Source organism: Acipenser ruthenus, chromosome 2, assembly GCF_902713425.1.
Source record: "Acipenser ruthenus chromosome 2, fAciRut3.2 maternal haplotype, whole genome shotgun sequence".
In the NCBI taxonomy this organism is placed as follows: Eukaryota; Metazoa; Chordata; class Actinopteri; order Acipenseriformes; family Acipenseridae; genus Acipenser; species Acipenser ruthenus.
In genome coordinates, this window is record NC_081190.1 from 59,135,632 (window position 1) to 59,261,344 (window position 125,713).

The 125,713-nt window shown below is 37.3% G+C and overlaps 4 protein-coding genes and 2 non-coding genes across 10 annotated transcripts; 4 read left to right on the top strand and 2 right to left on the bottom strand.

The window, feature by feature from the left end:
* Positions 1 to 7,603: 7,603 nt before the first annotated feature.
* On the top strand, positions 7,604 to 7,675 carry trnae-uuc (transfer RNA glutamic acid (anticodon UUC)). The gene has a single exon. It is a non-coding gene; the product is annotated as a tRNA-Glu (tRNA).
* Positions 7,676 to 15,426: 7,751 nt separating this feature from the next.
* Positions 15,427 to 62,952, top strand: zdhhc2 (zinc finger DHHC-type palmitoyltransferase 2). Of its 2 annotated transcripts, XM_034015719.3 has the most exons (14): positions 15,427 to 15,787; positions 27,945 to 27,971; positions 30,718 to 30,812; positions 32,142 to 32,262; positions 32,802 to 32,871; positions 34,985 to 35,017; positions 35,514 to 35,634; positions 36,690 to 36,728; positions 37,527 to 37,659; positions 40,050 to 40,176; positions 43,948 to 44,040; positions 44,200 to 44,315; positions 47,912 to 47,988; positions 61,134 to 62,952. In XM_034015719.3, the coding sequence occupies exons 1-13, from the start codon at positions 15,661 to 15,663 to the stop codon at positions 47,950 to 47,952; spliced, it is 1,143 nt and encodes a 380-aa protein (XP_033871610.1). In that variant the 5' UTR covers positions 15,427 to 15,660; the 3' UTR covers positions 47,953 to 47,988; positions 61,134 to 62,952. The 2 variants fall into 2 exon arrangements, with proteins under 2 accessions (XP_033871610.1, XP_033871611.1); XM_034015720.3 differs by lacking the exon at positions 36,690 to 36,728 and having other exon boundaries at positions 15,431 to 15,787.
* LOC117409744 (U6 spliceosomal RNA) lies at positions 43,154 to 43,258 on the top strand. The gene has a single exon (XR_004545586.1). It is a non-coding gene; the product is annotated as a U6 spliceosomal RNA (small nuclear RNA).
* A 2,303-nt stretch (positions 62,953 to 65,255) lies between the features above and the next one.
* On the bottom strand, positions 65,256 to 75,905 carry LOC117408432 (CCR4-NOT transcription complex subunit 7). 3 transcript variants are annotated; one of them, XM_034013414.3, is made up of 7 exons: positions 75,767 to 75,905; positions 72,935 to 73,144; positions 69,335 to 69,528; positions 68,008 to 68,169; positions 67,493 to 67,637; positions 67,104 to 67,214; positions 65,256 to 66,838 (listed from the first exon to the last, which is right to left on the bottom strand). In XM_034013414.3, exons 2-7 carry the CDS (start codon positions 73,049 to 73,051, stop codon positions 66,707 to 66,709), a joined length of 861 nt encoding a protein of 286 aa, XP_033869305.1. In that variant the 5' UTR covers positions 73,052 to 73,144; positions 75,767 to 75,905; the 3' UTR covers positions 65,256 to 66,706. The 3 variants fall into 3 exon arrangements, with proteins under 3 accessions (XP_033869305.1, XP_033869306.1, XP_033869307.1); XM_034013415.3 differs by lacking the exon at positions 75,767 to 75,905 and adding an exon at positions 75,624 to 75,759; XM_034013416.3 differs by lacking the exon at positions 75,767 to 75,905 and adding an exon at positions 71,335 to 71,397 and having other exon boundaries at positions 72,935 to 73,072.
* A 162-nt stretch (positions 75,906 to 76,067) lies between these two features.
* On the top strand, positions 76,068 to 85,660 carry vps37a (VPS37A subunit of ESCRT-I). Its single transcript, XM_034014050.2, has 12 exons — positions 76,068 to 76,472; positions 76,927 to 77,001; positions 77,227 to 77,344; positions 77,706 to 77,803; positions 79,470 to 79,698; positions 81,553 to 81,623; positions 81,873 to 82,000; positions 82,120 to 82,178; positions 82,596 to 82,664; positions 83,289 to 83,432; positions 84,777 to 84,874; positions 85,330 to 85,660. The coding sequence occupies exons 1-11, from the start codon at positions 76,363 to 76,365 to the stop codon at positions 84,837 to 84,839; spliced, it is 1,164 nt and encodes a 387-aa protein (XP_033869941.1). The 5' UTR covers positions 76,068 to 76,362; the 3' UTR covers positions 84,840 to 84,874; positions 85,330 to 85,660.
* Positions 85,661 to 92,139: 6,479 nt separating this feature from the next.
* LOC117408930 (myotubularin-related protein 7-like) lies at positions 92,140 to 114,650 on the bottom strand. Of its 2 annotated transcripts, none has more exons than XM_058997782.1 (14): positions 114,441 to 114,650; positions 113,566 to 113,688; positions 110,162 to 110,324; positions 106,686 to 106,843; positions 102,409 to 102,537; positions 101,169 to 101,303; positions 100,584 to 100,716; positions 97,697 to 97,806; positions 97,183 to 97,308; positions 97,024 to 97,073; positions 96,254 to 96,454; positions 95,901 to 96,035; positions 94,223 to 94,349; positions 92,140 to 93,020 (listed from the first exon to the last, which is right to left on the bottom strand). In XM_058997782.1, exons 1-14 carry the CDS (start codon positions 114,462 to 114,464, stop codon positions 92,697 to 92,699), a joined length of 1,938 nt encoding a protein of 645 aa, XP_058853765.1. In that variant the 5' UTR covers positions 114,465 to 114,650; the 3' UTR covers positions 92,140 to 92,696. The 2 variants fall into 2 exon arrangements, with proteins under 2 accessions (XP_058853765.1, XP_058853763.1); XM_058997780.1 differs by having other exon boundaries at positions 101,169 to 101,306.
* Between the last annotated feature and the right edge of the window lie 11,063 nt (positions 114,651 to 125,713).

Consider the following 125,713-nt stretch of genomic DNA (forward strand, 5'->3'; position numbering starts at 1 on the left):
TGGTTAAAGAATAAAATCAATGTTCTGGAATGGCGTAGTCAAAGTCCCTATCTAAATCTGATTGAGAATCTTTGGTGTGAGTTGAAGAAGGCGTGCACAAGAAAAGTCCTCAGAATTTGAATGAACTGGAACAATTTTGCGTTAAGGAATGGCCAAAATTCACTAAAGAATCATGCCAAAAGCTAATTTAGAAGAGGTTATTATTGCCAAAGGTGCCTCAACTAGCTATTAATTCATTTTCCTTGTCAGGGTATGAATACTTTTGAATTAGCATGTTTGGAGTTTTGCAAAAAAAATTAATTGTAGAAATCTATTTCTTGTAACTTTTTTTTCCTCATCCACAAAAACAAAACTTTTGCTACAAAAGATTTTTTCCTATAATTATTTGTATAGAAATATATGTATTTTCAGCTCACAAACATCATCCCAATTAAAGTCGCTACCTTCCTGATAAGAACTGATACTGTAGACAACTTTTCTAATTTAAATGAAATGCTCACTTCGGCTGCCAAGTTTTCATTCATTTCTGTAATATCATAAAGAGAACAGACATTACACCATAATACACCCCTTATTCTGTTACCAAAAGGTATTTTGTTAGTTAATTTTAAAAATATTGCTCATTATAGAAAGGCCTTGGCTTCAAAACTGCTGATTACCAACGAACCCCGCTTCAACTGCCAAAACCTATTTTTTCATGCCCAACACAGCCTTGCTACAAGCAGGTAAAGAAGTAGTCACAAAATTTGTTATTTTCCTTCAGTAGGTCCACTGTGTACTGAAGTTATTAATTACAGTTTACACTTTATTGTCTTGCTTTTTTAAACATAATATTTTAATAATTGTACTATTTCAATCTTTCTAGAATATCTGCTTTTAACTCAAGGACTACTTGTAGATCAAGTCTTACTACTTAGTCCAAATAAGATACATGACTGTGAATCCATTAAACTATAGGCTTGTTCATATTGAGAAATAAAACAGCATTATTAAGACTTCTATGATTACTACTATTTTTATTACACTAAAGGCCCAAACACGCAACAACACTTGTTAGTTCAAATAGCTTGGAGATCGCAGGTTTGAATCCAGGCTATGTCATTGCCGACCGTGACCGGGGGTTCCTAGGGGGCGGTGCACAATTGGCCGAGTGCCACCTGGGTAGAGAGGGCTTAGGTCAGCAGGGCAATCCATGTTTCACCGCGCACCAGCGACCCCTGTGGCTGATAGGGCGCCTGCGGGTCTGCAGTGGAGCCATTCAGATCTGTGTTGTTCTCCAGCACTATAGGTCTGGTGGCTTCGCTGTGGATCCGCAGTGTGAAAAATGACGGATTGCCAGGAACACGTTTCGGAGGACGGGTGTTTCAGCCTCCGTTACCTGAGTCACCAGGGGGTTGCAGCGGTAAACCGAGATTGGGGAGAAAACCAGGGTAAAAACCATTGGCGACGACTAAATAAAAAAATTAAAAAAAGAAACAGGTGTAACATATATTTTTTAGTTTTAAACATTGTTCTGTCTAGAAAGGGTTACTTTTTCTTTTTGTTAACTTGCAATATCTAGCCTCTGTTTAGTTCCCTGAAAACTATGACTAAGTCTTTATTAATTTAAAGATAGTGGAGCCCTATTTTTAAGTCTGACCAGCTTCCAAGAGTGTATGTGCACTCCAATAACAAAGACACACAGACAAGCTTTTTTTCTAACATTAACATTTGTTCAGTTTTCTTAATGTTCATTATTCTGCTCATCATTTGCTACAATAGTATTTCTGCTGGTTGTATATTCTTTAATACTTAGTACAGTTATTACAATATTTTAATATTATCAGTTAGTACTGAACTCTCTTATTTTGAACTGTAGTATGTTATTTCAACAATAATTTATTTATTTGTATAACAGTTTTACTTTAAATGATTTTATAACATGTATTTCTAATTCAGATGCTTCAATATAGCAGTCTCTTTTATAAATTGTAATTTTATTTTACTCCATTGATATACACAGAAGGCAAGAAGTACATTTTTAATTAGGCACCTGCTTAGCAGCAAATGCCCTTGAATTTTAAAACTTATGACTGCTATACTTTGATACAGACTAGCATCTACACATTTACTTAAGGTTATTATATTAGTTTTCTTATTTTTAAAATCTCACAGTTTTCTTATTTATTTAAATACTTTAGTTTTTTCTTACTATAGTAGAACCACAAACCTATTTTAGTTCAATTGTTCCTGGCATATTAACTGTGCTGCATAGAGTTTGCCATTCTGTCCTCACTGGATCGGAATGTTTGAGGCTCCGAGTCTAATCTAATTAAAAAATATGCTTTTGCCTGATAATGGATGTTTGGAACTTTCAGCAGGTCGGCCTGACCTTACACATTCACTAATAATATTTTTCTACTGTTATACTAGAATAAACAGGAATATAGAACCTTACAATATTATACAAGACTAATACAGAGTACATTATAACATTTTTTCTGAATAGTGTGTTTTAACAATTTGTTTAATATTTCTGCTGACTTTATATTCTTTTTAAATACATTACAGGCATTACAATATTTGTTGCAGTTTCGCAAATGTTCAATTTGTATCCCAAAGATCAGCCTGCATCTAGTAGCTATGACAGTCTTGGGTCAGTTTCTGCTCTCAGTGAGTCTGTCAAAGCCATCACATGTGGGTGGCAGTCTTTAACCACTTCAAATGAAAACCCACTTACAGTACCATGCCGTACATGCGTACATCAAGTTTCCCACTGAGACTGAGATATATTGCAGGGAGCCATTAAACTTTTACAAGTATATATAGTGTTTTAAGTTATTATTTTTTGTTTTATTATGGCAACGTGGCAACGTACGTGGAGAGCGACAACGGGAGTGAAGTTGGTTCGGAGGATTTCGACACCAGCGACAGTGATGCTAACTTATCACTCAGCGATGATGATGAACAGGATATGGAGCTAAGAACAGTACAAACTGTACAAACAAAAGAGCATGCAGCTACTTTACAGGTAAGCCAGCTGCAAACGGGAAGCTGTTTGGTTTGAAATGGCAGTGGTGTGACGAAATACCATCAAAACACAGCACTGAGTACAAGGCAATAAAGCAGGTGTCTTCGGCAACCAGATCCATCACAATGCCTGTGCAAAGTAGCTGTGTACACGCATTTGTGACTATCCATCCAACACAAGGGAAGCAGAGATCGCAAAAAAGATACAGGGTCTGCAACGAAAATGAAAACAAAAGAAAGGACACAAGAAAAATGTGCAGTGGTTGCGAAGGCAACCCCGGGTTCTGTTGTATTAAACATTTCAATAAATGGCACAGAGCAAGTCGATAATGGCACATGTTTTGACGTTGTTTGATTTTTATTTGATACTGTTTACTGATTATTATTGTTATTAGCGTTATTAGCAGTGTTTTTGTTTACATTGTACACAGGAGCATAAAGGGTTAATGAAAAACACAGTTTAAATCTTGTTAGCTGGGCTCCCATCTCTACATTCTCATTCCCATCTAAGCTGTTTCTATCAAAGAGCCATCCATCTCTGCCACATACACCTTTCACACAAAAAAGGTGCTCGCACCTTGTGCAAGGGAAGACGGGTTTTAAGGTCACGTGTGACAAGCTAATAACACCCCAGCAGGAGTATTTATTGGCTTTAAAGACAAATATAGCTGAGTATCATCAGCATAGCAATGGAAGTTCACTCCTTGTCTTTGGATAATGTCACCTAAAGGTAACACATATATCGAAAATAACAAAGGACCTAAAATAGAGCCCTGGGAACACCGCAGACAACTTCAGACAATGCTGATCTCACCTCCCCAACAGAGACGAACTGAAACCTATCGGAAAGATAAGACCTGACATCTCCTGACAATCCCACTGAGCTTTCAAGACAATTCAATAAAATGGAGTGGTGCACAATATCAAAAGCAGCACTTAGATCTAATTACAACTGAGGGAAAGCTAATCAACAGATAGTGTACTACTCTGACAAGGGCTGTTTCTGTGCTATGTGCAGCACAAAATACAGACTGAAAATGTTCATATACGGGTTATTCCATACCCAACCGCCTCAGATTTTGCTAGAAAAATTCACCTGGGGATTTTTGGGCCCGCTGAGTTCAGAAATCCTAATCGGTTTTTTTTATTTACCCTTTAAGCTGTGACCTGGCAAAGGTCAACATAAAGTGAAAAAGTGACCCTGACCAGAAACTTTTGGCAAGTTGACAGACGAGGGTTAAGTGACGAGTTTTATTCGAACTTCAGCCCAACCCTTTACCCTGTAGGGGATGCAGGTCCTAAAATGTTACTATTGCTGTAAGAACCTTAGGGACCACTCTTCCAAATTTTGTGAAACACTTTTGGTTTCAAGTCCCCCCACTGGTCATTAACCCCCTCTGAAATTTGAATCTTTGGTATTTCTACCAAGTTTAGGCCGAAATAACTCACGTGGTGGGGCTCCAAAAAATCACAAAAGATATTTTTGGATAGATGTTGATGAGATCTACAAGAAGCAAGCAAAATATTTTGTTATCCGCGGATTTTGGATTTTTGGCAGATTTTTGAAGTTGCATTTGTCATGCATTCGAGCATTGCTTATGGCCACTTAGTTGAGGCTAAAGTACCACATAGTCCTAAATGAACTAGTATTATTCATCAATTTTGTATTGTCTGGGTTAGATCTAGAGTAAAACGTGGCAGTGTGTGCTTCCAGTGGCACTAGCTTGGAGCTGAGGGGTTATGAACTTGCGTGTGGAACTTAGATTTCTTTGTTACAGTGACATTTGAAACTACCAAAACCTCAATTAGTTGCGTTTTAAAAACTACAAACTGATAGAAAACACTCTACTCTTACTCTACTCTACTCTTACTGGAATCAAACTAAAAATCTCAGTTCTTATGACAAGTATATAACTATGCGAAAAAGGAAAGGATCTTAAACATTTTAAAAGTTGCATGCAGAATGTGGTTGGTTAACAGCTGCTATAGAAACCACACATCACAAAGTTCAGTAATCATCAAATTTAAAATTACTCCATGTGTGAACTAGAATGGGGAACAAGACTTTCTTCACAATGTTCTTCCATTCATAGAACAGTCTGTCCTTGGGGAAGGACCACTTGAAGGTGATCGGTACGGCAGGATGCATAATCTTCACTTATGCTCCTTCATTCTCAACTTCTCCAGGGAACATTTTATTGTCATACTACACCTTCACCCAGTCACCAACTTATAGACGCAGCTGAGCTGGACCCTCCTGGACAACTGAGTCTTTCAACACTGTCACCACATGGAATTCCGTACTTTGACTAGTAAATTGACCTTTATCTTGCCTGGGGTATCGGGTACAAAGTGGTGTGCTTCCCTGGAGCTGGTGATGTCTAGGGCATCATCATACCTGGCACTAAGGAGAGGGTGGTTCTCTTCAACCTGTTCTTGAGAGACGAGCATGACCTGCACACCAGTTATGTGTCCTTTCGCCCATTCATACAGCTGGTAAGGGGTAAGAAGTTTTCGCGATTCTTGTACTGCCTAGCAGCTCCGTCATGGAATAAGTCAGAGACCTCCCTCTTGATCAAAGGAATTACCTCCTTCTGAAATGCATACACTGTCGATGTGGAGTGTTGCATTTCATTACTCATCACTGCAACACTCGTGTTTAAGTTCACCATCCCAACGGAAGTAGAACACAAATGGATGTTGTCTGAGAATTGTCCCAATGAAATCCTTGGGCAGCATCTTGGATCACAAAACTATAATTTTTCTGCAAAATCAAGTAGACAGATGGTATGGTCCTCTTTCAGTTCTTCTTTCAGACACCTTAGGACATTGCTTTGACTCATGGCGACAAAGTGATGCTTCTGCAGGCTCAGAAGTTTCTGAACCTTGATTCTTTTGAAATCCTTGACCTTCTCCGTCAAAGTCAGCAGGTTGGAGTGATCAATATACACCCACTGATGGAATACAACATTGTCAACTGTATCCAGACTTTCCAGACCATCAAAGTATTCCTCTAGGGGATGACGACCAGGACATGCTTCACAAGCGACTGTCATACAAGCTTTTTTCCTGAAGGGAGCACACAGTTTTACCAAGCAAGCTTTTGTAGTCCGCCTGCAGGGTTAGAAACTAACAATATTGTGTTACTAGTCCAAAGGACTAGTACCTTTTGAAACTTGCTAGTCCTGATGTAAACTTGCTAGTCCTTATGTGAAGTGCCTAAGTTGGAATCAACAACAACAGTTGGGGTCCCTAAAAATAGGCTTAGATTTTATTTTGCTAAAAAATAAACACAGTTATAAATTTAGATCTACATTTTTTTAACAAAGCACCTCCGTAAACGCTCATACAGATCGATCAATCACCTGTTTACACCTCATTACTGAGCGACTACTGTACTGTGTGCTGAGAAACTGACACTAACAGCACCACACGGGATGACAGAGGGAAACATTCTCTCAGCTGTGTCACCTTGCCAACTATGAAGCTCTGTCTGAAATTGACACCAATGACACAAATAAAATGTTTATTTTATTGTACATTACATGTTGCTATTTACAGAAATGCTGGCTGGCTAATATCAACAATAATTAACGTACTCACGTACACATGCGGTCTTCACTAAAGTCCCAATTTACAGACAGTACGTTTCACTGTAGCCCTCAAGATGAAGTTGTTAGCTAGGTGGCTATTTTTTTAATTAGCAGTAGGAGAAAACGTTTTTTTGGCGGTTTTTGGTTTTAAAATGTAATTTTCTCCAGTCAGGTAACAAATATTCTTAGCTGGCGCCTGCTTGCCAGCTGCACTGGTTTGGTCAGTCAATTAGCATCGGGACTAGTGAAAATAAACACCAGAGACCGTGGAGTTTTACAACGCAACAAAATATGGAGTTGATGTTTTGGATCAGATGGCATGGAAGTATTCTGTGAAAGCCGTCTCCCGACGGTGGTCTGTTCAGGTGTTTTACAATGTATTGGACCTAACAGCTCCTGGGTACTTTACAAAGAATGCACAGAGAAGGATTTACCAAGGACAGAATATATTTTACAGTTAATACAGCAACTTCGCAAGAAGCATTTGGAACAGAGGGAGACTGCCAAGCGTGTACCCACAGCTGAAGAGACACCAATGCCGGGTTGGCAAGTGCAATAAAAATAAAACTTTGGACAGCTGTGCCCTGTGCAGAAATGTGGCGTGGAGAAGCTCATTATCTGTGTTGATTGTGAAGAGCCTTAGACTCAAGGTAAAGGAATTTTAAAAGAAAAATAAATTAGACTTTTTTTGTGCTGTGTGCTTCTGTAAAATGTTTTTTTAAGTTTATTTATATACGTTGTTCAGTTGCTTTTGCTCATCTGATAATAAACGGATTGTTTCAGTATAATAAATATGTATGTTGTAAACCGATGTCTGTTCAGACATTTTCATTTTCTTGTTTTGATTTGTAAAATAAATGTTCATATATATATATATATATGTGCTTCGATTGTTCAGGTGTTTATGTGATGTACTCAAAAATATATATATATATATATATATATTACATCCGACTGTTTCTCCTTTCGTTATACTATTGATAGTGTTTTGAATACCAGCTTCCCATATGGTCTAGCGGTTAGGATTCCTGGTTTTCACCCAGGCATCCCGGGTTCGACTCCTGGTATGGGAACCTCTTTGTTAAACAGCTGATTGGCGGCGCAGCGGGCTAAAGCATGTCTGTATCACCTTAGAATTCTCGAATGTTGTTGAAGCTGACACCCTGGGATCCTTCAAGAAACTGCTTGATGAGATTCTGGGATCAATAAGCTACTAACAACCAAACGAGCAAGATGAATGACCTCCTCTCGTTTGTAAACTTTCTTATGTTCTTAATACAGCAGTCAGAAAGACGGCTGCGGGGCTTCTAGGTATGAGTATATCTCCGGTCCTTCTAGTGTTAAAGCCTGGTTTTCAAACGAACTGATTACTGCTCAGCAGTACTGTATTGCTACAAGAAAAGTGTGTTTTAAATAAATTTCAGCTTCCAGTCACTTAAAATATGCTGACAATAATGCAAACAACACCAAGCTACAGACAGCGAGTCCCAAGTTTTAAACGTGTTACTGTTTATAGATAAGAACTCAACTTTATTATGAATATATTGTGTTATTGTGTTTTAAGCAACATAATTACTATGGTAATTTTTTGTTTATTAGTTTTAAAATGTTTAGTAAAACGTGGCCTAGTGTTTCATCTCGTTAGTACAACCAGCCCCCTTTGCTAATGACATCTTCAGTCAGGGTCGTAATCCAGTATAAATCACATTTTTGTAAAATGACTTTACACTTACTTCAAAAGATGCAACGTGTTTCAGTGAATTCAAACGATAAACTTTGCATCCCACGCAGAGGGAGAACACAAATGTAAAACATCATTAACACTGGAACAACCGGATTTTCAAACTATCTAGAACCGCCACGTGGGTCACTGTGACCCAAACATTTTTAAACTGCTTCGTAATGAAAATGAAAGACATACTATCGGATACAAATGAAAAGGTTTATTCATGAACATCACATCTAACATTTGCATCGCAGAAACACAGTATTTCGCCTTTAATGGGGTTAATGACCAGTGGGGGGACTTGAAACCAAAAGTGTTTCACAAAATTTGGAAGAGTGGTAACATTTTAGGACCTGCATCCCCTACAGGGTAAAGGGTTGGGCTGAAGTTCGAATAAAACTCGTCATTTACCCTTTGTTTGGCAACTTGCCAGAAGTGAGTTAGATGCTAGTGGTATTGGTTTCTCGAAATCCGTATTCATTACGAGTCAAATGAGGTGCTAAACATGATGGTAGCGTCTAAGTTGAGCCCAAGGGGTGATTTTTCTGGTCAGGGTCACTTTTTCACTGGACCTTTGCCAGGTCACAGCTCGAAGGGGAAATTAAAAAAAAATAAAATATATATATATATATATATATATATATATATATATATATATATATATATATATATATTAGCTCAAAGAGCCAGCTGCCCAACGTTTCAATATGTTGTACATATCTTTCTCAAGGGAGCCTGTGTTTGAATCAAAACATTGGAGGTATTTATAGGTTTTTGATGGCATGACAACTATTTGTTATTGTTTACATTCAAATCCATGATTTATTCTAATTAACAGTACTTTATATAAACTTATATTTTTATTATATCATGCAATGCTGGCTCTGAGGATCAGTCTAGATTTGGCCTCCCCAGCGCATCAGCATGCACAACTTTTGAATGAATTTTGTTTATTTATTTAAATGTTATATATTTACTGAAGTTAATTAGTTCATTCTTTTCTGTTGAGTCCCATTGGCATAATCGTGTTCAGTCTATTTATCCATTTACTTTCTTTTATTCTTCTATATGTCGCATTGTCTAATTTGAGCTGTTCTAATACTACAAACTTTACATCATTTATGTCATGTCCCTGACTGGTGAAGTGCTGTACTATTGGTTCATTCATTTTTTTATTTCTAATTAATGAAAGGTGGTTCTGAATTCTTTTATATAAAGTAGTTCCAGTCTCTCCAACATATTTGATTTCATCACATTTTTCACAGGCTATTCCATAAACAACATTGCTATTTTTACAGTAGGTATTAGTTTTTAGTGGATATGTGGTGTTCTTATGTTTAATTATATTTTTTACTTTTGTCTATGTATTTACACACTTTACATCTACAAGTGCACATGTTCGTAGAACCTATTTTGTCAATTATTCTTTTATGTTTACTGTGAACTAAAATATCACCTAAATTAGCTTCTCTTTTGAATGCTACAACTGGGGCCTTAAGAAATACTTTTTTTAAAATTTTTCTGAATTATGTAGAATCCGCAAGTGTTTCCAAACTATTTTAGAAATATTGGGCAAAAGTTTAGAGTAAGTCATTATTAATGGGACCCTTTTGACCTTTTTATCTCTATTTTTATAATCTAGTAGATCATCTCTTTTTAGTTTATCCACTTTTCTTAACTCCGTCTCTATAATTCTTTCTTTGTATCCTCTTTTTTTAAGATTTGTTTTTAATACATTTCTTTGTTTTACATAGTAACTTTCTTTTAAGCATATTCTTCGTATTCTTATTCCTAGACCCTTTGGGATTGCCCTTTTAGTGTGTATCGGATGTGCAGAGGACATGTGTAAATACTAGTGCGAAGAGGTCAGTCTCAATTGAACCTTCTTCAAGTTTTACTATGGTATCTAAAAATTCTATTTCTTTCCTTGTCCATCGAAGGTCCACCTTAATATTACTGTGTATTTCATTTGCCATTTTATGAAACTGGAAAAGAGATTCTTCTCCATGTGACAAAACCCCAAAAATATCATCTACAAACCGAATGTATTCTAAAGGTTCTCTTTCCGATTTTCTAAGTAATTGTTCTTTCCATTTCCCCATGTATGTACTGGCAAAATGCATTCCTAATTTAGATCCTATTGCTGTACCATCGTTTTGTTTGTAATTCTTATCAACAAATGTAAAATAACTGTTTTCTAAAACTATGTTGATCATGTTCAGTACCTCTGCTGTAGGTATTGATTTATCTAGTCTATTACCTAGTGCTTTTTGACAAGCTTCTAAAGTTTCTTTACGAGGGACACTTGGGTACAAGGATTTTACATCCATGCAAAATAAAATTGTATTCTCTGGAACGTTGTGTTTTTATCATTCGCATAGGGTGATTTTCTTTGTGCATTTTAGGATTTCCTCTTGCTAGACCTGTTCTTGCATTATGTGGCTACATGTATTTTTTTAATTCTTTTGATATAATGCCTTTATTGTATAGTCTCTCCGCAATTTCCTTAACCCTTTTTACCGATTTATTGATCTTATTGCTTTTAACTTCTATGTATTCATATGTATATGTATTATTTAATTCACATTCTACAGATTTCATATAGTCATCTGTGTTCATTATCACTATTCCTGAGCCTTTATCTGCTGGTCTTATCATTATATCATCATCATTTAACAACTCAGTCATAGCTTGTTCTTCAATATTGGTTAAATTAAGTTTACATCTTTTCTTTAGTCCTACTATTATTTCTTGTTTAACTACTTCAATATACATATCTAACCATTTATCTCTTCCATCCGGAGGAGTCCATGTGCTTGTACTATTAACCTTAATCCCATGCTCATAATTACCCTCTGAATCCGAGATATTTTCATTATTACTCATTTATCTAGGGAAGCAAAAATAAATTTATGATTGTTTTAATTGGTTTAGATTAAATTAGAATAATATGATGATCTAGCTAACGCCAGAGCCTTCCTATATTTTACATGATGGCTTTTCCATGCAAAGTAATGAACATGCAGTTTAGATTCCTTCCATCTATGTTCCAATTTACAACCCTCATATTTCAATTTACAAGTCATATCATTAAACCATGGCATGCTTCTTTTAAAAGACACTCTCCAAGTATTAACTGCACTACAGTATCTATGACACTAGTCAAGGTGGTGTTGCAGGTGTTAACCAACTCATCTAATGATAAAGGCTGAGTACGTGGCGATGAACTCAATGTCTCAAAAAGCTTTACAGCAGCTGAAGAATTAACTACCCGAGTTTTAATTGTACGTTCCATGCTCTTTGTAGTTAAAGGCAGATTAACCTTGAAAAGAATGGCAAGATGACCAAAAAAGCCATGAGAAATTACTAAATCTAAAGTATGGCCACAATTATGCGTAGGACCTTTAACATGCTGGGGAATCCAGTAGCCTCAACAATTCAGAAGAGTTAGAATCACATTCAATTTCAACATGGATGTTAAAATCATCAAATTCTGTCAAAAATAGTGAGTTTGACTTAGGTGGACGATATATAATTACAATATAAACCAGCAATTGGTTATTTACAGTTAAGGTTAATAATTCAGAAGATGAATAGCTTTCAACAATTTCCTGTTTGATGTTCAATATGGAATATAGTACCATGTCCACCTCCCCACCCAGTAGAGCAGGTTTTCTGGAAAACAATTATAATTTCGAGGAGAAACCTCAATCAAGGAAACATTGTCATCAGTTTCAAGCCAAGTTTCAGTTAAAGAGAGAATATCAATGTTATAATCCATAATAAAATCACTGATTAGAGGAGCTTTATTAGACAGACATCTGACATTAAATAAAGCCAGGCATAGATTGGTACAATTGGTACAAGAGCATGTGATTGGCAGCAGCAATAGGCATATGAAGAAGATTACTGTAACACATGCCTCTGTGATTACTAAATGCCAAAGAGTAGCGGTAGTGGTAAGATACTTTAACTTCTATTTTGCACATCTCACCTCCCCAGTTCCTAATTTAAATAATTTGCTAAGTGGTTTTCAATATTTGCAGTTAGGCTGCTTTCCTAGGTGTTATTCTTCACCCTTCCCTGATACGCACTTGCCGCTTCTTTCTTATCAACATCTACCGAATCCGTCCTTTTCTCACTACTTATTCCATCCAAATTCTGGTCCAAGCTGTTGTACTCTCCAGACTGGACTACTTTAACTCTCTCCTTGCTGGTCTCCCTGCTTCAGCTATCCGACCCCTTCAGCTTATTCAAAATTCTGCTGTATGTCTTGCATTCTCCCAACCTCGCTACTCTGATGTTACTCCTCTACTTCACACCCTTCACTGGCTACCTATGTCTGCTTGCATTCAATTCAAGACCCTTGTTGTTGCCTACCATCCTCTTCACCACACTGCCCCCTCCTACCTCCAATCCCTTGTGTCTCCCTACACCCCCTCACGCCCTCTCCGCTTCTCCTCTACAGGCCAACTGGTCATGCCTTCCCTCTACTCTCCATCCACCTGTGCCTGCACCTTCTCTTCCCTAGCCCCTCTGTGGTGGAACCAGCTCTGGGAGAACTTCAGGACTGCTCTGTCTCTCACCACCTTCTGCCGCCTCCTCAAGACCCTGTTTAGACTGCACTTGTAGATCTCTTGCTCTACCACTCTTATTATGCACTGGACTTGCCTGACCTATGCACCATGTTGCTGAAGCCTCAGCTAATGCACTATCCTTGCACTATTATGTCACTGTAGCTATAACTTGTTGTAATCCTAACTTGTTGCATCCTAGTTCATATTGTATTTTAGTAGTGTTATTTGCACTTACTGTAAACTACATGGTATTATAATGCTTTATACAAATTGTAATAATTTTATGCCAGTTTAAATGGTAAAGAAGTGAGAAATCATTGAAAGTCTGACAGGGAGTTAACGTAAATGTGCTGTATAAATGACACCTGAGAATAGATTTCAGACAGAGTGCAGTCACACTTTCTTTTAACTTTTTTTTCCACCAAAGAAACGTAAATTAAATCAATTTTACTACTAACATGTTTCTCATTTGTGCTTGAGATACACGAATGGCTTAACAGGTATCAATTTAATTCTTAAAGGAGAGTATAAAAGTCAGTGTAAAACACAGAAAATCAGAAGCGCTAATCATAGATTTGAAACATATTGGTCCTGGAGAACCACAATCCAGCAGGTTTTATAGGTAACCCTTAAATCATCAATTTCTGAAGAATGTAAGTTGTTGATCAATTCAGCAAGTTAATGTGTTCAATTAAATCAGCAGTGGTCAGCTTTGGTCCATGAGAGCTGCATGGTGTTCATGTTTTTGTTCCAAATTGTCTCTAAATTACTTAATTGAACAAATTACTACTTAAATTGAACAAAAAAAAAAATGACTGCTTAACTAGTCATTTTTTCCAAAAAATGCTTCGGGCAGCCATCTTGGTTCACGTATATACACCATTTTTGAAAAAGTCAATTGTACTGACACAGGCATGATGGTTATCAGGTTAGGAGTTAATCAAGAAAACCGTTTTTAAACTGAAGCAGTTTTAAATTTAATTTGAAAATGTAGGTCCAGCAGCAATCTTATTTAACAAAGCAACACCATTTTGCCATATTTTAATTCTTTTGTCACCGGGATGATGCCTATCAAGTTGGTTAAATGGTTTTCAAGCAGAAGCAGTTTGTTGTGAATTTTGGTGAAGTTGGTGGCAGCCATTTTTTTTTATTATTATTTATTTCTTAGCAGACGCCCTTATCCAGGGCAACTTACAATTGTTATAAGATATCACTTTATTTTTTACATACAATTACCCATTTATACAGTTGGGTTTTTACTGGAGCAATCTAGGTAAAGTACCTTGTTCAAGGGTACAGCAGCCGTGTCCCCCAACTGGGATTGAACCCACAACCCTCTGCACAAGAGTCCAGAGCCCTAACCACTACTCCACACTGCTACCCTATAATAGATTTTGATAGTAAACTTTATCGCAGCAACTTCTGCTTCGCAAACTTGAAGCGGGTTTGGTTGCTGATGACATATGCAAAGTTTCAGATCAATCGGTTCACCGGTTCCCAAGAAGAAAATTTTTAAAGGTTTTTCAAAAAAATGCATCAGGCCGTCATCTTGGTTGATGCAGGAGTGCAATTTTTTTTGCATCTGAACTATAATCTACACGGGATGATACCTACCAAGTTTCATGTTGATTGGTTACACCACGTGCGAACAGGAGCAGTTTGAAGTTGATGGAATAATAAGTTGCAAGCAACTTTATGGCTTCCTAGTTTTTATCATGAAATTTATGCATATCGATTGGTCACCATCCATGTGACCAATCATCTTCATTCAATTGTGGACATTACTTCACATAGGGTACTATTATACAGGATCTTAGGATCTTAGGAATACAGGTACTTAGGATCTCAGCTTTCCAGCAATACCAGCAATAACCGCATACGTAGCTCAGTAAAATAGAGGGCGCTAGAGAACTGCAGGCTTGGAGGCAGCGTGAGAGTGAGACAGAGAGTTAACTCCAGCGTGAGAGTGAGACAGAGAGTTAACTCCATTGTTTGTGGCAGACAGGAAATGCTTTACAGAGTTGCACAGAAAGTAATAGGACAGGGCCTGAGCATGTAAAATTATATGTAAAATCTCTTTGGTGTTCCATATTCTCTTTTGTTCAAAACAAAGTTGTAATTATGCTTGGTTGGTAAAAGTGCTAATATTTGCTTCATTTTTTCTACCCCTCATGCCATATTGAAGTTCAATGGTGTACTGTTTTTTTTTTCTGAGCCATTATGATTACAATATATATATAGCAGTGACCAAACATGATTTTTTTTTGGAAAAGCGTTTTTTTTTTTTTTTTTTTTGTTACATACATTCTCATCTCTACCACATATGCCTGACTTCTCGCCTTGAACTAAAATAGTGAGGTATGGTCTTACCGCTCAAAACGCTCAATCTGATTTGAGGTTATGACTCCCACAACAAGTAGCTTATTTTCTGTAATATATTTTTAGGTTATTGACGACTACTGATTATCACAGCAATACACACACACCTGTGGATGGCAGGTGGGTAATGTTGCAGTCGAGTAAATTGTCAGCATCAGACGGACGTCATGGCAACAAGCCGGAGAGGGCGTAACTACTGCAAGCAGAGGGGCTGATGAATCACATTAGGAGTATGTTATGCAGGAGAGCGGCGAGAGATCTGCAAACACATTTAATAGCAAGCACATATTTCTAAACGTTTGACGTTGTTTCCCAGCACAAATGCACTGAGGAAAAGCTTCACATTTACGACAGTTGTATGGTGTATAAATAGAAGATGGCACCGTCGGGCTCGAGCAGCATTAAAAGAAGCTGTCGGAGAGTTTTATACTGGATCCCAGTTCTTTTTATCACCATGATAGTCGGTTGGTCCTACTACGCATATGTTATCCAGCTCTGCATAGGTAAGGCTACGACTGAAAGACCATACAGTAGTCACGTTACTGTTCTCGTTTGTGTTGTTACGGTGTGAGGTATGAAAAAACACACCCTAATGTCGTGATAAGTCGATGATTTAAATGGTTACAGTGTTACCCTTATTTATAATGGGCAACATTAACAATATGCAGGTGATTGTTGGATAAATTCTAGACATGAGAAAACATGTAAAAAAAATAATCCAGGGTCATATGTGATCACAGAAAATACATGTCCAATAATTGAGTTAGTGTAAACAAGATAACACGTTATGCTTCAATGCCCCTGGGTTTTGTTTGTTGTTGATTGCAGAGCAAGCATAATAATGTGGTTTGATATTTATCAAGAATTTATCAAATACCTGTATACTCTGCAAGATAAATTGCTGTTTCATTTAAAATTTACATGAAGCTAAAAGTTTTGCGTGAGTAGTATGCAGTAGGTATTGTGTGCAAACTCTGACATTACAAATAATTTGATTTGGCAAGTAATCACATAACTAACTAAACCCATATATATATATATATATATATATATATATATATATATAATATATTGTAGAGTTGAATGGTTTTATCACAGAACTAGAAATACTGAATACATTAATTTGCTTTGTACTCAGTGAAAATTCAAATAAGGCCTCAGCAGGAGAGAGAATTATCCATCCACCTTATTCTTAAGTGTAATGTTTGGCATACTAAAAAAGCTGTAGGAATAGTGCATATTTATGGTGAAAGTATAATAATAAATGCAAAATGTCTGGACGGCTTGACATAGGAGGAGAACCTGAGTCAGCTCCCAGTCATGGTCCATTGCCAACCAATACAAATCCAGGTTTTTATATGACCAGATTCTTTTTAATATATATATTTTTGTTGTGCTTAGTTATGCACATCAAAATAAAAGTTCCCTTCACGATCAATCACTTTTGTTAGAACTTCCTTATAGCATTTGTGTGCCCTTAAGCCTCAACACAAACTTAGCTGCATTTGTGGGGCTGACCAAAAGGTAGATCTGTTGTTCACAGGATAACAGCATCTGTAATCTCAATGAAAGTGAATCTCTCCTGTCATATACTGAAGAATATGTACAGCTCCTAGTCAACAGATTGATGTTTTAAAATCATTTGGAGGAGAGGACAAGGAGTGCTTCTTCTTTCTCAAGACACTGAGGATGACTGATATTTTACAGATAATGTTTATAACAACATGCACTCTATAGAAATAGTCAAACTTTCAGCAAGCTTTCCAGACAGATTGCAAGGCACATACCCCTGTGTAGTTTGGGAAATTAGCCCCACCCTTCCTCCTCAAAAATGATGTAACAGCATGTAAGGTGAGTACTATATGAATATGAGGTTTAACTAGATAAGTATTTAGTATCTCTGTGCTCATTTAAAGTTTAAACACACACATTTTCTTAATCATAAGATCATTAATGTAGTCTTTTCAAACCAATTAACAGCCTAAAATGAGATATTTCAACTCTAAATCAAGAGCCATATTGTAGAGCTCAATGCCTTTCATTGCTCAAAAGCTACGAATTAGACAGTACTGCTCTACTTTGTAGGCTGTTCACTAATTTACAATACTCCTTATTTCAAGATTTGTATGGGTCAAATTTTAAAATAAGTGGGAAGAACTGTATATTGTCAACATGATTATGGGACCCGGGCAACATAGCCTGTTTTCAAATGGAATTACATTTTACTCCTTCTGGGGAAGGTGAGAAATTTGGCTTATTGAAAGGTGAAACACATATTCTTTATTGGAACATTGCCTGCTTGGTGGTTGTCCAGATTATTATTATAATATATATTTTTAAATCACTAAGAATGCAATACAGATGCACAATCCGATACATTTTTTTTCAACATATTTACTTATTTTTTTTTATCTGAATTGATAACTATTTTTATATATAAGAAAAAAAATCGATTCTTTGGACGGTTTTGCTCTTGTATTAGCTTACACAGCATGAGTCTTTTCTGTACTTAATAATTAATCCAAAACCATTTGTTCTGATGGCAACATCAACATGATTCAAAGAAAGAATGTAGCCATTTTACTTGGTTATCTTATTTTTATTGAGTGTTTGAAGTTATGGATGCTTACATTTTAAGTAAGAACAACTGCTTCATTTAAAATTGGGTTTACTGTTGTATGTGCCCATTCAATTGATTCAAAGAGCTTGATTCATTGGTAAAGGTCATTCTTTCACAGAATGAGTTAATTATCGAGAGGGAAGAAGTAAACAAGAATGCAGTCAATGCTGTATTGTTTAATATTGTTACAAGCACCTGGACATTAATGAGCAAATATAGCTTTCTCAAAAGCCTTTTTACCAAAAATACAGATTTTTGGTGGTGGATTTTAGTGATTTAGATTTGTGGGCATAGTGCTTTTAAATGGACTGGCAATGTAATACAAAGAACAATTGAAGCAGACTGAGATCAAACTGCTTTGAATCATGACTCTGTCCCAGTAGGCAGAACGGATGGTTCCTTTGTGTAATGTACAGTTGTAGATTGGATTGTAGACAACAGACTGGAGCCACAGTTTGATATTGAAACAGGATGTTTCCAGTTCAAATCCAGCCAGGGTAGATTCCCTGGGAGGTCCAGGGCAGTATTAAGGCACTAATATATATATATATATATATATATATATATATATTCTTTGAAATTCAGTTATATACAGTTATTGTTGACATTAATACAACTGTTCATTTCTTTACAATGACCTCAAAGAATAAACGATCAGTTCTAGATCCAGATGATCATTTATCATAGTATCGGGATATCGTCATTTTCTGTTCAGCTTGCGTCGTGAAAATTGAAATTGCTTTAAAATGGCAACACAAAGTGGAGACGGTTATCCATTCAGAGATACCAATATATTAAGTTAGTAAGGGGACAATGTCACCTGAAGTATTGCTGTAAATCATTCGTTTTTTACCATAATTTGTGTTGGTACTACTTACATTTTTCAATAAACATTATTTTAATGCAAAAAGGTTAAGTGAAATTGATTAGCCTATATTATTTCTTAAACTGTACGGGTTTGTAATGCATGGTGAGTCAGATATTGTGTTTTTATTTTTTATTTTTTTGATGAAAATGCATTCCCCAATCCAATAAAATGAGATTTTAGTTCATAGTTTTAATGGCTGTTTATACAATGTCCACATTTGTGAGGATAAAAAGGTCAGTGATTACTAATACACAAAGAGCTATTTGAGAAAGATCAGCAGTATCTGCAAGCAGTGGAATGCTGAATACATGCTACTAGAAATAGTATTCCTCCAGCACAAAGTAATGTAAAATTCCAGATGTATGTGTAAGAATATATTGCATTGCATTACAGGATAGATTTGCAATTGAAGGAAAAGTGGACCTGACCTGATTAGAAAGCTTTCAATATATCAGAAACCAACTTCATAATGTACCCTAATGGTAAATAGAAGAAAAAAAAAACTTAGATGGAAAGTAGAAAAATCTTTTCAGTGTACAATTACATACAACAGACCTAGGTTTCAGGGACTACCAAAGTCCCCAAAATAACTACAGTGTGTATATGAAAATGTGCAATTGCCAGTGTTTTCCCTGATATTTTATGCTTAAAAGCATCCCTGTGAGGGGAGCATGTATGAGTTTGCAAATCCGCTGCCTCTATGATACTCTAGTTTAGTGGTTTTCAAACTTTTTAGGCCCTGTGCCCCTTTCTAAATAATCTAGTGTACGAGTACTAGGGATGGGATAAACGTTTAAAAACATATAAACTCTAAAGAAGTGGTAAAACGTTTACTAATATGCCAGACGTATAACTGGTCACGTGACAAATGTCACCAAATGCATATTTTTTTATGCATTAATTTTATCATCAGTAGTTCGTCGCGTATGAGACTGCTCTAGTGCGACAGTAAGGGCGGACATTATAAAAAGGAAGGGGTTTGGCAATTGCCTCCAAGTAGCTTTTCTGATTGGTGCATGTGGCGGAGTGTCCCGCCCCTATTTATCATTATTTGTATTTGTTTGCGGCGCGGATAAAAGCGGCGCGTCTTTTGTTATTGTTTTTTATATTTATATTTAAAAACCCCGTAAGGATGCATGACCGATCAGCTACTGATTATTTAACTAGCTGACAGTCATGCATCCTTACCAAACACGTGCAGACTGTGGCCGAGGGGTAATAAGATAATTAACAGCCAGTTAACCCCTCGGCCAGAGTATAAGAACCTGAAGCTGTCTGTGCTGCGGGGCTGGGTGCAGAGAGGAGGTACGGGGAGATAGAGAGGAGACAGAAATAACAATTGCTAAAACGTGCAGGATTAGCCAGCACGACAATTACTTGTTTGTCTGTCTGATTCGTTTGGCCCTCGTGCCCTTTTGTTTTGTTGTTTTTGTTCAAATCATTTGTTTTGTTTATTAATAAAATCAGCTGAACGCTGTTGCGTTCAGTTTCACCCGCCCATCCTTTGTTGTGGTTTCAGTTACTTCCTGGTCCGTGACGTCACCACACCTCACCACTGCGAGCCATCCTGCCACAGTGCAACAGAAAGATTTCGTCAGCACTTCAAATTTTGCCAGCAGAAATTATTGAATTTAGAAGCTCTAATGTAATTAACAATTTTGACTGCATCAGACAGCACAGACATTAAGGCTGCAGGCATGTTTTTGGAAGCAAGGGCCTCTCTGTGAATGCTGCAGTGTTCCCATGTGGCTTCTGTTGCTACGCCCGTGATGCAAACCACGACTCCACTGTGCTTTCCCGTCATTGATTTTGCCCCATCAGTACAAATTCCTACACAGTGGGACCAGTCAATTCTATTCTCGCTCATGAAGTTATCAAGCAGTAAAAAAATCTCTTCTCCTGTTCGGGCAGGCAGGGGACAACAAAAGAGAAAATCTTCAGGTATGGTACTTTTGTACATATAACGAACATAAACCAAAAGATGAGCTAGGCTAGCTGAATCCATGGACTCGTAGTTGCAAAGAATAATAGTTGCTGTTTCTAACAAGATTCACAAGCTGAGAGAACATTTTCAGCCATATCGCCAATGCGACGCAACACCGTGTTATCAGAGAGTGGTATGACGTCAGGTTTTTTTTTTCTGCTTTTTCACCAAGCGTGCTGTTCACTATGTCTTTCGCAGCACGTAGAATTAATTCTTCTGCAATAGCATGTGGTTTCCCTGTTTTTAGCCACTCTGTAACTCGTGAAGCTCAAAGTGCATTTCTGTTTCCCATGCAAAAATTCGATTGTATCATTTTTTTACTGCTTTTTAGCTCTTCCAGTTTGCGACTGAAAAACTGAGTTGGTTTTTCTTTAAAGTGGTGGCAAAGAAGTGACGGTTTAAGACTGTTGTTTGACAAAACTTCACAGCATAGGACACACTGTGGCTGAGGATATCCAGCATCCCCAGTCCATGTAAATCCAAGTTCAATGTAACTTTCATCATACCTGTGCTATATTGACTCGCTTTCTTTGTTCTGCTCTGTCGCACGCTTCCCAGGTTGTAAATCATGCATGGTCTCCTCAGCACTTATGCTGCTACAGCCTGTAGTTTGTTCCACTGAAACTGTGATTGCACTGGGATCCTGCTGATTCCTATTTGTTCTACCGTTTAATGCACCAGTCTTGAGCCAACGATCCATATTTTTTTCACAGAATTCAAGAATAAACTTAGAATGAAGTCAGTTGGACCGCACAGGGAAGGAGGAGGGGCTAGAGTTCAGCCAAGTACTGTGAATAGCTGCTGTTAAAAACTTAACAAAATAAAATAAAATAATATTAGTTGACAGTGTAAATGCGCCAACTAAAAAAGCTATGTAAAGTTATTTCAAAATCCAGACTCCAATAAGTATGCCGAAACGAGTCCAACTTAAGAGTCCAAAAACAGGTTATGCTTCTGAAAAACAAAAGTAAGGTTCCAATTTAAAACAAAATCAGAAAGCAATTCTCAACAAAAGTCATGCATTTCTTCCAACAAGTGCAGAAGTGTAGAGAGAAAACAGATGGAGCAGTTTGCATAAAAACATGTACAAATATATATATATTTTTTTAATTGAACTTGAATTTTATCATTGAACACTTGAGCAGGGACAGTGTAAAATGCTATGTGTGTCCTTGTGTGGTATCGAATCCAGCCAGAATAAACACATTGTTTTGAAGTGAATATTTCCAAAAGCTAATTTGTTGAAAGTAGAAATGGGATATTTATATCAGGCAGTCAAAAATGACTTTTAGCAAAATGCTTACATGTTAAAGTGTTTAGTTTAGTGTAGTAGCCTGTTTGTGTTAATCAGCTGCTAGACAGCTTGTTAATGGGCACTCGCTGTATGATATGAATGCTCTCAATAGGTCTGGAGTAGGGAATCCAATTCCGGTCACTTTTTCCGATTGCAGGATTTTGGGATTGATTCATTTTTTTTTTTTAAACCTGGGATTCCATTTTTGTAATATCGTGCTTTTTTTTTTTTTTTTTTTTAATAATTAATAATGCAGTGACACGACAAAGGTGTTATTCAATGAATTAATTGAGAAAACACATACAATCATTGCAAGTAAAGATGAGTAGCGTCACTCCAGCTTTAGCGCGGAACAAGTGAGTGATTTCATTGTCTAAATAGGGCGGCCCAGCTGCCTGCTCAACTCAATACTGTTATTTAAAAATGTAAACATGTAGAGAACACCCTGAACTGATTAAACTATTACCACTGGACATTTAAACTTCAGAAAGTAAACTTGCCTAGTAAATACTACACATTTTTAAAAGAAGCAGCATCAAAAAATGACTTTTTTTTTTTTTTTTTTTTTTGTTCAGCCCACAGACTGCAGTAACCAGCACCCTGCTATTTAAATATGTAAATTAGCCACATGTGTGCTCAACACCCAAGGCATTGTCAGCAGTTGGCTGGATGCTTATAGAGTTAACCTTGCCCAACAGAAAGGAAATGTACATCAGTGTGGCTGTGTTTTTTTATTTGAAAAGAGATTCAACATTGTTGATTTGATTGCTAAGTCATAAAGTACGACATGGTTAAAAAAAATAAAAAAAATAAAAAAAAAAGCATTGTCTGCCATTACAGGATTTTTCGCGCGTACCCCCTGACGAGAGCTCGCGTACCCCCAGTTTGAAAACCGCTGCTCTAGTTTGATCGTTAGTGTTCGACAACAAAAATAAACCTTTTTCGTATTTGTTTATTTGCAAAGCTTCCATTGCCACAGTGTCAGAGCATTGTATTTCAGAATCCATTTTAGTTGGTGGCTTCATATTTGTTTCTGACCATGACATGGCTGTCATATTGAGATCATGCGACTTGACAAGTTTCAGCTTGGTTGATACAGTACAGTTTCTGTTGCATTTGCTGCATTACTGTCCAGTAAAAAATAACTAATTCACTGCTGCATTGCTTTAATCTCTGGTCGTATCACTGACGCAGACCTCACCTTTTTAAATAGTGGCCTATATTTTCCCCTATGAGCAAATCGCAGGCAAATTGCCCCACGATGTATTACATGGGCTTTTAGCCCACAGTGGAACCAGGTTTGCTTTTATGCCCTGTGCAGAACATGACCACAAAAAGATCACAATCAAATTTAAAAATACCTTGAGTCTCCCTAGATTTGCCAAGGGACAGCAGATGCACTTTGACAACAGATCGTCTGTCAGAATTTTAAACCAAAGCATCCCCAGAGTGCTTTACCCAAAATATTGAATCCTTGTAGATTCTATGTTCTCGTCTTTTTGCATCAGTTTCACGTGTATTGCTACTCTTTATCTGTAAGACTTTGTTAATATGGAATATGCAATTTAAATTCCAGCGATGCAAAGTTAACCCTAGTTTGGCCTGTTTTATGCAGGCTACATAGGGCCTATATTGTACTCTGTAGATACTGTATCTGTGTTGTAATACATACTGTATCCCTCTAGGTATGCAACCTATAAATATGTTGACCCACTCCACATAGACTAAACGTGACTTCTGTTAAATTCCTGCCATCTCTATGTGCACTGAACAACTTAATAATAATACAAAAACAAAGACTTGACTGAAGATTAGCCTATTTTTTTTTCATTCTCAGCTGCAGTTGCATTAGCAGTCATACTAATTATCTTAAACCTCTTTCCCAGCACTACTGGTAAAAAGCTAAAGAAATAACAGTAACAGTATAAAAGCCAGACTGCCCTATTATATTGCATTGCCAGAAACTTGCTGATATACTTTATTGTACATTTCAGTTTTGTCAGTTTTTGGCTTGTAATAGCTTAACAAAACTCATGTAAATTGCTGCTAAAATTAATTTTGAGTCCGTGAGCAAGAACTGTACGCAGGATAAAGAAGCTTAAGCATATGCTGATACAGCGCAGAAAGATTTGTCCAAATGTTCCTGCAGACTGCAGTAACATAGTGAAGATTAACAGCTTGTTTATCACATTCTATATGAAATAGACTATAATTGAACATTATACTGTAATGTTGTCATCTTTTTCATAATTCAGGAATCTAAAGAGAAGAATTGGTAGAACATGAATGAGTCACAAAAGTAACTAACAAAGCCCTTTTGTTTTCAGACAACACAGAGAACAATGTACTGTGCCCACATTTATAGCATTAAGCATAGACTGTTCAAATATACAGTAAGCTTTTCCATCAGCTGACAAACTAAAACCTCTGCTGGTCTGTTAGCAAGAGCAGGGTTTCTCATTATTAAAACTCCATCTTAATGTCTGCCAAAAAGGTCGCCTAATTGATGTTTCAGTTTTACGCTAAGTAGTTGGATAGTGAATGCAGACATTTAAAGTTGGCTAAATTTGTAGGTTTTTTTTTTATTTATTTTTGAAAAAAGAATTGTAGTTTAACATGTCATACCCTTTACTTGCACAAAACGAGAAACAAAATGTTAATGTTCTTTCAGCAAACTTGGCTGTCACGTTTAATTTATTTAAAAAATATGTATAGTGCTGTTTGGATGTACCATTATTAAAAAGCTCACCTGTCTTAAAAAAAAAACAAAAAAAAAACGTCCTTTTCTGTCAGTTAACGTAGGTCCTGTTGACCTTGCCCAAAGATCTATTGGCTTTCTTTTGCTCTCAGAACTTTAAACACCAAGTTTAAATGTCAGATGCTTTCTGTGGTCTACATTTATTCCTTCAATGTTATTTATTATAACCAGTAATATTACAGTGTTTGAACTGTCATCCTAACTGAAGATACTTTCTTAAACATACTGTAGTATACACTGGTTTTGCCTAAGCTACCAAAGAGAGAACTATGAGCATGGGTAAGAAGTTAAAATATTTTTGCCGCTTCCTTTCTGTAGATCACACCCGTTTCTGTAAATATCTTTAGATCTGTAAAACTGGATTTCTACAAATATTTATAGATTTCTATATGATTTCTTCATAAGGCTGGAAAACTACTGTACCAGCTTTTAAAAGTTGAAGCAGTTAAATATCCATAAAAGCATATAAAAAGGTAAAATTATTGAGTGAGTGTTTTTGTTTTTCCAATTTTACAGTGTGACTTCAGTATTTGTTGTTGAATCATTTATCCTCTTAAAATGAATTTATTTTCAAAAGTTAGTTTGTGAATGTAATGTAACCCACCAGTTGTAAAGATTCAAGACGTGATATTTATATGAATTCACTGTTCACTGATCCTTTTAGTTAGGTGACAGAGCTGATCTCATTTTCTGACTGGCTAGCAGTTTGTAACCTGAAGCAATCTTTGCCTGACCCACTTTCTCCTACAGTTTAAGTCCTTAATTTGACACCTTGTACACTGCCCTTCAAAAAGTATTAGGCCACCAGGCTCTAAATTGCTGTGACTGTGTCATGCAGTTCCATTATTTTTGTTCCCAAGAGAACACATGAAGCCCAGTGCCATATAATATCATGATGCATAATTATGATGTCAGTGCCAGATTGTAGGTGTCCTGTGTTAAGATCTTAAATGAGCAAGGATTTGAAGCTTTCAAGTGTGTTTTACTGAAACTGTCAGAGAGCATGTTAACAATATATATTTAGTTCTGTATTTTGAAAACGCTAACAGTTTTTCCATATACCAGTAAACATATAAATGGTTGTTAGAGTTATTGTGTGTGTGTGTGTGTGTGTGTGTGTGTGTATATATATATATATATATATATATATATATATATATATATATATATATATATATATATATATATATATATATATATATATATATATAATTTATTCCATACTATGTGTAGTTTTGGAAGATATCTATGTTTTAGCAAACATATATTTATTTTAAAACGTGATATCTGGTACTACATTAGGTTAAAGAAATACCTGTTTGCAGGCCTTGCAGTCAGGGTAATTTCACCTGGAGGGTGAAATTGTCCACATCCCTTTAGGGCCTTCTTTCCTGTTGGTAACCAACAGTCTGCTTTCCCTATTGACTGACGTGCTTTGCAGCCAGTAGGAAACATGACCCTGAACACACTGCTTAGATAAAATGACCTGGAGACAAGGTAAGCAAACTGAGAACTTTCTTTTACCTAGTGTAGGTGTAATTTCCCTTACCCATGAGTCTTTCATAATTAATAATAATGGCAAGTCTACAACTGTAGATTTAGTAAATTCATTTATTATCTGGTTATCCTTTAATGTTGTATTTTGGTAGTGGGATTAAATGATGTGTGGACCTGTCCTGTTGAGTTTTTGTTTGCAAATTAAAAGATACATATGACTAATTTTCCTGCAGAGGAATGTTGTAGTTGTCAAGTGAGCTGTGACTCGCAGAAATATATATTTCTTTACCTGATTCAGATCCCATTGGGTAAGCCGAGTCTAACTTGTGGCAGAATTTATTGTTTTATTTCGTAACAAGACTAAACGAGTAAGAAACTAATCGCTACAGTGGAGAAGTGACACGGTGGATGGATTTTTTTTTTTTTTTAATATTTTTTTTTTATGGCAGCAGCAGGGTTCCAGTACAGTACATTGTCCAATACCTCATATTAAAAGGAATGAAAAATAGGCCTCTAGGCCTACTGTGATGTTTGTCTTTCTGTGTGACTTGAGTTATCTGTCCTCCCTCCTTGTTTGCAGTCTCCACTCATTCCGGAATCAAACTGGGGTAACTGACTGAGCAACTAGATGTTACACAAAGCCACATACTGTCGAAAAATTCTGTGGGATTACCATTGTGGGATTAAAAACAAAATAATAATACAATTGTGCTTTTTTTTATTTTTATTAACTTGTGTTGCATTGTGATGAGTTTTGGGGTTTTCTTCACCCATTGGCACATATACAGACCTCCCACTACTGATTCACTCAGTATAGCCACCACTGCTTGCCTGGTTGTTGATTGTTACATATTCAACATATTTTCTCTCTTATACTACATGCATCTCTTTTGGCAGTTTACCATGTCACATGGTACGAATTGTTATGGTCACAAATCCATTTCCAGTCTGTGGTCATTACTGTATTACTGCCAGGGTTGGCAGTTTTTATTTTATTTTTTTAATTTTAATTAAAAAAAAAAAAAAAAAAAAAAAAATCGGTTTTTGATGTAAATCATTTTTTTTTCTTCATTTTTTTTAATTATAGAATTTTTTTGTGGTACTGTAGTTGTAGCTCTACAGTACCTCCAAACTGTAAATTTAAGGATGTTGGAAATGGTAGTTTTTTGAGTAGTTACATACCAAACTAATTTACTCAATCTCAAATGAATACATAAATAAAGCAAATTATTTATCATTGTGGCATCCTGTAAATGTGAACTACAATTTATGAACTACAAGAATTTAGCGATGGAGTACGCCAGAGAAAAATACCCCTCACTCATCCAAGTCATTCTTTTCATTTACTTTTCTTTCTTTGATTTCCTCTTTCTGTGTCATTCCAAACACACGTAGTTGTTACTTAGGACTACTTTGCTTTTTATAGTGTGTGCAGTTATTAAAGTTCCTGATTGCACCACTAAACCTGGTTTCAGCGGGTCTTCACACAGTGCTCAATTGGCGAATAATGAAGGGGGCAAGACATGTCTTCAGAATACCATTTCAGTACAGTATTTTCTTTGCTCCATTTTTGCGCCTCAATGTTTTGTGAAATGTGATGTCACATTTTGTAATGTTCTACCTTTTCTTTTTATAACAGGGTCTATAACAAATATTGGAGAAAAGGGTAAGTAATAATATATTACATTTTATATAAATACACAGTATATGTAAACCCCTATATAATGTTTTTGTGTGTAGTAATTGCTGTAAAAAGCTGGTATCTGTGAGTACCATAAAACACTACTATAACTGCAAGGCATCAATTACAGTGAATGGGTTTAAAGTATTCAGAATGAATCCATGCTAGATACAAGTCGGGAAGGAGGGACATTGACTACCTGCACTGGGAATTTTATTTATTTATTTTTTAATGGGAAAGGGGTGAAGTTAATGTGAATTGAGTAACCATTTCCATGTTTTATCTGTGTTTATCGGTTAAAACCGAAAATAAGAAGCCCTATATATAGGATGACCAGATTTTCAAAGCTCAAAACCAGGACACTTTGTTAAATAATTGATAAGACTAATTAAACCATTTAAATATAGGCTATTTTAATGGTTATTTAGATAGCCATCCTCTAACTCTTAGTGTTATGTTTCTTTTTTTTTTTTTCTTTTAAGCAGCTAGCTAATTTCAGTACACTCCTGGGTGTATAATTTGTGGCTAATTAGTTTAAGTAGCCATATTGTGTTACACGTATTGCGTACTTTTATAGAGTTCAATAATTTAAATTTAAATCATTAAAAATACATTTACATTTTGGCATTTTCTTTCTTTCTTTTATTACTTGCTGCGTCAGGCTGTAGTTATTGATGTTGTTCATGTGGTTTAGCCTGGTGGATTCGGATGCTTGCAACCTCTCGCTGCTCTGTCTGGGCTAAATCCCGCTAGAATTGAACAGCTACAACATTACCGTATTACACACAATTGTAGATTCATATTGAACATAAACTAAATGCCAACGTATGGCGCACTGAGGAATAAGCACTGTGTTAAATGTTCTTGATTACCGTAGTACCTTTTTGTTTTTTTATTTTATTTTGTTTTCACTGCAGGTGCCATAAACTAAAAGCGTTTTTACGTTATTTTGACAAAAGGTATTGAGTGTGTTGGGACTTTTTAAAGATTTTTAGCAAAATGTTGGGACACTGGGACTGTCCCAGCTAAACGGTGACGTCTGGTCACCTACCTCTACATAATGTCATGTTTGCATTAACATTTACTTTGGAATAAACTAAATATGTTAATTGTTTAGCTCAGTAGATACAGTGACAGTTATTAGCTGGCACGTATTCTAGTGATAATCGCAACAAGATTATCAAGCACCCTTGTTGGAGGAACTTATATTATTTTTGTAAATCTGTCACTACCGGTTTTATCAATGGCTGGGTTTCCATTGAAAAAGAAAGTTTGTCTCACTTTTTTCTCACGCTATTTTGGTAGTTTTTAAATAAAAAGTATGGAAAACAAAAACCAAGACCGAGTTACACAAATACAAAAAAAATAACTTTTTTTTTTTTTTAATCCATAAGAAAGTGTTGTGTATTATCTTTGTATTTGCTAAATATTTTTGACTGGATATATATTTATTATAAAACTATTAAATATATACGTACATATAATATATACAAGTTTTTCTACAGAACCATAATTTCAGCAATTCTGATCCTTAAAGTCTACGAATGGAGCTAAAATACCAGCACTGTAGGATATGAAAATTCAGTCAAAATGTAATAAATAATAATAATAATAAATACCTGAATCTGAATTCCGCAGGGACAATGCTTTCGCCTGTAGAATGGTTATATCCTATCTCTATCTATCTCTATCTATCTATCTAAATATAATGACAAAAATGTGGTGTTTTCTTTTACTTCTGTCACTTTTAACAGGATCTTAACAATAAAAGAGGGTCTTGAACAACAAGAGTATTTTTTAAGCGGTATGATGCCCATGTGTTTATTATAGACAACGGTAATAACAAACAATACACAAACAAAATAAAGAAGTCTGCTTGGAGTCTACCTACACACCAAACAGTCCCTTCTGAACAACCAGAGTTTCACATTGATGACCAAAATCACCCAGCGCAGTGCTTGTTGGTAAATGTAGTCCTGATTTCCCCCCACCCCCGACTCAAGTTAGGACTACATTTTCCCCTGCCCACAGTTATAGTGGAAAAATACTGCACTGAATTCTAGGACCTATGTACCTTCCCTGTACTATTCCCTGTACTTCACCACACATCCTCCCCCTCAGCTCAGACTCAACAGGGCGAGCAACCTGCAAGAAGAAACACTGTACACTGGAAATGCCATCTGCATGACCATCTTTTTTTCCCAGCTCTATGTTCAGTAGAAAAATGTAAGAGCTGTAGAGCCTTGCATTTTTCTCTTTGTTCTGCTGCATCCATGTGAGTGGAGCATGGTCCGTAACTTGAAAATCCACTGTAATGATCAAAAACAAGCAAAAAACAAACTAATTGCAGGAAGGAGCAGTTAAACGGTTGTTAGCAGTTTATTTCTAGTTTCAATTAAATGTTTTTAATCATGTTATTTTTCTGCCTCAAAATTGTCATCAACTTTGGTTCAATGATTCGCTTTGTCACCTTTAATTACTGATGTCAGATTAAAATAAACCTTTCTTCAGCTACAATTATTTTAACCACCTGTAACCATACATACTACTTTCCCTTTATAATGGCCTACTAATCATTTTTCAATTAACCATTTACTACTTGTTACAAACTGTTCTACCATAAGTGCCATTCCCCTTCCACCAGGAATTCATTATTTTGTTTCACAAAAAGTGACATGTTCAGTCCGTCATAGTAATGTGTTTTATTTTGTTTCATTTTTTTCTATTATAGTTGTTTGCGTAGTGGCGTATCATCTTTTTTTCATCATGTTTTCCTGGGCCTACTGGAAAACAATTTTCACAACGCCAATGAATCCATCAAAAGAGGTAAGTGACCAAAATGCTAAAAAGTTCAGATCTTCCACCTTATATTGGCAGGATCAAAATTGTCACCTTTGATACAGCAACTGCAGAAATACAGTAAACTACACCCTGGAGCCACTGCCATACACGGCCGCTGTCAGTTGTATTTAGTAAAACGCCAAGCTGAGGCATAATATATTGGAACCGCCATGAGATTTTAAATGGCCAACCGCCGGCAAACATTTGAACTGATCCTGACTGCATGCTGATCATTTTGCCAGCTTCTGTACCTTCACTTTGCGCCAAAATAAGATTTCCTTGAAACATGACAGGCTTGCTTTGTGTGGTCCAATTTCTTCTGATAGTAGTTGATATTACTGCAGGCAAGGGTTAGTTTGTGCCTTAGCGCACAGGATCCTAGATCCTTTTTGTCTGGATTATACAGCTGGCAAATGATGAACCATATGGAAAAAAAAAATAAAATTATATATAATTTTATATTCACTTCCCCACCCTGAACAGTGTTACATCCATCGTTTGAAATACTGTGTTTAATTGTTAATTAGCAGTTTACTAATAGTACAGATGTTTTGTATTATCCTTCAACGAATCACACTTATAATGTATTCACCTTGTAGTGTCTTGATGACAGAGATAGATAGATAGATAGATAGATAGATAGATAGATAGAATACAGATATATGGATGGATGGATGGATGGATGGATGTATTAGTCAGCCCACCACCGGTATTGTTCAGACCTGAAGATTATGATGAAACATGGCTAGGAAAGGGTCAGCATGCAGATACAAACACCAACAATAAGGCATGAAACCAACAAGCAGACAGAACCATTTCAGACAGTATATCTCATTTTTAAATTTCCACTTTGGAAGAAAGACCCTGTGTGGTTTTTCAAAAATGTATTTTTTATGCTGTACTTGTGTCCAGTTAGGGTTATTTTGTTGTGCACTTTAAATATATAGTAGGTGCTTACTCAACATATCGATGAAAATAATTAAAGAATGATTCATAATACATTCATATGCGGTGTGCTGTTTATATTTGCTACGTTGTCACATTTAAGGTGAAAAAGTCATCAGCTAAATTTTCATTAACCTAAATTCCACTGACTCTGGGGTCTACAGTAAACTCCATATAAATTAAAAATAATACCACCCTCGGTGCTTTTATAAAATTGTCTGAAGATGTAATTGCTGATCTCTATTATAGGGTGACAAAAATCCTAATCTCCTGACTTACATCAGCGATCTTTGATACAAAGCATCAGTGTTTTATTAGAACAATCAAATACAGCATATTTATGTTAATTAAATTACTTATTTTCTGCAGTTTCATCTGTCATATACAGACAGGGAAATACTGGAGAGAGAGGAACGGGGAGAGACCCAGCAAGAGGTTCTCAGAAGGATAGCCAAGGATTTACCCATCTATACAAGGACATTGTCTGGAGGTATTAATGATTGGTGTTTTGCATGTAATAAACAGTACTCACTTATAATAGTTTATGCCATATTTTGTGTTTTTCTATTATAAACAGGGTAGTCTGAACTAAGCAAGTGTGTTGAAAGGCTTAAAGGGACTGTTCCTTATGTGGACCAAGTTAGGCTTTTTCATATAAAACTGTTTGTAATCTTAAATTTAACCTCTAAGACACAGTTAAATGTTTCTCTGTGACATTTAATAATGGGTGGAAGGTGAACCAAAAGGTTTTAAACATTAGAAATACAAGAATATAAACTATTTACAATAGTGAAAAAATGCACGGGCATCTAAAACATGTTTTGTTTACTACTAGTACAGAACATGTTGGTGTGCTATACAATTGTGTCCAGCCTTTTGTTAAGATAAAAAATGTCTTTCACTTGATAGTACTTAGTTGGTAAGTTTTTGTTATGTTTATCTTTTAAATTCCTTTACTTTCAATTGAAGAAGGATGTGTCTTGAATGGACTGCGTTTCTAATAAAGTACTGTACATTTTATTTCTTTAGCTATAAGATACTGTGATCGATGTCAGCTTGTGAAGCCAGACCGATGCCATCATTGTTCTGTCTGTGATAAGTATGAAACCGATTTTACTTCTGTATTTAAATGACACTGGGTGATTCTTGAGGTTTTTTTATTTAGTGTGCCTAATTATTTTACCCCTGATTTTTTTTCTCCCCAATTTGGAATGTCTAATAATTTTCCCCTCACTGCAGCAGTTCCCCACACAGCTCAGGAGAACTGAAGGTTCAGTGTCCGTCCTCTGATCCCATGACTGAGCCAGCTGCCTCTTTTACACCCAGGAAATCGACAGCGGATGTCAGCGAGCTAACGACCTCTGGGCGCCTGGCCAGCAGGGTTCGTTGTAGCGTGATGAGGTGAAACTGCCCCTGCCGGTTTTGACTCCCTAACCCACAGGAGTGCTGAAGCCAATGCAACGCTCCCTTCGGAATCTCCAGCGAAGACCAGCCACTTCACACAGCCAGGACGCGAACATGCACTTATGACACCCTGCGCACCACATGGTTGCGCGTTTACAAGTTGAGCCACTCGAGGACCCCTCTCAAACGCCATTCAACTTAGCCAACATTGACACGCAGTGCATTATGGGTGGTCTCACATAGAGAGGAGAAAGCATAACCTGGGAGTTTTACTGTTCTTCTGTGTTGGCTAATCACTGGCTAATGACTCAGGCAGGGGCAAAATTACATTAGGTAGATAGATTACATTTATAATTAGGCATGCTTAAAATTCAAAGGTAGAGCACAGCACACAGTCACGCTAAAGAATCAAGAAGTGTAGTTAACATATTTATGGTGAAATATAGTTCAAAGTTGCTGCAGTATGTCCACTGTTTTGTCATTTCAAATATTTTCATAAAACAAACATTAAACTTTAAAGCTACAGTGTGCAGTGCAAAAGCACATCATGAAAAACCACATTTTCATGATGTAGGTTAAATGCTAGAATAAAATTGTCTCCATTTAAAAAAATATATAAACGTGAAATTCTATCCACTAAAATAAATTACTTTTATATAATCTCTGTAAGAAATTGGAATGTCCAGTGTGAAAACACAACAAGAAATAAATTAACACAGCATCAGAAGTAACACTATAGCATTAAAATGTCTAAAAATCCAAAATATAGCGTAACAGAAAAGCGTAACAGGACTGCGGAGTCTGTATCATCTGAACTCCACGTCTTCATCATCTGAACCTTCATCATTGATGGTGCAAGCAATTGTTTGAATCATTTATGCACAGAGCAACTACTTCTGGGCAGTTTTATTCTGTTCACGTGACACACAGTATGTCCCCATCGTTGACTGGGCAGAATCTGGTAAAACAGTTACGAAGATTCTGAGTCTAAAGTCTGGTGGAATTAACAGTGTGTTAAGATCTGTCTAAGTGTCTAAATCTTGGTCATGATGATATAAATTTAGTTTTCTCGCCAAAGTAACCCTAAATTTTATGTTGCTTTTATGTTACATTTAGGTTTTATGTAATTGTCACCATTTCTTTCTTAATATATATAGTTTTCCTTTTTCAGATCAAAGTGTTAGCTTCAGTTGCTGTTTAAAATGTGATAGTGCCACATGAGTTGAAACAACACCATCTTCTGTCTACCTAGAATTTAGTTTTTAAAGTTCTGAAGAAAATTGCGCTACCTGGATTTCACAAAAGTAGTTGATCTTAAAAAAAAAAGTTTCTGCAGCACAATGCAGTATGAAGCATGGCGCTGGTGAGTACTGGTGAAGTTTTCCATGGAACCCGCTGTATGATTGGTGAAGTTTTCCATGGAACCCGCTGTATGATTGGTTTGCATTATTTTATTTCCAGAATGTTTCCAGTTTATGGTATTGTCTCTTTTTTTTTGTGACCAGTGTAACTATAAGCAATTGTGCAGTGTGACCATGCTCCGGAAATTTAGGCCAAGTCTTCTGGATAAATTACAGAGATTGGTCAGCATTGGTGGAGGGAGTATAACTATGCTTGGCATCATCACAGCTCCACAACAAGTTGTTTTCTGCTTTGTCAGCAGAGCTACAGAGTAACAGTTTGCGCAACAACTAATTATGTATTTCCATACATTTTTATTTTTGATCATCTTTGTAATCTGGAATCAATGGGATTACAAACCTAAAAATCCCATATTTTGATTTTAACAATGTTTATTTTTTCCACAGATGTATTTTAAAGATGGATCATCATTGTCCCTGGTATGTGCTCTGAGTGGTATATTTTCAAAAGATATTAGAGTCTGTGCAGAATTGTAGTTTTTCATGCATGAGTAAGAAACCGCTGACATGCAGCAGCAGTTAGGAGTGTGCAGAGAACCCATTACTCATACCTGTAATCTTACTCTTATCCTTAGGGACCAATACTAGTAGGATACTCAAACTTGGGTGATGTCACCAGAAGTGGTTACAAAAATAAACAAAATAAACCTAATATGAACAAAAAAACAAACAAAAAGAAAAATGTTTTTCAATGATGTGTGTGTTTGTGGAAAGTATATCCTTGGGAAATCCTGTTTTTCAAAGTGTATTTATGTAGAAATTCACTGACAATAGCTCTACTCTCCTCTCCACTGAACCCCCCCGGATTGGTTCTTAATTCACCAAGCCAAGTTGTTTCTGTGTCTTGTAATAGTAGAATTGAATTTGCTGTGATTTCATAAAAACAAAACATATGTACTATTTATTTTTTTATCAGGGTGAACAATTGCGTAGGATTCTCCAACTACAAGTTTTTCCTGCTTTTTCTAGCATATTCTCTGCTCTACTGCCTTTTCATTGCTGCTACAGACTTGCAATACTTCATCAAATTCTGGACCGTAAGTTTTTGTATGCAGGGTGTTTGGGTTCAGTTTGTAAGCAAAGTGTGTATGTATTTTGTAACTCAACCTTGCGAAAGCTAGTTTGTTATACACAAATTTAGCAATGTTTTTAATTGTGGATTTGCAGCAGTAATCTATTAATGTATGGATCTAAAAACATGGCATGGTATCTATCCAATAACTTTAACTGTTTCCAACCAGGGAGACTTCATTTGTGATAAAATAGAAAGCATACCAATTGGGCCTATTCCACTTAAAAATTATTACAAATAAGCACTTAACTTAATTATTTTTACTTTGGCTATTCAACACCATTCAATTAAGACTTTCCAGCTTTATTTTCATATTCACCAATTGTGTTGTTTTATTGTGCATCTTTGTTCATAAACAATACATATTTATTTAATTTCGGAGTCCAAAAGTACAACAGACCTGCTTCATAACTAAAATGTTCTATTGGATTAGACTTGTTTATTTCTAAATGATGTATTTCTCAGTAGTATACAAAATGAAAAATTAAAAGCTGTTTTTATTTATTTATTTATTTATTTATTTATTTATTTATTAATTAAAAAAAAGTTTTACTGAGCATTGAGTACTATGTTACAAAATAATCCCTGTTTATCTGATCTGATTTAATGCCATCCATTCGTAGGTATCGCATTTTCCTTTATAAAAGAGATATGCATTGTGGCAAATATGTTTATGTATTTGATTTTATAATTATATTTTTTTAATATATACAAATGTACAGATTGTCCCTGCATTCCAGTTGAATGTGTCACTTAAAAAGCAGAAATATTGAAAAATGTATGAGTCATAGAAAAATAAGCAATTGGTTACGATGCCAAGAAGAACAGTCAAAAGGCTTTTGGAAAGTTATTTGAAAAAACTCCTCAGTAACCAATTACATGAACTTTAAGAAAGAAAGACAACTGTTAAGATAAATTTGATCTTTTGAAGTATTTTTAATGTAAAAGGTGTTGTAACTGAAGTTGTTTGTGAATTTTTTTTTTTTTTTTTGTTCTGGTACCATCTTTCAAAAATCGAAGGCTGATGGTAATGCACATAGGCGTCTTAAAGAATACTGGGTAGGACTCATGATCCCTAATCAGTACCATCACTGCTGACGCACGCTGATACTGTAGGTAATGCTTTAGAGTAGAACAGTAAAATGTTCTTTAGGGCTTGTAATTTCTAAACTGTAGGAATCAGTCTTAGAGGTTTAGTGTCTTAAAACATGATAGATATTTATACAAATTATGGAACTTGGAGATCTGTAAAAACACTATTCAGTGAAAAATTACAATACAGAATTCACATATGCATTTCCCCTTTTTCAAACATGCTTGTTTGTCCAAAGCTGTACTGAGATCACTGTTTGGGCATCATTGGCTTAATTTTGGGTTATATAGGCTCAATAATCTCTAATCCGTCCAAGGTTTAGGTTCTTCCTGGTTCTTACCAAATTAGACATGCAGATTGCATGTGTATTGTACATGCTTCACAAAATTTAAGATACTAGATTTACATATAGATGCATACCGTATTCTTTCTTATGTCCTTGAAATCATTTTTTTTTCAGCAGAATTCCTGTGTTATACCATGTGTTAGAAAAAATACAGTACAGTACAATCATTCAATTATTTCCAATGTTTTTAATCAGCACATTTCCTTTTGAAATATGCTTAATGTTTTGCTCCTCTTCTACTTTCCTTCATATAATTGTCTCTTGAGGTCTCTCCGGTTTTGTTTAGTGAAACAGTAGAAGCTTTTTAGTGAATATTTACTGTAAATGTTACTCTTTGAATGAATAATCCATGTAGAAGTACTTGTTATGTATGTATGCTCTTTATAAATGTATGTATTTATTTGCATGTGCTTCCCAGAACGGCCTGCCTGACACCCAAGCCAAATTCCACATCATGTTTCTGTTCTTCTCTGCCGCCATGTTTTCTATAAGCCTGGCCTCATTATTTGGATACCACTGCTGGCTGGTTAGTAAGAACAGGTCAACTCTCGGTAAGACTAGTTGTTGTTATATATAGTCGTATATTATTTTGTGGCCATTGCTTAGAATGCACTGTAAGCTGTTTTATCTTTTATCAGAAATAATTTAAGAAGAATTAAGTATGTCCAGCTACGTAGTGGAAACAGAATGAAGACAACAATGGGCCATATTCATAAAATGTAGTGTGTATTATCAATGTGCTGAATATGAAGCAACTTTTTTTTTTATTCAAAAACTAAATTGCATTTGCTAGAACTTGCTGCACTGTACATATGCAAGTGGCAACCTGCTCTGAATCAATAAGACTAGCCAACAGCCTTCCGTATCAAGTCCGCACATCCTGGAACCAGTGAATCTTGGGAAAAGTGTTGGCTTTCTTTCTCTACTGTAACTGGCAATAATATTTTTCTGGATGGGGGGGGGGGGGATTTTAATCATCTGTGCTCTCTTCATAGATTCTACAGTATATAAGCTACAGTGTTCTTTTTCCTTGTAAATCAATAGCTGTGACATTAGGTCATCAGATCAATACGTCTTTTATAAATTAATGTATTTTATTTTTTATTGTTATTGTAACAGGAGAAAATATGTTGCCACTTAAAATACAATGGGTTCTATTGTATGCATCTAATCAGTGGTCGATCTAAATACAGCCATTGTTAAATCATTGAAAAATTGTGACTTTGACAAAACCAACATCTATATTGGAATATAGGAGTATTTTTGTATTAAAAGCAAGAAAAAAAACTTCCTTATTTTAAGGATGCCATATTAATTGAATGTGTACTTGCTGTCTTTGATTGTTTATACAATTTTTCATCAGTTTATTCATAAAGTCTTCATTGGCTATTTAGGAAGTATGACCTCTTCTTTTACATTTAGACCTTCACAAAGAAATATGTTTGTCTTATGAAACAAAAAAAGTTGTTGAATTAGTCTCTTAGGTTAAGTAAAAAAATGTTCTCTCAGCAGACTCTATTTTCCAAACAATTTATAATGGTTTTCTATAATTAACTTAATTAAAAAAAAATTTAAAAAATCTTTAGACACACTCCAGTAATCCTTCCTTCTTACTGAAATGCATTTCTGAAAACTGATCTCTTTTCCTGTCAACTCCTATTGCTCTTGATTTTGTGAGCTGTGCTCAACACTGCTTACTCTGAGATAATAATGGAATCTATCTGTTCCCAAGTAAAAAAAAAAAAAAAAACTGATACGCTTTAGGCAAGATTTGGAATAATAATGTTTCCTGCAAAAAGATATTTTTCAAGTGTTATAATGGTGCTTGATTTCACATGTTGTAAGCAGCCCTGTGGTTTTACTTGGCCTGATTACCACTGATCTTAGACTAATTTCACCTTCGGTAAGGTAGCCTTGATGGGTGTTAATCGAGGTCTGTGAAATCACCCCTATATGTTTTTGTAAATCTGCCACCACCTTTATTTCTAATATGTCTTCAACCATTTCAGATGCAAACTTCATATATTCAGTGTTATGGAAACTCTACAAATGTGGCTTCCTTATTTGGTCATAAGATTTTTTGGACCTAACGCTTTGAGATATTGGATTCATATTAGGTACACACCTGTATTCTATTCATATTAGGTACACACCTGTATTCTATTCATATTAGGTACACACCTGTATTCTATTCATATTAGGTACACACCTGTATTCTATTCATATTAGGTACACACCTGTATTCTATTCATATTAGGTACACACCTGTATTCTATTCATATTAGGTACACACCTGTATTCTATTCATATTAGGTACACACCTGTATTCTATTCATATTAGGTACACACCTGTATTCTATTCATATTAGGTACACACCTGTATTCTAGGATTCTCTACGTCAAGTTCTGTCATCGATTTTGTACAAAGTTTTATTTTTACAAAGCTGCCACAACAGTATCAAAGCCTCTTAAATCGGAGACTATCTGATGTTATGACGTTTTATTTGCAGGGTAATATAACACTGAATGCTAAATGTGTTGGTGACCTTGACATTGACCAAAATGATGCATGATGTGTTTTTGTTTGTGTTGGTGAATAACCTGTCCTCTGTAAAAATATATTGTCATTCCATCTCCTTGCAGAGTTTAAGTTTAAAACAATTACCAGTGACAAATGTGTTATTTTTCCTGAGGCCTTTACACATTTTAATTTGCTTCTATTGTGCATAGGCAGTGTATTAGCGACCATTGGAAGACATGTTACTTAATAACTTCCTCTCAAACATAAGTTTTTAGAAAATCATCACCATTTACAATTTATATAAACGTACATTTCTGTCACTTGCATATTATCTTTGTCATCTGTCATATGCCTATTTGGAGCAATATGTTGTGCTGTTACTCATGACCATTGTTTTTGTAATGCTTGGTCTTTTTTCAGAAGCCTTCAGAGCGCCTGCATTTCGTCATGGAGCAGACAAAAATGGTTTCAGCCTTGGTTTTGGCAAAAATCTCAGGCAGGTGTTTGGTGATGAGAAGAAATATTGGTTTCTGCCTGTTTTCTCAAGGTGAGTTTTTATAAAGAAAAATAATAATAAATAATGTTTACTGTTTTCCATTTTGTGTAGTGCACTGTGGCAGGACAGACGCCCTGCTGCTGTAAATAGTGTGTGTGTGGGAATGTTAGGTTGGCAGGGATGGGGTTAAGTCTGTCCCTGACAGCAATCACAGGTGTGGCCATTCCCCAGTTATGTAATTTATGCTAATTTGTAGGCTTGTAACAATAACGATAATAATCTGATTATCGATTGTGACCCCACCATAACAAATCAATAATATTTTAATGAAATCAAATATTTCATGAAATTAAAAACATGTCTTGTATATATTAACTTACTGTCAAGAACGTAATCTGTGTTGCTTCTAAAAATTTCTGACAATATGTGTCTGTGAACAAATACAGGATGATCATGATGCAGAGATCAAGAGTAACCTGCTTTGTTAATGTATTTTATACATATTGTTTTAAGTCAGTCCCAACTGTAGCCATCTGTCTTGAGCGAAACTAATAATATTTAACATTACTACGTTGTCACATGCCACTGTTTCAGAAATATATATTGTAATAAAACTTGCACCCTTCAGGTTCTTTGCCCCTTTAAAAACAGACCCAGGACACAGAAATGGAGATTTTTTTAATAATCGCAAAAAAACAAAATAAACACCTAGCTCTAATGAGTACTAACTAAACACAACACAGGAACCTAAACTAACATGCAGGATGGCTAAGCCGTTTACCTGACAAATAACCAAATAAATCACACAGGATTCACAAAATAAATCACACCAGCTTTAACACTACTTTTTTTTCTTTTACGGTTGCACACAACTCCCAACCGGGCTCTTCACTCTTCAGCAGCCTCAAACAGACTGCCTGCTTTCTTTAAATACCCTGTACCTGGCTCTAATTTACAGTAATAGCCAGGTGCAGGGGATCATTACTAATTAAACAATTAAACAAATGAAATTAAACAATTAAACAAATGATGCCTGTGGCCTTCTGGGAGATGTAGTCCTTTTTCCCCCCCAGGACTACACTTTCTCAAATATATATATATATATATATATATATATATATATATATATATATATATATATATATATATACGTGAATCCACGTGGGCGAAACGCTTCTCTTAGGGCATTTTAGTTGCAATGTGGTATGTAGATTGATTAGGCCTATACATGTATGAAAGAGATATTCTACATATCTTGGTTGCGATGTGGGTAGTAACTCAATTAATAACTCCACATGTATGAAAGAGATATTGTACATATTCAAGTATGGAGACGCAAAATAAAATTATCAACCGGAGTTGTCGCTGTTGAAAAATTACGATATAGTTGTATTCACTGAAGATAATTAAAATCTAAGTGGCTATGCAAAGTCATGTAAAGTTTTGATTAAAATATGACAGCAAAAAGTGACATGCACACTGGAAGAGGCTGCTGCTTTCAATAGCGGAAGCTGGGCCACGTAATTCATAAATTATAACCAATAGCAAATTTTAAAAAAAATGAGAGATCGAATTATTTCCATGTGAATTGGCCTTTGGATCGTGTTAATACGATCATACTGACCACGATCGTATAAACACGATAAAAAAAGCACTTCATTTTTATAGACTTACAGGGCCACCATGCTTTGCAGTACTGGCTTGAAACACACATCAATGGATAGGGGAGGGACTGACGTTCACTTCCTGATTGAGTGTTTTTTTTTTTTTTGTTTGTTTTTTTGTTCGTGTGACGTCACTGTAAATTTTGATGTATTTGACTTAATTAAATTAGAACATTTATTCGGCCTCGTGTTTTATTATATATGTATTTACATATTAATATCAAGAAACGAGTGGATATAAGCATATACTATTTCATGAACTAAATGTATCGGGTACTTTTTTTCCTTATTACTGATAATGAAATAAGTAACTATTTTATTTATAAATATTTATTTTGAGAAAATAAGTCGTAGTGTTCATTATTGCTTATAAAGACCCTGAGAGTAAATGTTTATTATGTCATTGCCATCACTCAAGTGAAACAATGTCTTGTAATCCGCCCAATGCAATATTTTTCAATAAAACTTTCAGGAAGTATTGTAAGTTCCCTCGGGTCCTATCTCTAAGCAGGATACATAATAAAAATTACTTAACTTAAAAAAATAAAAAATAAATAAAAAATATTGTTGAAAAAAAAAAGTGAAAATGGCTTCTAAAGTACTTTATAATGTTCCCCAGAGTGTTCTGAAAAAAGGATACCATTTTCAAGATGCTACTATAAAAAAAATGGATTTTTAGTGAATTTATAGGAAGAGAGTCAACTACAGCCAAAAAACACCTGGTCCTGGGGGAGCATCCCACTGAAAAATGCTGGGTCCTGAAAGCGTTAATTTACCATTATGTTTACACTGGAAATTTGTCAGATTTTACACAATTCAAGGCAAAGGCTAGTGATGGCAGGAATATGAAAATTGGAGAGTGCTATATTTAAATGCCAGTGTATTTATCAAACGTGTCTTAAAACATCGGAATTTGTTTAAATGAGTTTTTTAAACCATGCTCTATAAAAAGAGGACTTATTGTTCCTTTAAACTGTTACTGTGTTTTTTTTTTTTTAAGCATTTTAACTCAGTAATCGTCGTTAGAATTTGCACAGTAGATCGATGTCAACGTCAGGGTTCGATTTACAACACTACTAATTGAGGAGTAGCCACATGTATATAAGGAAGGTGAAACTCTTCGTCTGGTGGAGGGAGTTAGGGTGAGTAGGTAACTGCGTGTGTGCTGTATATTTTGGGAACTTGGTCGGTGAAGGCGAGTGTTTGTACTGTATTGTTTTGTTTAAACCTTTTGGCCACCATGGCTGTGTTTGTTTGTGTCTGTTTATGTGCAACAGCGTTTTAAACTGCAAAAACTTAATTTAACAATCAGTGTTCCAAGCAGGTTATCAGTCACAGTCACATTTTACTACTACTACTACTGTTCGCTATCGCAGCACATATACTAAAATTGGAACAATACAGAGAAGATTAGCATGGCTTCCTGGCGCAAGGTTGACACGCAAAATTGTGAAGCGTTCCACTACTACTACGACTAGTACTACTAATAATAATAATAATATGAACTTACGATTGTAAAGTGACCCCAGAGATTGGATGTGCCTCCATGATTTAAAAAAAAAACATACAGTGCGTGAATGGCGTCTGACGAACCTTCGTGTGCTGTGAATTTTGGGAATTTGGTCAGGGAAGGTGAATGCCCCTCCTGACAACAGTGTTTGTGCTGCTTAAACTGCAGCTTTTCTTGCCTGAGTCTCATTATTGATGCTATCCTGCTACATGCACCCTTTTATAAAAAGTAAATTAAGTAACCAATATGATATTTACTCCATGATTTGAATGCCGCCTCACTGTATCTATGTACTATTCAGGACGACTTAAGATCAACCGGCTGAACTCAGTCCTGCAGAGTTCAAGGACGGAGTTCAGCCGGAGCTCTCTGTCTGGTCTCATCTACCACCCTGCCAGTAGGGATTACTGTGGTGAATTGAGGCCCAGAATATTACCCCTCACCACCACCAAGATTGGAAACACAGTGCAACGAGGATTCAAACCATAAGACTTGTGATTCATCTTACAGTCAGCAGTGGCTTTAATCACTGTGCCTCCACCCTTTGACACACTTGAATAATTGTCTATAAAATGTAGGATAAAATATAATAAACTGACAAACGTGGAGACAAACAATGACTGCTTTATCTTTTGTACTGTTATCTAGCTTGGGTGATGGTTGCTCATTCCCAACATGTCTTGTAAACCAGGATCCAGAGCAGCCCTCAACTCCTGCTGGTCTCAATACAACGGTCAAAAGGTAAGCGTTGATTGAAGCTGTTTATGAACAAGCTCTTTAGGACATTTTGCTTGAATAAACATCATTACCGGTAAGTTTATGAAACAGTTATATAATATTATTGTGTAATAGGTGGCAATATTATATATTAATCCGCTGGTACTCTTTTATGATCTGCAGTGTTGGAGATGCCAGTCCTTTCCCTGCCAAACCTTTACGAGAATCTCAAAGCCGTCTGCTCATTAGTGGTCAGTCCTGGACAGAGAGTGATGGTGGGCACGAAGAGGACAAACATGGTAAGCAATGATCTTTCTTTTACTAATATTTTTGCCATACTTATCAAGCAAACAGTCAGATGCACACATCTATGTACAGTCTGACAAAGTCCTTGGAAAGGGATTGGTCAGTCTTGTTAAAGACAAGCTGCCATGGATTAGCCTTGTCTTCCAAAAAAAAAAAAATGTAATGACTTCTCCAGTTCTCATTCTTTATTTCCATCGAAGGCCTATTCTACCCTGCTTATGAATGCACCATCAATCAAGCATTCAACAGAGCCTGATTTAACCACAATGAAAACCAAACAAAACTGTACATGAAGGGAATAATCATCAGGGGGCTTTGGCATTTTGCTAGTTCTAGTAACATTAGCAAATTAAGCCTTCCCCACATGTTTGGCTGCTAGTATGTTTGTTTGGTCATGTTCAGACACTGGTTAACTTCATCTTTCTCTTAAATATCAGTTGTTACTTATTACCTGTGTAATAATTACTTGCACTGTATTAAGGTTATTACATTTTACTCATGTTATTCCATTTTACACATTATGGAAATGTAAAAAGTCAATGTAGCTAAATAATTCCATGTATTTTCTCCTCCATGCCCATCCTTTTACTATATAGGCCTTATTAAAGAAACATCTGTTTTAGCAAACATGTATTATAAAACATGATATCTGGTACTTCACTAGATTGAAGACATCTCTTCCTGGTTGAGGGAAATTATCCACACCGCTGCAAGGCCATCTTTCCTGTCAGTAACCAACCAGTTGCTTCCCCTAATGTCTGACATCCTTTTCCAGTAAGATGCTTTTGACCCCAAATACACTGCTGGGGTAAAATGATATAGGAAATAAAGCAGTAACAGACTTCCTGATAGGAAAGGCAAGCAAACATAACTTTCTTTCACCTAGTGTGGTAACTTGTCATGATTAAAAATTAAAATACATGTTTCTTTGCGAACTGCACATTTGAGACCTATATTGTGTTTGATTTATGAAATCATTTTGTTAGCTACAGCCACTTTGAGTTCTACAATGTCAAAACAATGATCCCAAATGAGGGTGTGTTCACACTGGGTCCGTTTTAGAGGGTTTAGTCCGCACTCGGTATGGTTCGGTGCGTTTGGTGTGAAGTGTGAACAACAAAATCCGCTTGGGAAACAAACCATACCGAGTCCACTTAAAGGTGGTTTTCGGTCGGTTTGGCAAATACACCGAGTCTGGTTGGCTTGCTAATGTGAACAATTGCTGGACTTTTGCACATAGGAATGAACTATACAGATTTCTTTGGGAACTACATCACGGTTACCAGACATCCCGTGAAACCTGGAATTGTCACTGTTTCAGCCTTAATTTGTTGTCCCGGTCAGAAACAGTAAAAATGTTAATCATCCCAGTTTTGCTATTGTATTTTTTTTTTTTTTTTTTTTTTTTTTTTAAATTAAGTACAAAACAGCATCAGTGTGCTCTAGAAGTTTAATAGAGTAATGTATTAGGTTGTGTTAGCGCCATTCGAAAATAAAATAAACAGTTATATGGATTATTTGTTTAATCACTCCGATTATGTGTATACCATGTTTAAATGGTAATAGCTGATCTATTTGTTTAAATCTGACTTTGTGTACATTTAACACGTGTTGACTATATGACAATGTAATGAAAATAATGTGGTTATGGTCTGCAGTAAATTAACCAATGTTTGTTAAATTTTTAAACTAGTATTGTGTTATACTGTCAGTGAATTGAAGAGGGAAAGAAAAAAGTCCAAGTCTTTCACTGTGGAAATCTGGACAGTGGAATAAACTGAAGTTCTGAAAGAAGATTTGGTCAGACACCAAAATCCAAGCCGAACTGGACAAAACTCACAAAAATAGTAAAATATATTCAGTCTTTTCTTAAATTACTTTGTTAATGCTGACAGTAAGAGAACCGTGCATGATTGCGTAAACTGCATTGTTCTCCTACTGTAGGCATTCAATACATGTATTAATTAAATTAGCGAAATGCTCACCCAGTGCTTTCTTCCACCAATATGTAAGAATCTAAAACATGCTATATTAAAAACCAGAGCAATACATCAATAGCTGCCATCTTTCAATATGCCTTGCAGTATATTGTAAACATCGGGTTCACAGACCATATAAACAAACAGAGTTCACTTGAAAACTGCATTGTGAACACAAACAGTTGGTCCTGAAAAAAAAAAAAAAATGGAAAAGAGGAGCTGTCTGCCCGAAGGCTGGAGAAGACGGAACTGCCTTCCCCAAAACGAAAGAAAGGGGAGGAGTGGCCATTTCCGGAGGCGAGCAAAGGAGCCGATGCCATCTCCAGCGCCGGAGAGGGAGGTGTTGCCTGCCTGAGTGCCAGAGAGGGAGGTGCTGCCTCTGGGCCATTGCCATTTCCAGTGCCAAAGGGGGAGGGGCCACTGTCATTTCCAGAGCTGGAAGGGGAGGAGCTTCCCCGGCTCCAATCAGCAGGGCAACAGTCGGGCCAACCTCAGCAGCTGCTACACCTATTGCTGAGGGGAGCACGGAGAAAGCCAGCCGCACGTCCACGTCCAGAGGGCCTAGTGCCACTGTGAGTGCCCAGCATCCCAGCTGTCAGCATCGCCACTGACGGAGTTCCCAGTGTTGCCGCTGCCAGCATCACCACTACCAACATTGTCACAGCTGGAGTGCCCTGCACCACTGCCAGCATCATTATTGGCACTGTCACCACTGCCGTAGCGCCCCGTGCCGTTGCCGGAGTGCCTCACGCATCTGCCACTGCTGGAGTGCTCAGCACCAGTATTGCCACCCTCTGTAAAGGAGCCCTGACAGGGCAAAAGCCACTCGGGATTAGGGGGTAGAAAGGAGGTTAAATGGGCACCCCCTCATAGAAGCCCAGGGGTCAAAAAAGGGGTTAAACAGGACCTCCCCAGCTGAAGGAGGAGGTGTGGGGACCACCTCCACCACAATCCTTGCCAGGAATCACAGGTGTGGCCATTCCCCAATTAGGTAATTGAGTGCTAATTGGGGAGTGGCCACATGTATACAAGGAAGGAGAAATCCTTTGTCTGGTTGAGGGAGTTTGGTGAGTTTTGACCTGTGACCTTTTATCGTACTCAAATTAACCATACAGTTCATAGGAGTAGGAGTTATGTCCACTTTCTAGACTAAACAAATCAAATTGTTACTTTTGGATTTGTGAAGGCAGCATTTTTATCTAAAAGCCCTATCTGACAAAAGCAATGTTTGGTCCTGATTTACTTTCTGCAGAAACAAAAGGTGGCTATTTGTTGAAGGAGAACCCTTTGGGGTTTTAGGTTTGAGTTTTGCAGTTTTAGGTACTAATTTTTTTTTTTTAAAAAGGTGACATAGTAGCCTGAGGACTTAGGGTCAGGAGAGATCATTCAGAATGCATATTCCAGTTAATTTACTGGAATACTAAGTGAACCTGGGCAAATCCTGTAACCTTCAGGTGATTTAGTAAAGCTTGGTCACTTGAGAAGAGTTATGGAATATCATATTGATCAAAGTTACAGTGAACCTAATGATTATTCATGAGAAACTGACTACATAAGAAATGGACCTCGGGATTTAAAATATTAATTTCTCTTTGTACTTTCATTAATAGGTACAAGCAACCCAGCAATGGTGATCGAAAATGAAACCTAGCTGCAACAAGCAAATGCCTAAATCTGGAAAATAAAGGTTAGAAACTTGATTTATTATTTAATCTATCTGCTATTGGCAATGTGTCAGAATTATACTGTCAATACAAACAAAAAAAAAACCCAGTACTTTGTTAGATAGATGCGGTCTCGGTGCAATACAATTTGAAATGTCAAATCTGATTTATAACGGACTCAATGTAGGTTAGGATTTATTTCAGTTTTTTAGATGCGGTAAATGGTCACATGATTAATGGATCTGCAAGAAACAGCACATTGAATATTGCTATATTGCACACTCTAGGTTGGGGGTTTTCAACTTTTTTATTTATCTATTTTTTAAACTGTACCCCTTCTGCTCAAGTACCCCTGTAACAGGGCGAGGTGCCCTGTACATTGATTTGTTTATTTTTAGAACAGGGTTTCCCCCTCCGCCCCTGTGTTATTTTGTATTTGTTTATTATGATTTATTTATTGTACTTGTGACGGCATACCGCCTGTGTTATTGTATGTTATATTTGTCAGCGAAGTGCAGTATGTTTTGTTATTGTTTATTTGTATTTATGTATTGACGGCGTAGCCGTGTGTTTTGTTTGTTTTGATTAGTAATGTGGATCGATAGCCCCATCCACAGCAGTTTAACAACCTCATGCAGAAGGTGGCCATCTCCCGAATTAAGTGATTAATTTGTTGCTAAATCGGGAGATGGTCACCTGCATAAAAGCCTGCAGCTCGCTGCACTCAAAGTGGGTGTTAGAGCGGAGAGAGCGAGCGAGAGAAAACGAAACTAAAAGAAAATCCAGGATCAGTGAAGGCTACTGCCCAGCCTGACCTGGATCATTTATTATTATTTTGTGTTCGTGATTTTGTTTTGTTTAAACCTTTTTTGCTCTGCGAGCAAAGTTTTTTCTGTTTGAACTTTTTATTTATTTTTGTATTTAATTAAAACGGCGCCGCTTTTAACTGCAGTACTGTTGGTGTCAGTGTTTTCCCTTCCTGCATCTGACCTGACGTCATGGCCCAGCCACCCTGTACCAACCTCTTTTACAGTTTTTGCTATACTGAATGGTAGCACAGCTCCAATAAAAGGCAAAGTAATCTGATTAACAAATGTATTTGTTCCCGTTTAGTTAATATATATTTTGTCAGTTTGGGACTGACAAACTGCTGGTTTTGGACAGAATACCAAATGGTAATTTAAAACTTTTAATTAAAAGTCTTTGTATGCACAGAAAGTATTTTGGAATATCTTTGGAAACACATGTATTTGCTTTCTATTTGGCAAAGTTATTATAAAATAGTCTGCACTGTAAATGTTTATCACATTGCCATTTACTTCCCATCTCAGCATAATTGTGTGCCATTTAAAATGTTTGCACCATAAAATACATTAAGCTCAAGATAAAACTAAAACAATAAAAAATAACTAACAAAATAAAAATGATCTGAAGGAATCTGTATAACTTTCTGTCGCTTTGCACTTTCTGTGTTTTCTTCCATTGTTTTTCTAATGCAAGTAAGACATTTGTGACTCAAAACGATACACAGGATAATCTGGATGTGCACTCTCAAACACCGAAAACAATTCAACCAGCCGCTATTGTTACTAAAATGCAACCGTGCCCAAGTAATATGACAGTGGAAACACACTCAATCGAAATCATGCATGCGTACAATTGGATGATCATTTTGAAACTAAAACTGTAAACTTTGAGCTACTAAACAAAAATTAAATATATTTATGTACACAGGTTTAGAGATAATATATAATACCGTAAATACAATTCAAATCAAGATCCTTATTCTTTTACTTTTATTATTTTTGTATTTGAGTCGTCCTGTGTACCCCCTATAAGCATCCCCAGTTGAAAACCCATGCTCTAGGTGTATTTGGTGCGTGGCCAGACCCCTGTTTCCCTTTTTGAAGTATGAAATGTAACCATTACTGAATGGGTATTTACCTCCTAAAGACCCGAAACCTGAATAAAATATATCAAAGCTGCTAGCAGAGCCTGTGACCCCGAGGGCATAAAATGACAGCACTTGCAGACCTCTGTGCCATTTTTCCTTTCAATAACTGACAGGAAGAGCCTTTTGAGATAAGTACTTGTTGCTTTATGATCTGTATAATATTCGCTAATTTATTGTGTTTTACAAAATTAATGTGATAATTTATTTACGCTTTTAATAGTTTTTTAAAAAATTAATTACGCATATATTGTGCACTACAGCCTGTTTGTTACGTCCCACTGCGGCCTAGTGCCCCACGTGAAGCCAGTGGCTTGAGTTGCCCCTTCCCAGGGATCAAGCAACTTCAGCTGACTTTGTGCTCTCTCCCCAGGCTACAATAAATCCGGCTGGAGTTATTTTATTCTCGTTTTGGCTTCGGACAAAATTACATGACGGTGTGTATAATTTAAAGTAATTGTTATTGCTGTATTTTGTATAGAGAAATATTTTTTTCTCCTTGTTTATTTCTGAAATTTCACAGAGACTAAGCGCAGGCATAGTGAGAGCAGCTGCTGGGTTGAGCAGCGCTGCACAGGACCAAGAGGCTGCTTTTGTTGTGGTTGCTTGCAATCCCTCCCACAGCATCTTGATGCCGTTTTGGTGATAATTCTTGTGAGTACTGACTGAGTGGTTTTGCCAGTAGCTTGCACAGGTAGGCACCCGTGTACAGTGCTACCCACGGTAACTTGGTGAATCGGTGGACCTGTACCGTACCGCTACCGAAGTCACCGACCCGCTCTGTTCCTGTACCATACCGAACCGGGACTGAGGTTACTGCACCGGTACTGTACCAACCCGGTGTTAAAGCCACTGACCCGGTTCCAACAGAGCTGTTAGTTCATTCTAACAAGCAGGCTTCCCTAAGTTTCGTGTGAGTACTGACTGAGTGTGTTTGCCAGTAACTTTGTACAGGTTCCCTGTACAGTGCTACCCATGGTAACTGCAAACCAGTGGACCCGCACTGTACTGTACCAGTACCGAAGTCACCGACCCGCTCTGTTTCCGCGTCCCTGGTCCAGTACCAAGCCGGTCTTGAACAGCCCCGTTGCTGTCTTTAAGGCAGCACCTGTACACTTTTACTGTACACTGCATTGCTATTTGCACAATGCCTGGGTTTTATCCCTGCGAGGCATGCAAGGCCAGTCTAACTGTTGAAGACAAGCACGGCAGATGCTGTTCCTGCGTGGGGCCAGAGTATGAACTGGAGAAACCTCACTCCCGCAGCTCTACAGAGCGCTCTGCATCCCTCAGTTCTGCACAGGACTCTTCCCCATCACCCTCTGTTAGAGAGGTGACTACGTCTTCCCCCCCCCCCCCCCCCATGGCTCTGTGCCAAGGGAGAGCGGATGCCACACCTGGGAAAGTAGCCCATGCAGGAAGCTGTCCTCAGTCTTCCTCATTCTCCTCTGCCTCTCCTTCTCCTCCTCCATGGAAGAGGAACATAAGAACATAAGAAAGGTTACAAACGAGAGGAGGCCATTCGGCCCATCTTGCTCGTTTTGGTTGTTTGTATCTTATTGATCTTTCTTGAAGCTTCTTGAAGGATCCCAGGGTGTCAGCCTCAACAACATTAGTGGGTATTTGGTTCCAGACTCCCACAATTCTTTGTGTAAAAAAGTGCCTCCTATGTTCTGTTCTGAATGCCCCTTTGTCTAATGTCCATTTGTGACCCCTGGTCCTTGTTTCTTTTTTCAGGTCGAAAAAGTCCCCTGGGTTGACATTGTCAATACCTTTTAGAATTTTGAATACTTGAATCAGATCAGGAAGAAGAGTCGGCGTTCCAAGCTCGGAGCAGATGGAAAAGCTCTGGGCAGCAGTTTCCTACCAAGGAACAGTGCTAGCAGAGTTACTGCAATCACAGGGGGCTACAAGTGCAGATTGGCATGACATGCTGTCCATCACAGCCTCTGAGTAGGTGAGCAAACAGGAGCTGGTGTTCCCTTCCTAAGGACGTGGAGTCAGACAGCACATCCTCTGTGGTTAAGCTGTCCCTTTCTACCACTGATCAAGAGGGCCACTGCAGTCTTGCAAATGCCCTAGCCTACAGAAGGTGAGACAAGGCATCTTTGACGAGCCTACCACCTCGCCTGGTTAATAAGAACCTGCTCCGTCTGTCAAAGCTGAACGGGCAGGCTGTAGGTAGAAACCTGGCCTTGCTGGTAGCTACAAACAGGCAGTTTTGGCTTTTCCAGGCACACGTGCCTGACGGGGACAAAGTACAGCTGTTAGATGCCCCTATTACACCAGGGTATACCTTTTGGTCATGTGGTGGACGAGATTCTGCAGTGCTCTCACCGTGCATGAAAATTCGCAAAGGAGCTAGTGCACTTGCTTCACAAGCGACCACCCCCAGTGCGCAAACCAGCGCCAAACTGGCACCCTAGGCCCCAGGAACCTCCAAGACCGGCACAGCCCCAGGGGTTTGCTGCCACAGGCCCAGGGCCCTTATTCAGGGAGCCATCTGGAGTATTGGCGTCAGTGCATCACAGACATCTGGGTGCTTGCTAACATTCAGACCTGTTACTCTCTGCAGTTCAAGCTCGGTCCCCCTCCCCTTCAGTGCGTGACTGTAACATTGGTCATGGACCCACCGTTTGCTGCGGTGGTGTCTCGGGAGGTAGGACCTCTGCTGCAAAAATGGGCTATTCACATGATAGACCCCCTCCAGTTGGAGGAAGGGTTCTTCTACTAGTGCCCAAGCAGGATGGTGGCCTGTGACAGAGTGTTTAACAGTGTGCAGATGCAGGTGAACAATAATGAGACAAACAATGATAATCCAGGTGCAATGAAGTCTTAATTGTATAATCCAATGCCTGATGGTTAACAGCAGTAAACAACAACAATGTTAAGAAGCAATACAGCGGTGTGTATTGCTTATTTATAATCCACGGGTTTGCCCCGAAATAATAACAGTCCCGTTTCAGTTCACCCACACATAACACATACACAAACACCAGTCCACAGTGCGTGCTTTAGTGCTCATGGTGAATACAGTTCTTTAGTGACAACAAAAGTGCAGTGTTGTTGATCCAGGTTTAGTGCTGGCCTTTGGTGACCAACTCCGGATCGTGTTAGCCGTCCAAGTAATTACAAACAGTATTATTAACGACAAACAAAACCACTCACATTTCACAGCACAGGTTCTTCTTCTGGTCATTTAACGTAACCATTCACAAAGGAACAGATCACATCAGTACGTCCCCTTTTTATAACGTCACCCATGACCCCTTGATCAACGAGCGCATCCACCCCTCCAATCCGCGGATGCCACGTTGTTTCCCGTCCGGGTCATTGAGTTCGTATACCGTAGCTTTGCCCCCTTTCTAGGTGGCCGACTTCCACCTAACCCTGGGAATAAACCGTTGTGCCATTTAGTCCAGGGTATTCTGTTCCCTTTATGCAGCTGCCTCGCAGGTCGGGAGAGAGATCTAACACCTCCATTCGATCTCTGTCACATATCCCACCGCTCAGAGTGGAGTTGAAGGAACACTCGGCTAAATCTGCTTTTCCCATTACTCCCTTTCCCCCCGGGAAAAATAATCTGCATTTTGGTAGTCTTTCCCCACACGGAGTACCATGTGGTACATGAAGGGCCAGATACCACGAGTTATCCGGGCATTACTGTCCTTCATTGTGTTTAACCACTTGAGTGGGGCGCGATCATATGAATGTCCCAGCAAGTAGTATCGTAAAAAGCGAGTAGCCCATTTAATGGCCAAACACTCCTTTTTGACCACGGAGAAGTTGCGCTCCAGAGGGAGCATCTTTTTACTGAGGTACAGGATGGGGTGTTCTACTCAGTCTACCATTTTGGGACAAGACTGCACCCAAACCGACATCCGACGTATCGTTGTGGAGGATGAATCTCTTAGTGAAGTCTGGAGTGTTGAGAGCGGGGTCCTAGCATAGTCTCTGCTTAACAGTATCAAACGCCCCCTGACATTCTACTGACCACGTAATTGAATTTGGTGCGCTCTTTTTGGTGAGGTCAACTAAGGGATTTACAACTGTGGCATACTCGGGGATGAATCTTCAGTAATAACCGGCTAACCCCAGTAGAGACCTCACTCGAGCCTTGGTTTTAGGGATTGCTGCATCCACTAAAGCCTGGACCTTGGTGACAATGGGTTTCACCCTTCCATTCCCCATTATAAATCCCAAATATTGTGTCTCCTGTTTTGACAAACGCACATTTTCTTATGTTAGCTGTCAGCCGGGCTACCCTTTAGACTGAAGGACAGCCGTGATCCTAGCCAAATGCTCTTGCCAGGTGGGGCTGTAAATAACCACATCATCAGTATACGCTGAAGCATATTCACGATGTGGGTGTAAAACCTGATCCATCAGTCTCTGAAAGGCAGCGGGTGCACCATGAAGCCTAAACAGCATGGTTGTGAAATGGAACAGCCTTTCTGGTGTTGAAAGTGCAGTTTTCTCTCTAGAACTGTTGGTTAAGGGGATCTACCAGTATCCCTTTGTCAAGTCGAGATGAACCTTGTCGTTTCCAGTCTATCGAGAAGCTTGTCGACCCAAGGCATGGGGTACGCATCGAACTTGTCAATAGCGTACGCATCGAACTTGTCAATAGCGGAAATCCCGAGAAGCGGTTGGTGCCGTCCTTTTTGGCCACCATCACAATTGGACTGCACCACTTGCTCCTGGAAGGCTCAATCGCCCCAAGTTCGAGCATCGCCCATACCTCTTTGCTAAGGCCACTTCATCGAGTTTCTGGGATCCAGTAAGGTCTCTCTCACACTGTGACACCTGGGGGAGAGATAATGGCATATTCAACAAGGGTAGTTCTACCGGGCACTTCAGAAAAAACATCATTGAACTCAATTAACTTATGCAGCTCTCGTTGCTGATCAGGAAGTAACTGTTCCCCTATCAAAATGTCTTTTTGTGCTAGAGGTCTCTAGACTGGGACCTAAGTCATCCTCTACTTCACCTGGGGCTATAAATAAGGCCTCCCTTCCCTGCCAGGGCTTTAATAAATTTACATGATAAATTTCTCTTTCATTACGGCGATCGGGCTGTCTAATTTCATAATTCATCTTTCCTATAATCTGAATCACTCCATATGGCCCCAGCCATTTAGCACATAGTTTCGTTCAATTCGGAGGAGGGAAGCGGCAGCATTACTTTGTCTGCTGGTCAAAAGGTTAGAATTTGTTCATTTTTGTTGTAATACTGCTGTTGCCGGTGCTGAGCCGATTTGAGATTGTCCTGGGCCAAACGAGCGACCAAATTCAGGCAATCTCTCAGTAGGTGCACATGCTACACTACAGCCTTGGACGAGCCTTTGTGCTCCTCCCACCCCTCTCTCAGCAGATCGAGGATGCTGTAAAGTAGTCGGCCGTACAAGAGCTCGAAGGGAGAGAACCCTGTCGAACTCTGCGGAACCTCACTCACTGCAAAAAGAAGATAGGGGAGAAGTGATGCCCAATGCTTTTGCTCTTGGTTCACAAATCGTCTCAGCGTCTGCTTTAAGATCTGTTTGAAACGTTCCACCAAACCATCCATCTGTGGATGATAAACAGATGTCCTGATGGGACGTATTTTTAGTATTTTATAAACTTGCTGTAACGTGATAGATAGAAAGTTAGTTCCCTGATCAGTCAGGATTTCCTTGGGGATCCCTACTCTAGCCATAATCTGCAATAATTCTTTGGCTATTGCAGGGGCACTAGTGTACCTCAATGGAACTGCTTCCGGGTATCGCTTTGCATAATCTACCACCACTAATCTATGCGTATACCCGGAATCGGAAGGTAGCAAAGGGCCTACTATGTCCATTGCAATGTGTTCAAAGGGGGTGGAAATAATCGGCAGTGGGACCAAAGGGGCGGGGTGCACTCGACCCGGTGCTACTCTCTGGCAGTCTGGGCATGTGGCTACATATTTCGACACGTAATTATGAAGATCTACCCAATAAAATCGAGCCAATATTCGTTCCCTTGTTTTGTCAGCTCCGAGGTGCCCCGCAAAAGGAATATCATGTGCTATCCTCATGACCTCAGGCCGACACGACAGGGGAACCAATAATTGTGTTACAGGCTGTCCTGTGCCCATGGCAAGCTTTACCCTATACGCTAATTGCCCCTTGATAATGAAATGTGGAAATACTAGCGTCCCAGCGCCTTCAACATCCTTACCTTCAATAGACCTGACCTGTCCCCAAGTGTGCACTAGTGAGGGGTCATTGTTTTGGCACCATTGTTTTGACTGTCTGCGCTTGAGTGCCACATGTCCAGTATATTGAGAGGGGCAGGAGTAACATCTGCCCTAGATGGCCCAGTAACCTCGCCCTCTCGGTCACACTGCATTCCAACCCCCTTTGACTGGCGTTTGTTACCATTGGAGCATTCTCCCACCAAACCCTGGCCTTGTCTCATTAATGCTCACTCCCATTTTCGTATCCGTCTCTCTCTATTTGTTTTTCTTGGGCGAAAAAAGGGGAAAAACAATTCAGTTTGATAGGGAAATAATTGGTATTTTTCCCTTTCTTTCTTTTCTGCCACATTTACGTGTGCGGTTGAGACTGCCCAGAATTACTGGCTGCGGTAGCCTTTCTGCCACCCCAACTACTAGGTGACATTTTATTGGTCCTACTGATAAGTATGCTTTGACTGTGGGGTATGTCGCTGTGTCTCCATGGATACAGGCGATAGCCACCTGACCTTGTGGCTGCCACAACACACTGCCCAAGAGAGCTGTCCGAATGAAGGTCTGCTCACACCCTGTGTCCACTAATGCGTGGGTTTTCACATTTCCCAAAACCACATTAACAATACAAGACCCCTCCCGACCATTTTCCCCTCACTTACACGCTTCTGATTCCCAATTGCACGTCACACTCCATCGCAGATGGGTATGACTTGGCCTGATGTCCCAGCTGTTGGCATCTAAAACAGGTAGGGGGGAATGAGGGAGCAGAGGTTAAATATCTGTCCCTTTGCTGGTATGGCAGCGGGGCAGGGGCAGCAACTCTACCCTAGCTCGATGTCAACCTTGGTCTCCATGGAGGGGAGGCAAGATTGCCCATTGTGGTCGGCAGTCTAGAAGGTCTCGGACCCGGTCCCGGTGATGATGGAGCGGAGAGAGGAGGTGGTACTCGGCTGCTGCGTTGTGCTGGAGTGGTGAGTAGGCCGGTCTGGGCAGAAACCAGGGAGTCTTCGAAGTCCTCTGCGCGTTTTACTGCCTTTTCCAGGGTGTTGGAGTTGTGGCGCCGTATCCATGCTTGTGTATCGACACTGACCACATGGCAAAACTGCTCAACCACAATAGCCTGTCCCATTTTTAGGCTTGTTTTCTGGGAGGGGTTGAGCCAGTACACCATGTGATCACCCAGTTTTTGTGGAACAACTCTGGAGTGTGTATCCTGGGACCTCTTGTACTCCCGGAGCTGTACACAGTATGTTTCCCCTGTGATGTTCAAACGGCGCAGAATGGCTTGCTTTATCAGGTCATACTGAACAGCTTCAGTGTCCGTCATGGCCCGATCAGGCAGGGTCCCAGCTGGCTTGCCCAGAACTCCTTGGGCCATGACGTGGTGGTAACCAGCCACTCGAAAGCAACCAGGTAAGCCTCTGGGTCATCCTCCGCTGTCATCTTTTGTGCCCTTGCCTTTGTGGCCGTCATTACGGGTCCTGCTGGTGCCGTGGCCTCAGACCGATCCTTGACCTCAGACAGGTCAACCTGTTTCTGAGGCAAAGGAGGTTCAGATTTGACAATGCAACAGCTGTTGCAGTCAATCAGGCCAGGGGACCATGGTGGACCTCAAAGACACTTATGTCATCATCCCCATAAAACCACTGCACAGGAAGTAACTGCGGTTCGCCTTTCAGGGAACAGTGTATGGGTTCCGAGTCTTGCCATTTGGCCTCTCTCTAGCTCCCGTGCCTTTTCGAAGTGCATGGAAGCTATCCTGGCCCCATTGAGACTCCAAGGAATCACGGTAGTGATGTTCCAGAAACTTTCAGGGCTTGATGGCAGCAGCTTCTCAGACCCTTTCTTTGGGTTGCCTATGCATGTGCCCTGTGCAGGCCTGGTTCAACAGCAGGGCTTTTCTGCATTGAACCGCAACTGCCTATTGACAGTTTCATCACTGCCTAAAAGCACTTTCTCTTGGTGGAAACAGCCTATCCATTTATGCCTTGGCATAGCTCTGGGCAGTGTCACCAAGGGAGGTCATCCCCACGGACGCACCCCTTGGCTGGGGCGCAGTGTGGAATGGTGGGGGACGCATGGTGTGGGCAAACCCCCTTGGCAGGGTCTCCACATAAATGTTTCAGAGCTGCAGGCAGTTTACCTGGCCTTGCAAAATTTTTTTCTGGGGAGACACGTGCTTGTCCGTAGATGTCTTGGTACACCAGTGGCCGAGGCAACTGTTGTATGCCTTCCCTCTGCTCGCCATGCTCCCAGCAGGACCGGGCCAATGTGCTGTTAGTAGCCACTTATTGGCCCAGGAGCCTCTCGTTTTCAGCCCTGGTGCTCCTCCTGAGCGGCCAGCCGTGGAGACTGCCCAAACGCCGCAACCTGCTCAGTCAGGCATAGGGGACCTTATGGTATCCCAACCCTTCCAGCCTGCAGCTCTGGGTCTGGCCCCTGAATGGCTGAATTTGAGCCATCTGGGTCTGTCCAATAAGGTTATTGACACTCTTCAAAATGCCAGAGCAGCATCCACACAGCATCCCAGTACAGGTACAAGTGGGGCATCTTTCAGATGCGCCTGCCTGGGGGGGGGGGGGGGGGGATTGGGGGTTCATCCCCACGACCTGTCTCATGTCAGTTATACTGCAATTTTTGCATGACTTGTTTGACGAGGGGAAATCCCCCTCTACATTAAAGGTCAATCTGGCAGCTATTTCAGCTTGCTATGTTAAAATTCATCCACCTCCTTCCAGTCTGACAGAGAGCGGCAACTCCCATATGCTCTGTTCAGTATGGGCCCTAGCGTATTATGTTAACAGGACGAAAAGATGGAGGCAGTCCAAACTATTTTCTGTCTGCTATGGAGCGAAGTCCCATGACCAAGCCCTGTCTAAGCAGAAGCTGTCCAAATGGATAGCAGACACAGTCAGGACTGCCTATAACAGAAAAGCTCACTGCCCATTCCACCAGGGGCATGAAAACTTTGTGGGCTTTATTCCAGGGCGCATGTGTCAAGGACTTCTGCAATGCAGCAGTGTGGGCTACTCCACATACCTTTACTAGGTTCTACAGATCTAATGTCATGGATCCTCAAAACCCTGGTTTTGGAACTAGAGTGTTAAGGGTGGCTTCTCAGTCGACCCTTACAACACATTCATAGTGAGTTTCTCCCTCAATATTTTAGCCCAAGCTATTTATTACTGGGGTTCCGAATGGTAATGCACAAGGCAGCTTCGGCTTAGCCTTGTGGCATTCCGGTCATGCGGCAATATTGCCCTTGCAATAGCTTGGGTATACTGACTCTTCGGTAATGGTTACATTTCGTACTTGAATGTTAGGTTATTATCATAACCCTGGTTTCCTGAAATAGAAATGTAATCATTAACCTTCAAGGTCACTGCATACATGATTGCAGCAGACTTGAAGGAAAAATTACGCTGAGGTCTGTGAGCGCTGTCATTTTATGCCCTCGGGGGCTGGCCATGATTGCGTCGCAGGCTGTGCGAGCAGCTTTGATATATCTTATTCAGGTTTCGGGTCTTTAGGATGTAAATACCCATTTGGTAATGGTTATGTTTCTATTTCAGAGAACTGGGGTTATGATAATAACCTAACATTTTACAATAACAATTAACCCCTTGACCTGTATATAGTAATATCTAACCAAAACACTTATAAAATAGTCAATTTAGAATAAAAACATTAGCACATTCAGCTGTGACAAAAGAAGCTTTTATATACATACATGTAGTGTACAAAAAAATGGAAACACCTAGGTAAATGAGAGACACCAAGTATATTGAAAGCAAGGGCTTCCACACAGGTGTGGCTCATGCATTTAATTAAGCAAATAACATCCCAGCATGCTTAGGGTCATGTATAAAAATGCTGGACAGGCCTGGTTGCCTATAAATTACGGATAGCATGGCTGCAAGAGGAGACCTCAGTGACATTGAAAGAGGGGTGATTGTTGGGGCGCGTTTGGCAGGAGCTTCAGTGACCAAGACAGCTCAACTTGCTGATGTTTCACGAGCAACGGTGTCCAAGGTGACGTCTGCATAGAACTCCGGAGGAAAGACATCATCAGCAAAGGGCAACAGTGGGTGGAAGCGCAGCATACTCAAGGATCATGATATCCGTGCATTAATTCGAAGTGCAAGACAAAACAGGCGAGCAACTGCAGATCAAATGACTGCAAATTTCAACCTGGGGCGCGAACAGGCAGTTTCATTAAAAACACTCCACCGAGAACTCCACAGAGCGGGATACCATAGTGACCCAACACTCTATTAAGTGACTTTACATTGGTGTTTCCATTTTTTTGTCCACTACCTTAAAAAAAAAAAAAAATATATATATATATATAAGACCTCCACAACATAAAAAGATGAGAAAAATAAGCTCATGGAACATCATGCCGAAATAAAGGGTACGCATAGAACTGTCAAAAGTATAAAAAAGTGATCTATCTGCAAACATTAAAATGTCCTACAACAGAAATTGTTCTGTTCAGGACAATAAATAAAGGCAATTAAGGGAACAAAGTTAAAGATGTTCAGCAGATATAACACTGCTTGTTGTCTCTACCAAATGAAATTTCACTGAACAAAAGTGACATGTAACAGGTAATGTTATGCTGGTACTGTATATGAGACTGTCATTGATTCATGATTACAAACATCAGAACAAAATAATCCTCATAGTGTAAATCAATGAATTATTAGTGAAGGTATCACTAGAGAGAACCTTTGAAATGCTATGATGTTTTTCTTGCAATATAGCTTGTTAAACTTAATTTTAACCACAAGGTTTTTCCCGTCTTTGCCAACCAACAATACGTGGTTTTGCGTGATGTATGCCATTCTATGCGGTGTCTATTTATTAATGGGCCACCAATATACATATTGTGGTCGTGTTATTTAAGAATACTGTATATTAAACAATATGCATTGTTTGTTGTTGTTTTATATTAAATTATAAGAACTGGGTGTGTTTCACAGCTCATGATGTTGTTTCTTGCAGAATGTACCACTAAGGGAAGACAGAACGTGAAGTCTTATTCTACCAGAAGTGGTCCTCACTTGCCCACTGTCTTATCTTTGCCTGTGTGGGTGTGCAGCAAAGACAGCATTCCAGCATCTGATTGGCTCTTCATATCACTGCTCAATACATAAGACATTTGTAATGCACTTTTATTATCGTATTGAGGTTTTTATAATAATAAAGTATCAGAGATCGCTTGCAGATCTAATGCATTTTTAGAAAGCTTAGCAAGAGCAATCTGTTAGTCAGTTTGAAAAGGAGAGGGCTGTGAGAGTAACCCCATGTATTTTACAGTAGTTATGGGGAACAAGTAGCATTTCCAGTTAATTACAGACTCAGACTGGTATAGACATTGTAAAAGCACAGTAACTTGTTTAATTCTGCAGCAAAAATGCAATCACTGCTCTCTATCAGATACAGATTTGGATGCCATTAAAATGTAGCTTTTATATTCGTTCCAATGCATTTCTTACCAAAGATATTTGGTTATTGGAACTCGTAAGTACTATTCTTAATTGAATGAACAAGATAATGAATATTGCTTGGAATAATTTTTTTTTTTATTGGTACTTTTATTAAACATTTAAAAAAGGCGGTTTTGACTAGGAGATAAAAAATTAAAAACTTAACATCTGTATTGTAAAATACAGTACTGGTAAACAAATACTGTGCTAATACATGGACAATTATCCAGAAATATAATGAGGGTGGAGAAATATTATAGGTCGTTTTTGAAGACCAGTCTTTTGGGGGGGTGGGGGGGTCACATTTCAGAGGACTAAACTTTTTTTTTTTTTTTTTTGCTGCTTAATCTTCAGTATATTTTTAGTTTTCCCTTTCAGAATTTAAATATAGTAGTATAGATCTTTAGTCTGTTTCAGAAAAACACATCACATGTTCAATATAGACCAAGAGTGGCCAATTCCTTTCCTGCGGTGGCCATACCACTTCCGGTTTAATAGGAACAATTAAATTAACTGTGTTAGTGCCTGGATGGAGGTTCAATTGTGTTGAAACAGAGACTTGGAGGACCACCTTGGCCCACCAACGATATATACCAATCGAGTATAATTGGTTTCACTCTAAATTATGTTTTGGTGATCTTAAACATGTGATCGTGGTACACTGTAGCTTTAAGCAGAATTGTTTATTTCAAGAATAACAAAGAGAAACACAAAATGGGAAGTGGTTGTCTAAAAGGTATCCAATGCTAAGAACCCTTTTCAGGTATAGACAAGTTGAAGCATGTCACATTGAGAAGCTTTAAAATTGGTCTTTCAGCTACATTACAGTGTGTTTAATGTGAAAAGCTGAAATATCCTAAATTGCAGTGTTTGAGTGTTTAAATGAGGGATGTTATTAAGGTTGTGGTCATATCATAGGCAGTCTAGTTTTAGACAGGTCTCAAGGGGGGTTCGCTACATCTGCTGTATGAACCTTCCTTTGTTATAAAGATGACCCCCCCCCCCCCCCCCCCCCCTTCCCGTTTTCTGACCACTGCCTAAAATTACATTAGAAATAGGTAAAACATAGTTGATGTGTCTGCTGTAGAATGCTGCGTCATTAAGTTGTAAAATCCTGTTTCATGTTTTACATATTTATGCTTTTAGCGTTAATGAAATAGATGTATTATGTACACAGTATTATCTATTTTTATATTATTTAATTTGGAGTTGAAATGCAACCTTTTTTTCCCCCAAAAAATAGTAGGCTTTTTCTCTCCTGTGTTAATGACAGTGTAAAACAAACATGTGTATGCCTTCTCAAGAACAAAAACTAATAAACCACTGCATTACAACACTGTCATGCTGGTGTACTACCTGTAGTAGTAACAATCTCTTCAGCTATGTGTTAACACTGCCCTTTTAATCTATTAAAATAGGTTCTTTTCACCGGTTCAGAATACTTGATTAAAATGCAAGTAGATGTACGTATGGATGCTTCCACCACTGTATATTCCCATTGCGCAAGAACTTATTTCCTTGGACAGGATAACTGAATAAAAAATAAACACATTAGCACTTGAAGAAAGCATTTTCTATTTAGAGCACCTCATATTCCAAAAACATGCAAGTACAACTGCAATCAGTAGTCAACAATTTTACTTAAATAAGTCTACTCTATCTTAATACAGCCATATTTGCCGTCTGAATTGCCAGTGATTCAAGTGCAGTGTTGACAAGTGTTTTCTTTTTCTGAATAACATAGTACATGTAGAACTGGAGGACTGAAGACTATCCACTTTAAATATTCAGTAGTCTGGCTACATGCAGTAAGAAGAGTGTACTGTACGTTGCTCCCTAAATGTTCATAACGGCAGTAATTCTTATTTATTTCTTAGCAGATGCCTTAGGCAGGGCGACTTACAATTGTTACAAGATATTGCATTATTTTTACATACAATTACCCATTTATACAGTTGGGTTTTTACTGGAGCAATCTAGGTAAAGTACCTTGCTCAAGGGTACAGCAGCAGTGTCCCCCATCAGGGATTGAACCCACGACCTTCCGTTCAAGATTCCAGAGCCCTAACCACTCCACACTGCTGTTGGACAAAAACATTTTACATGTAATCCTAAACTTAACAGGTGAAGGAAACTGCAACGTGTGTGTGTGTGTGGAGGGGGAGGAATTCACTGTTTCTTTTTTTAACAAAGCCTACTTTTCTTTTGAAGACATGCTTGCACCAAAAAGTATGTATGTCAATAACTGGCATGGCTGCAAATTCAAAATTACAGTTATCAATGTAGGAAAAAGGTTTCTGACCAGTCAACAAAACACTACTTGAAACCGGAAATGGATTCTGGCTACTATAAAAGACCCAAAGTATTTTACTAGTTAACCACAGCAAATTTTGCTTTATTTATGTTTCTTGATGGTAAAGATGATGAAGTTGCAGTCTTTTGAATACCCTCTATTCCCAATGTGTTTGTAACTTTGGGATTTTGCTGTAAATATGTTTGCAGGTTTATTCTGTATTTATTGTCTGAAAAGGTTAACTCATTGGAAACTTTAGAAATATATACTCATGGGAAAACTCTGGAACATTCACCTTTGTTTTCAGATCAAAAGATTTTAGGAATAGAGTAAACTACAAGCATGTTCAGTGTTCTTGACTATAGAGATCAACAGTAATGCTCCAGGAAGCTGTATGCTGAATTGTGGTCTTGGGGATCATCTATTCCTTATGAATCAGTGGTGTTACCTGGGAAATGAGAAAGATGTACACTGGATCTTGTCCGCAAGGTTTTTTTTTAATTTATTTATTTCTTAGCAGACGCCCTTAGCCAGGGTGACTTACAATTGTTACAAGGTATTATTATTGTTATTATTTGTTTATTTAGCAGACACCTTTATCCAAGGCGACTTACAGAGATTAGGGTGTGTGAACTATGCATCAGCTGCAGAGTCACTTACAATTACATCTCACCCGAAAGATGGAGCACAAGGAGGTTAAGTGACTTGCTCAGGGTCTTGCTTCGATTGTAAGTCGCCCTGGATAAGGGCGTCTGCTAAGAAATAAATAATAATAATAATAATAATAACAATGAGTCAGTGGTGGAGGTGGGATTTGAACCAGGGACCTCCTGGTTACAAGCCCTTTTCTTTAACCACTGGACCACACAGCCTTCTTATCACATTATAATTCAGAGCACCTCCAGGAAAAAAATATATATATAAGATTCACTGGTTACAAAGTGTAATTGCTTTCTCCATTACTGGCAATGTAATATGCTATGTGTGTTTGTGTGTGTGTATGCACATAGGGTAACCTGTATGACATGCCTTTCCTGGCTCGCCTTGTAAAAGCATTACTGCATAGTGTCCGTCCTGGTTTGAATCTTGAGTCAAGTTGCTGATCTTGACTTGGGGCCCGCATGGTGCACGACTTGCATTACCTCACTGCACTACAGATGCCCAGCGAGTCCAGGTCCACACTCTACCTTGCCTTCAAAGGTAGCATCACTGTAACAGCTGCTGTTAAAGTTTGTAAGGTGTAAAGTGGTGATTGGCTTGACAGCAGGAAGAGTTAACCAGTTTGAGGTAAAAAAAAGCTGTTGCTATCTCCCAGTACCATCTTGTAACTTGAAATAAAACATCTTTGTATGTAAGAAAACAATTCTGAAGCCTTTATTTATTTACAAAAGCTTTAAAACAAATACCCTTTTTGCATAATTTCTGTTTTTAAAAGGGATCACCAAATTACTAAATTGTAATTTCAAGCAAAAACAAAGACTTATGTACATTGTACAGTTTGAAGTTTTTCAGGTTCATCCCAGCCAATTTGTAATTTCCTGGAGGTTTAAACACATTCATGCAATTCACATTTTCAGGCAAGCATTTGCTATTTAATAATATAGCCCTCCTGTTCAATTGCCATCCGAACATGCAAAATATACTAGGCAAAATATACTGCATAACAATACAAAAATATGTAATAATAATAATAATAAAAAAGCATTGCAGTGAACTGTGCTGCATTAAACCAGTATTCAAAAAAAAAAAAAAAAAATCCCCAGGCAATGCCATGCTCGAGTTGGTTAAGATCTCATCAGTACGGTTTTCTAAATTAATAAAAACTAGCGCTTTTTTTTTTCTTTTTGTAAAACACCACAAAACCTAGAAGCCAATTTGTTTGTTTTCTTTTAGTTTTTAAATTCAATTTTAAAAAGAACTTGTCAGTTGAAACTGAATTTTGAAAAATTTAGCTGGTAAAATTAGTACAACAAATACAAATGGTAAAATCTGGGATAAACCATACAAGTTATGTAATATAATAAATGTGTTGGTATGCTGAGGAAGGGGCCACGGGATGCAGGCATAAAAAATCAACCACACTCGTCATGGCATTACCTGGAATGACTATACAATACCTGTAAGTGACTGGGTCTTTTAGGAGTGTTAAGCTGGTTTACAATCAACATCTTAATCTTGACAGCACAACGTACAAAAACAGCATGATAAGTAGCTTATTTACTTTGTTTAAGGCTGAAATGTGTAAGATAGGGTTACCTAAAAGCTTTAGTAGTTTTCTTTCCCTGTAAACATAAATAAATAAATAGTACTATGGTGGAAAAGGCAACGTAAGCAAAAATGGTGCACAACTGTTACAATTTATCTTATAAGAACAACAAACAGCCAAAACTTTTGATAAAACTGAGAATCTGGATTGATCTCTAAAGTGCAAATTTCCATGGTCCACATTTCTGAATTACTAAAAATCCCACTTTTTAAGTGCTACACATGAATGATCAGCCAATCCATTCTGCTTACACAGACAAGATATATGAAATTACTTGAGTATTTAGTCGCTACAGTAAAATTTCCCTTGTTGCCGTCAGTTTCTTTTTGTTTGGTCTTTTAAAACTTAGCAAAATTTGACTCCAAATTGTTTCAGTACTAAAGCTAGAATCCTTAACAAGATTTGGTGCATGTCACTGAAATAGAAAGACAAGGGAAAGAAAACAAGCAATGACAAAAACAGAAGTCCTTGTCTCTCAGGCAGAGAAAAAAAAAAATCAACAGGCCCAAAGTTCATCTGCTGCTTCATGTCATGATTGTGGTTTGTTGGCTTCTTCCTCATATGCATTGCCTGTGCCATTTTGAACATAGGGTGAACCAGAACCAAGGCCATACAAGTGACCACAGTATTTCGCATCGTCAATGTGATCCTCAAAGAACATCTTGGGGGGGGAAAAAAAAAAAAGGTTTGCAACTTTTCTGTTGGTCTGTTTAATATTAGTAGAAGTCTAAATCAAGTAACCGTTTTTACAGTCAGAATTTATGCGCCATCTGGTGTTTTAATAAAAAAAGTTAATCACAACACATGTAATGATTGATCATAATTAATTTCTGCCGATTATTTCTACATAGTGATAATCTTGCTTATTCAAAAGTATTTAAAAATGTCCAAGTACAAGACTGACGAACTGAAAATGTTTCACATACCTCTCTCATTTTAAAGAAGGCCATGCCTGTCAGTAGAGAGTCTGAGCCAGCCTGGTGCTGTGGTCCTATTCTCTCCAATTCCAGCTGTTCAGCTACTTCTTGCAAGCCACCCTGTCAAATACAACAGATCAGCACTTCATCGCAAGATGTGGTAAAAGGTCAACATTTCTCAGACAATACACATGTATTGGTTATCACTTCTTCATATTGTAGTCTTTATAATTGGTATTATATGACAAGTAGAATCTCTGGCATTCATTTCCATTGGAATTTTAATTCCTGCAAGTACAGCACAGTTTCGAAAAAACATCTCATAAGCTAAAATCTTCACTGTGGTACATTTCATAAAACAAAAAAACCGAACAATGATCAAGGTGAATGCCACACACCTTGAGGTTTTTGCAGCTTTTCATGAGGTACTTCACGTCATATATGACAGGAAAGAACAAACGGAGGATCTCAAAAAAATCCAATTCTTCTTCTGGCAAGTTGGAATTTGTTAGGATTTTGATTAGGTATCCAAAGTCATAGCCACTGCAATTACATAAAAATAAGCTTTTAAAAATGCAGAACCCTTACTAAGTGTTATCACAATTAGATAAGCCATTCTCGAGGCAAGTACAAATGAAAGTGTGACATGTATGTCAAGTCAGATGGGCAGCCAACTCTTTATAATCCTAGATTCTGATGCTCAATTGCATATGCCAGTGCCATCTTTATCAAGTTTTTTTGAGAAGTATTTAGCATGTCAAGAGGGATGAGAATGTGAACTTGAAATAAATTATTACACTACTGCAGTGGTTCATGAAAAATCAAGAACTGACAGTTATCTGCAGGTGTCCCCCTGCTTCTGCTCTCATTTCATAAGTGTGTGAGGAGTAGCAAAATGAGGAAATGAACCTACCTATGGAAAGACAGCCATTTGACCCCTTCACACAGGACCACACCAGAGGTCATAAGCAGTTCTGCGAAGTAGAGTGTTTCAATCCCCTCTTCCTCATGTTTTTTAAACTGGATACCAGATGTTGTTAGCAGCTCTATGGAGTCCTGAGCGTACATGTCCTCCCTAAACACAAGAAAAGTTTATCGTTTTAGCAAGACTTGATCTCAGAAAACCCAGTGTATGTCAGGTTACAGTAAATCGATTTAATATACATGGAAAATACTTCATGTAACATTTTTTAAAATCGAGCCAAGCATCTAATCCCCCTGCGGCAGGTCTCTCAAAAGTGACTCTGGGCAATTAAACGTTAATAAAAACTGAACAGCAGGGGTTTCCAACCCAGGTCCTGGAGAGCTACAGGGTCTTTTGGTTTTTGTTTCAACAGACCTCTCAGTTACTTAATTGAATCAATTATTGGATTAATCAGTCCAGATTAACATGTGTTCCAGATCTTTAGCCACTGATGATGTAAAGACACCTCTAAAACCTGCAGGACCGGGGCTCTCCTGGACCAGGATTGGAGACCCCAGAGTAACAAAATCAGTTGCCAAGCTCTGCCTTTGTCTAACTATCCCTATAGTAAAATGAAATTATATATATATACACATATATACACAATTATTTAACATCTAGTTTTACATTAACAGATGTTTTATCAATATCTAGACATGTTGGAAAACATGCAAAGTAAAATTGGTTAAATGTATCAATGAGCAGAGACTCAAATACTAAATTAGTATCTGGCATATATTTGACTTACAATTTGTTTTATGCACACATGACTTGGTACATATAACATATACTGTACTTCTCTAAGGATATACAAAAAATCCTCCACATCCCCCATATTTTCTCTCAATAAAGGCAGGATTTTAAAAAATATATGCAATAGATAAACACCCCAGCACACATTATTATTATTTTATATTATTTATTTCTTAGCAGACGCCCTTATCCAGGGCGACTTACAATTGTTACAAGAGATCACATTATTTTTTACATACAATTACCCATTTCAACAGTTGGGTTTTTACTGGAGCAATCTAGGTAAAGTACCTTGCTCAAGGGTACAGCAGCAATGTCACCCACCTGGGATTGAACCCACAAACCTCCAGTCAAGAGTCCAGAGCCATAACCACTACTCCACACTGCTGCCCTTTTAGTAAAATCGTAAAATACATAGCTAAGTGATCTACATTATTAACTCTACCCACCCCTGGCTCAATGACATTACAACCCCAAGCTGCCATGCTAAAACTGCAAAATAGAAAGAAAGTTTGGTGCTTACGTGAGGTTAAATTTAAAATTTAACTGCCATGTTGAAGTGCCAGGAGGGTATTCGCCCTGTTCGTTCATGAAAGTCAGGCCTAGTTGGATTATCTTTAACAAGTCTACATTACATCGCAGCAACTGGTACTGGTAGTCAGCATTGCTTCTGAATTCTCCGATTGGTCTTGCTACTACACCTGGAAACTCTGTGTCCTACAAAGAAATATATAAATATATTTAAATGTATTTGTTATTTAAGATTACAAAATAAGAGTAAGGCATTTTTGCTATGAACTGACAATCATTGACTGTTCTACATGGCGGTCACATGATTTTCACCAAACTAAAAATGTGCTGAACTCTGCAGCAATCCCTGCTCAATGAAGAGGGGAGGATATTTTTTCACAAGCTGTCAGTGCTTGCTCCTAAATTACCAGCAAGCACTTGTCCCATCAGAACAGTACAAAGCACTTTTCCAAGTTGTTCCCATCTGTCAGTAACATAGTTAACCCTGACACAGCTGTAAATGGAAATTAGATCTATCAGTATTATGAAAAACTGCATTGCCATTTTTACATATATATGCCCAGATTTAGACACTAATTAACTTGAATAAGAATTTAGCAACCAAGCTAACATAAGGGGTTATCTAGGTACATGTAAACATAGAAGTGTAATATACAGTACATACTTTATGTACAGATAGACTGACAGGTACCTCCTGTCCTGTATGCCCAGATTATGATACTGTTAAACACATAACTAGATAAACAGTGCTCTAGGAATTTAAATACAGTAGTATAATGGATGATATTCTCAAACAATTTTCACTTAATTGTTGGGGCGGGTAAACACCAGTTATAATCATAAAATGCACATAAAATATTTTATGACTATTTACAAACCCCGAAATAAAATAAGTATGTTTTTGTTTTAATTATGCTGCTTATGCTATCACACACAATTTATAATTTCCTTTTACAAATGGGCTCTCGAGCCCATTGTTCCTGAAAATATTGTGCCAATGCCAACTTGGAAAATACCAATATTCAGGTGACCAGATTTATCATAGAAGACAATGGGACTTTTTACAAAGTGATACAAAAAACTTAAAGATAACAGCTTTGGTGTGTCTGTGGGCCCTTCCAATAACATTTTACTATGTCAAGGTTGAAACATAAGCATTTTCTTTTTTTTTTTCTTTTTAAATAATGACACAAACTTCGCACTGGCGCTAAAGCCTAACCAATCTGGACCTCTACTTATTTGTATTTATAGGGATGAAAAAAATAGGCAATTGCTGGTTTCATTCAAAGCAAGTGAAAGAAAAAGAATACAGAAATTAAGTGAATCAGAGATGGATTAACTGTAATTTCAAAAGGTAAGTTTGACAAGATAAACTCTTTTTTGGGGGCTATCAACTGCCAGTGCCGTACACTGAATCAGATAAAATGTAACTTGTATCTTGTAGTTGACAATATGCCCTTTGAAGTAAATAGTGGTTTGATATGTGCCTCCAGTTCTTCTGTATATATCTGAAACAATTGGTCTTTGGGTAAAACAGCTAGTCTAGTTCTAAAAAAATGCTTCTCCAGTAATTTAGGCAATGCTAAAACAAAGTTTAGGCCAAACAAAGGCCTTATTGACACTATTTCTTTGCCGATGTCGACACTTATCCCAGGGTCACTGCTTTGACACAATTGTACACATTTACAAACAAGACAAATACAAAGCACAGGGTACTATTAAAGTTTTACTGAAATGTGTACTTTTATTTACTTCTGTGGTCTTGTCTTATTGTTTATTTTGTACATTTAAAAAATGTATTTGACTGACAATTTGTTTTTAATAATCTGTTTTTTCTTTTTTGTATTTCACATTTTATTTATTAGAGGATTCCTCGGACAGAAAAGATGGAGAAAAAGTACAAGTTTACAGGGATAGGAACAAGACCAAGGGTCTTATTGAATGATGAACAGTGCTTCAGACAGTATGCTAGATAAAGAAACAAGTAATTACCTGCGCAGGCTGCTACAGGAACAGCTACTGTACAACCTTCCTGCAGATGTAGTCAGATATGTTCTGTTCATAAAAAAATGTATCTTGTTTATTTGTCTTTGTTTTATTTTTGTAAGGGGATTGCTCTGGATATACTGACATTCTGAGGTATAAGAAATTAAGGGCCCTGTTTTGAATCAAGTGTAAGAACAAATGGAAGCTATAAGAATGAAACAACTGTAAGTGTACCAAACTGTCCAAAATACAACTTGTGCACTTTAATATTTGTTACATTTGTTTGGAGTAGTCTCTCATTACTTTTATACAATTTTTTTTTTTTTTTTTAAACTTGGTAAATTTACTTTTTTCTTTACATTTGCTTAAAAATAGTGCCCTTAATAATGTAGACAGCTGTTTTGGCAAATGCCGCCTTCAGTGTTAAGAGGTCATCTGTTTTTGTGTTGGTGCTTTTACAGGTACTTTCAATGGATAGATTTTTGGGTTAAATGGCCAACAAATGCCCCAACCTCATTTATGTTTCATTACTAGAAAGTAGATTTTTGGGGTAACACTGCACAGCATTTTTTTTTTTTTGTATATATATAGTTTGGATAGTACAGTGACAGGTCAATAAGATATTATTTTGCCTATTGTAAATAAAGACAGAACAAAAAAAGTGTTAGCCTTTGTATGTTATTTAGTCTACTGAAATATGTATTGCCCCAAGTGAAATTTAGTCAAATGCTTCTGGGAAGGGAGGGCTTTTCGGAAGTGCAATAATACATGTACTGTACCGGTACAGTTAAACCAAGACAAACTTAATAATCCACATTGTGTGCAATGCTCCTCTCCATCTTGAACTGTACATTATATATTTAAAAGGTACAGGGTTTGTATTGTTATCATTTTTGGAGGTTTCACTATTGGGAGTTAAAAATGAAGCAAATGCTACATTACTAAATTCAAGGACTTATATGGGTCAATTATGTAGATATAAATAAATATCTGACAAACTCAAATGATGCTGACTTACTCAGAAAGTATATTGACATACCATTTATCCAGTTATCTGCATTGTACAGTACCAAGCTTTTAATAATATCTAGTATTAATCAATTACCTTTTGGAAAGTAACAACTACAATGCAACATTATCATCATCATTCTCACTGAAGGTATAGAAAATCAGTCATTTAAAATTTGTTTAGTTTTCCTGACTATTTTCACTTTGACTCGAGTGAAGCAAATTTATCCAGCCATCACCCACCACACTATAAAACCACCCACCTCTGCCTTACATAGATGGGATCCATATACCTGCTGCACAGGAAGTGGAATTATAGTGTGTTGGCTGTATACGTTGGCTTCACCCGAGTCACAGTGAAAATAAAGTCTAGCAAACTTTGCAATGTTTTTACTAATTAGTTTTTTTCACCTTTAATTCTGTAATGACTCCAAAACCAATCTCTTCTTAAGCTGCTGTATTCTTACACTTTCTCTTACTGGGCAGTAGGCATATATCACATACATACATATACATTACACACAGTGATCAATGAAGCTGATGCTCCAAGGGTTATCCTGTATAACATACAATAATCAAAAACAACTTCTGAACTTACCATTGCAACATAGTTATATTTATGAATAACTTGGCGGATTCTCTTCAGCTCTTCCTCTAGGTTGCAAGCCCAGACCTCGCAAATTCTTTGGTTATGATCTACAGTAGCTGCTGGCATAATGCCACATTTAAATGCAAGGCATCAAAAACAACCCACTTGCTGGTAGGGACAGTTTCATAGAATTGTAGGTCTTGTTCCTTATCTTTTTACCTAAAAAATGAAAACAATATCAAACTGTGTAAAGTAAAACAAATGTCTAAACTATGGCCAGGTGCATTGCAACTGACTTAACGCTTAAACAAAATAAAAGTACAGTCAATTCTCGTTAAAACAAACTCTGATTAGACAAATTTCCTCATAGTGCGATTTTACTACAAGGTCCAGTTCAGATTTAGCAGTCGCTTATTGTAAATTCTTATAATAAGAACTCGCTTAACACAAATTTCCTTTTGGTACACATTTTTTTGGAGCCCATCCAGGGAAGAAAAAAAATGAATAAAACTAAACGAGTGCAAAGGGTATAAGGAAATGTATTAACTTGCATCCAGATTAGCGCCTCTGTACTGTATTTTAGTGCTGTTTGGGCACTACAGATCCCATGATGCACTTCGAGTTGCCATAGTGCTCATGCAAAAACGTGCACTACCTTGCAGACAAAACCAAGAGGTGTTGAAAGCAGTGGATAATGCACCACTGTACAAGAAAAAGAAAGATGTTGCTGCAGATTTCAAAACATTCCCGTGAATACTTTGTAAACCATTCTAAAAAACCTGGTTACAATACAGGCCTATGAACAGCAAACTGTGGATGCAAGTCATCAGTGTTTCTGATTTGGTCGAAACCCTGATGTTGCCTTGCTTTTGTGGTTTAATAATTCCTGTGATCAGTCACAGAAACTGCAGATTTCAAGCGTAGTTCAATTGCAATGTACTTTTTAAAAGTTCACTTACAGACGTATTTTCAATAAATGCACAGTACTTTTAAATATAATACTTGTCATTTTTCAGTCATTTTAATTTGATTTCAGTGTTACTGTAACTAATAAAAACTTGACAGGATGCATTTGGCTTTAGACTCCCGATAAGAATTACTGACAAGACAAATTATTTTGCTGGTCCCTTGAAATTAACAGGAATGGACTGTATTTCTATTTATTATCAATATTGCGTGCATCATCATATATATATATATATATATATATATATATATATATATATAGCATTGTTTGTTAAAATCAACTAATTTGCTTACACGACTAAAAAACAACTGTGTTATCACCACAGCTTGCTCACCCACAAAATTCAAAAAGCAACCATTTCCAGCATTCATTCCTTTTTGCAGGACTGCAAGTAGCTATACTTAGACAACATTGGCATTGATATGCACTGTTCAACACAGTTATTTTAATACTTTCAATACTGTATACCAGGGACCTACAATGGTGGTGCATCTCTCTGACCTTGTTAATATATCTAACAGCAGTGCTGTGCAATAGTACAATCAGTACAACCCTGAACTGGAAATTCTGACAAGTTGTTTTTTATTTTGATTACTGCAAACAAAAACAAAAAAATCAATAGCTGCAATAGCATACTGTGCCTATTAAGTTATAATGATAGGCTTTAGTTTGTTTATTTTAAAACAATGCTAAATTGTGAAGAATTTGCTTTAATGCTCCTGAAAATAAAATATCTCTTACCCACTTTGGAACCAGTTCCTTCCTTAAATATTCTAAATTCTTTTAGGATTCATATGATTTATTGTCACTGATAATATATCTTTTTTTTTTATTTAGTTCGCATCATGTCCATGATGAATCCACAGTACAATTGTACATCATACAGATATAATGTATGTTGTACAAGCTGTAACTAAGGAAACACCCAAACACCATTTTGTTAGGGTCATTTCCCTGTGCTGAGTTAACACCTGTCAAACTAGGTATGTTTAAGACATAGCCTACTGCATAGACTCTTGGTTTGTGACAACATTAAGGTATCAATTTCTATTGAAATGAATATATCCAAATCATGAAGTACAATACTGTATGTTATCCCAAAAATACAGTATGACAGATCCACCACCATGTAATCCACTGTATTTAAGTCCCTCAATTGAACAGAAACTTTACATATAACACTGCAACACGTATGATTTTGTTTCTAGTTTTTAATACTTGTTTAGCCAATTGTGAATTACACAAACATTAATTATATTACGGATGTTTCCATAATCATTGTAGCTAATGTTCGTCTCAAAACATTTAGAAATAACTCAATTCTGATAATCTATTTGGAAACAGTGACTGCCCTAATGTAATGCATTACATAGAAATTACAATTTTAAACAATACTTTGAAAATATTTAATACATAAATCACTAATTGGTTATTTATTTAGATTACTAATGTTTCTTAGTTACACACTAAGAAAAAACGGAACCTGCGCAGCAGTGTTTTGACACACCTTGTCAATACCCACTACACTTGCTGTATAGTATCAAGTAGCAACAGTATCAGTGATCGTTAGAACTAGAAAAGGCCCTCGTAACTTAGCTGAAAACCTATACTTAAAACACAGCATTGAAAAATTAAACCATATATATATATATATATATATATATATATATATATATATATATATATATATATATATATATATATATATATATATATTTCTGGTTATTATACCTGCCTCCCCGCAGCGCACGATAGTCACTCACTTGCACAGGTTTGGTTCGTGGTAACGCAGTAACTGAGTTATTCACAACTGTAATTTACCATTTTTATCGAATTCAACTAAATGCTGCAATGTTTCAATAACGAATAATTACCTTATTTAGAAAGGAGCGGGGCTTGGAATCTAAATTTTTTAACAATTTTATTTTATAAATAAAGAAAACAACAGACTACTTCCACCTCTGAACTTTCATTACAGCGCTACCACGCAAACTGCTGACATCATCAAATCATGAGTAATGACCTTTCAACCCCGCTAAAAATTCAAGGCGCTCCTAGATGTCTTTATATTTATATATTTTTATTTAGTGAATTATTTTGAGAATAGAATGTACACAGTTTGTGATAAAACTATTTTAAAGTGGATTTTTGTTATCGAATATTTAGCGTCTTTCTGTCAAAACACGTGATGATGTATTGCACAAGCACCACAACTGAGCGACTGCTTGTATTGTATATGTAGGCTAGTCAATTTAAAAGAGAGTAACAGTTTATTCATAATTTGTATCGGATATAGTAATACATCACAATAAGGAAATGTGTTTTGAGTTATATTGATAGGGCGTCTTAGAATACGGGCATGACTGTGGAAGTAGACATTTGAATCTTGAGTGATTGTTTTTGTTGTGTCTCCCAGCCGAGCCTGTCCTGTGTGACTAATTACTAGTTCAGCTCCAGTCCGGATTAGAGGATGAACTGGATTTTTCCCCTGTCCAAGGGTTCTGGACCACTTCGGCCTCTTACAAGTTTACAGGAACAAAGACAAAGGCAGATTGAATCCCTGAAGACAGCCCACTCCAAGTAAGTAAGATATTGTCACGTCTCAGTCAGGTGTTGTGTTGTGGAATTGCCTGTACGACTTCAGATTAAAGTATTAAAATGACGCCATGCTGAGGAAATCCTTTTTTCTTATCAGCTTCCTTAGCAGGTCTAAGTCTTAGAAAGCATTTTAAATTAATATAGTAAAAGTAAGAAAAGCCAGAAATTCCTAAGAACAGTTTTCACAAAAATCTCACTTTTAACAACTTCAGGTGCGACTGTAAAGATAATTCACTGATTTAACGTCAGGGCTGAAGAATGAGAAATGTGTATACGTCATTAAACCTAAGAGTAGAGAAAGGGGAATGGGGCTTATTTCCTATTATGAAAACGACATTAAGACTCCAAAGCAGCAAGGTTGTCCGCCCCCAAAGGATGAGATTGACTACTTCTAAGTTTAAAGAAGTTTAACTTGCTTCAATTGCTCTCCCCACAGCCTAGCTGAAATCCAGAAGGACGTGGAATACAGAATACCATTTACAGTCAACAACACAACAATCAGTATTAACATGTAAGTACCTAAGGGTATAGAAAGACATGTATGCCTACTGTTTTTCTATTTACTAAGCTTAAGGACATGCAATATCCCTTTCTTTTTATGTATTATTATTTTATTATTGTTATATTCGTGACTTTGCTACAACTGTTTTATACGTTATGTGATTACGTACACACACCGTAAAAAATGGGTGTTCAGGATTAATTATTTAAACTGTTCTTTATCTCTTTTTTCCAGCCTTCTTCCTCCGCAGTTTCCACAGGAGAAGCCATCAGTCAGCGTGTACCCGCATATAAGACATCACTTAGTGGACAGCCACAATGGCACAATGGTCACCAGCCCACTCATAACCAATGTAGGTAACCTGAGAATCTGTGGCCAAACTGGTACATGACTTATTGCTGTACTTTGTCTGCATATAGGGACAGATAATGAAGTTGGCAGAAAGCTTTAACGCAAGAGATGCCCAAGCTTGTAGTTAGTGCCACGTGAGCAAAGTAGGTACAAATGTGTGCCCACACTGTGCCACGTGAGCAAAGTAGGTACAAATGTGTGCCCACACTGTGCATCACATCATTTAACAAGTGCGTTTATTATGATTAAACGTTTGGAATTAGGTTGAAATGGCGACTGTGTATTTGTAACCTGACTTATTTTTGCTGAATCCATAGTTTTCATTTAAATGGTAAAATGTGTAATTTCTTATTTTATCTCAGTTCACAATGCATTCAGATCTGGGCAAAATCATACAGAGCATCATGGATGAGTTCTGGAATAATCCCCCTGTTTTAGCTGGGTCTTCAGGGTTTGCCTTGTGAGTATGATAAGATACTACACTCATGCTTATGTATTTAAAAAAAGGATTCTTTTTTTTTTTTTTAAATCAGCAGTTTTACTTGATCACATCTTTAAAGTCATCATTGAAATTTCTTCAAAACAATTATGTTTCCAGTGCTTAGTTGAGAATGAAAAAGAAATATAAGACCTGTTTTTAGTTTTATTTAATATAAACATAAGTTCATACAGTAGTGTGCAAATGTATTAGAACATCTCAAGATTTGTTATTTATGTACTTTATATAACTACCTGCATGAAAACCTCTGGATGTGAGAATTTCAATTTTCAGTTCATAATCGATGATATAAAAACAATGGACACTCGTGTGAAAATGCTATACCACTTTGTGCTTTAATTAGGTATCTTACCTCCATTTCAAACTGATGATCCAGCGGCGTGCCGAACTGAATTGAAATTAAGTATGCGTTAGAGCCGCACTTCATTATATTTCATGAACCAATTGATTTCACACTGGCGAACTGAAGCGTGCCACACTTATTCCAAAGCAGTCTCCCATAATGCAGCATAGTAAGTAATGACAAAACCAGGAAGTGAGTGTGAATGTATGTGTTTATTTACGTTTGTTATCGATATTGTGCAATTGTACCAATGAAAACATTTACCCACTCTATCACATATCCTTCCCTGTTCTAGCTAGCAAGTTAGATATGGATTCAAGTGATACCAGATGGCGAATCATTATTTGGAAGATTCTTCTTGTCTTTCTCTTAAACAAAGGTGATGGCTAATCTCAGCATGATGGTGGCGACAAGAAATGTCTTCATGAAATGCTTAATTACAAGTGTGAGACTCAGAACTGGTTGCTCCTCGTTCTGAGGGAGCTGACATGATTGATTCTGGTGGTAATAGGTGATCAGTGTTGCATTGTGGGACACACGGTACTCTTTAGCATATCATTTGCATTTATTAGCATTAAGTACAGTTAAGTACAGTTTGCTGCTGGAGCGCCGTATGAAACCAAGGTGCACCAGAGGCGCTCGGAGCGGCAGAGGAAGGTGCACTAGCGTTGAAAGAGCGTCAAGGTGTACTTAATTGTTTTTGACGCAGCTCCACTCATATACTTAATAGGGACATAGAAAATATTTTTGTGTGTGAATTCAGTTCTGCACGCAGCTGGAACATCAGTTTGAAATGGGGGTTAAACCATTTCTAAAGTCTCATGCATTTTACCATTTGTGGCTATGTGTTCCTTTTCTGATTAAATTAATTGCACATGTGACTTAAAGTCCTCAGTTAAATTAGACAATCAATAATTTGCCTATTTTGACAATTCCAGGATTTTCAGTTCCAGTGGTTTGATTTCATATGCACAACAAATCAAAACAACCGGAGCAATGGGGTGTTCTCATACATTTGCACACTACTGTAGATCTGCATTATTATAAATGGAAGTGTGTGTGAACCAATGCTGTAGATAGGAATGTGATTTGTTATCTTGAAACGTGTTAATATATGATTGCTGCCCCCGATCAATGCACAAATATATTAACAATAACTTGGTGTAACATGGGGTATACAGTATGCGGTCATGTAATCCAGAAGTAGCCATGTTTACAGTACAGTATACTTAACTGGTTTCTCCCTGAGTTTAGTGAATAACCCTTTGTATGTATTTATTTCAGTATGTACAATAAGCCATCAGGAATTCCTCCCTACCCTCCTCAGGGTTTTCACTTCCCTGCTTTCCCCCAACAAGAAGCTCCCCGGCCTGTGGCCCCAGCACCCATGCAGGTCCCAGGAACAGACTCTGTGCCTGCATCTCCCCTTGGCTTCAACATCACCAGGCCTGCTGCTCCTGCCTATGGCCTCATTACAGACTTGCCTTTGCCAGTTCCCACTGCTGACTCACAGGTAAATCTAGAACAGATCCAAGAGGTATAATCTATCACAGTCCTAGTCATCAGGAACTACTAACAGTCATGTCATTTGTTTTAACTACTGTACGACCTAAATACTTAAAATCAGCAGTACTTACCAGGGCACATAAAATAGTGTTTTGTAGGTAGTCCCTGATAAGTTAAGATCCCACTGCCCAAAGTGTTGGTGTCTGTATTTCTTTTTTTGCACACACTAAGTGTGTTGATAACCATATGCCTTACATTTCTTGCATCAGTTGAATTAGAAGCAGTTTAGTAGCTGGTTTAGTTCTTTGTAATGATGAGCGATTTAATCGAAAATACGGTTAATTTCCAATTATTAAATTAAACACCGAACCCGACTTCGAACGATTAATAAAACTGCACAATTTTGATCGATTATTATACTATAAAACTTATCGTCTTCTTTATGGTCATTCATCGTAAAAGTTACTTCCGCATCTCAGCCACTTTGGATTCCAGCGGTTTGTGTCAGTCAACCACTGAAGCTGCTCTCACCCCGGGATCTGGAGTCAAGGGAACCTCGAGAACCGCCCTCCTGTAAAGCTCCCATAATGCATACAAAACAGCGTCACAAACAAAAAGAAAAGCATAGCATAGTGTCAGAACTGTTCATTATAAATACTTGTCAGAGAAAGAAGGTGAGCGAGTGTTTAAATACCGTAAATTAATAAATACAGACTATTTATATTTTCTTTACACATTTATCAATCACTTTATTAATGACATTTCGTTCCGCAAGAGAAAAGCGGCAGATGTTAAATTATATAAATAGGGTCAGTCCATATCAGATGAATCACCCTCGAAACCGAAGCAAAGGTTCGTGGATGTTGACGTAAATTAAGGTGACTTGCTTAATAATAAACAAAAATGTTTCAAATTACTATTTCTTGTACTAAGTTTCATTTAATATTATTACATGAAACATAATACAAGAAAGAATGGCAACCAGAAACAAGATTATAAAAATAATTGTAGTTATTAATTATTAAATTATTTTTATAATATTTTGTTTGTTTGCTATTCTTCCTTGTATTACGTTACATTCAATGAGTTAAACTTCCAGCATTGCTGTTGTTGTTGTTGTTGTGGTTGTTATTATTTTCTGTTATGTAGCATTAGAGAGTTAAGGATTCAAAAGAGTTTAAGAGATTTCAGGCATTTGAAAGCAAGAGAGTGCTTTTCTTCTTTATTTAAAAATGGTTTTTGTAGTGGTATTTTATAGTTCATATATTTGTTATGCTGCAGTGACTTCAATATAATGCATACTATTATTATTTCTTAGCAGACTCCCTTATCCAGGGTGACTTACAATCGTAAGCAAATACATTTCAAGTGTTACAATACAAGTAATACAATAAGAGCAAGAAATACAATAACTTTTGTTCATACTGTATGTTTTGTAGGTTTGAAAGTGCTGTTGAAAAAAGTTATTTAAGTTTTATTGTAGTTTTTAATTAGAAATTAAAAAAATAATAATAATTAGGAAGCTTTTTGTGACTTTTTCCCCCATTAATGATGTTATTAGAATAATCGTAATCTGGATTATTTTCAAATATCAAATCGATAATCAAATCGACTTATAAAAGTGGTAATCGCTCATCACTAGTTATTTGTTTATTTTTTTGTAGAAATTCAGATAAAATGTTTTCCTATTCTTACAATTGCCAAAGATTTCATCAAATAATCCAACTGGGCTCAGTTGATCTGGAGAGTTTCAGTTTGCTGACACCAGGTATTTCATGCCCAGCAAATCAGGTTTCGAGAAATAATACAACCTCTACTATATGTGCAGTTTGTTTACTTTGTTTTACTTTATGGTTTTTAGGCAGGTCTTAATGGATACACTTACAGGATGCCTGAAATTCCTGAAACTTTCCAAGAACTGTCAGAACTAAGGTACCCTGTACTAATGTCTTCATTTTCAGTCTTTAAATAAATTTGAATAGTGATGGAAATCACTATTAGGAAACTGTCCAAAGACCTTTACTCTGAAAAAAAAGTTTCTCTATTAATACAAATTAAGTAAACTTAATAGAATATGATTTAAGGAATTGGGTACAAAATAAGACATACAACATTTTGTCACTGAAAGCATGTAAACTTATACAGGCTAACATGTTTTTTTTTTCCATATTTTCCATTTAGTACATCACAGCTAAAAGATATGAGTGATCAAGAAGATCTGCTGCTAGAGCATTTTGTATGTCTACCACAACTGAAACAGGTCACCTCTGACAAGGATGAATTGGTCAAGAACATTGTAGAGATGGCAAGTGAGTAAGAGTTATTGGACTTGTAGAATGTAATGTATGTATGTATTTATTTATTTTAATTTTGTGCATGTATGGTTTGATTTATTTTAGAAGAACCCATTTGTGTTTTGTTTACACAGAAAATAATTTGCAACTTGAGCCACAGTTAGAAGGAAAGAGACAAGAAGTATTATACAAAGTAAGTGTGCAGGATAAATGTAAACCAACCTTTTTATTTATAAATAAATGCTATACGCACATATTAAAAAATAATAATAATAATAATAGTCATGACAGAACAGTGTTATAACTGATTTAGCCATTTCTACTGCTCACTTTATCAAGGTACTTGAAATTTCAATTTCTAGTTTTCCTTAATTTGATAAGGCACCGCATTTCACAATAGTTAGGTCCTGTTCTAGTGTTCTGTTCATTTACCTTGTTGAATTTTCAAGGGAAAATAAGGTAGTCCATTTATTAAATACAATAAAGGCTATTCTTCTGAATGGGAGTTAATTTACTATGTACAATTTGAGAAAGGTCAAGTAGTATTGAAGAAATCTTAAGTGGTGGGAGAGGAGCAGTGCATAGTCTTACATTTTAATTTATCTTGTAGTATGAGCAGATAACTGAGATGAAATCTGCCTTTGAGACGAAGATGCAAAGACAACATGAACTAAGTGAGGTAAGGTATGACTTCCATTTACAAGGAAAAAATGTACAGCCTGCCTATCGGTCTTTGTGTTGCGCCCAATAATCAATTTAAACTAATATGAAACACAGCAATGGATCTGGTCTCGGTGTATGGATGGCGCTTTTAGATATGTCAGCAATGAAGATGGTATTTCTGCAGTGAAAAGTTACTACTAGTAGGTTTCCTGTTGGCATTCAACAGTCCCAGTTCCAGAAAAACAGGGCACATTGTTTGTTGTGCTATCCTGGAAGTATATATTACTACACTATTACCATAAATGAATTCCTTTGTACTGCATTCAGAAGCATGTTGTTGTTGTTGCTGTTGTTCCTAATGTATTGAAGGGCATTCATATAGCTATCCTGCATACATATTTTGTAAATCATAATTTTAAAAAAATGTACAGATTTATATTTTTTAAATGTATCCTTTTTAACACCATTTTGCTCCATAAGAAGAAAAAAAAATCTACATGCAATTATTTAAAAAAATAAAAAGTAAAATTCTTTCAAAAGGATATACTTTTTTTCTGCATCCCCGTCCCTCAAGCAACACGGCAAAGAGCAGAAGTGTCCATAATGTTTTGTTGTAACTTCTGAACTGGTCTCTGAACAGAGTTGCAGTTTGAGTGCCCTGCAGGCCAGGCTCAAAGTAGCAGCTCACCAAGCGGAGGAGGAGTCTGAGGACATTGCAGAGGACTTCCTGGAGGGCAAAATAGAAATAGATGACTTTCTCACCAACTTCATGGAAAAAAGAACAGTATGTGGCATTTTATATTTGCGTTTTTCTGATTTTTAAAACATCCTTGTAAAGGGACCTTGGATAAGATTCTCAGACATTGCGGCAGCTGCTGCACCATTTTGTGGTCATGTGAAGTTTTGATTTCTAGATAAGACACTTTAAGATAATGGCTTCATACTCAGTACACAGGTACATTCTGAGATTACCCAGACCTAGTTCAATTGTGTGTGTCCTACAAGAAAGAAATAACCCACGACAGGCTGTGCGGTAAGACAATTCTTACCACACACCCTGGGTGCGTTGAGGCACGAAGCCACAGGCCTAGTGCCTTCAACCACCCAGGAAGTGCTGCGCAGTCCTTCCCGTCCGCGGCGAGCACAATCGAATTCTATGCCGAACCCGACCTTGTGTAAAAGCCCAACTGTTGTGTCAGCAGAGAACAGTAGAGATATAGTTTTAAATATGTTTCTGAAATCGGAGGGTAGTGGTGAGATGTATCTGTTGTGTCTAGTTTAAACATTGCATACGCGCTAGTCGGTTTTATAAATATGTTTTATATATATGCTGCGGCATATATATTACATGCCGAGTGAGACTTGTGTGGTGATTCTCAGATGGTTTTTGAATAGTGTTACTGCTACCGCTTGCCTCAGAGTTTTCTTTGTTCTGTTCTCTGACTAAATAAATACCACAGTATATTTGCCAATTTTTTTGTAATTAGTGACAGATTGGAAAAAAAACTAAAACAAACATTGTTGAGTGATTTAAATGCTGTTTCAGTTGTATGTTGACATTTTTACCTACAGAAACACTATTTAGATAATTGTTACTATTAAGGCGTAGTAATAATAATAGATCAGGTAAGTAAGTTGGTCTATGATGTCATAGCCGTGCGGTAAGACAGTTATTACCGCACGGTCATGTGATCTTGTTAAGCCAATCACAGTACTTAATTTATCCAAGCCATTTTATAAGAATAAATAACCCTTTCTTGATTGATACAAATCACATGCTTTGACTCAGGGTCTTCATAGCTGGTACACACTTGTATTCTGTGATTATTTCAATACAGTTTTATTACAGGTGGGGTCCTGTGAACATTAAGTGTTTCAGTGCTAGTGCTGTTTCAATGATAAAATAATTTTCACATTATAATATTCCATTTTACTTCATGTTTACAAGCAGTTTGATTTGATTTGATCTGATCTGACATTCCCTTAGATTAAGCTGCCAGGGATGCTTTGTCTTTGTTAACCATGGTATATATTTGGTTGCCTTATGGCAAATTTGATGCAAGGTTGGTTAATAACTAAGCTTTAGAAAAAAATGTTTATACTTCTCCTATCTGTGTTTGCTTTAAAGCTTTGCCACTGTAGACGATCCAAAGAAGAAAAACTTCAGCAATCAATAAATACCCATGGCTAGTTTCATGCACCATTATAACTTTCCAGTTTGTCCAGGTAATCAGCTTTATAGTGACACATACTTACTGTGATTATTGCTTTTACACTGGAAACATTAACGTATCTGTGTTCATATAAGATTAAGACAGGGTGAACGCTCAGCAGTATTGGTTGTTCTGCAAAGAGAATAGAGAGATGTATCACTATGTTATGCAGTAAATTATAGAAGGAAAGAAACGTATTAAACACTGTAACCAACGCCTGTGACATCCCTTGTGGCTAGGTCATGGCTCTTAAAATACATAAAATCCAGTATTTGCAGGAGAGAATTCTTTCATCATTAAGTTATTACAGAATACATTTATACCATATCTTATTGCAGATCAATAATAAATGTATATCAAAAAATGTGCAGAAGAATAGATTATTTAAATGTGTTTTATTTATTTTTTTAGTTGGGGGGGGGGGTAATTGTGATACTAAAGTTAATGACCTTGTTGCCTTTTTCATAGGTTTTGATGTGTTGGCCTGCCAGTGCAGCCTTCAGCAGGATGAAAAGAACATATTGTCTTCAATGACAACCAAAACTGAAGATTCACCGTGTCTGTGTGTTTAATTTTAGCACATCCAGAAAAAACCTTTCTATTTATTCTACTGATTCCAGCATTGAACATTTTGGGGACAAACTCAAAATTACTTGAATTGGATCTATTTAAAGGCTGCCCACATACTCGAGATAAATACTGTATTTAAATTATGTTAATAATAGTCTTTATTATAATCAAAGATGTAATGTATTATATGTTATATAATTTGTCAGGTAATAAATATTTGAAACTATTACACAGTAGATCACTTTTTTCTTCTATTATATATCAGGTAATGCAAGTACAAATGATGTGCTCTGTGCAATGGCACTAGAGACTTTCTAAGGCCCTGTCTACACTGCATAACCGATCTTGAGAACCATACTCAAAAACGTTGTAATTAATCCAGCTCAAAGAATCCACAGTTTCATGTTTAGCTTAATGCGTACAAACACAATTGAAATAGTTTGGTTACAGTTCCTAGCAGCGCAATGGACTGTGTGATATTATCCCACCATGCACTGTATTTTATGTTTACAACCCAGAAAATATGGAGCCTGTGCCCACAGAAGACACAGTGCTTCTTAGGATGAATGTTATGGCTTTGTTTCTTAAAACAAGGTACATTTTATAATGTGCATTTAGTTTTTAACTCTGAAGTTCTCCTTGACCGATTTTATTGCGCATCAATGTGCTTGATTTCAGCATCTGATTACGTCGCTCCATGATAAGAAGAACATAAGAACATAAGGAAGTTTAGAAGCGAGAGGAGGCCATTTGGCCCATCTTGCTTGTTTGGTTGTTAGTAGCTTATTGATCCCAGAATCTCATCAAGCAGCTTCTTGAAGGATCCCAGCTTCAACAACATTTCTCTGTGTACCATTTTACAACAAGCCTCAGAAACTGTATACGGTACAGCATTATTGATAGTCGCTCTCAACACCTTCAAGCGCCTGTTCTGAGTACTGTATTTGTAATCTCCACGTGCCAAAACATAGCAGAAAGCATTTTGGGATATTGGAGGATGAACAAAAAATGTAGTTCAGTATTACAGTATCCACACTTCTGACAAACCGCAGTAAGTGATGCAATCTCATTTTGAACCCGAGGTGGTCTCAAGTCCAGTTCTCGAGCACAGTATTAAACTAACCTATTTAGCACTTTTAAGCCGGTTTAAACGAATACGGTTAAAAGGCATAGTGTGGACAGTGCCCAAAAGTGGGTGTGGGTGGGTGCAAGGTTGTTATTTCTAACAAAGGTGGCACACCGCAAACTTTACCAGAACTTCCGCTTATTGGTACTGTAGTTCTAAACAACATTGAGGATGTGAATGTTTCCCCAGAACAGAAAAAAACACCATTGAAATGGTTTGAGAAGACCTCAAAAGTTCATCTTGAAGTGTTGCATTGCTCTTGAAACAATTGAACCTTTATGTACAATTTAATAGTAGATTGTATATTTTCAGATCTTTCTAAAAGAATTTACGGCATGTTTCACTGACAACACAAAAGTTACGTAAAACATTTATAAAATCTATAGAATCAGTCAAATGTTTATGGAGGAAGAGGAGGTGGTTTAACACTTTTCAAGTTATAGGGCAGAATTTTAAGTCAAATAAATAAGTATTTGAAGATATTTCAGGATTGCACATACTATGTATTAAGGCAAAAAAAAAGCTTTGTCACATTAAAAATTGTTAATTTATATAACAAATGTTCCTAAAAAAATGTAAATGCTTACCTGAAAAACAATAAATGCTAAATTGTAGAATATTCTGTTTTTTTATGTCCACCTTTTAAAGACGTTCTAGTTTCACCATCACTGAATTATTAAACAAAATAAAAGCATAAATAAATGTAAAAATAACAACAGACATGTGAAAGCCCCCTTTTTGTACTGGAGAGACAGATTGTTTGGCATAAAAAGACTAGTTCCGGTCTTTGATGCAGCTGGTGTCTTCCATTGAAGCAAATTAAACCAGCTGCCAAGTTAATAAATTCAGTATAACTGGTAGTGTGTCATTAAGGCAAATGTTTGTTGTATTATTTTAAGTGATCAAATATGTATAGGCAATTGGTAAATTTCACGGCTTCAGCACCGCACTAGCTCTGGATGCACCACTGATCAGACTGTCGACTTTAATTAAACCTATCATTTGTTTTCAAGATTTTACTTTCACTTTGATTTGAGTGAATAACATTTGTTCCTGTCACAAATCTATGAATTCACCTGACCCACTTCCTACCCATTCTAAACAGCCCTTTGAAACAATGTGTGGCTCTGTCCTTTTTTTATATAAGAATGGAGAGAGAAACCCAAACACAACATAAATTAAAATAAAGTTTTAAATCAAAGTGATAGCAGAACAAGTGGACATGCAAGAATGTTATGTTACACCATTCTAAAACTTTAAAGTTTTTGCATTTTATATTGACGCTTCTTGGTTTAGTATGTTTGTAGACTAACTATTACTTGCTGCTTATTGACTGTTTTGTTTTTTTGGGGGGTGAGGGGGTAGCACTCCACATCAGACCAGCAGTTCATTAACTAACCCTGCACCTTTCATTGATTGTAAGTCCCCAATGTTTTTCCATTTATGATGATATGAAAGCTAAAATGCAGGCTGTACTAACTGTATGTGTTTACTATTTTGTCTACCCATTAAACATCATGGAATGATGAAAACAGAAATGCAGCACATAAACTGATAAAATTACAAAGCCCCAAATATGCCTGTGTCTCTTTACTGCAGGCTATTACTGTAATAATAATAATGATGTATTGTGATTGTCATAAAGCATATATCAATGTTCATTTGTTATAGTGGTTTAGCATCAGCATTGCACTTGTATTCATAATATTAAATGTTTGCAGTGACAATAAACATTTCAGCAGCACTGCAGCATGTACTGTAGCCTACTTTATATCCTGCTGTAAACCGCTACAGACATAACAGTGTGTCCAAAATAATGGCAAGTTGTTGCTTCTGATTAAAGGGTGGGGATTAGCTACTTTTTGCTTTACTGATCAACAATATCAATAATGTAAAAACACAGCTATGAATTTTACTAACTGGCCTGCCAATACCAGGCATGGTGTTTTGACCACATGAATATTCAGCAGGAAACTAAAATAAACAAATAAACGTATTTTATAAAACTGTATGTGCAGAGTCAATGTAATTAAGAACTACAGTGAGTATAAAAGCCAAATAATAAAACAAAAAATGGTTTTCTATTTACACATTTAGCTCCTGCTGTATTGTACTGATGGCTTATGATTATTCTCAAAAACCTTCATGAGTTACTCAGCTTAATGTATCAATGCCTCACACATGAGCAACATTTGCTTAAAGAAATCAATAGTATCTTTGTATTTAATTGTTGTTTCTGTATATGCTCCTTTTCCCCTCGCTGCCAGGAGAAAGGCACAGAGTAGTAAACAAAGTCATTACCCTGTTTCTGCCTTCCGCAAGTTTCAGGAGGTTATCAGCACACATAATGGTTTTTCCTTCTGAGTGAATTGGTTCATATATATCACCCTTCATAAACTGTAGTGTTAAACAGCAGCTCAATGCAGCCAATCTGACATCATTAACAGTGCAGTTACAGTCGCGATTGCTAAAAGGACTAGGTAGAATTAGATAGAGAATTTGCATCACATTATACCGTAGTCTTGTCATCTTTTACCATTAGCTGAGAAAATATAACACTGTTTATAAATCTATACACATGCTCTACATTTTCTCCACAAAATTATCCCTAATGTTATGCAGCCAAATACTGTTAAGAATTTTGTTTCAGATTTCTGTATTTCTACCTGTTTGATATCATAAAACAGACAAGTCGCATTAACCATCAGTTCATTCAGCATCATACGTACCCTCCATCCTCTACATTAAATATGGTATCAGGGATATTTGGGGGGGAAAAAAAAAATTTAATTTGTGGTGGAAGTCAGAATCAACAACATATAATACTTGATTATCTTTCGGTTACAGCATGCGTTGCCATATTACAGACCTCAGTATATAGATTTATATTGGACCCTGACCTCAGCGATAACAGGATGTATGTATTGATGTATGCAAGTTATACCTGTGTATAAAATGAACATGTTGGATTACAGAACATGTTTGTATTTTGTAGAAAAATCATAACTGCACATTTTAAACATGCAGTTCAGAATAAAACTTACTATTGGTAGTGGAAGAGGGTATTAAGGCCAACTTCCACGTAATGCCAGTCTTCAGAAGAAATGTAATGATTTGCATGTTATCAAACTTTTAGTTTCTTAGGATTTAAAACATAATGCAGTAACTTAGGCCACTGGCAGTTTCATTTATTTTTTGGTAATTATTTCAGTGGGTCTGCATACATCAGAAACAAACAGTTTGAAATAACATTTCCCTCAGCAGCAAGTTAAAAATTAAGTTTCTTTGTTAGTTAAAGACTTCTAATACATCTAAAGAAGTTTCACACCAGGATTGCTTCCAATAGCGTATACAAAGAACCACACATATAATCACGTTTAAGATCTAACATGAGTTGCACATGGGTACAAAGAACACTACCTACTGCTAACTTTTTACTGTGATCCCAGATATACAGGATTGTCTTAATCCCAACCCTTTATTTCCCCATTGCCCTTTTTGGTATCCTTTGTCTTTAATAGCTTTGTGTGGGGAAATGTAAATCAATTTAACATGTAAATTAAGTGTATATATTAGACAACACACACACACACACACACACATATATATATATATATATATATATATATATATATATATATATATATGTATATTACAATATATGCATAAAATTGGCTTTTATCTTTTGGAAAATATTTACAAGTAGGTACAGCATTCACTTTTGCAGCAACATTTTGTATATTTTAACCTGAGGTGAGTTAATCCATAAAAGCCATTTTTAATTGCATACTGAAGATCACACATGTATGCAAAAATTGTTTACAGCATTATTTCTTTCAGTTACGAACAGAAAATATCTTATTTTTACCCCTGAAGAATAGTAGACAATTGTCACTGAATATCTCCGATACTCCACGGATACACGTTGCAAGAGAAACAGGTTTCTATCATGCAAGCATACATGTTTAATTAATTGAATACAAATTCTTCACAATTGAGAAAGATTAAAGTATGTTTTTAGAAGAAAAAAAAATACATGTTTAACAAAACCTATAAAGGATTGCCTGTGATTGAACAGTAAGTTCCTAATTGCACATAAAAAAGGGATCTGACTGGAAGCGCATTCTTATCATTTATAGAGCCAGTATAAATCATTATTGTGCAGATGGAAGTACAACACTGACGTAAAAATGATTTCTAGAACAGTTATTAGGATGAATATATGATTGTGGAAAAAAAGTTTTAAAGCAAAAAAAATAATTAAATAACAGACTATGTTCACCAGAAGTGCCATAGGTGTAATCTATGCAATTGTGATTCTCTCCTTTGTGTGGAAGATAATTCATACCTTTAAAAGTAGTTCCACTACTGTAATCGCATTTATCTCCATGAGAAAACAAACATTTTAGCTAGTGCTTTCTTAATGGTACTGCAAAGTGAAGCAGCATTGGGTTGCAGCGTTACACCAGTTATACAGATATAATGCAATACAGAAATTGTTATTTGTACCATTTGTCAAACTTAATATAACCAATTCCGAGACACTGACTTTATCTCTGATCTCTGGCTATTCAATATTAATGCTATACATGCATGTGCTGCACGCATTGAATCCTCGTTACAAGATAGGAGTTACATAAAAAATAAAATAAAGCTACACAAATTAAGTTAAGTTTAGAATTTTAAAACATGCAAGTAGCCTAGATGTGTAGCGAGAAGTCTGATTTCCCAGCAGAAAACCCAAGTCTTACTATATAAAAAAAAACATCATTATTGAATTATTTCTGTGGAAAAAAATAAATATAAAAATGGAAACATGTTTGGTATGCCTTGTATGGAAAATAAGCACAGCGTTTCATAAAGTGAATCCAATTTATGAATTGGATTTATGTATAAGAATAAAGCTACAGTGTAATGCTCAGCAATACGATTACTGCAGTTTCTGACTAAATAATATATTTAGAAACCCAGTCAAACACTTCCATTTTAAAAATGAAAAATGTTTTATAGTAATATAAGAGGTATGTGTATAAAAGGAAAGAGTGATAATTTTGACCACAGTGACGACAGCTAGGGCTGTGAGTTTATGCACATTTCTTTAGGTTTTAGACAGTTTTGTTCCTTAGTCTATTTGCTACACACCGATGGGTGTATTAGATAACTAACAGAAGCCGTCCCATAAACTTACACAGTTCAAAATCATGCATATAACGTTGACTTAAATAAATTAAGTGCATATGACGCTGCAATTCACCTTGTAAAAAAAATATATATAAATATGAAAATTCATCTTTTATGTCATGAACATTAGTACAAATGTCCTTTGTTTGACCATTTAATTCAATATAATAATGATAATAGTGGTTCTTCTTTCCAGTAAAGCATTCAGTATCTATATTTTGTATCTGCAGTCAGTATAACTGAGTTTGACTCCTGATTGCAGGCAATGTTCTCTTCTTTTTCTTTCTTAATTCAACTTAATTTCCTGAAATGAAAGTGTATTTAGTGTTGTGGTCCATTTACTGTTTGGACATGATCTATTGTACTACTTTGGAAGTTTACAATAATAAAATCCAGTGAAATTATATATATATATATATATAATTATTTGAAATTCTATTATATACTGTTATTGTTGACATTAATACAACTGTTCATTTCTTTACAATGACCTCAAAGAATAAACGATCAGTTCTAGATCCAAATGATCATTTATCATAATATCGGGATATCGTCATTTTCTGTTCAGCTTGCATCGTGAAAAATCTTGTATCGCTTCAACCACACATTAGCCAAAACTACTGTTTGACTTTTTTTCTTTTAAAATGATTATAAATATTTACTGTTCACAATGCAGGTTTAATTGAACATTAAAACTACCAACCAACAGATTAATGTTAAATTTGGATTTTAACAATATGATTAATAAAAAGTGTTCAGCAATAGCCATGATAAAAGGGAACACTGTACTCTTTAAAACATTGACATAATAAAAGATCAACTCGGTACCAGCAACCAGCAGCTTTTGTTCTATGTTCAAGTAACACCTGCCCAAAACAGGCCCTAACAAGTATAAATTAATAATGGTTCCTTTTTACACATTGCTTTCAGACCAAAGCACCAGGGAAGCGGTCTGTGCTCAGGCAGCCGAGTTGACAGCATCGGCACTGTCCTCCCCACTGGGGGAGTGGCAGCTGAGGTCCGCCACCCCTGACTCCTGGTCACTGTTGGTGGCAAGCTCAGGGTCGGAGCTCTTCAGGGTGTCCCTGGTCAGGATGAGCACAGAGCTCTCATCCAGCTGCGAGGGGCTGCGGGAGGGGAAGGTGCCTGCAGTGCCGGTGTAGTCTTGAGGTGTGTTGGCTATGCTGTTGTCAGAAGTGGACACACCCAGGCGCTTGTTTATGTTTCTTGGTTTGGCCTTAGTGTTGTTTTTTACTTGCAATTTTTCCAGCTTGGCTATTTTCTAAATGAAAAAGAAATAAAAAAACACAAGAAAAAAAGATACAATTACCAAACAATTAAACTGATAGTTTCTTTATTCTACTGCAACAATTTTCTTTATTTTACTACCAAAAAAAACACTCCAGCATGTGCTCCCAAAATCTCATTTAGGAGTGCAGAGAAAGTTTGTCTACATTACAGTGCTTACAATATAATTCAAATCGACCACTAGTGAAGATCATTAAAATCTAACTTCCACAATTTATATATATTTTTTGCACATCTATAGCTTTGTTTCCAATATTTCAGTTTCATAAGATAATCTGAGTGGATTTCATTTCCCAGAGCACACCAGTGAAAAAGATTAAGTAAAACCTTGGAAGTCTGTATTTGTTTATGGCAATCAGATAGAGACTTCTTTATCGTTTAGACTGAATTCCCGTTAATGTAGATGTTTGATGATATGAATCCCAGCTTTGTTCGCATTTTTGACGTCCCAGAGCCCCCAAAATTATAATATTCTGGACATCACAATCCAAGTGGTTTACTTAGTAAAATGTATACGTGCACTCATTATATAAACATGTCGCATATGTGTGTTAAATATTTTTTTTCTTCTTTATTTTTCTTTTTTTTTATTATTTAGTCGTTGCCAATTATTTTTAGTATTTTCTCCCAATTTAGAATGGCCAATTATTTTTTAAGCTCAGCTCACCGCTACCACCCCTGCGCTGACTCGGGAGAGCGAAGACGAACACACACTGTCCTCCGAAGTGTGTGCCGTCAGCCGACCACTTTTTTTCACACTGTGGACTCCCAATGCAGCCACCCAAGAGCTACAGCGTCGGAGGACAACGCAGCTCTCGGGCAGCTTACTGGGAGGCCCGCAAGGGCCCGTCCAGACTACAGGGGTCGCTGGTGCACGGTGAGCCGCACACACCCTGGCCGACCTAACCCTCCCTCCCCCCGGGCGACCCTCGGCCAATTGTGCGGCGCCCCCTGGGAGCTCCCGTCCATGGTCGGCTGTGGAATAGCCTGGACTCGAACTTGCGACGTCCAGACTATAGAGCGCATCCTGCACTCCCTTTACTGGATGCGCCACTCGGGAGCCCCTAAATACGTTTTTTCAATGTTGTAAAACCTAAGGATGTGCTGGTGTAAGACGGCAGCAGATCCTGTGGCTGGGATGCAAATAGCTAAATGGAGAGGATCTCTAACTCCAACCTCCTCATGGATCTCCAGATCCTCCTCCAACTGCTGCGTCTCCTCCTTCACAGCCATTAGGAAATCAATCACAGACTGTCTGGGGTGCAGTCCTTTCTCAAAGCGGTTATACATCCCCCTCCAAAACCTGCATGATACACACACCATTTAAAAAAATAGTATTAGATGAAGTACAGTTTTAGTTTATTTTTTTTGTATATAAACACAGATCTATTCAATTTATAAAAACAGCGACAGACAGATAGAAATATATATACACAATAAAGAACTGTTAGAATGTTATTTTATTTAAATTAGCTAATGGCAGTATTTAGGTTAATTAAACAGGCTCTTTTTTCACAGCTAAACATCCAACACACAGCAGCAACAAATCATTTTGGCCTATAAACGCAGGAAATTAAGCCCTTTTATAGAAACACTAGCAGTCCAACACCCTGGAATCCAAATGCCAAGATTAGGGAATTGGCCTTTAGAAATCTTTGCTTTAAATACATCCAACTGTACCTTTAAGAGCAAAATTAAACACAAATATAACGGCTCTGCAATAAGAATTTAAGTCTCAATAGTTAAAAGACAGAACACAAACATGAGACATTTCTGCTGATTTTTGCTTTTTCTGAGTGTCGTTTTTTAGAATCGCGTAAATCCAGAGAAAAATGGCATGCTTTTTTTTTAATTTATTTTTTATGTTATTATTTATATTATATATATATATATATATATATATATATATATATATATATATATATATATATTTATATTATATATATATATATATATATATATATATATATATATATATATATATATATATATATATATACATATATATATATATATATATATATATATATATATATATATATATATTAAATCGGCCATGTTTCCATTTATATGGTGTACCCATTTGTTACGCCATGGTTGATTGGCTGCTGAAAAATTATTCAGCCTATCACAAGGCTGCTTTGTGCATGCTTTCTCTTTTCTCCTGCAATTTCATGATTTGACAATGCTGAGGCTGTTTGTACTCAATATAAAGGAGATTGACAAAGGTGTTAAGAACCGGTGGAACTGGAAGTGGCTAAACACAGATGGGTTTTTTGTGGGAACGCATGTTTGTTAGCTGCACGGTGCGGGTATGGCGTACCGCCTTCTTTGTGAGACGGAGTTAAAGTATGGCAGTCGAGGAAAACAGGCTAAAGACAATCACAAAACACCGAAACATAAAACCAAAGGAGGCAGAAAAGCTGAAAATCAATGCAACCATTTACAAACTGCCAGGTAAGTTATACTTGTATTTCATTTTATCTGCTTAATTATTAATATTAAATTATATATGTGCCGGTAACCTATTTTTTTTTTATATCGGACGAGACAGTCTTTACAAAGATGTATTTAAATTACTGAGTGTCCAGTTTTTATGCCTATTTTCATAAACATGTTACAGTATTTACTTAACTATTTGTTTATGCAATTGTGCTGCATTTATTCTATTATTAACCACTCTGAAGTGGCTCAGAATGCACCGTTTTAAATTTAAAAACACAATATATTTCTAGCGTCAAAAGGGAGAACCCTCCCCTCTGCCATTTTGCACTTTTTTGAAAGTTGCCCACTTTAATGCCAGAGAACATCAAGTAAAATATCTTTATAAAGAAATACAGATAGTAATACACACTTGAAACAGTAGGGGGCACTATCAGGCCACAGGACTCCTTTGGTCTGACTGTGGTCTGGTCCACACAATGGATTCATGTAATCTGTGTGGTTCTTCCACATGTGGGCCCACAGGGAATGCGTCCTCTCGCGGTTTCTGTGAAAGACAAAAACAAATACAAACTGTATAGGATCTTCTCCACAGTGATTAACATCTCCCATAACTACACAAAATGGAAAAAAAAATGCATAAAAGTAGGTTACAAAATCTTGGATACTGTGTTTATTCAATCATTTGTTTGGCTCTAAATATTCTGTTTAGTGTTTGAGTTTTGGTACACATGGCTGGGATTATCTTAAGCAGCAACCTCTCACCTCTGTTCACGCCTCTCCTTCTGGCTGTTGCATATGAAGTTCCCGTACTGGCAGGAGTAAATGTGATTGTGCACATGAACCAAGAACCTCTCATTGTACTCAAAGGCACAAGGGAATTGCTCCATTAGATGCCAAACACACTCTATGAACTGGTCGATTACTGGAGAGACCTCTTTTGGGTCTCCATCCAAATGACTATACCTAAAAAGAATGAATTCTGTTAGTTTTGATAGACTTCAAATACACCGATAAATCCAAATTGACCTTCAGATTAAGTGACAAAAAATGGTCTAACATGTTTAACTAACAACTAGAAACTGAACAAACACAAAAGCATCCTATGCACAGTATGTGCCACAGTGTAAGGGGGTGGCTCCTATGATATAATAGTAAACATGAAAGGGTTTGTACAGCCAACTCATCCATGGGTCACCAAACACCACTGGAGGTGAGCGGTTTAAAAAACCTGCCACACATAGCACAGTGGCAAAAACAGAATAGGGTTTTTCTACAAGTAAACTAGAGGAATTAAGAACAACAGCCAATTATATTAGCTAACAACAAAAGCAGAAAGGATACAAAAATGGCTGTGGCGGTAATTTGATTCAGAATCAATTTTCCTGTGGAGTCTGCTAGCAGAGCAGATGGCTTATTTCACTACATTGAAATAAGCATCCAAGGACAGTCCAGTTATATATATATATATATATATATATATATATATATATATATATATATATATATATAAATCAAGGAAAGAAATGTATTACCTGTGGTTGAATTTGTGACCAAATGATACCCAGTCTTTCTCAATAAGGACCTATACAAGAGAATATAAATGTTAATGTATATTTTAATATACACTATTTCACAAAAAAGGGAACATTTTGGGAAAAAAAACTACCTTACTTGTATTTGAACAAACTTACCATAAATCCCTTCAGAGTTCTGTAGTAGGGGTCCAGCAGGAGACTTGCTACTGAGCACACCTGGGCTGTCCTGTCCCAGCCATCAGAACAGTGCACAAGAACACTGACAGCCTCCTCTGCCACTGCCTACAGACAGGCACAGAGCACAACATTAAAATGTGTCTGCTCCTGCATTTCTGGAACAAGCTGGGTGCATTTCCTGTTATCCTACTGTATAGTTTTAGATTAGAACATTTGTCTTTCTAGTATGATAATAAAAAGTTTACTTGCTGCTAAGCAGCTTCGTATTTACTCTAACCAAAAGTAATATAGTGTCGCCTTTCTTATTACTTTTGACATTTTAAATAGGAGTTAGCCACGTAACGAGTTGAAAGCTTTGGTGTAATACGTAAAGTGTTAATAAATAAAATACAAAAAGTTGCGGATGGTTTCGGATATTTCCCAGAATGCAACAGATAACAGGTCCGCTTCTGGAAGAGTGAAAGGGAATCTGATCCTATTTGCTTTGACGTACCTTTGCAATAAAAATGCCAGCATCCAGGATTGCTTTGATATGCTTCAGCCAGCCTGAATTCTCAAGACCCCACAGAAAATCACCCATGGAAAGAGACTTCAGCTCACAAACTGGTGACAAAAGTAAGAATTAACAGCCCATTCCATAAATTAAACACAGTATTTCCTGGAAAATCACCATGCATATAATTTGGCAACATTTACGTTGTAGCTTATTTTTTTATAGTATCAAGCTTTCATTATTTTTTTTCTATTTTTCTAAAATATATTCTGTCATTCGCTATTTTAACCTGTGTTAGTGAGGCTGGTAAATATTGTTCTTGGCAAAAACAGCTATCACAAATTATACAGATCGTGCATAACAGGATATCAATCAAGCAAGAAATTCAATATCACAAAAATGTTGGGTATAAAATATTGCTCGCATGTAAGCAAGTTGCTGTATAAAGTTGTACCATGTCAGGACATATACATTGGTACAATACAGAAAACTGTTCTGCACCTTCTGCAAACATTGTAGCTAATGGAAAAAGGAAGCCCCATAGCATGCCACATCACCTATAGCTTCTCACATGATTTCACAGTCTTATGCTTATAAATATTTACTTTAGGTATCCTGGAAGTTACACAGAGGGTATAGCCAGGGTTTACGCTTGACTGAAATAAAGCTATTAAATGGATTTCGACTTATTTAAGACAGCTAAATGCCTTACTTTATTTGTCTGTGTTAAAGCACATACAAGGCTAAACTTCCACTGCCCATTTAAAAGTAATTTGCTATATAAATGTTTTGCTACAACACTGAAATAATTATTTGCAAGCTACTTTCCGAAAGCAAAGTCCATGTGCTAAAACAGGGAGAGTTTGTTTTAGCTACAGACCACCGTGCAGATTTTTTCTTCTGTGGTCATAATTATTTAGAGAGTCAGTAACAACCTTGGAACATACATTCTTATACTATATGTGCTTTGTCCCTAAAATTAGGGCCTTGATATGAATGTTATTTATTAGAGATGTGCTGACATACCTGATTTATTTTGGCAAGTGCACTGATAATGGCATTTGCTATTTCGTGGGTAGTACAAAAATGAAGTGGTATGTTAAGTGGCCAGCATGTACTGGCTTAAAGAATGAACTTGACTAACACATTTTGTACCATATACTATTGTACAGTGGCTCTCAAAAGTATTCACCCCCCTTGGACTTCTCCACATTTTATTGTGTTACAACATGGAATCAAAATGGATTTAATTAGGAGTTTATGCCACTGATCAACACAAAAAAAGTCCATAATGTCAAAGTGAAAATAAAATCTACAAATTGTTCTAAATTAATTACAAATACAAAACAGAAAATAATTGATTGCATAAGTATCATCCCCTTGAGTCAATATTTGGTAGAGGCACCTTTGGCAGCAATACAGCCATTAGTCTTTTTGGATAAGTCTCTACCAGCTTTGCACATCTGGACACTGCCATTTATGCCCATTCTTCTTTGCAAAATTGCTCAAGCTCCATCAAGTTGGATGGGGACCTTTGGTGAACAGCAATTTTCAACTCTTTCCACATATTCTCAATTGGATTGAGGTCCAGGCTTTGGCTGGGCCACTCCAGGACATTGACCTTTTTGTTTTTAAGCCACTCCAGTGTGGCATTGGCTGTATGTTTGGGGTCATTGTCCTGCTGGAAGATGAATCTTCTCCCAAGTCCCAGGTCTCTTGCAGACTTCAGCAGGTTTTCCTCCAGGATTTCTCTGTACTTTGCTGCATCCATTTTGCCCTCTATCTTCACAAGCTTTCCAGGCCCTGACGCAGAGAAGCATCCCCATAGCATGATGCTGCCACCACCACGCTTCATGGTAGGGATGGTGTTCTCAGGATGATGTGCGGTGTTAGGCTTGTGCCAAACATAGCGATTAGCGTTGAGGCCAAAAAGCTCTATTTGGGTCTCATCAGACCATAGAATATTCTTCCACTTGGTCTCAGAGTCTCCCACATGCCTTCTGGCAAACTCTAGCCGAGATTTTTTCAACATGGCAGAGGTCACAGAGATGAACTCTCATTGGTCTGCTTAAGATTTGTGTTCCACTCCCTAGCTGTTGCTTTGAAATCAAAGGGTTGCTAAAAGGAAACAAAGCTTAAAAAATGCAACATTACGTTATTCTCATGCCCCCTCTTACTATAAATGCATTTCAACTTACAAACCAACTGTAGGTGGTTCCAAAAATAGCACAGAGATGAAAAGCACATGGATTTACAGACAACGTTATTTTCTCTTTAACTGAAGCCTATTTTACAGTCAGCTTACAGAATGCTTGTCTTGAATAACAATGTAAAATACTTCAGTAGTGGTTTCCCTGACTTTACCCATTCAAGGGATAATCCTTACTACTTAAAGTGTGTGATTATTGTTTTGCTAAACACCAGCTACTGACAAAATCACCAATTACACAAATTTTATATTGTTTTAAAATCCTTATATTGGTAATAAGTGTATTACAAACTACGGCAAATCCAAATACTGTGCACATGGTTCAAAACTTACTTGTACAATTTACTGATATGCTGGCTGAAAAGTACTATATGCTTTGTAATGAAGAAATACAAAAGGATAAGAAGCAACAGTGGTAGTACTATGGTCACAATGAGCAGCTTTAAAGACAGTGACTACAAAACCATCTTCTTCCATATTGTCAATCACTGAACTGGTCAAATCAAGTTCATCATCTTCTCTATCCAATGCTTATACTTTGTTTTAGACTGCTATGCACTAAATCAATGCCAAATAACCCCAAAACTGTACATTTCATGACTACCTCAATGCTGAAAGAACATGTTATGCATCCTGAGAACAAAACATACTTAATGTAAAGGAGTTACAAGAGATTACCTTCCAGCATCTTCTGCAAGCTATTCCTCATCACATGGATGTTTTCTATACCGATGAACTGAAACTTGATGTTGGAGTAGTTGTCTTCATTTTCATAGCCCTTCCCTGCAGCTCTGTTTGCCATTGCATTGAGCTGAAAATGACAACAAAAGACAGGTGCTTATAAAAAAAAAAAAGTGTTATCTTAAAAATAAAAGGTTAGACGCTAAAGTATTAAACAAAATAGAAAGTGCAGTACTGTAGATAATTCCAGTTATTTTGTGAGGATTACTACCAAGTGAATTGGCGCCAGAATATGGTACCAAGTGTTATGTGGAGTGGGCTGTAAATAAACATGCAATGGCTGTTAATAAAATGTTTGTGTCAACAAAACAAAGCATCCCTGTTATATCAGATACAAAATAAATAAATGTAAATCGATACCTAATCCTAAAATTCTTGGTCCAGGAGTATTTTCAGCTGTTGTTTTATGTATCGATTTAACCAGGAAAGTAGTGTTAGGACTAAAGCTTTGTGTTTAATCTGCTGGTAAGCACAAACATTTTGAATACACTGCTAAAGGAAGCATGTCTTTCTTCCACTCACCTTTGGTCTGGTGTCCACCACATACATGAACTGACTACCTGGGTTTGCCTTCGTGATAGCTTTCAGCATCTGCTCATCTTCCAGACAGCGAGCACTGAAGCCTGACAAAGGCTGGCTGCTTCGGCAAATTGAGGCCTGCTTTACAACAACAAAAATAATGTTACCATTGCCCAGACTCTGGATCACACATCAGACACAGGATGTTGCCAATCATACATTCAATTACAGAGCTTGACTCATATTATTACATTATGGTGAATAGGCTGAACTGCATTATCCATATGCATTACCCATATGTCAAGGAGTACTGCACACCGAGTATTGCACACTTCTGAGATGATGATCTCTCAAACGCTCAATGCTTCCAGACTGAGTGTGAGACTTATGCATACTGTACCACCAAACTGTATTCTTTTTTATTAGTATAGTGTTTATACATATCGCTCTTAGGCAACATAATGAATTAATATCAATTATATTCTGGAATACATGTCTGGTGTAAACTACAAAGAAATACAACCATGAAAAGCCCAATTTACCACCAATTCTTGTGGTTACAGAAAAACTCTATATACAGTAATTCCTTTACAGCAGTTTGACCATGTGACCCAATTTGGAAAAACAGCTTGCACAAACTCCCACACAGTCTTAAGACCCATTCCACTGGACATACTTGGAGATATTTTAACTAAAGTCAATTGAAATGTTTAGTGTATAAAAGTAATACTATTTTATTTCATAGACCAAGTGAATACACCCCCCCCCCCCCCAAAAAAAAAAATGGTATGCATACAGTAAAAATTGGTACACATTTAAATGCCTTGAAAATAAAATAATTTTAATCCAAAAGGAAATGTGAATTACGATCGGAATCTAAGGGAATCTAAGCCAGAATGTCTGTCCCTAATTTCCCTGGCCCCAAAATACAAACATATCTTGGGCTTCTGCATATGATCACAGCTGCATGTTGCCCTATTTTTGTACATTATGAACCTTTTATCCAAAAACAAATATTATTGTAATATATATGAGTGATTAGCTTGTTTAGCCATCGTAAATCTACCCCCCCCCCCCCCCCACACACACATCTAGCCGGAAGCAATCCAAGTGATTATTACTGTAATGTAACATCTGCACCTGGCTGAACCACTCTGGTTTTTAATGAACAATCTGGTACTACTCACGGAGTACCCAGTTCATCAACAGCATCACACAGCAAGTAAACCATCTACTGACTTACGTGATTATCATGATTGTAGTAGGACAGGGTAGGGAAGCGTCCTCTGCTTCTGAATTTGGAACTCCCCATTATGACTGGTGAAGTTGCTGATGTTGGTACATAAAGTGCAGTTGGGTAAGTATCACAAACCTGTACAAGCAGACAAAACAGTCCAGTGAAAATATCACTGTGAAAAATATTTTATTATTGTGACAACACGAAAACGGGAACACTGCTTTTGAGAAGTTTATGGTTCAGTGGAGGCAGTGTCTCCTCAATTTCAAAGTGAAAAAAAAATAAAATAAATATATATATATATATATATATATATATATATATATATATATATATATATATATATATATAAATCTATATAGAGAGAGAATCTCATGACAGAAAAAAGGCAAGCATGTCATTCTGAAATGCCTCGCTTAAATAGTGCCTAACTTGCTTGAAATGTTGTGTAGTGATTTTTATATAGCTTGTATATGTTATATATTTTTTGTTGCGACTTTGTTACGTGGAACGTAACAGAGAACCAAAACAGTGTGTCTTTTTCCCCTTCATTTACAATGCCATTTCTACATTTGTTTTATTTGAAATGTTTAAAGTTACATTTCAGTTTTTGTTTGGTTTCGTTCAGCTACAATAAGGCACAAGTAAACCTCATGTTATTACTTTATGAAAACATGTCTATGAAGTCACGCTAGCCTTTAAAAATGTGCATTTGTAAAAAGCATACCATCTCAAAATCTGCGTTTTCAACCATAACATCTGCATATTGCATCAACATAGTTATATTATTTCCAATGTAACTATTTCAGATTAATAAAGTTAACATGCAAAACAGAACACAGTATACATAATGGTGGGAGAAATAGACATAGACAAGCTTACCATGAAACGATTTCTTTTGAAAATCCCCCATTCACAATGTAAAGATCAGTGTTGTAGAACGTGTACCAATGTCTCTGCGGGTAGCTGTCAACATCATATCTATTTACAGTTTTGCTGTTTAAAAGTTCTTTAAAATGACTCGTGCTCTTTCCAAATCAAAGTCTTAATAATTCTCAGGAGCATCCCTTGAAATTGTCATGTTTTAGATGACAAGATACAGGTATCGTAAGTGCAATTGCTGCAAGTTTTGCGAAAGCAGGAAAGATGTCGGAATAGTTCTCAATAAAAACCCTGCAGGCCTCATCCATGGTCTTAAAACCATGATTTTTGAGCATGTGTTTTACTTGTCCAAATTCTTGGTCAACAGGTAAGATGCTCTGATAGAGATTACTGAGTCACCCTACCAGGGACGTGCGCAGGGCTACATGAGATACTGAGGCCTCCACTGTTTTCGTTTACTATTTATTTCAAGGACTAATAAAAAAAAACATTTAACTTGAACTGCTATTTGGCATCCTTTGTTTTACAGTTAATTCACTGAGGTAAAGTTACTTTTTAAAAACTAATGAATATCCAAACAAATATTTAAATTATGAGCAAATATCCGAACATGTAAATCCCATGTTCATCCCAGCACTAATTTAAATTTAGCAAATTAAGTCGCTAGGATGTGCTTGATTTTTGGTCTGCCTTTCTCCTGCTTTACAACTTTGTTTGGAAAATATTTTATGCAAAATATGTTAGTGGCTAGGTCTTGAAATCTAAATGTTGTATTTTATACAACATATTTTTCAACATGTGCTGGCAGTGTGTAACAGTTACGTTTATTACAATAAACTATGATGAGCTACTGTTTTCTTTTCTCTGTTGGCTAATGGAGAAAATCTGTTTAACAGCTGAACTGGGGTAAAACCTGTTTAGAATGCACTTGTAGATCTCTTGATCAACCCCTACTACTATGCACTATACGCTTAGTTACGGTATACGCTTAGTTACGGTATCCAGTCGCCATAACCTTGGACAAATAAATGCCATATTGACACAGTTTCACAATGTTACAGTATACTTTTTTTTTTTTTTTTGTAGTTAGCTGTGGAAAATTGTGAAAAGGTGTGCCGGGGGGACTAACAACAGCGACACAAGGTACCCAGAACATTTGGAAGGGCGAATATATTTAATTCCTTTCCCAAAGCCAAAGACGAACTTCGAAAAATGTGTACTTTGGACAAGCTTTGTGGGAGACCGCATGATCAGCTGCACATAAAACACATCAGTAAAGACAGCTACGTCTGCTCCAAGATACAACGCCCAAAATGGATAATGTGCCATGAACCTTTTAAAAGCTATTCAAACTGCCAAGACTTTATTGTTTTCCTAAATCCTGGAGTGTTGTTTGAATGCTATATGTCTGGATATCACTGTTCTCCACTTTAAAATAAAGACATATATCTCAAACTGTCTGGAAACGACTGTGGTAATAATAACACCATTTAAAAAAATAATAATTCACACACAGTTTAAACCAAACTGTCAAAAGGGAGTTCAACACACCTACAGAATAATTAATTAATAATAACAGTATTACATTGAAAGTCTTTAAACAGAGTGTATACAATCTATGTTAATAAATTTGACCCTTTCCCAGGGTGCTACATAAACATTAATGTGATTTCTACAGTAAGTAGTCGTACTTTAGTTTAATAGAAATTAAAGGTAGTTAGCCATGCATTGCAGTGTGGCAGACTGCAAGCACCAGCCCAAAAGGGAAGCTGCACCAGATTTCCTGTAGTAGCTCATGCTAATCTCCTAAGGAAGAGGTTTGTGCTAATCTGTATTAATCTGTATTAATAAAATGAATAAGAAATATCCCAAACCATTTGTGTATATAAATGTAATTTGTAGTGATTTTCCATTTCAACATTACTCTTTTCCATTTGATAGTAATTTACATGTTTTTTCCATTTCATATACTTGTTACTTGATATTTATGTACTGGACTTTTACTTTCAAACTACGTTGTTCAAGTAAATTCTAATACATGATTTATTATTTGTAATTATTTTATTCAAGCAACAGTTAACAGAATTTTAAAAATATTAAAAAACGAAAGAAAAAGGAATACAACTTACTGTAGAAATCGCATTAATGTTTACAGAAAATACAACAGAAACAAACTTCTGAAAACTGTAAAATCAACAGTGTTCAAAATCGCAAGCGCATTTTTTAATAAGTTTTATTTATTTATTTATCTATTTATTTATTTATTTATTTATTTATTAATTCACGTGTGCGTTCTCGGACTCTGTAGTTAATGAGAAACGGCGCCATGGGAAATTATGTATACTTAGAATCTATCTTGGAAGACTACAAATAAATGTAAGGAGTGGTTGGTTCCATTAATATTTTTAGAAACTTAAAATGTGTCTTTTGTATAAAATGCAAAAGAAAAAATGGAATATATGAAAAAATAGAAAACAAAACACAGCTCGTGGCTTACCTTTTCTGTTTTCAAATGTACTACTAATTAATACTGCTTCTTATCTAATGTCTTTAATTTAGAAATTGCTTCACATTTTTCTCTTCTGGCTCCCTTGGTATTATGGTACCTATATAATGTGACATTGTTTGTTTTTGTGCCTGAAATATAATTTCTCTGTTTCACTGGTTTCTGGTTCTCTCTTTCTTCAACCACTTTTTTCTGTGTAATAAATTATTGCAAAGCCAAACAGTTTGCTTAAATACGTGGACTTTACTTACTTTGAAAATTATGTGTGCTAAGACAAGTTTTAAAATTCTAACATAAATAAATTATTTTGTAATTACTTTTCATAGACACATAAGTAACTAACTTTTACTTGCTCTTTAAATCTGGACACCTAAAATCATAAAAAAGTTCTACACTTATTTTGAATTTTAAGGCACATACTTAAGCCCTTTGATAGTTGCTTCTTGTAAAAAAAATATATATATATATTATATATTATATATATATATATACACACACACTGTGGCAGTTGTATGTGTGACATGCTATACAAATGTATTGTGGTTTGTTGTTTTTTTTCTGCCATGTACTGTCCAGTGCTTTGTGATACTTTTGTATAAAAAGTGCTATATAAATGCAATAAATATATAATTGGCTACATTTTCACACATATTACGGTGTCTGTGGTCTGCTAAAGCCACTTAGCTGTTAGCAAACAACAGGATTCTGTCATGTGTGTGAAAATACAGCCAATGTGTCATTACCAATGAGATTAAACAAAAAACTAACAATCAATTCAATATCCGGTAAGACACTTTTGGAAAACACCCGGGTGTCGCGACACATAGTTTGGAAAAATACATACATAATTTATTTTCCTTACACAAGCATACAACGGATTGAAGGCAATACTGACCCCATAGTCCCGGTTTACATGGGTGACGTGCCAGAGTTGATTTGGAACTCCCATTCGGTTATATTCAGCCTTGAGGTCAATACAATTCCAGGCCTGTTCTCTGTCCTCCTTATCCATATTGGGCTTGAAGGAGAAGCAATACAACTCCTCATATTTCTCTGAAAGGAGACAAGTACCGGAAATCATTTTTATTTTGAAGACACCTTTAATTTTAATTATGTTCCAAAATTATAGTATGTAATAATGTTTTAATTCCTGTTATATGGTGTGGAAGGGTGTGGGAAATCACTGACACAGGAGACAGAAAATTGGGTTTCTAAACAACACTCGGGTGCACGATTTATTTACTGCCACAAGGTGGCACTGTGATACCGTTGTTACCAACGATGGTAACGGTTTTTCACCGCTCACCTATGGCGCACACGCAGGTGCATTAAATAACAGACAAAACAGAAGGCACAAAGAAAAACAAAAATAAACACTATTAATAAAAATCTACATAATAAAGGTCCTGCACTTTGCAGCCGATACCCCAACTGTCGCTACCCGCACGGCCCCGGTCCCCAGCCACTCAGAGAGAGGGAAAGCCCACACACCCTCTTCCCCACCTCTCTGTGTCACTGCCATGACTGACAGGAGGATTCAACGGGACTGCCGCTCTCTTCCTGCAGCATCGTGCATACGTCAGACAGCCAGTCCAGGTCTCCCGTTACATATGGTTTAACACATGTATACAGTATCTAAGGTTAGAAATATAGCTAATCATTTTTATTTATTTATTTTCTAGGTCCCAGATGTTATTCAGGAAAGGAGCTACATTTTCACTTTGGTCTTTCTTTTTCTAGTGCTGCTGTATATCACAATAAGTTTGTCAGAAATCCTGTTTGGTGATTGAAGACCAGCTTGTGTGAGCAATTTAATCATACTCCCACGTAAAAAGGGGTGAAAAGTAAATTACATACCTCTAGTTTTATTGACTCTCATGACACTGCACTTGTTTCATTAAAAATGACTTGGGTCCAGGTGGCTCACCCGGTAAAAGCATAGCCGCGTGGTGTGCAGGGTGAGTCGAACAGCGCAGGTTCGCGTCCTGGCTGTGCCGAGTCACCGGTCTTCGATGAGGATTCTGAAAGGAGGGTCGCATTGGCTCTGGCACTCCCGTGGGTTAGGGAGACAAAACCGAGAACCCTGCTGGCCAGACGCCCTGTGAGCTCAAAGCGGACACCTGGACTGCTGGCCTTTGTCCTCCATAGGCCGGTAGCTTGCTGACATCCGCTCGAGTTCCTGGGTGTAAAAGGGGAAGCTGGCTCAGTCGTGGCAGTCATGTTGAAGTTTTTCACTTTTAAAATTTGAATTACTCTCTATGTGTGAAAGATATGTGGTTGTCCCCTCTACCTAGAACCACCAGAGCAGTCATTCTGACTGCCTTTTACAATACATGTTTTTATTTTGAATATAACATACAATATTCTATTTTATTTTTACATACAAGCCTGTTGTTATCTCTACTGGACCTGGCAGCCATCAATTCTTTCATTTTATACAAGGAATGCACCAGGGAAAATATCAGTAGGAGAGATTTCATCTTGAAGCTAGCCACAGCGCTTCAGCAGAAACATTTCGATGAGAAAACTCAAGCTGGATTCTGCGTTGCACCGAGTGACACACACGCAAGGGAATTAAAAACTACTTTCATTTTTACAGTTTTGTACGTACATATACCTGTTTACACACTAGTTTCTTTTGAAATGTTTATTTTATTATAGTTTTTCATTTTTTTAAGTAGTGCTTTATATGTGGTAAGTTAGAAAATAAACCCTTTTATGTTTAATTGTTCATTTAAATATGGCGTTTCGGCTGTGCACATGTTTGATATGATGTGCCTGAATAAAACTTTTCAGTTGTATCTGATAATTTGTCTTTCATTTTAATACTGATTTTGTTTAAAATGTAGCCGTCATAATGACTGCCGGTGGCGGTTTTAGGTATGAGTATAACCGCGGCGGTTCTAGTGTTAATGCAGGGTTCGAAATTAGCACCCACTCACCCACCAAATGCGGGTTAATTTGGTCTGTGGCAGGTAAATTTCTCATACTTACACGCCAAAGTGGCAGATCGTTTTTTTTTTTTTTTGCTTGGCTTGGCTTGGCTTGAGTTTAAATGATTTCACACCCTCTAGCGTTAATCTTATATACAAATACTTTACACTTTGCAATCAAGCGATCTGTAGTAAATATTGTCTGTATACACATCATGTGGAAACATTTTGAAGGTACCAAAAAGCCCTCAAAGAATACAGACGGACGACCTATTACAGGTGCACAATGGAAATCAGTACTTTATAAACAAAGTACGTCAAAAATATAAAAGTGGAGAATTGATGACAACGAACAAATTCGGGAATGGCTTGTTTTCAACAATACCAACCAGAACATGTACTGCTCGGAATGCTGGTTGCAAATAACGTTTAGGACTGCCCATGCAATTCGAAAGAATGGGAGCCTTTCTCAGATTTTGAAATATGGAATTATGTGTGTTGGAAAGAGGGATTCGTTATTTACATCCTATTGTCATTGTATTCTAATCAGTGAAGTTTTCATTTTAATACAGCGACTGCTAGTTTAAACACATTTTATTACAAAGTGCCTCAGTCCACTCGTTCTGTTATTATTATTTTATGTCCTACAAACTCCGAAAAGGGGGTTCAAATTATTGATCGTAAACTATAATGCAACCAGCTTAGAAAAATTTACTGTGACTTGAATCAAATTTATCTTGAACTGACACTTGTTTGAAAGCTTGAAAAAAAAACAATTTATGGTTAGCAGATCCTCAGTCAGAGAGTGTAACAATATATTATTATTAGTTTATTTAGCAGACACCTTTATCCAAGGCGACTTACAGAGTCTAGGGTGTGTGAACTATGCATCAGCTGCAGAGTCACTTACAATTACGTCTCACCCGAAAGACGGAGCACAAGGAGGTTAAGTGACTTGCTCAGGGTCACACAGTGAGTCAGTGGCCGAGGTGGGATTAATACCGGGGACCTCCTGGTTACAAGCCCTTTTCTTTAACCACTGGACCACACAGCCTCCTTTGATTTTTGAATGAATTTGGAATGAATTTGATTCTCTCTATAGGGCTAAATCTAGGAAATACAGGAATGAACCAAGCAAGATATTGGTGATATAGAAAGAAGGCAGCTACAAGAGAAAATAAAAGGTGCAAAGTTTTACAGACAGTGCTGTCATAGAAGAAGTGCTAGTATATGTTGATAGTTTTTGCAGTTTCATTTGTTCCCTTATATAATATATTAAACACTATCAACAAAGTGTAATGAAAAGAAAAACTACAGGTACGTTATTTAAACAGTTGTAGCAACACGTGAGGACGTGTGAAACATTATATCTTTCGGAACCCCTGCTACTTACTATTTAAGGTTGACTATTTGAGGCAATTTTTTTTTTTTTGTTTACCTGGACGTGACAGGCGCATTAATGAGATGTAAACGTCATGGCAGTCCCTTTCCTGCAGGATGATAAACTCAATAACCTGGTAGTTCTTGCAGCGAATGAGAAGAGGGCACCCTGTTGCTGAAGTTAATCGCTTTTCTACAGCACATATCTGGCTGTGAAGAATCTGAAAGCAGAAAAGCACGTCAATTACATGGGCTTCTACTTACTAAGAAATCAACCGCATTAGAAAAATGTCTAGCTTTCTTTCCAGTGTAGTTTTTTATTCTGACCTCAAAAAAAAAAAAAAAAAAGGCAAATGTTTCTCAAAGTTACAGTTTTGGTAGACATACTGGTCTCTTATTTGTAAATGTGCCAATTTTTTTTTTATTATTATTTTCTCCCCAATTTGGAAATGGCCAATTACACTATGTAACACAATTTTTGTTCCTGGGTAGTAAGTGTTATTTCCTAATTGCTTATGCCTCAAAAGTATAGAAAATGGCTATTATTCCCCACAAACTTTGCTTTTGTGACCAGGACAGTGATATTTTGAAATTTACCTATTTCCAATGAGAAAACGGGTGAATTTGTGTCTTTTCGTTCACATAAATTCAGAAAAAAACAACATATGAATCCAAATTAACATGTATTTATACTAAAGTAATACAAAAATGACTACAAAAGATTTAGAAGTGAGTAGTTTTTCGAGATTTACGATTATACTGTAAATCACTTTCACGAATCAGCCCCCAAATGTAGTCTCCCATCATGTTCTCGTTATACTGTCCTTGGTAGCGGCGTTCAAAGTCCAGTATATCCTGGTGGAAGCGCTCGCCTTGCTCCTCCGAGTACGCTCCCATGTTCTCCTTGAATTTATCAAGATGAGCATCAAGGATATGGACTTTGAGGGACATCCTACAGCCCATTGTGCCGTAGTTCTTCACCAGAGTCTCAACCAGCTCCACATAGTTTTCGGCCTTGTGATTGCCCAGGAAGCCCCGAACCACTGCGACAAAGCTGTTCCAAGCCGCTTTCTCCTTACTAGTGAGCTTCTTGGGGAATTCATTGCACTCCAGGATCTTCTTTATCTGTGGTCCTACAAAGACACCGGCTTTTTGACCTTTGCCTCAGACAGCTTAGGGAAGAAGTCTTGAAGGTACTTGAAGGCTGCCGACTCCTTATCTAGAGCTCTGACAAATTGTTTCATAAGGCCCAATTTGATGTGCAGTGGTGGCATCAGCACCTTCCGGGGGTCCACCAGTGGCTCCCACTTGACATTGTTCCTCCCCACAGAGAACTCAGTCCGCTGTGGCCAGTCCCGCCTGTGGCAGTGCGTCTTGGTGTCCCTGCTGTCCCAAAGGCAAAGATAGCAGGGAAACTTGGTAAAACCGCCTTGGAGACCCATCAGGAATGCCACCATTTTGAAGTCTCCTATGACCTTGATGCCATCTCAGAAAAATGCAGATATGTATCCACTTAGGCAGCTGGAACTAAACTGAACTGGTGGGCTTAAGGCCCCTGTATTTATACTACTATTTATATTACTGGAAAGTTCTAGAAAGTTCTAGAAGTTACTCCAAGTTTACTCAGCACTGAATCTATCTGGAATGTTCTGGAAAATAGGTAAATTTCAAAATATCACTGTCCTGGTCACAAAAGCAAAGTTTGTGGGGAATAATAGCCATTTTCTATACTTTTGAGGCATAAGCAATTAGGAAATAACACTTACTACCCAGGAACCAAAAAAATAATAATAATTGTTACACGGTGTTATTTTAAGGCTCAGCTCACCGCTACCACCCCTGTGCTGATTCGGGAGGGCGAAGACGAACACACGCTGTCCTCCGAAGCGTGTGCCGTCAGATGACCGCTTTTTTCACACTGCGGACTCACCCTGCAGCCACCAAAGAGCTACAGCGTCGGAGGACAACGCAGCTCTCGGGTAGCTTACAGGCAAGCCCGCAGGCGCCCAGCCAGACTACAGGGGTCACTGGTGCGCGGTGAGCCGAAAACACCCTGGCCGACCTAACCCTCCCTCCCCCCGGGCGGCGCTCGGCCAATTGAGCGCCGCCCCCTGGAAGCTCCCGGTCTCGGTCGGCAAAGGAATAGCCTGGACTCGAACTCGCGACGTCCAGACTATAGGGCACATCCTGCACTCCAAGTGGAGCGCCTTTACTGGATGCGCCACTCGGGAGCCCGATTCAAAGCATTTTTAAATATGAAAGGGTATCAAAATAAATTAAACACCTGCACTCCTGATGATTAATCTCATCACAGTAGGAGAACGCATATCAGAATGAAAAATAGAACACTATTTTGACAATCTAACTTTTTTTATTCTTTAAAAGAACCACATGTTTCGGTTGTAAGACCTTCGTCAGAGCACAACTTGTAGAAGCTGTAGACACATCTTAATAAAGGACACGCGTGTGTCACAAGTTAACAATCACTCAACACAGTTAATTGGCACTTAACCTCCCAATTATCACAGTATAACCAAATTACATTTTTTAAGAGGATATACAAGTGTTACAAATCAATCGATGAGCTTAATAGATTAATAAGTACATCATTTCCAAAAGGCAAATAGTAAAATAAACATATAATTGACAAAGTGTTATCCAAGCCATGCACCTGTTGCTAACTGATCAGCAATAATAAAGGAATAACTTAATGTTAAATTGCCAGGAAAATACCTATTTAGTAAATATAAGTATAAATACTCATTTGTAAAAATTCAAAAATGTTACCACACTTACCAAAGCTATACAGTGCATTACAAGGTAACAGTTCATCCAATTTAATGTAATATGCCTGTATTTAATGTATTTGCATTTTGTTTTACTGTTTGTATTTAATGTACTATTCCCTGTATTTCACTGTATTTAATGTATTATTCATTGTTCCTCACTATCTCGTAAAGTGCTTTGTGATGGTGGTCCACTATGAAAGGCGCTATATAAAATAAATATTGATTGATTGATTGAATTAGTAACACTTCAAAAATAATTGTTACATTCCTCTTGTTAAATCTATAATTTGTTGATTCGTAAAAGCCTTCTATATGAGACAATAAGAATATGAAAGGCTAACACTGCTGAGATCTCTGTGATGTTTCCATATGCCTGCTTTACTGAAAGGTCCACTTTACACACATGCAAATCACTTGAGATACACATAAAAGGCTACTACTAACTATGAAACAAATTATTGCATACATGTAAACTCGAAAAATACTATTCACATTAGAATTCCAAACACTGCAATAGCTGCATTCAATAAAATGCAATATTTGGCTGTAGACGCAGTTTGAATATATTGAGCTGTGTGGTGGTGTTAATCTATACCTGGGTTCAAATGTAGCTTTATGACATGAGTTTGGTGGTTATTATCACAACCTGCATGAAATTAGCTCTGTTACCTACCCAGGTTTCTTTGCGAGTTTCAGGCGCATTTTCCACAAAGATGACATGCGTGGCATTCAGGTACAAAGTTCCAACTGGTGCTTTCCTGGAGGACACCCTGTCCAGAAGACGAACATTCTCAACCTGGCAGAAACAATAAACAAATAACTTTAACAGGCTTGGTGATGTACTGGGTTCTGACAGAATCCACATCAGTGCACAAGTTTTCAAAATACAGAGGTGTTTAGAATCCTAAATACTCTTTTTAATTGAACTGCTCCTGTAAGCAAGTTATTTTAAGTTTTATAATACTGTTTTTGTTATTGTTTTGGAGGGGGCAACATTTTTAGTCCCTTTACAATGTGTCCTCGTCTTTAATGTTAACAAAATGTTGAACGTCCACATCACAAATCAATCAGTACACCTCCTCCTACGTGCATATTAGTACGGGTTTCGTATTTGCTGTTGTTGAACTATATTAAAATAGTGTGACTGTTGTTCTCGTGAGATGTAAATGTGCAGGAATTTAAGACAAAACGCAATTAAAAACCCACCCACCTTAATAAATAATCAATGTTAGCATCGTAAACATCCAAGTTAAATCGTGCTGTACACAACAATGTATTTGTAATGTACTACAAAACATGTTAAACATTTTCTAGAATTAAACACAATTATCGTACCAAATCAACAAATGTATTTATTTATTTGTTAAAAACGGCATAGTACAGTCAAAACACACCATGAATACCTATTTAAAATTATTCTAAAAAAACAAAAACTCATGAATTAACAAAATTAGTTAATTAAAAAAATATCCAATCAAGCAAACATTCTGTCACAAAAAAACGTCAGTGCCACTCGTCATCACCACTGCACAAATCCATTCACCGTACCTTTGGCGTTCTGATGTACTCCATCACTAGTGTTTTGTAAACCTGTTATTCCTATTGGTGTACATCATCAGATATATGATGCATTCATGTGAAAAATGCTGCTCTTAAAGAAAACGTTAAAACGTACAGCCCATCATCTATGTTTTTGCCTGTACCCATCAATGAATAAAATGTACCCCAGGTGCTTCTACAGTGGTTCCCTTCCTGCGGTCTGAGATTCACCCATCAGCCTCTGCGACGAGAAGGCAGTACCAACGGGGTCCTAAATTCTGTTAAGTCACATACTGTGTATTTGGAGTGAATGAAACAAGGCTTTCAACAGTTTTCAACAAATTTCAACAGTTGTACCATGGTAATGCATGATATTTCATGATGCAGGATGGTAATGCCATGGTACAAGGATGTAGTAGCTTTGGGTTAGGTACTATGGTATTACACTACTGGGGAAGATATAAGTGCCATGTACATCCTGTAATGCAACAGTACACCCTGAAGGTGCCATGATATTACTACTGGACAATACTGTATAGAAGTACCATAGGACAGCATTGCTTAAGAGTAGTTGAGTACATAGGTAGAATGGTAAAGCTTGCATTTTTATGGTATTGTATTGTAGGAATATTATAGTATACATATGATTAACTAACAGTATGGTTTGTGTTTGTGTAAAGCCAAATAATGTGGAAACAGGGATATTGAACCTGCGATTCAGCAACTCCCCTGACAGGTAAATTGCATTCACAGTTTTAAAGTGAGTTTCTTTTACTTTAGGATATATTGGGCAGGAGTGATAGAAAGTAACAGCTTTTACCCTAATCACAGGTTCAGCATCTCAACACACTGAAGGGTGACATATTGCTTATAATTAATTATTTAAATGATTGCTTATGCATGTTTTATTGCATTTTAAGTTTATAATTAAACAGACTGCATCATAGTAATTAAAAAAAAAAATTGGATATGTTGTAGGAGGGAAGATGAAATGGAGTGAACCACTTTTGTTGTATTGAGAAGGTGTAATAATAATATTTGTGCTAGCCCATTCTTCATATTTCTTTTAAAGGGTAATTAACAATTAAAACATCTCCCACCAAAAAAAAACTAAAAAACATTTGATTCAAACCCCTATAGACCAGGGCTTTCAATTACTTAACTAAACCCTTAATTGAACTAACAATGTTTTTTATTATTATTTATTTATTTATTTTTTTACATTTTTTCAGCTCTTAAACAGTTGCAGATTTCAAGTCAGCTATAACATTTTATAAGTAACTTGAACTCTGCAACTTTTCAGGAGTTGAGAACAATTAAAAAAGGTCTAGTTAAGCAAATTATTAGTTCAATCAAGGGTCTAGTTAAGTAATTGTGAGCTCAGTTGGAATGAAAGACACATGGGGTCTCCAGGACCAGGGTTGGGAGGCCCTGCTTTAGAATATTGATTTATTTATTTTTTTACAGTTATACTATTATTTCATATAATTCCGTTGCGTGGTGTAAAATTATGGGAAAATATTAGTTTCTAATACATCAATGCTTTTTTGTGAAAATTGGCCAATTTAATATGAATTTTAGACACCAGAAAATCGCAGCATAATAGAAATGTCAGTCCTCCTAAGACTTTAAATATAGAGTTGGGAATGTGAAACCATATTGATTAACTATCAATTAGGCATTAACCAATTCAATTTAAGATTCAGTAACATTTGCTCCCCCCCCTCCTCCAAAGAAGAAACCATTCTAGTTTTCTTAATGTAATTAACTTTGTTTCGCCATATAAAATTAAAAATCGCTTGATTAATGCTATTTAGTGTATTGTAAGAAATGCTGAGTTATTTAGCTGAGTAAATAAGTCTAGACATACCTTCCGATTTTCTTAAAAGAATTCTTCCAAATAGGGATCGATCTCGTGGCCAATACGTGGATCACGATCCACGGGTGGATCGCAAAAGATTTTTGGTGGATGTCGGGACAAATCAGAACAAGCACTAACATATAAGCATACAACAGTTCTTGTTAAGGGTGATGGGGCAGCCGGTCTGATTGAGATCAGTCGATTGAATGGGACGCTATCAAGCAAAAATCATCCCACAGGAATGGGCCAGTGTGCCTACTAGCCTCCTAACCCCTAAATCTACCCTCTTCCCCTAACTACTAAAGTATTTTTTACTATTATTTCAACACCACTTTTTAGCACCCTCTAGTGGCTACTACATCCAACGTACATTAAAGCCCTTGATTCGGACCTACTCTACCTGATAGTAGGCTAGCAGGTTACCTACTGGCCCATTCCTATGGAATGATTTTTGCTTGATAATGTCCCATTCAATCAACTGATCTCAATCAGATTGGGTGGATGGGGCGATAGTTTCTGCGTATGAGACTAAAAATTCCTAAAGGTTGACTATAAAAAAGAAACGTGATATTTTTTTTATTTTTTTTTCAGCTGAAAGTATACTCACAGTCGGATCTAAACTCATAGCTCAATCGTAATGTACTCTGGAAATGTAGTTTATTGCCCATATGAAAATGTTCTATAATAATTCTATAAAGTTCTATTGAGTTTTTATAAATATCGGTTATTCTACGGAAATTCTATATATGTTTCATAGAGGTTTTATAGAATGGTGCTACGTTTATAGAGGTTTTATAGAGTCAATTTGTATGGAAAATAAATATAAAAATTCTTATAGAAAATTGGCCCATTTTTCTATACAATTTCTATAGCACTTTACAGAATTTTTATAGAACATTTTTGTGGGGGTGGTGTCCACTACCCACTGTTAATCACACATTAAAAACTACAAATACCATACCCCGCCAATTTCACTGCTTTTTCAGTGCGATGGCTAGTTGTTTCCAGACAGTTTGAAAACTTGTCAAACCAAGATGAGTAAAATAACAATTTATTTTCATGTGGTAGGAGAGGTTTCAAAAGAAAACCGCGATGAACAAAATTCAGAAATGAGCAATGAAGGTACGTCAGAAGATGAAAGCGAACAGGGAACTTCGAGAAGGGCTATGGTAGTTACAGCGTGTTCACAGTTGTAAGTAGCAAAAGAACATATAAGTTCAACCAACAGTGGCTAAAAGATTTTCCCTGGCTTAAGTTTGACAGTGTTAAAAATAAAATCCATGTTTGCACATTTTGTCAGGATAACTGATGGCAGGCAAGACTGCATTTTTAACAGGGAGCCAGAAGTTAAAACGTGAAAACATATTAAACACAGTGCTTCAAAACGGCACGCAATGTGCGGAGAGGCGTACATCCATAAACGTCAGCCAGACCATCCCGCTACCATAAACAGGCAAGCAGCACATTCTGAGGAAGATGCTACCAAGCAGTTAAAAATCATTTAAGTTGGAAAAAAGTTGTCCATTATAATTTTGTTGATGCAAAAGTATTTAACTGCACAAGTGTTATGTAAGAAAGGAAGAAAAAAAAGATTTGTAGATATTCAACAATAAATTTGAGCAAAATTGCATTTTGTGTGTGTGTGCGCCCCTAACTTTTTCAGTGCGTGTCTACATTTAACTTAAGCGCACATGTGCCTAAACAAAAGTTAGTGCAGAGCCCTGCCTACACCAGGTTTCAAGAAAATGCGGGTAAGTTTCTGTTTTATACCTATGCTTAATATTAAAAATGCTTTGATTGCGCGTTTGTTACGTTGTTGTTGTTGTTGTTTTATTATTGCTATCTTACACATCGGACACTATTATATTTAAATCCTGCTAATAATTGTTGGTCATAGCTTATCGCGGAGCCTGTTGAGATCCACCAAAATGGATCGCAGTGTTTGGTGTATTGGCCACCACTGCTCTAGAGGGTTCTTACATAGGGTCTTACATATTTCAATTCCCAAATATTTCACCTGTTTTTTTTTGTTTTTTTTTTATTGTAATGCCAGCACAGAATCAAGAGGACAGTTGTGCACCGCTATTAATTCACATCTATTTAAATTAAGAGTTAAGCCAGAAACTTTGGAAAATGTAGAGATTTTTTCAATAACCAGGGGGATTGGGTCTTTATTTTTGAGAATAAGGGTTGTATCATCAGCCAGTTGGCTAATAATGAATTTACGATTGAACATTCTAATTCCTTGTTGAGTAGTGGTTAGGGCTCTGGACTCTTGACCGGAGGGTCATGGGTTCAATCCCAGGTGGGGGACACTGCTGCTGTACCCTTGAGCAAGGTACTTTACCTAGATTGCGCCAGTAAAAACCCAACTGTATAAATGGGTAATTGTATGTAAAAATAATGTGATATCTTGTAACAATTGTAAGTTGCCCTGGATAAGGGCGTCTGCTAAGAAATAAATAATAATAATACAAATGGCCAAAAGTTCCACTGCTATCAAAAATAAAAGTGGGGAGAAAGGACACCCTAAATTGGCATTGTCATTGAGAAAGCAGCTATCGATGTTTACTATGTTTATAACATAAGTGATGCTGCTATTAAATTGAGCTATGTTATTGCCCACGAAATAGCTGTTTCTTCAAAACCATTTTCTGATGGAGAGTTTATGAAGAAATGCTGCTAAAAGCTGCTGAAATAGTGTGTCCTGAGAAGCAGCAAGCTTCCTCCTTCATTAATATAAACAAATCTAAATTTTGTTTTCAACTTACTTAACTCAATATCCTCAGCCCAGTCATTTGCTCCAGATGTTGATGCGCTGGTTCAAGCAAAGAGGTCCCGGGTATCAGGAAGCAGCAGTAGAAGGCACAAGTATTCTTTGTCTACTGGTGAGTGTTAAATAAAAAATTGATCTGTATCTATTTATTATTATTATAGCCATACAGTTCTGGAAAAAATTAAGAGACCACTGCAAAATTATCAGTTTCTCTGGTTTTACTATTTTATAGGTATGTGTTCATAAGTGTTCATAAGTTCATATTCATTTTTAAACAACACAATACTAATGTTTTAACTTAGGAAGAGTTCAGAAATCAATATTTGGTGGAATAACCCTGATTTTCAAGCACAGCTTTCATGCGTCTTGGCATGCTCTCCACCAGTCTTTCACATTGATGTTGGGTGACTTTATGCCACTCCTGGCGCAAAAATTCAAGCAGCTCGGCTTTGTTTGATGGCTTGTGACCATCCATCTTCCTCTTGATCACATTCCAGAGGTTTTCAATGGGGTTCAGGTCTGGAGATTGGGCTGGCCATGACAGGGTCTTGATCTGGTGGTCCTCCATCCACACCTTGATTGACCTGGCTGTGTGGCATGGAGCATTGTCCTGCTGGAAAAAACAATCCTCAGAGTTGGGGAACATTGTCAGAGCAGAAGGAAGCAAGTTTTCTTCCAGGACAACCTTGTACTTGGCTTGATTCATGCCAAAGCTGCCCGATTCCAGCCTTGCTGAAGCACCCCCAGATCATCACCAATCCTCCACCACATTTCACAGTGGGTGCGAGACACTGTGGCTTGTAGGCCTCTCCAGGTCTCCGTCTAACCATTAGACGACCAGGTGTTGGGCAAAGCTGAAAATTGGACTCATTTGGGGGTGCTTCAGCAAGGCTGGAATCGGGCAGATTTGTCTTTGTGAAGGACGCATGAATCAAGCCAAGTACAAGATTGTCCTGGAAGAAAACTTGCTTCCTTCTGCTCTGACAATGTTCCCCAACTCTGAGGATTGGTTTTTCCAGCAGGACAATGCTCCATGCCACACAGCCAGGTCAATCAAGGTGTGGATGGAGGACCACCAGATCAAGACCCTGTCATGGCCAGCCCAATCTCCAGACCTGAACCCCATTGAAAACCTCTGGAATGTGATCAAGAGGAAGATGGATGGTCACAAGCCATCAAACAAAGCCAAGCTGCTTGAATTTTTGCGCCAGGAGTGGCATAAAGTCACCCAACATCAATGTGAAAGACTGTGCTTGAAAATCAGGGTTATTCCACCAAATATTGATTTCTGAACTCTTCCTAAGTTAAAACATTAGTATTGTGTTGTTTAAAAATGAGTATGAACTTATTTTCTTTGCATTATTCGAGGTCTGACAACACTGAATCTTTTTTGTTGTTTTGACCAGTTGTCATTTTCTGCAAATAAATGCTCTAAATGACAATATTTTTATTTGGAATTTGGGAGAAATGTTGTCAGTAGTTTATAGAATAAAGCAAAAATGTTCATTTTACCCAAACACATACCTATAAATAGTAAAACCAGAGAAACTGATAATTTTTTGGTCTCTTAATTTTTTCCAGAGCTGTATATATATATATATATATATATATATATATATATATATATATATATATATATATATATATATATATTGTGAGATAGAGGGTTGTGAGAGACAGCAGGGAGGGGGTTAAAACCTCCCTGCTATAGAAATGCACCGTTTTGATTTGTGTTGCTTTATTGTTTCATTTGATTTTCTAATTGATTTCTTAATTGTCTTATTGTTTTGTTTAATTGTTTAATTGTTTTATTGTTAATTATCATCCGCACCTGGGCGCTATTGGAAATTAGGCCCAGGTGCGGGGTTTAAAAGGAGAGCAGGCAGTCTGCTCAGGGCTGCTAAAGAGAAGGAGGCAGAAAGGAGTGCTCTGCTTCCTGGCAGTCCCGAGGAAAAAGGTACAGTGCAAACCTGTGTGGTTAAGTTTTGTGGAACAGGGAAACGGCTTAGCCGTCCTGTGATAGTTAGGTTCCTGCGTGTGTAGTTAGTGCTCAGAAAGAGCTAGGTGTTTATTTTGTGTGCTTTGTTTTACGTTTGTGTTTATTAAAAAAAATAGCGCAACCGCGCTGAAAAAAATCCATTTGAGTGTCCTGGGTCGTATTTTTAAAGGGGCAACGAACCCAAGTGGGTGAGTTCTTTTACAATATATATATATATATATATATATATATATATATATATATATATATAGACGTGCTCAAATTTGTTGGTACCCCTCCACAAAAAACAAAGAATGCACAATTTTCTCTGAAATAACTTGAAACTGATAAAAGTAATTGGCATCCACCATATTTAATAGAAATCAGACTTTGCTTTTGATTTTTTATTCAACATAATATTGTAAATAATAAAACAAATGAAAATGGCATGGACAAAAATGATGGGACCGCTAACCTAATATTTTGTTGCACAATCTTTAGAGGCAATCACTGCAATCAAACGTTTTCTGTAGCTCTCAATGAGACTTCTGCACCTGTTAACAGGTAGTTTGGCCCACTCTTCCTGAGCAAACTGCTCCAGCTGTCTCAGGTTTGATGGGTGCCTTCTCCAGACTGCAAGTTTCAGCTCTTTCCATAGATGTTTGATAGGATTCAGATCAGGACTCATAGAAGGCCACTTCAGAATAGTCCAATGTTTTGTTCTTATCCATTCTTGGGTGCTTTTAGCTGTGTGTTCTGGGTCATTATCCTGTTGGAGGACCCATGACCTGCGACTGAGACAGAGCTTTCTGACACTGGGCAGTACATTTCGCTCCAGAATGCCTTGATAGTCTTGAGATTTCATTGTGCCCTGCACAGATTCAAGGCACCCTGTGCCAGGCGCAGCAAAGCAGCCCCAAAACATAACCGAGCCTCCTCCATGTTTCACTGTAGGTATGGTGTTCTTTTCTTCTTTTCGTCTGTGAACATAGAGCTGATGTGACTTGCCAAAAAGCTCCAGTTTTGACTCATCTGTCCAAAGGACATTCTCCCAGAAGGATTGTGGCTTGTCAATATGCATTTTAGCAAATTCCAGTCTGGCTTTTTTATGTTTTTCTTTCAAAAGTGGAGTCCTCCTGGGTCTTCTTCCATGGAGCCCACTTTCGCTCAAAAAGCGACGGATGGTGCGATCAGAAACTGACGTACCTTCACCTTGGAGTTCAGCTTGTATCTCTTTGGCAGTTATCCTTGGTTCTTTTTCTACCATTCGCACTATCCTTCTGTTCAATCTGGGGTCGATTTTCCTCTTGCGGCCGCGCCCAGGGAGGTTGGCTACAGTTCCATGGACCTTAAACTTCTTAATAATATTTGCAACTGTTGTCACAGGAACATCAAGCTGCTTTGAGATGGTCTTGTAGCTTTTACCTTTACCATGCTTGTCTATTATTTTCTTTCTGATCTCCTCAGACAACTCTCTCCTTTGCTTTCTCTGGTCCATGTTCAGTGTGGTGCACACAATGATACCAAACAGCACAGTGACTACTTTTCTCCATTTAAATAGGCTGAATGACTGATTACAAGATTGGAGACATGTGTGATACTAATTAAAGAAACTAATTAGTTTGAAATATCACTATAATCCAATTATTTATTATAGTTTCTAAGGGGTACCAACAAATGTGTCCAGGCCATTTTAGAATATCTTTGTAGAATAAGCAATAATTCGTCTCTTTTCACAGCTTCTTTGCTTTATTCTATGACATACCAAAGGCATGCAAGTATACATGATAAAATAGCTTTTAATTCCATCACTTTTCAGGAGGAATGAAGCATTATTTCAATGAGCTGTAAGGGTACCAACAAATTTGAGCACGTCTGTATATATATACACATACATTAATAAGTATAAAAACACATTACTGATGTTTAAAACTACTGCAATCCAATGCCTGTTAATACAGACATGCTCAAATTTGTTGGTACCCTTACATCAGCTCTATGTTCACAGACGAAAAAATGAAGCTTTCAAAGAAAACACCATACCTACAGTGAAACATGGAGGAGGCTCGGTTATGTTTTGGGGCTGCTTTGCTGCGCCTGGCACAGGGTGCCTTGAATCTGTGCAGGGCACAATGAAATCTCAAGACTATCAAGGCATTCTGGAGCGAAACGTACTGCCCAGTGTCAGAAAGCGCTGTCTCAGTCGCAGGTCATGGGTCCTCCAACAGGATAATGACCCATAACACACAGCTAAAAGCACCCAAGAATGGATAAGAACAAAACATTGGACTATTCTGAAGTGGCCTTCTATGAGTCCTGATCTGAATCCTATCAAACATCTATGGAAAGAGCTGAAACTTGCAGTCTGGAGAAGGTACCCATCAAACCTGAGACAGCTGGAGCGGTTTGCTCAGGAAGAGTGGGCCAAACTACCTGTTAACAGGTGCAGAAGTCTCATTGAGAGCTACAGAAAACGTTTGATTGCAGTGATTGCCTCTAAAGGTTGTGCAACAAAATATTAGGTTAGCGGTCCCATCATTTTTGTCCATGCCATTTTCATTTGTTTTATTATTTACAATATTATGTTGAATAAAAAATCAAAAGCAAAGTCTGATTTCTATTAAATATGGAATAAACAATGGTGGATGCCAATTACTTTTGTCAGTTTCAAGTTATTTCAGAGAAAATTGTGCATTCTTCGTTTTTTGTGGAGGGGTACCAACAAATTTGAGCACGTCTGTATCTAATTCATGGTGTATAACATTTTGTGACAGAGACAGAATGATTCTTGGTGATAAATCTCACTCCCGACCTGTGAGGGCACTGTATAAAGGGAACAGAGAGCCCTGGACTGGATGGTCTGACAATTCATTCCCAGGGTTAGGTGTAAGTCGGCCTAGAAAGGGGGCACAGCTGCGGTACATTAAGTCATCGCCCCTGATGGAAAGTGATGTGGCAACCGCGGATTGGAGGAGAAACAGCTGCACTCGCTAACCAAGGGGGCGTGACTGAAGGTACAAATAGGGGACGTGGCTAGGTGATCTGTTCCTTTGTTTATGGTTAAGAGAACCGCTGAAGGATGAGTATAAAATAACCGTGAGTGTTTTGTTTGTTTGTATCGTCTAATTGTACTGCTTGTTATTTATTAGACGGCTAATACGATCCGGAGCTGTTGCTTAAGGCCAACACAAACCCGGGCAACACTGCACCATTGTTCAGAGATTAAAATTGTATTTCACCATGAACACTACAGCACTCAGTTTGGACTTGTGACCGTGTCTGTTTTTTGTGTGTGTATTTAACTGTGTCTATTATTTCGGGACTGCAACCCGTTGTTTATTGAACTGTGCAATACACATCGCTGTGTATTGCCAGCCCTCAATTTCTTTACTGTTGTCATCAGACTTTGGATTATAAATAAACCACCATTTCACCAGTACTTTGTTGTTTATCCTTGTCTTGAGCACTGCAAACCACTTTGCCACACATTTCCATGCACTTCTCAGCTAGTCCTGCTGAGTGAGATGATCCATTGGTGAACAGAATTGGATTCCCCCATTGTGTGCCCCAAATCTTAACATCTACATCACATGAATGAGTTTCTTGAATGAAAATACAATCCAATTTTTGTTCATAACAAAAAAGAAACAAGGCTTTCCTTTTGATTCTATCACAAAAGCCCCTGGCATTTACAGTAAGAAGTGATAAAGGAACATTAACATGAAACATGTGTCTATAAGAAACAATAGACAGTTAACAACTAAATGAGAACTAAAGATTTGTCCTTTTCTTTTCCTTTTTTTCTCTTCGATTAATAAACCCCTGGAATGCCAATAAGCTCCTGTAAGTGTTTCTTCAAAAATATTGTACTTCCTTAATAGAAATCAAGTCATGTAAATAATATTAACTTGCAGTGCTTGCATGATAAACAATACCAAAACATTTAAACACATGGGTTAAGCAAACCATAACTGCTCCAAATCGTTCTACGATGAGCAAGCACAATATATCAACTAAACAGTCCATGGTTGTAAGTGTGCTCTCCTACCTTCTCTCCTCGCATTTTCGACCAATGGCCATAGCTTAATTCACATGTCCCTGTCAGACGAATCTTTAGTTCTGTACACATTGGCAGATCTCCAAATCCTCTTGCGGCAAATTGTATGATGATTTGCAGAGGTCTGCCTGTGTGAACAGGATGGCTGCAGGAGTGACGTCAGACCAGAAACACAGACTCAGGAAGTAGCGGGGCAAAAATTAAGACGATATGGCGCTCAGTATTTTATTAAATAATAATCAAACAAAAGAGTTAAACAAACCAAAATACACAAAACAAAAGGCGCGTTGGCCAAACAAATATACAAATAACAAATAAGTATTGTGCTGGCATATAAACCAGCATGCTTAGCAATTGTTATATTTTCAGTTATTTCTCTTTACTGCCTGTCTCTACTCTCGTTCTCTACTCTGAACACTCTCTTCTAACAAAGAAAGCTACAGGGTTTTCTTATTACCCCTCGGCCATAGTCTGCACGAGTTTAATAAGGATGCGTGACTGTCAGCTAGTTAAACAATCAGTAGCTGATCAGTCACGCAGCTCCTGCTGCTCTGCTCCTGGCGCTGGAGACGGCAGCGATGGCTCCTCTCCCTCTGGCACTGGAAACAGT

Excerpts from the sequence above, each read along its gene's own strand:
- zdhhc2 (XM_034015719.3), top strand. The coding sequence starts at position 15,661 with ATGGCACCGTCGGGCTCGAGCAGCATTAAAAGAAGCTGTCGGAGAGTT. Across the intron at positions 30,813-32,141 it reads CAATGAATCCATCAAAAGAG|TTTCATCTGTCATATACAGA; the intron begins GTAAGTGACCAA and ends TATTTTCTGCAG. Across the intron at positions 35,635-36,689 it reads ACTTCATCAAATTCTGGACC|GCTGATGGTAATGCACATAG; the intron begins GTAAGTTTTTGT and ends CAAAAATCGAAG.
- LOC117408432 (XM_034013414.3), bottom strand. The coding sequence starts at position 73,051 with ATGCCAGCAGCTACTGTAGATCATAACCAAAGAATTTGCGAGGTCTGG. Across the intron at positions 69,529-72,934 it reads AATATAACTATGTTGCAATG|GACACAGAGTTTCCAGGTGT; the intron begins GTAAGTTCAGAA and ends ATTTCTTTGTAG. Across the intron at positions 68,170-69,334 it reads AATTTTAAATTTAACCTCAC|GGAGGACATGTACGCTCAGG; the intron begins GTAAGCACCAAA and ends TCTTGTGTTTAG.
- vps37a (XM_034014050.2), top strand. The coding sequence starts at position 76,363 with ATGAACTGGATTTTTCCCCTGTCCAAGGGTTCTGGACCACTTCGGCCT. Across the intron at positions 76,473-76,926 it reads CTGAAGACAGCCCACTCCAA|CCTAGCTGAAATCCAGAAGG; the intron begins GTAAGTAAGATA and ends CTCTCCCCACAG. Across the intron at positions 82,001-82,119 it reads GAACATTGTAGAGATGGCAA|AAAATAATTTGCAACTTGAG; the intron begins GTGAGTAAGAGT and ends TTGTTTACACAG.
- LOC117408930 (XM_058997780.1), bottom strand. The coding sequence starts at position 114,464 with ATGGAGTACATCAGAACGCCAAAG. Across the intron at positions 97,074-97,182 it reads GAACTCTGAAGGGATTTATG|GTCCTTATTGAGAAAGACTG; the intron begins GTAAGTTTGTTC and ends TCTCTTGTATAG. Across the intron at positions 96,455-97,023 it reads GGTCACAAATTCAACCACAG|GTATAGTCATTTGGATGGAG; the intron begins GTAATACATTTC and ends CATTCTTTTTAG.